Source organism: Ursus arctos, unplaced genomic scaffold (genome assembly GCF_023065955.2).
Source record: "Ursus arctos isolate Adak ecotype North America unplaced genomic scaffold, UrsArc2.0 scaffold_20, whole genome shotgun sequence".
NCBI classification, from domain to species: domain Eukaryota; kingdom Metazoa; phylum Chordata; class Mammalia; order Carnivora; family Ursidae; genus Ursus; species Ursus arctos.
In genome coordinates this window covers 50188489-50308976 of record NW_026622875.1, presented here as the reverse complement: position 1 = coordinate 50308976, position 120488 = coordinate 50188489, and the positions used below count along the sequence as shown (strand labels likewise).

At 53.3% G+C, this 120488-nt stretch overlaps 1 protein-coding gene across 1 annotated transcript; it reads right to left on the bottom strand.

Moving 5' to 3' along the window:
- Window positions 1-18122: 18122 nt before the first annotated feature.
- SCN5A (sodium voltage-gated channel alpha subunit 5) lies at window positions 18123-110882 on the bottom strand. The gene is made up of 28 exons (XM_057316022.1): window positions 110757-110882; window positions 94638-94952; window positions 92089-92206; window positions 84683-84773; window positions 83281-83409; window positions 76709-76800; window positions 73475-73705; window positions 71880-71943; window positions 70369-70510; window positions 69631-69828; window positions 67719-67898; window positions 66523-66894; window positions 61447-61579; window positions 60329-60567; window positions 53606-53779; window positions 51954-52310; window positions 47797-48237; window positions 46292-46447; window positions 43372-43492; window positions 42315-42469; window positions 34708-34881; window positions 31591-31713; window positions 29278-29559; window positions 27020-27073; window positions 26364-26501; window positions 25637-25741; window positions 23781-24051; window positions 18123-20459 (listed from the first exon to the last, which is right to left on the bottom strand). The coding sequence occupies exons 2-28, from the start codon at window positions 94908-94910 to the stop codon at window positions 19219-19221; spliced, it is 6054 nt and encodes a 2017-aa protein (XP_057172005.1). The 5' UTR covers window positions 94911-94952; window positions 110757-110882; the 3' UTR covers window positions 18123-19218.
- Window positions 110883-120488: the final 9606 nt, after the last annotated feature.

The following is a 120488-nucleotide window of genomic DNA, read 5'->3' as shown; positions in this document are numbered from 1 at the left end:
TCAGCTTCGGACCTCAGGCTCCAGGCTCTCAGGCCAGATGGAACAGCAGAGGCTGTCTTGTCCAGTGGGCCTCATGTTGGGCTCATCAGAGGGGCCTAGCTAGCTTAATTTTTCCTGACTTTATTTTGAAAAATGTCCTTACAGACAAGTTGAAGGGAGAGTTAAGAATGCCCTCTCCCCTCAATATTTTGTCCCATTTGCTTTCTCTTTTTCTTGAACCATTTAAAAGTAATTCATTGGTTTAAAAAAAAAAGTTATGGGCATGACACTTCATTCTTTAATACTTTGACATGTATCACCTAAGAATAAAGACATTTCCCTGTATTTCCAGAATACCATTATCTCATCTACGAAAATTATCAAGAATTCCGTATCATCTAATGAACAATGTCTTAAAGTTTGCCTAGATTTTCCCCAAAATCTTATACTTTTTTTGAATATCCAGGTCTCAGCCAAGGTTTGTGTCCTGTATCTTGTTGTCATGTCTAGTCTCTCTTAATCTAGAACAGCCTGCCTTGTAGGCTTCAAAAATACAGAAATTCTTCAACCCCACCCTTGAAGATTTTGACTCAGTAGGTCAGATGTGGGGCTGAAATCTGTATTTTTTAAACAAAAACACTGCTGATTCTGATGAGCCTCCAGAGTTTGGAGCCAGACCAAACCCCACTTTGCCACCACTTTCCACCAACACACATGTTCCCTAGACGAGAGTCCTCTGGAAAGGTGGGCTTTGAGCTCATGAACATGAAAGGAGAATTTTCTTCCATCACTATGGGCCCCCAGGTACCCAATTGCCTTTATTATCAAGCTTCATAACAGTAAGCTGAAACTTGCTCTGCAACTCACTCATCAGTTACAGGCCCTAATGGCCATCCCAGGCTACACAGAGCTGGCTGGCACCTGCTTTCACCTGATAGTCCTTTATTTTTATTCTTTTAAAGATTTTATTTATTTATTCGACAGTGATAGAGACAGCCAGCGAGAGAGGGAACACAAGCAGGGGGAGTGGGAGAGGAAGGAGCAGGCTCCCAGTGGAGGAGCCCAATGCGGGGCTCGATCCCAGGACTCTGGGATCATGCCCTGAGCTGAAGGCAGACGCTTAACAACTGAGCCACCCAAGCGCCCCCAGCTGATAGTACTTCAGAGATAGGAAGGTCATAAAGACATCAGAGCATCTCACCTAACGCTCAGGCATTCATGAATTTCAGAGCTGCCACCGTCATGGTGTTATGTGGCCTTTGTGGTGTGGCAGCTACGTCTGGGCAAAGCGTCAGATGCGGTGATAGCAGAGCTGAATTGAGTGCTCCCTTATTAGGCGCACTCCACTCTTCTCACTGTACTGTTGGTCTGTGTGGAACTTGGTCCAGCGAACTGCTCCAGGTCGTTTTCACGTGGTCTACTGTCAAGTCACTTTCCCATCATGCACTCACACAATCAATATTTGGAACACAAATGCGGGGTTATGTGTATTCCCTACTGATAAGATTTCATCTTATTAGAGTTTCTACCCATCTTAAATGAGTTCCCACTCTTGATGATCCTGATTTGGCCATCTGACATGTTAGCTCTGCCTCCGGTTTTGAGGTTGCAAGATTGGGTAAACAAGGCTTCAAAGTGTCGGTTAAAAACATGGACTGAGACAGAGCCACAGAAGATCCCTTTGGTAAAAAATTCATTTTATATGGCAACCTGCTTCACACACTCACCCAAGAGTCATGTGATGATAATGTGCTCTGATATTTTCTAAGTTCAATTCTTTTCCAGTTCTTTTTAAAAAGGGAAACAACACTGAATTGACTGCACAATGCAGAAATAAGTCTCTGTCACCATTTGCTTGTGAGTCACTCCGGGACAGTAAGAGTGCTGGCTGTGCCTCTGGGTACGCACCGCACAGCTGGGCCAGCGCTTTGGACACCTCCCTACGCATGGAGGCACACGTGGGTCCCCATCCCATCTTCCCACCTACCGCCTGGGCAGCCTCCTGCAACTGACCTCATTCGTCCTTCTAAATCAGGTTCCTCATCTGGCAACAGGTGGAGGACGACTGGCAGGATCGTTTGAGGATTGACTAAGCTAACATGTACCTGGGCAAGCCCTCAATAAATGGTAGCCAGTTACTATGAATTCCTGTTATCAGCGACTGCCAAAGACAATGTTTGTGTCGCCCTAAAACTCATACCTGAAATCTAAGCCCCCTCCCAAAGGTATTAGGAGGTGGAGCCTTTGGCAGGGGAATAGCTCCGCCCTCCTGAATGGGATTAGTGCCCTTTTTATAAGAGACCACGGAGAGCTCCTTTGCCCCTCTGTCATGTGAGGACAGCGCAGAATGATTGGCCCAACCAGAAAGCGAGCTCTCATCAGACACTGAATCTGCCGGCACCTTGATCTTGCACTTGTCAGCCTCCAGAGCTGTGAGAAATAAATTTCTATTGTTTATAAGCCGCCCAGTCTGTGGTATTTTGTTATAGCGGCCTGAACTGACCAAGACAGTGACTGATGAAGGTCATCGTGTCTTGCGAAGGTGAAGAAGGACAGGGCCTGATCTTAATACAGTGTTAGGCTCTGGACCGGGTGGAAGGAATTCTCTCTCCCCAGTCCTGAGACCGTCACATGTGCAGCTACCAGCCTTTCGACTATCACTGCTTTGCAGTTTGCAGAGTGCTCCCACATCAGAGCTGATTCAGTCCACCATTCGAATAGCTAGCTACTCTTCATCCCATTTCACAAGTGAGGAGACAAACTCCAGGAATGTATGACTTAGGAAGAAGGTGTTCTGGCTCTCAATCTAACGTTTGCCCTCCATCCCTCTGCCCTACAACAAGGCTGTCGGAATTATTTTAATTTGCTTTGTAATTCAGCCAGTCATGCTCATCTTAGCCCGCAAGTCCCCGCTAACTCACAAGAAGCAGGCAAATGATGGAGAGGCTCCTTTCTGGGGCCTCCGGAGGGTTCTAGAAATAGTACATGGTCAAAAAAGGTTTTGGAGTTTGGGACGCCTGGGTGGCTCATTTGGCTAAGTGTCTGCCTTCAGCTCAGGTCATGATCTCAGGGTCCTGGGATCGAGCCCCACTGTCCACTGTCAGGCTCCCTGCTTAGTGGGGAGTCTGCTTTTCCTTCTCCCTCTGCCCCTTCCCCTGCTTGTACACACACACACACACACACACACACACACACTCTTTCTCTCAAATGAATAAAATCTTAAAAAAATTGTTCTGGAGTTACCAAAAAGTCAGAAAAGTTGAGATGATCCTGCTTGAGTCCCAGTGTGAGCACTGTCTCTGTGAGGGACCCGGGAAATGTGGGCACTAGGGTGCGGCTGATGGGTCAGTCAGTCCCCCAGCAGGGACCAGTGAGACCAGATGAGGACAGTGAGGACAGCTGTGGAGAAGGTGGCTCAGAGGAGGCAGGAAGGCATGTGCGCTGGTCTCCCGCCAAGGCCCAGGTTCTGTGCTTGGGGGCCGGCTGCTGTGAGTAGAGCAGAGCAGGGACCTGTGTCTTGGATAACAGCCGCGTGCTGGGCACTGCTTCCAGTAGGCTGGGGTTCTCAGGGCTCCCCCCACAGCACCCTTACTCTGGTTCTGTGGGGCCCGTGTCTGGTCTGAGGCAGCCCGCCCCGCTGGGAAGATGGGAGCGAGGAGGTGCCAGTCAGAGTAGGAGAGGGGGTTTCGTGTGCTGGGTCCTGGGGAAGCAGAGCTAAAATTAGGTCTTCCAGCTGGGTGCAGGTGTGGAATCCCACCCTTTCTCCTCCCCAGAACCAGGATCTTGGAATTACCTCCAGTCCCTCCCTCTGTCTCTCAGCTCCAGCTCCTCGAGAGGCAGGAGTTGAACTGTCCTGCCTCTGGTCATGCCAGGGACCTTTCCACCCAAATGATCTCCAAGGCTACAAGTGAGGGGACAGTGGCAGTCAGTGGCTTTGACTTCCCTGAGCTTCACCAGCTCATCTGAGGCCTCGGCACAGCTGGGGCCCGAGTCCACCTGGCAGAACAGAGGTTTTCCTTTTCTACCACCACCCACGCCGGGCCCCTGACTTCTCCCTCTGGCCTCTTGCTTTATGTGCTCCACGCCGCCCTCACCTCTCCTCCCCTGTCTGCCCACCATTTCAGAGGGGGGCTTTCCTCCCTTGCCATTCATTGCCATTCCGACGCAGGCAGTGGGGCCTAGGGCAATATGATGTATGCTCCCTCTCCCTACGTGAGGCCGAAACTAGAAAAGCATGGCACTCCGCAGGATGAATGTGCCTCTCACTCCCCCTTCGCTATGGCCCTGGCCCCTGCCTCATGTGTTCCCAGGCTGAGGCTCAGACCCTGCTGGGCTCTGGTTTAGGGTCAGAGCCTACCTCTGGCTCCTACATGTACCTGCAATATGATTTTAGGTGAGTGGCGTCTCCTTAGTCCTGGTTTCCCTGTCAGCGAAGTGAGGGATGGGCTGGACAGTCGCCCGGGTCCCTCCCTGTTTGGTGTCTTTTCACTGTCGAGGGTGGAGTGCTCCTTCAGGAAAGGAAGCCCGCAGGGGCGGCTTGCCGGAGGCTTGCTGAGGGAGGCTGGAGGCCGCAGTGGGTAAGTGGGCTGAGGGGCCTCTGAGGAGGTGTGAATGAGGGAGGCAGAGCAGGTCGGTGTGGACAGCCCTGTCCCAGCCCTATCTCCCATCCCCGACACCCTCTCTACACCCCAGCACTGATAAGCAGGTGTGAGCCACGGCCGCCTTGTGACAGGCCCTTCAGCAGGGAGGGGATGGCGGGGGTCCACTCCACTTCTGAATTCAGACGTCAGCGTCTTCCTCCCCCTCCACCATTTCCCTGCCAGACTGCCATCCTCCTGATAGCCCAGCTCAGGCTTGGTGACTCTGCCCCTGCCCGTGAGGCCTCAGTCTCCTCGGGTGGTAGGGAACAGACCACCCTCAGTCCTTTCTGGCCAAGTGCCAAGGAGGATGGCCACCCCCCAGCCAAGCCTGCTCCTGCAGTGGCCGTGGTGCTGGGGTCTGGGAACCCCCTGCTTCTCGTGGGGTGCACCTCAGGGCTGGTCCTTCTCTGTCCTCTTCTCATAACATCTCCTCCAGTCCCTGGCCATCAGCTTTCGGTTGTCTTCCCTTAACCTTGGCTTTGGGTTCACTGCTCCAGCTGGGCCCCCCTTCTCTCCTCCAAGGCCCCAGCCAAGGTCCAGAAGGCCGAGGACAGAAACCCCTAACTTTTGCATTTGTGGGCATTGGCACTGGGAGAAGAGACATAAGACTTGGGGCTGTAGGAAAGGGGAAGAGGGGGCACCTGTGTGGCTCCATCAGTTAAGTGTCTGCCTTCAGCTCAGGTCATGATCCCAGGGTCCTCGGATCAAGTCCCGCATCAGGCTCCTTGCTCAGCAGGGAGCCTGCTTCTCCTTCTGCCTGCGTGTGCGCTCTCTCTCTCTTTCTGATACATAAATAAAATCTATTTTTAAAAAGTGGGGGGGAAGAGAAGACAAATAGGGCTGGGCAGGGGCCATAGGAAACCTGGGAGGAGGGTCTTTGTGCAGGCCCCCGACCCAAGGCACCAAACTCCCTCCTACTTTCTCAAAGGTGCTCTTCCGAGTTCACACCTGAAGATTCTCTTGATCCTCAGGCCCCAGTGATTTGGTGCCAGGCAGCCCACCTGTGCATGTGTGTGTGTCAGGTGTGCTGGTCCTCTATGTGCGCTCCTGTCCAGGGGCTGCGGAGCCCACCGACTAAGAGCACAGACTGTGGAGCCGGGTGGGCTGCCCCGGCATCCGATCCCCGCTCTGCCAGCTTGCCAGGTAGGGGTAAGCTACAAAACAGCTGCCTCCTTTCCTCCTCTGTAAAGGGAAGATGATCATGCATCTTGTAGGACTCAAGTATCGAGTTAAGACATGTAAGGTATTTGAACAGTGCCCCGCACAGAGTGGGTGGCATGTAATTGTTGGCCACTGTTACGATGTATGTAAATTTTATTTTGGTGTTATTTCAAATTTACAGAAAAGTTGCAAGCAATTTCTATATATCCTTGATGGAGATTCACCAATTATTCATATTTTGCCCATTTATTTTATAATTCTCTCTCTGCATTATGTGTATATAATATATTCTACATTCAGTATTGTATATATAGTATACATCGTGTATACACACATACACATGCACATTATTTTTTCTGAATCCCTTGCGAGTAAGTTGAAGACACCATGCTTTTTTACCCCTCAATAGTTCAGTGTGTATTGGTAAGGACAAGAATTTTGCAAAACCACAGTATGGTTATCAAAAGCAAGAAATTTAATACTGATATAATACTGTTACTAATCCACAGTCCATATTCAAATTTTATCAGTTGTCTCAATCACATCTCCTTTATGTCTCTTCTTTTCCTGTTCCGGGGTCACCCACTGCATTTAGTTGTCACGTTAGTCTGGGTGAATTCCTTAGGCTCTCTTTGTGTTTCTTGAACTTGACACTTTTGAAGAGTCCGGGCCAGTTATCTTGTGGAATGATGTTGCTCAAATTTTGTTCTGCTGTTTCCTCATGGTTGGTTTCAGGTTATGCATTTTTGGCAAGATCACCACGAAGGGTGACACTGTGTCTTCCTCTGACTATCACATGGGGAGGCTCCCAGTGTCCAGTTTCCCAGTTGTTAGAGATGCTGTTTTTGGTCACTTGGTTTAGGTGGTGTGCACCAAATTCCCCCTGGGTACAACTGCTATGTTTCTCTTTGCAATTAAGAAGTTACCGTGAGAGATAATTTTACCCACTAGTCTTCATCCATTGGTGATTTTCGACTCCATCATTCCTTCCAAGCTCCACTAATTGGCCCATTCAAACTGGCTTCCATGTCTCTTGACGTCTTGCCAGTCTTTAAGCACTCTCTTTCCTTCTGAAACGACATGCTCCAGGCTCATCTTGTATTTTCTCTGCTCTAGCAATGAATCAGGCACTTCACCAAGGAGTCCTGTTTCCTTTTAATGGAGAATGGTATTTAGAAACCAAGATTTGGGTGCTGCGTGTGCTCATTGACACTGGCGTATTATTGCTTCTGGTTAATGGTTTTTATCATCTGTTCACTTGCATGGGATGGCAGGGGGAATGCCGAGGAAGCTGCGGTTAGAGATGGAAGGAAGAAAGGAGCAAGATGACCTGGAGAGAGAGTCCTCTCTCCCTGTCTAGCTCTCTGGGTCTTGCTCGCTTTCTCTTTCCTTCTTTCCCTCTTCATCATGACCTCATCTCCCCTTTCCTGGTCAGAATTCCTCTGGAGAGTCCAGCTGTGGGAACCTCTGAAACCGTTTCCCCAGCTACGTGTGTGATATCAGAGGCAGACAACTATGTGACCTTTGTGTGTGAACAGCCAAAGGCAAAGATAATTTATGAGAAAGTTTTTGCTTAGAACAGTCTGGTGACAAGGTGATTGGGGAAGACACATTTGGAAGATTTCCACCTGGAAACTTTCCTTTTTCCTGCATGAAAAGCACTTAGATCCAAGCCTGTGCTGAGTTTGGGAAGGGGCACTGTTGGAGGTCTGCTTTTTAAATAAGCCTCCTCAAGGTCCTGGGGCCTGCAGGGAAGATTAACGGCCCAGTACAGCCCACTTGCTGTGTCCACAGGTGGCAGGTACAGGTAGTGTTTAAAGGAAGATACCTTGAGTCCAGTGAAGGCAACTTGACTTGCTTTCTCAGTTATGCAAATGTGGGGTGAGTGGGTAGCCGTGGTCCCCCACTTAGAGTTAGTTAACTGCTTTGAGACTAGATCCAAGTCTTCCCCTCCCTGGGATCCCTGGTATGCAAAGCTGGCCCCTGGAGGAAGTGCATCAATTTACAGAAGGGGCCCAAGCTTCAGGAAGGGAAGAAAAGATCCAGCTGCTCCTTCTTGAGATGGCAAGGGAAGGAGACCTGTTGGGGTAGAGCTGGGGACCCACAATAAAGGCCTTGGGCCACAGCCTTCTAAAATGAAATTATCCGGAGGAAAACAGGAGTCTGGGGTGGTGGCTGCAGTTTCCAGCAAGGGCCTGCCTGTGTTTCATCGGGTAGGGCTGATGTCAGCATGCAGTGAAGCTGCTCTCAGGACTTCCAGAGTAGCCAGCGTGCTGAGATTCTGACTGTGATCTTGGTTGCGGCCTGGGTTTGTCTATCTGCAGGACCATCACCTAGAGAGGAGTCAAGGTAGGGGTTGTCACTGGGCTCCCCTTGACTTTGAGGAATGGTACTGTCTTCTGGTAGCCTGAGCTGGCCCCCGTGGGGTGTCTGAGTGTCCTCAACAGCGATGTGGCAGTAGACCCCAAATCCTATTTTGTTTTTTAAATAATTCAAGCTGAAGGCAAAGTCCCCTCAAGAGGGGATATGTCATGTAAATTCTTAATTGGTTAATAGAAAGAGTTGAAAGCAGCCTGAGGGCACCTTTGTGCTCTGTGCTCTGGGGCAGTTCATGCACAGGGGGGCAGTTTGTACAGGTGCATTCACAGTGACCTGGCAATGCGTGACTACCTCAAGCAGGTACTGGGAACTTGCTGTCCTTTTTGAGCTCATGCTTCTTATGGTAGACACAGGACAGGATTAGAGAAGATAGGGCCTCAAATTAATTTTTAAATACAATAAGCCCCCAATGAATCCTACTTGCTAAGTGCTCATTGGGGCAGATGGAGGAGGCCTGAGGGCCAGCCCAGGAGGCCCCTTGTGGCACCTTCCCCACTGTCCTAGCCAGAGGCTAGAGGAGCCTCCCCACCCACTCTTGGGTGCTCTGTCTTCCAATAGTGCATCTGAAATAGCTCCCAAGTTTCTCAATCTCCACAGTCCCCAACCTGGTTCAAGTCACCATCATCTCTCCTGACAGAGGCCCCTGACTGACCTATTTTCCCCATTCATTCTTGTCCCCCACAAACCTTGTTGGAGCAGGAGGCGGCGTCTTACTAACGTACCACCCATTCAGCAACCATGCCCTTGCCCAAATAGCATGAAGTACAGAGAGTAAACCTCATCAACAGCCTCGTGGGGCCCCAGGCCTTCCCCGGGGCAGGGGCGGGGCGAGGGTGGGGGGACAGCTCTCTCTCACTGTCTGGGTCCAGCCCCAGGCACCATCTTCCTTCTGGAATCAGCCCCCCTTCCTTCTACATCAAGACCTTCACATTTGCTCTTCCCTCTGCCTGGAAGCACTCTACTCAGGAAAACAAAAATGCCGTGTCTTCAGGAGACCCTCACTCCCTTGTACTCCACCACCTGGACGTTCTTGCTCATTGCACTTGTACTCCCCCAAGCCTCGACCCCCGGTTTTGTGACTAGAAGCAGGCCTAGTTTGTGGATCTTGGGGTTAACGTCTGCCTCGCCAGCTTGATTGCGAGCTGCACGCGGGCAGGAGCCTTGTCTGCTTTTGCCCATTATTCGAACTCCAGAAGCTGTAGGATGCGCGGTACGTGTCCCTGAAGGAAGAATGGATGGATGCCACCGTTTCCCCAGCTGGTCCTCTGTGGAGGCTGACATCATTCAGTGGGAGTGAGTGAGGAAGGGGACCCCTTTGGCTCTGAGGCCTCCTGCCACTCACTCCTGGCGTGTATCACTGGCATCAGCCCTGCTGGCTGGGCCTTGGCCACTGCTCAGCTTTTGTTTATCCTGCAAACATGGTGGTCTCCATAGGAGAAAGAGGGGGCAGCTTGGCCACATCCCAGGTAGAGCTGGCACAGGGCGTCATGGTGAGGCTATCCTTGGGGCTGAGTGGTTTTCAGCTGGGACCTGGGAGCAGAGAGATGAGCTGAGGGTGTGTGTGTGTGTGCACGTGGCTGGGGCCTGACAGCAGGCGTGTGGTGAGGGAAGCTCTGAGGTGGTGACTCACCCCGGGGAGAGGAGGGCACGAGCAGGCCAGGGCAGTCTTGGCAGGGGCTGGTGGCAGGGGAGGCTGGGTGGGGCTGTCCACAACTGAGGTGACAATGAGCGTGAAGAGCTTGTGAGTAGAAGTGAAGGACTGGGGTGGTGTGGGGGGTGTGGGGGGGTGCAGAGCTTCCTGTACCCCTGCCCTTTAGTGCCTCCTGTCCTTCCTTCTCTGGCCTCCAGAACCCCCGGGCCTGCAGCCCCTAAGCTCTCGCAGCTTCCCCCATCACCGCGCTGGCAGGCAGTCCCTGGGCCTGCTGGGCTATCCTCTCACCACCTCCTCCTCACTCCCCATGGCACCCTGGCTCCAGCCCCAGACCTGTGTGGGCTGCCTTCCCGCTACTCCCGCCCCATCCCAACTCCATCCCCCAGGAGGGGGCCCAGTTCTCCTCCAGAGGTCACTTGGGGTGAGAGTGGGGATCATGGAGGCCTGGTGGCCCACCTATGGTACTGAGCTAGGGAGAGGGCTGGGGTGGGGAGAGGGTGGTGGGGGGAGAGCATGCTGAGCCACTGTGGAGCACGGGCGGTGTCCCTGCAAGGCCACACTACTTTTCCCAGACTCCCAGGGTCTGTTGGTCCTGTCTGGTGTCATCTGCCTTCCAACTATTCTTCAGACTCCTTCCTGTTTCTCATGGTCCCTCTCACTGGTGGCTGAGGAGCTGGCCCTAGGCCATTGTGCGGTGCTGCGTGTGTGGTGATGGTCCCAGGGCTGCGTGGCTGTCGGGGGCGCCCCTGGGTGGAGGAAGGGACCTGAGAGAACAACTCACAAAATCAGGGGGTGTTACTGGAGAAGGGCCTTGGGGATGGTGCCAACTACTCACAGAGAAAACCCGGGGCTCTGAGGAGGGGAATGGGATTGACAGGAGCAAGTCACCCAGGGGTTAGTAATAGTACTCATCATCACTACACTGGAGGTTTGCTAAGTGCTTACTATGTACTGGGGGTTGCTGTAAACTCTTCTCATGTCTTAATTTCCCCATCCTTCGTGTTCCTGTTACACCCATCTCGCAGATGAGGATGGGAGACGAGACTCCAGACTATACAGCAAGCCCATGCAGAGCGATGGCATGGGCTCATGCTGAGTGGGCACTTTGCTCCTTCAAATGACAGGGTCAATATATAAAATGTTTGTTGGCAGCTCCTTCCCTACAATGGCAGACATTCCCCCAAAGAAGAGACAGGGGCCAACAAGCACATGAACAGATGCTCAACATCATCAGTCATCAGGGAAATGCAAGTTAAAATTATAGGATACACCCACTCAAATGGCCAGAATTAAAGAAAAAAAGAAAAAGATTGACAGTACCAAATATTGGCATGGAGACGGAGCCACTGGAACTCTCGTTGCAGGTGGCGGTGAACGATGACCAGCCACTTTGGAGAACATTTGCTAACTTGTAGAGTTAAACATACGCTAGTCATAGGACCCTGACATTCAGTTTCTAGGATTTACCCAAGAGATAAAAAAATGTGTCCACACCAACACCTGTGTACAAACGTTCCTAGCAACGTCATTCGTGATAACAAAACACTGAACATCCCAAAAGTCCATTAGCTCTTACAAGCAAAGTGAACTGTGGTGCAGCCATGTAATGCGATACATTCAATGGGAAGGAGCTAACACACCCAACCAACACACGGACGAGGCTCAGATGCATTACGCTGCGTGACAGCGGCCAGACGGCACGGGCTACACGCAGTATTATTCCTTTTATAAGAACGCTCCAGAAAAAGCAGATCTACAGGCACAGAAAACAGCTCAGCAGGTGCCAGACGCAAGGGTTGGGGACCTCCCTGACGTGATAGAAATGTTTGATATATTGATTTTGGTGGTGGCTCTACTGCTTCTGCATTTGTCAAACTCATCAAACCGTGCATTTAAAAGGGTGAATTTTATGGTATGTAAATTAGACCTCGCTGAACCTGATTCAAGTATAGAAGCAGTGGGCTGCACAGGGTAGACGGTAGGATGATCTTGGCTGCGTCATTGCAAAAGTGACAAAAGAAACCTGAAGAGAGGGGGAGCTGTGCTGGTCTCTGGGACAAGAGGGTGACAGGCAGGGGACAGCCTGTGCTGAAGTCCCACAGTGAGGCGTGCTCAGCCTGGGATGAGGCAGCAAGGAGCAGGGTGGCTGCAGCGGTGTGAGAGACACGGCTGTGGAGGGCTCAGACAGGCCCTGGGGAGCAGGGGTGTGTGTGACGGAGGGCTGCAGAGGGCTCAGGCTGTTGTCTGAGTGCAAGGGGGGCCCTGGAGACCTCTGTGCTGAGCATTTGTGGGGTGCGGCCGGCTGCCGTGCTGGGAGCGGTCTGTGGCAGGGACCAGCTGGGAGGCCCTTATAAGAATCCAGGCAAGAGCAGGCAGTGCTCAGCCCAGCGTGGTGGCTGTGGAGGTGTTGAGAAGTGGTTGGATTGGGATATATTTCCAAGGTAAAGCCAACAGTATTTCCTGTGGGATTGGCTGTGGGGGGTGTGAGAGAGAGAGAGAGGAGGAAGGGATGACGCCAAGATTTTGGGCTGAGCAGCTGGAAAACTAGTTGTTCCTCCCCTCACCCCTACCCTCTGGGGACTGGTCTTAACCACCCCCTGGGTCCTGTGGCTGAAGTCAAGACAGAGAAAGAGGGGAGGGGCTCAGCCCTGCTCCTGGCTCTGGGGTGCAGGGAATGGGCTGCACATACTGGTTATTCTATTACTCTTTATTTATTAGCCTGATTGGCTTCTGTCATTTCCTCGTTGCCTCCTGTCTGGAGAGAAGACTGTAAATGTGATGGATTGATACAGGATACAGGAGGCCCAATTATCTCTGTGAAGCCAGCCTCTCTTCTCAGTCAAGCCCTCCCGGCCCTCAGCCGTCCCGCAGCTCTTCCCACAGCCTTGCACCCAGAGCCAGGCTGGTGCCTGGCCTTCAGGAAGAGGGGGTGCAGCCTGAGAGACTGCATGGCAGACAGATGGTCCCCCAGGACATACGGCTCCTCCGAGAACAAATGCTGGAGGCAAGCTCAGCCCCCTGGCTGGTTGTACTTAAAATCCCAGCGCCCGCTCCCTGAGGCTCTGCCCACAGAGGCTGGGCACGGAGCAGGGTAGGAGGACAGGACATACCGCCTGCTGGTCAGCCCACATCCGGGGAGGGGGGCTCTGTTTCACTTGCACGCCTTTCTGGAATCCGAGCCAGTCCGTCTCTCCACAAAGGCTGGGATGATGGGCTTTTCTCTCCGGCAGCAGGTGCCTGGCAGCTGCCCGGGGATGCCAGCCCCGTGAGCTGGCATGGGAGGAAGTGCTTGTCAGGGTGGTCAGTATGCGTGCTGGGCTTCAACTGGCCCAGCCCCCACCCCGATGCTCAGGCTGACTTGGGACACCTGCAAGAGAGTGTTGCCTCTGGCAGGGCCCCCGTGGTCTCCCTGGGGTCCCCCAGATAGAACTTGGCAGTGCCAGCGTTTGAGCATAATATCGAAACAAAGTCCCTTGGCCGCCCCCTCTGGCCTGTCTGCCTGCCTCTGTCCTGGGAATGTCCTGAGGCCCCTGGTCCCGGGGGGTTGGGACAGGAAGCCTGAGGTTCATTCCTGGTATTTCAGGCATCTTCCCGATGTCACACCACTGCCCCCAGAGTGGAGACCCAGCTTATAGCGCCTCGAGCGTGCACGTGTGTGTGTGAACCCGCCTGTGTCTCCATGTAGGTGAGGATGTCAGATGGCCCCATGCCTGACCTGCCAGGGGAACACAGAGTGCCAGGTGGGGCTGCCTGTGAGAAAGGGGCAGGGGACGCGGAGGCCAGGAAGTAGTCAAGTGGAGGAGAGGAGCCCAGCGAATTCAGCGGACGTTCCCGCTAACCCACTCCAGGCACAGGTGTGAGTGGCGCCATAGCCCTGGGCGCGCTAGGGCCTGGGCAGCGGTGCGGAGGCCCGCTGCAGGGAAGCGGTGCTGTGGCCTCCCGAAGCCAGCAGCGGCCCTGCCTCTTCTGTCCCGTTCCGTCTCTGTCCCTCCCGCCCTCCCAGCCTCCGGGCACCAGGGCTCGAGTCTCGTGGCCGCCAGGGCTGAGGGCAGAGGAGCCACTGGCACGGGGCAGGGTGGCTGCCAAAGCCGTGGCCCCAGGGTGAGAGCTGACGTCTGTCCAGGAGCATCTCTTTCCCTGCCAAGGGCTGAGCTCTCTGGGCTGCATGCCTTCCCTCTGACACAGGAGCCGGCATCCGTTCCTCAGAGCCATCCGCTGCCTGGACCCCAGCCTCACCCCACAACAGCCCGGTGACAGCTGCGGCCCCACTCGTGCCTCCCTCCAGAGGAGCCTGCCCTGTGCCATGCCAGGCGAAGGCCCACTGCAGGCCTCTGTGGAAGACCACACACAAGGGGCCCAGGAACCCAGATGCCAAGCCTGGGCTTTGAGAATTATAGGGAAGCCACTGCCTGAGCCCAGACCAAGCCATCGTGTCCTGGAGCTTGCCAGAGACGAGACTGACCCTTCCCAGCTTAGAGCGGGTGTCCCAGCCTTTCTCCCTCCACCAACGCTTATGGGGCTCCTGCCACGCCAGCTACTGAGCTAGGTCCCGGCTGCATGGTGACGAGACCAGCCATGAACCCTGTCCTCGGGTTGCTTTCTTGTAAGAAACACATTCCCGTCACTCCCCACTGTACACATGGGTACCCACCCGAGATATCTATCTATCTGAAACAGCGCTTTCACACGACAACACTCAGCCTCACCACGGAGGATACACTGCTGTTTCAAATTCTGACATTGTTGTTGAAACAGCTGGTGGTGGCCTGCTACGCTGGGATGTGGCCCGCCCTCTGAAAAACCTTGGTCTGGTTGGAGAAAGATGATTAGACAAGTGTCACAGGACGTTAGGTTGGACTGCTTCTGCCCCACTTTTGACCAAAGGACCAACCCCAAGAGTTTTAGGATATCAAACCCCCTGTCTCTCACGTGCAGATGGTTTTGAGGGAAATGGTGCCGGACACTGAGACTGCCCATAGTCACATCAAGGGTATAAAAAGGGGTCCAAGAGAGTGGAGGCTGGGGGAGCTGTGGGAGGGTTTCTTTGGAAAGAACCGTCACCCGTTGTTTCCAGGACACTGTGGCCTCCCATCAGCGGTGGGCCTGTGTGGAATGTGCCAACCTTTTCCCCAGGTCCACAGGGGGCCTTCCTGGAGAGCTTTGACATGTTGGAGACATGGAGGATGGGGCCTCACTGAGTCTGAGGAAGCTCAGGTGGACGGGTGATGGGGTCTGACTGCCTGGGACATGGAGGGGGTCATGGGCCAGCTGCTCTGGTGGGGGCTGTACAGCAGGCTGCGGCTGGGCATGGCTGCACCCCAGCATGTGTGTGGGGGGGGGTGGGGCAGGTGCTCTGAGTGCTTCTCCTGGACCAGAGGTGGCAGGTGGCAGAGAGAGGTTGGTGCATGCCACCACAGCAGGGCCACCTGAGGGGTCGAGGGACGTGGAGAATGAGGCTGTGGGTGGACTCACAGGTGCGCATGGAATCAGGGGCCCCTGGAAGAGAGCACACCTCCTGGGCTCAGGAAATTGCAGGGAGAAGTCTCGGCAAGCAGTCTCCAAAAATCCCACAGACCGCCCGCCGCCCCGGAGGGTCCCCTTGAGCTGCCTGCCTGGTGTGGAGGGCGGGAGCCGCCCCAACTCTTCTGTGGGATTGGGCAGTCTTGGGCCCAGGCTGAGATCGTATTTGCAGCGTGGCTGTAGGCTGCTGTTTTATCCAAGAATGAGCCCAACGGCCACAGGATCAGCCCTGCTTTCATCCGGGGTCAGGGCAAGATTGTGTCCACTGAACAAAATGGAACAAAATGGGCTTTACAGGTGTTTGCAATAAGGAGTATTAAGTGCTGTGACAAGGGCAGTACCTAGAGTGGGGACAAGTGATGGGGAAGGGGGGTTGGGCGGACAGGGAAGTCTCCTAGAGGAGGTGACGTTAAGATGAGGCCTGTGGGCTGAGTGGAGAGGAGGCCCGTGTTCTGGGTGCAGGGAACAGCAGCTGGCAGGGCCTCCAGGACAAAGAGCCTGGGTCCTTGAGGGTTGGAGAGAGAGGCGGTCACAGAGGTTGGCGGGGCTAGAGGCCTGGGCACCGCTTGCCTGGACCCCGAGGCAACAGGAAGCCAGTGAAGGGTTTTATCCAGGAGGCAGCCATCTTGGATGAAAACACTCTGGTAGCTGAGCGGTCAGGAGCGGACAAGGATAGAGGAAGGGAAGCCCCTGAGCCCCTTAGAGCAGCAAGGGAAGGACCCGGACAAGGCAGCAGCAGCAGGGCCTGGGCTGGCGAGGGGGCGGGGAGGAGCCTGAGGTTGAAGATGGCCGCTGTGGGGTTCAGGCTGAGACGCACCAGCTGAGTGTTGGGTGGCTGGGCTCGACAGCCGTGCTGGTGTCCCAGGAGGAAGCCGGATGTGCCAGCCTGGGGCACAGTGGAGGGAACCGGGCTCCAGATGGAGACTTGACCAGAGGGGGAGGGGGCAGAGGGTGATTCCTGTTCTCTCTTCCTGGAAGTGGGCCCAGGGTCATTCAGTCAGATCCCAGAGGATGTGTCCCCCAAGCAGGCAATGGCAGAGCCTGGAGGAAAGCCTGGGAAACACCCCCAGAGGGGGCTGCTGTCTGCTGAGTTAGATGCTGTGAGCGGACCCGCATGCTGGGACAGAGAGCCAGCCACAAGGAGGCCTCTGCTGGCTGCAGAGCACTTTTGGTGGGGCGCTGGGGCAGCGTTGAGGAGCCTGGGGGAGGTGAGGGCAAGGAAGCCAGGGTCAGGAGCCACTGGTCCAAGACTGTCTTGACACAGACCATCTGGCTCTTCTCCATGACCTCCCTCTTCCCAACCCTCCTCATCGTGGGAGCCCCAAGTGGTGGCCCTCACCCTCCACAGTGCCCCAGATGGGAGTCCTGGAAGGCAAGACCCAGGTACCCCCACTTTTCCTGGACCAGCCACACTCCCAGCTGTTCTCCTGGGAAAATGAGGGGAAGTCCACGTGGTTCTCGGGGTCTCATCCTGCCCCCCATGCACCACCACCACCAGTCGCCCGGGCTGGTTCAGGAGGAGACCTCCTCTTGGACTCGTTGGGCCTCTGCCGCTGCCCTTGTCAAATCACAAGAACAGAGACCAGGCCAGGTCATGTAAGCCATTTATTGGTTTGTTTTAAAAATATGTTATCTTATTTATACACGGAGTTTGGTGAGAAGTGCTCGATTAGCTCAGACAACAGCTGGCACTTGATGCTCCCTCCTTTGCCTACCCTCTTCTCCCCTCCTGCTGGTCATCGTGCAGTTCTGGAAAAAAAAAATGAGAGCCACGCTAAAAGCTAAGGAGTTGGGCCTAGCTCACCCTGCCACAGCCACAGCCCCAGGCACCTGTATCAGGGCTCCCGGGCCGTCCACACACACATACACACACACACACACACACACACGCACACACACACACACGAAACCACATCCCCCTTCCGGCCAGCTGGACGGCCAGCCGGCCTGCCTCCCAAACAGCATTCCTGCCCCTGCAGTGGGCGCTGAGTGCCAGGGAGGGTCACACGCCGCTCCGAGCCTTGCGAGCAAAGCACAGGGAGCTACAAAAATAAGATTTCCACTCGGAGAAGTGTGTCTGGGACGGTCAAAAGCATGTCCCACACTGGACTCAAGGGGAACACGGGAGAAGAGAAATCACTGGGGTGGGTGGGGTGGGGGCTAGTGTTGCCACCAAGGGAACTCGGGGTGACAAAAAGAAACGTAATACTTGACTCGCCGGCAGTGCCCCCTCAGCACTGCCACGAGCTCACGAACGTCCAGCCCTCCGACAGCTCGGCGAGGTAGGTGAGGAGCAGCGTTTCCAGCTTTCTGGGCTGCCCCGAGGCGGGCGGCGGCTCTGCTGGAGAGCTGGGACGGGCGGCTGAGCCCCTGCCTGCTCAGGCTCCGCCAGCCAACACTGTCACTCTCAGGGTGACAGGGCTCTGCATTTAAAGATTTGCATATGCTAAATAGGATTGTCAGCAGCTCAAGAGGCCCTGGGGGTAATTGGACTAGAAAAAGTATTTTTCCCTGAAAAGGCCTTCTCACAAGACCTGTGGACAGCCTGGACGCTGCCCCAGGTTGTCCTGCGGGTGGGTGCCACCAAGACCCCAGGCTGAGCCACAGGGGCTGCTCTGGCACCACACGGCTCCCTTTCCCAAGGTTGCCCATAGTTCACTCCCCTCCCAGGGCAGCCCAAGCCCCCAGGCTCCTTCCCAGTACAGGGCCCACACTGCCCTCCCCACTCCATCTGGAGAGTTGCTGGACACCACACAGGAGTCCCCCCACCCCCCACCCACACACATGGTGAGAGGCAGAAAGGTCTGGAACGATAGCCCTGGTCACGACAACAGATTCCCTTCTTCAGATGGGCTGGGGCCCCACGGCAGAGGGCTGTTCAGCTTCTTAGCTCTCGTGGCACAGGGCTCAGACTCCTCTTCCTGGCCTGCGGGGCAGGGCCTGCTGGGTTCCGGAGCAAGGACAAGCTGGGGGCCAGGCCATGCATGGGGCTGGTTCCCTTGTGCCCTTCCCTTTAATGTTAATACTCGTGCAGAAGGCCAGGCTCTCCTGGGAAGAAAAGGCAACATCAGCGCTTAGGACCAGCCCTGGCACCCAGGCCGCTCTCTTCTGGAAGCCTTGTATTTTTGTCAAAATGACCCCAGTATGACCTGCATAAAATCACAGGGGGCAAACAGGACCCAGGGGACAAGGGAAGGCCAGAGTGAGCCCCCACTGACAAGAACCCCTCTGCCTGACACTTGACTGAGGGGAGCCTGGCCTCTGTGTGTGGACACTGTGCACACCCTGGGCGAGGAAAGGGGTTCAGACCTCCTGGCACCGCAGCCCAAGCAGCAGGGGAGCCCCTTCCGGCCCCCGGCAGTGAAGGCCTGCGGGAGCCACACTAGGTTTCACTTTTGCTTTGAGAACAGAGTTCCGGCAGCTCTACAGACACTCTTGTTTGGAGTTAAGAAAAGGCAGTGTGAACTGCTGCCGATGTCCATGGAAAAAACATTAGTTCTTTGCTCAAGTAAAAAAATATCAAATATAATAAATTTATGAAAGCCCATTCACAACATCTACAGTCTCAGTTTTGTAGTTCTCCTCAGCAGCTGGGATGGTGTGGCTTTTCAGAGCCCCAAGGTGTGCCCTGACTGGCCCCCACCACCGGTGTGTGCAGGGCTTCCAGCGACAGGCCACCCCGAACGGTCAGCTCAGCCACCTGCTTCTGGCTGTCAATGTGGGCGCCACACAGCTCTGCTTCGTCGACCCGCGGGGCTGAGGCCCATCTCTCACACCGGGAGCCTGAAGCAAGGAAGGTCCCAGCAAATGCTGGCTAGTGGCCGCAGTCACGTTTGCTACAGTGCGACAGGCTGCCCCTCAGTGCGTCCTGGCCAGCCGGGCAGACACTCACACGATAGACTCACGGTCCCTGTCTGGGGACGGGGGGAAGTCCGCGAGATCCTCACTGCGGCTGTAGTCGGACACCCGCATCTGGGGGTTATCGCTGGTGGCCCTGGTGACGCTGTCATAGGAGGGTGGGAAGGACGTGGAGGAGATGGAGGAGCTGGAGGGCGGGCCAAGGCGCCGGGAGAAGTTCTCATTCATCATGTAGGCGATGAGGCCCTCTTGCTCAGGAGCGTCCTCATCAGAGAGGCCGCTGCTGCCCGCCTGCTGGCGGAAGAGGAAGGAGGCGTGCTTCATGGAGCGCTGCAGCAGGTGCCTCCGGAAGGCCCGCTGGATGATGGTGGCCGACACCTCCTCGTGCTTGCGCCGGAGCGTGGTGGTGATGGGCTCGTAGGAGATCTTGGATGGGTTGGCCGCCATGAACTTCTCCTCCATCTGGATCTTCAGGGCGTCCATCTCCCCAGACTCACCCAGGACCCTCTTGGTGAAGGCAAAGAGGATGTCCATGCAGTGGATACGGTCCCCACTCACCATGGGCAGGTCCATATTGATGAGGCTTATCTGGTTGGGCTTGGCGATGCGGAGCGGCTCGGACAGGGCATCTGCGAAGTCGGACAGGGCCGAATACTCGATGAACTGGGTGGCCTCCGGGTCGAACTTCTCCCAGATCTCATAGAACATGTCGAAGTCATCCTCACTCAGGGGCTCGGTGCTCTCCTCTGTGGCCACACTGAAATTCTCCAGGATGATGGCGATGTACATGTTGACCACGATGAGGAAGGAGATGATGATGTACGTGGTGAAGAAGAGGATGCCCACGGCTGGGCTCCCACAGTTCCCCCGGGAGCCATTGCTGTTGGGCAGATTGGGGTCACAGTAAGGGGGCCCTGTGTTGAGGATGGGGCTGAGGAGGCCATCCCAGCCGGCTGACGTGGTGATCTGGAAGAGGCACAGCATGCTGTTGGCGAAGGTCTGGAAGTTGAACATGTCATCAATGCCAGCCTCCCATTTGACGTAAGCAAAGTTGGCCATGCCGAAGATGGAGTAGATGAACATGACCAGAAAGAGCAGCAGCCCTATGTTGAAGAGGGCAGGCAGGGACATCATGAGGGCAAAGAGCAGCGTGCGGATCCCCTTGGCCCCTCGGATCAGCCTGAGGATGCGGCCGATTCGGGCCAGGCGGATGACTCGGAAGAGCGTTGGGGAGAAGAAGTACTTCTGGATGATGTCTGAGAGCACAGTACCTATGGGAAACAACAGAGACCGTGGCCACCCATGCACCTCTGTCCTCCCTCCAGCCCTGCATCACTGGATGGGTCTCTGTACGGCAAGGAGCTTAGGAGAAGGGGACCTTTCAGGAGGACCGGGTTGACTGAGGCATGCAAGGACTCTGCGTCCTTCCACCTCTCTGGGTCTTTCATTTCTCACCTATGATCCAGAAAATGAGCACCCACAGTACCCACACCTTTTGCAAAGTGCTTTATCAGACCTCTCATCCCTTAGTCTTCTGAGAATACCTGCACACTAGGGCCATACTGGGCCCATCTTCTAGATCCTGTGTTCTGAGACCTCAAGGGACTTGCTCAGCATCTGGGTGGCCTCACTGGGACCAGAACTTGGGCTTTTCAGCTCCTCATTACTCAAAGTGTGGTCTGAGAACCAGCAGCCCTGGGATCTCCTGAGCTGGTTATTAGAAATGTGGACTCTTAGTTTCACCCCCCAGTCCCACTGCGTTTTAATAAAGTCCAGATGATTCATGCGCTCACTGAGGGCAAGAGGCACTGGCCCACAAGTCCATATTCCCCACCACACTGCGCCTGTCACAACTCAGACTCTCTGAGATAGTTCCTGCCACCCTCCCAATCCTGCTAGCTTCCAGGGCTTCCCACCCCATTGGTCTCTATTGACAACTACAGGTTTGGAGTTTTAAGAAGCAGGCATATGAGTTATAGGAGAAAGAGTGAAATAAACTCTGCTTTGTATTGGCCCAAGTGACCTTTCCAGACTCCTCATGTAAGCATGTCACCAGCTGTCATGTGTCGTGTTTACTGTCAATAAGCCACTGGGCTGAGCATTTTATATCCATCCATTTAGCCCTTCCGGTCACCCGAGGAGGTAAGCAGACACCATCATCCTCATTTTCCAGAAGAGGAAACTGAGAAGTGAGGTAACTGACCCAAGTTGTCACCTCATCAGTGAGATGCTGGGACTCGACTCAGACCCTCCAGCTCCGAGTCGAGCTGTTACCCGAGCCCCTCCAGTACAGCCAGGCACCGGGACCAGTAGGTGCTCCCAAGGTATGTGCTGCACCTCCTCCCAAATCTTCCCAACACAGCCCCTCATCAGCCCCTCGTGGCTGCCGACATCCTGCACTCTCTAACACTTTCCACCAGTCCCACTGGGCATGCTTGCCCTCACCCCTGCCTGGGACCTCCCAGAGCATTTCCTGACCCTGTGTCCAGCTTCGAGCTGCAGCTACGGCAGCCCCTGCCTCAGCCCCCGAGTTTCCCTCTGAGGCCACCAAAGGCACAGGCTATATATGTACATGGCAGAAAGAGGAAAGTCAGCCACCCCACGGCAGAGTTTCATGGGGGTGGAGTGGTCAAGAGTTTGGACTCTGAGCACAGGCAACAAAAGGAAAAAAATATAGATAAATTGGGACTTAATCAAAACAAAAAACTTTGTGCTTCGAGGGACAACAACCAAGAAAGTGACAAGACGACCCCCAGAATGGGAGAAAATATTTGCAAATTGTGTATCAGGTAAGGGACTGGTGTCCAGAATATATAAAGAACTCTTACAATTCAACAATAAAAACATAAGTAAGCCAATTAAAAAAATAAGCAAAGGATCTGAATAGACATTTCTCCAAGATAGCCCTTCTGTTATAGACCAAGACATACAACGGGAAGTGACCAATAAGCACATGAAAAGATGCTCAGCATCATTAGTCATTAGAGAAATGAAAACCAAAACCTCAAGGAGATGATCACTTCATACCTGCCAGGGCGGCTATGGGAAGAAATTACAGACAGTAACAAGTGTTGGTGGGGATGTGGCGTCATTGGAACCCTCCTACATTGACAGTGGGAAAGTAGACTGGTGCACCTGCTTTGGAAAACTGTTTGGCAGTCCCTCAAAATTTTAGATGAGTGGTTTCCAGGGGCTGGGGAGAGGGGATGATGGGGAGTGACTGCTAAAAGGGTGCAGAGTTTCTGTTGAGGGTGAGGAAAATATTCTAGATCAGGTGTAATGATAGTTGCACAACTCTGTGAATATACTAGCAACTTCTAAATCATAAACTTTAAAGGGTAAATCTCGTGGTATGTGAATTGTATCTCAATAAAATTGCTATTTAAATAAGGGGGGGCACCTGGATGGCTCAGTCAGTTAAGCGTCTGACTTTTGATTTCTGCTCAGTCATGATCTCAGAGTTGTGAGATGGAGCTCTGTGTTGGGCTCTGCGCTGAGCATGGAGCCTGCTTAACACTCTCTCCCTCTCCCTCTGTCCCTCCCACCTCCCTGCTCTCACACTCACTCTATAAATAAATAAATAAATAAATAAATAAATAAATAAATAATTAAATAAATAAATAGCAAAAATAAAAAAAGGTTTTTGGGTCCTGAGGTCAAACAGATGTGGATGTGTGCTATGGTTTGAATGTTTGAATCCCCCAACATATTCGTATGTTGAAATCCCAACTCCCAAAGATGATGATGTTTGGAGGTGAGACCTTTGGGAGGAGCTTAGGTCATGAAGGTGGAGCCATCGTGAGTGGGGTCAGTGCCTTATAAAAGGACCCCAGAGAGCTGCCTTGCCCCTTCCACTTTATGAGGACACAGCAAAGAGGGTGCTGGTTATGAACCAGGGAAAGGACCCTCACCAGAAGACATGACTATGCTGGTGCTTTAATCTTGGACTTTCAGCATCCAGAACTGTGAGAAATGAATTTCTGGTGTTTATGAGTTACCTGGTCTGGTGTTTGGTATAGCAGCCCAAACAGATGAAGTGTGAATCCTATCTCTTCTGTTCCTAGTTGTATGATCTCCTTGCCTCAATGTAGACATTATAAGGTCAATTGTGTGAGGCTGGTGATGTCTGAAGGTATCTGGCACACACCTTGGTGGCTAGACTCTAGAATTTTCCAACTCCAGGGATCACTTCTGTCCTAGAGGGCCACCTGCTCTAATCCCTGGAGACTCACCTCACCCTGAGAAAGCCTCTTACTTTAATCTTTCCCTTGGGAGGGCAGGGAAGCCTGCCCAGCCTTTACTCCCTTTCCCAAATTCATCCTTGAAGCTCTCACAGAGAGCAGAGAGCTGTGTTCTAGGGTCCCATGGAGGGTGTGCTGGCTCCTCTCCCAGGATGGCCCCCCTGGCCTGAGTGGGCCTTCCTCGACAAATTCTCTGTGGAGGGGAGTGTGTGTGTGTGTGTGTGTGTGTGTGTGTGTGTGTGTGTGTGACAGGGAGGGGTGTGGAATGCAGAGAAAAGAACAAAGGAGCCTAGTATACTTTGCATTACGTACAGACTCAGGATTGCAGGAAAGGCTGACTTGCATACCCACCCACGATGGAGAGGATGACAACCACGAAGTCGAAGATGTTCCAGCTGTTGGTGAAGTAATAGTGGCGCAGGGCAGTCATCTTGATGATACACTCGCCTGTGAAGATGGCTACGAAGAGCAGATTGATCTTGGCCAAGATGTTGACCTTCTCGGGGCTCTGGTCATCTGTCTCCACCATCATGGTCACCATGTTCAAGCAGATGAGAAACATGATGGTGACGTCGAAGGCCTGCTTGGTCACAATGTCGAACAGGAAGCCCTGGTACTTGTTCTGAAAGGAAGGGTAAAAGATGGGCTCAGGAGGGACGTCAGACAGGCCTGTTGCTGCCTCTCGGCCCAGACCATGCACTCTGCTACTCCACCCTCTGGTGAGACTGTGGGGTGAGAGGAGAAGACAGGAGGCTGAAACAGCCTGGCTCTCCTGCTTCCAGGCCCAGCCCTCAGGCTCCCACTTCCCTGAAGTCTCTGAACCTTCAGGAAGGGATTTCTCCTCCCTGAGCTTCCCTAGCACATCATCGTTCACTGTGCTTCTCCTTGTACCCACTGTCTGATGGCTCAAGGTCAAATTTAAAGTTCAATCCTAGTAATTGGATCAGCCCTCGGGTCAACAAATTTTCTCCACCCTTTATGGAATTGATTTTGTTTATTCTATTAACTATATTTATGTGTCTTTAATTGTTAGCTACCTCAGATTATCTGGGGAAAGAGAGAAAATTATAAATAAGTGAACACCCCCCGCCACTAACGCAAAACAAAGCATGGTGAAAGGGTAGGAATTAGATAAAATTGATGAACTGGATTAAAAACCTGGGACTGTCACTTCCTAGCTATGTCACCTAATTACTTTGAGTACTGACCCCCCCCCAACTTTTTTGGAGAATGGCTTGATCAGGCAAGAAAGTCAGCCTTGCAGGGGAGTGAGTGTCCCTCCTGATGCCAACTGCCAGGGGACTCCGGGCTGCATCTGTCTCACTCAGGGGTTGCCAAGAAGAGGCTGTGAATGAGGGTAAGCCTGCACAGGCTGCCCTGCTCTCGCTGGGAAAGGCTGCACTCTGGCAGGGGGGGAGGGCGCACTCAGAGGAGAGGGACTCCTGTGGGAGGGAGCATTCCTGGTTGGAACAGCCGGCCATGTCTTCCTCACTTACTCCAGGAGTCTGAGGTCTCTTTTTGTGGTCAGGTGCGTGACAGTGCTCCTCCTTCCCTGCACTGACCAAGGGCTCTGGGCTGGGCTCAATGATTTTTTTTGGAATTAAATTTTAGGAGCAGTTTTATGTTCTTTCATTCTTCTCCATTAAATACTATCAGATTAAAAATGCCAAAATGAAAATGCTCATATGAAAATATTGTATATCATATTTTAAAGAGTATCTATTTTTCACAGCCCTATTTTTAACCCTTCCTCATTCTCTTTGAATGGATCAAATGCATATTAAGTTTTCTTTGTGGACTTCTTGGTACTTTTTCTAGCCTTTTGGGTTCAAACCCCACTCCTGACATTGGCAAACTGTTTGTGGTACCATAAAGAAAGGATAAACAAGATGTCAAAACATGTGTTATTTTCCTTAATACATTCTTGGAGCAATTTTCCCAAACTTTGCAAATTTCTATTTTCTATAATGTAAAACTGCTTCCAGTGATATCATCCTATAAAAACCCTATTGATTAATGAATTTGAAAAGCACATATTTAAGAATTATTATTATTAAGGAAACAGACAATTCTGAGTGGGCAGTTTGGGCAAGCTCACTTAGGCTTTCATTGGAAAATTCAGTGGTCCTGGAGTGTGGCCTTCTCAGGCCCTTCCCAGGCCCCCCCAGCACATCCTTCCACTCTTGCTGAATCGGTAGCTGGCTTACCAGGGGCCTCGGGATGGGCTTCTGGGGCTTCTTGGAGCCCAGCTTCTTCATGGCATTGTAGTACTTCTTCTGCTCCTCTGTCATGAAGATGTCCTGGCCCCCTAAGTGCAGAGAGACAGACACCAGACTCATTTTAGGTTCTCAGGGGCTCTGGCATGGGGAGCATAGGGATCTTGCCTCCTTGATGAGGGTGCCTTGGCCAGCCTCCTCCTCACTTCCTCTCCTAGTGGAGAGAAGTATGTCCCTATCCTGCACCAGAGAGTCTTCCCCAAATCTGCTTTTGCAAGGTCCCTGTCTCCCTTCACCTTGAGGTCTCTCTGGCTTTGTGAGGTGCAAATTCAGTCCCCATCCCCTACCCAGCTCAGCCACGCTGGGGATTCCCTCTGCGTAGTTGGTTTGCCTGCCACTCAATCATGGCCCGACTGATGGAGCTCTGGAGAGACCCTGGGCCACCGTCTCGATTGTGGACCAGGTGAGTAGTCCCAACCCTCAGTCCAGCTCCTTTCAGGAGCCTCACGGGTTAGGTCGACTAGGGCAGGCATGGGGCCCCTCCTTCCACTCATACAGACTGGGCCTGTTACATCATGGACACTCCCCTCTCCCATCCACTCCAGTAGGACCGTCCCCAGCAGGAAGGCAAAATGGAGCCAGGGGCCCGAATGGCTCCTCAGTCCCCTGGTACCCAGCCCTGCCCTGCCGGCCCGCGGGAAGCAGGTGCTCTACGCATCTTTTTCTTCTGTTGGTTGAAGTTGTCGATGATGACACCGATGAAAAGATTCAGGGTGAAGAAAGATCCAAAGATGATGAAAATGACGAAGTAGATGTACATGTAGAGGTTGTATTCCCACTGGGGCTGCTCTTCGTACTGAGGGGGAGACCAGACATGGGGTCAGGCAAGTAGGAACGGTGCAGGGCTGGCTGGGCGAGAGCGTGTGTCGGAGGGAGGTCACCAGCACAGGGCTGTGTGTCTGAGTGTGCAGGTGCGTGCAGAGCGGGGCCAGAACGGGCGGGAACAGGGTTCAGGAGAGTGGCAGCTTGGGGCTGACATTGTGATTGGTGGGTACAAGGATAACGAAGAAACTTGATTTGCCTCTCTGTTGCTTCCACCCGGTCTGGTCTTTTCTGGGATAAGACTAAGATTCAAGTAAATTACAGTGAAGTTAATTTGAAAGATATTTGAGGATTTGGGGCTCCTTGGGATACCACGCAACTTTGCCCCAGGGCCAGGCCTGGGTCTACCAGGGAGGCTCCACTGTAGGCTGACACGGGACATCCGGCCTTTATGGGGTGAGCTTTTGCTCACGAGAGCTGATGCCCTCGTGGCCAAGTGTCCTGGAGCCTCAGATGCCTGACTTGGTGGGAGAGGTCAGTATGGTTACCTACCCCCCTGGAGTCCACAGCTGCATACATAATGTCCATCCAGCCTTTAAATGTTGCCTGGAAGGAAAAGACAGGAGTAAGAATCATTTAACTTGCATCTATTGAGCTACCAGGGGCTCCTATCCGCACAGAGGAGGCCAGGAAACAGCCTTCCCTGAGAAGGAGGCATCCTGTCCCGCCCCTTCGGCTGTGTCCACACGGCGGGGTGGTCAGGGAAAAGCCTTCTTGTTCAGGGCCGGAGGTGGAGGGGAGGCCAGCTGCACACACACCCTAAGGAGGCCATGGAGTGGGGTAAGAAGCTTCTCGATGTTGGCCAGGAGACAGAGGAGGACTGAAGGAGGTCTGCTTTCAGATCCACCTTCATTCCAGATTCTAAAACGATGCAGTCCTACAGCGGGTGTCAGGGACAGAGAGGTGGATCCCAGTACTGACCTGGTCCCCTTTGTCATGCAGCTCAGAGAAGCCCATGGCTTCTGCTCATGGCCTCTCAGGACGGCCCTGAAACATCCCAACTTCCCTTCGTCCTTAAGGGGTTCCTTTTGCCAGTGGTGTGTTGGTAAATGGCTAAAAAACGGTTTTCCAGAAGAAAACAAAGCCCCGATTGTTGTGTTTGCCAATTTCTCAGGGTAAACACTCCTCCCGTGGCCAATTTCAAGGTACCAACAAGGCTGTTACTGAACACAGACGGGAGGAGACACAGGAGTGGAGCATCACAGTATTTCCGCTGTACGGATATAGCACATACAAATAACCTCAAGAGCGTACATGATAATAGATGGTAATGGTGAATTTTGATTTTTAAAAAAATTTTTATCTTTTTTAAGTAATCTCTACACCCAACGTGGGGCTCGAACCACAATCCTGAGATCAATAATGGCATGCTCCTCTGACTGAGCTGGCCAGGCACCCCATGACTTTGTTTCAATACCACTTAGTGAATTATAAGTTTATAAAATCTGATTTTTAATCACGGCTTGCAAAATATCTGAAAAGGCAACAATCAGCTCCCATGAGCCCACACAAGCCTGCTCCAGCCCGCCACCCCAAGGCATTAGAGGAGGAGGCCGAATGCCACAGAGCTCTGGTGGGGCTGCCCGAGAGACGTGCTTGGTGGTGAGGCCGACTGTCCAGGGGGTCTCACTTGAGTCCTTGGCAAAAGCCAAACCTTCCCTGAGCCTTCTTTCAGGGTACAATTGTCCACACAAACTTTCATGTCTGAGAGCTCTTCTGACACAGGCAGGGCAGATGGGGAAACTGAGGCGGCTCCAGAGCAGACAAGCTACTTCAGCTCCCCATGCCAGGAAGCCCTGCCCGGTGCAGAGACGGCTGGGCATGCTTTGGAAACTGCTGGAGAGCACCCAAGGTGACGAGATGCTTGTGACTCCTTTTCCAGCCACTGTGTCGTTCTGTCGGAATGGCCTTTCCTTCCAAGTTCTGACATTTAGAGGGAAGTCCCAGGGACAGAAGGCTCTCTGGGTTTGGCTCTAATCTTGTTCCCTAGGAGGTATTTCAGGGGAGTCTTTGGAGAAAGCTGCCCCTGTGATTGAAGGGAGGGCTGAAGGAGAGTAGATGTGCACTAAGTTTTCAGATGAGAGCCCACTGAGTGTTCCCCTGCTTTGGGGACTAGAGACAGGTCTCTGGGCTTAAGCCTGGGGTTGCAAGTGAAAACAAGTTGTGGTTCTCTGTGTTACGACTCTGTCTGCATGTCTGCTGTCAAGGCTACTTGTAGGTTAATTTTATGCCATGTATCATGCTCACTGAAGCCTCCATCCTCACAAATCAATGGAATCTTTGGAAGGACTGGGTAAGGTCATGTGTGTTTCAACATCCCACATCTCGCATTTTGGAAACAACACAGAAAGTGCTACTACTTTTTATAACAGAAGGCTGGGGCCACAGTGTGGCTAATAGTTCAGTTTCTGTGTGTCTCTGGTCTTTGATTTTTAACCTGTGTCATCACACCGCCAAACTCAGGGTGAGGCTGTCAACCTGACCACTGGCCGGGGAGCTGGGTTTGCCTCAGTGCTGAACCCCCATGCCATACATCTTGGCGATGTGGCATCTGTTCTAGAATGGAAAATCCAGGGACTTCCCAAGGAGCCAAGAAGTCTCTAGAGAATCCTTAGCCTTTAGGCAGTGTGACCCTACTGTGAGGACCCAGGGTGGCCCAACTGTCCCCCCTCCCACCCATACTGTGGGTGAAGTTGCCTGTTGCTGGAGAGCCAGTGGGAGAAAGGAGGTCCCTCCTCTCCAGGACTTACCACCTGCAGAAGGGCCAGGTACCCGGCCCCCACGTTGTCAAAGTTGACTTTCACCTTGGTCCAGTACAATTCGCCAGTCACGTTGAAAGACTCACAGTCGCTTTTGTTGTTCACTATGGTGTAGTTCAAAGGCAGGTCTCCCTCAGTCTGGTTGATGCACCGCCCAAACTTCCCCGCAAATAGGTTCACACCCATGATGCTGAAGATGAGCCAGAAGATGAGGCAGACGAGGAGGACATTCATGATGGACGGGATGGCACCCACCAGGGCATTCACCACAACCTCAAGTGGACAGAGAAGAGGCTCCGTTCCTTGGGGTGCCCAGAGCATATGCCCTTTTCAAGACCAGCCTACCCCACTCCCTGCCTACCCTCACCGAACTCTTTGCCTGCAGGTCCCTGCTCAGGAGGGGGTGTGAACACTTTCTGTCCCTGAGGAAGGGCCACTCCCGGCTGGAAGCCCTGATGGGGAGTAAAAGGAGAAATGATGGGGAATCGGTGGGGGGAGGGGAGAGAACACACACACACTTTTTTTGTTGTTTTGCACGCTAATGTCTGCTGCAACTCAGGAACATCTGCCTTTCCCTTCCGGTCCTTCCTTGAATTCATGACCTTCAAACTTAATTTCCAACAGGGTATCTCCAGCTAAGGATGCCAGCAATATGATGGGAAAGGGCCTCTGGAGACACATTCTCTGAGCTAAGTTTCTGGTTTATTTTGGGGTTGCTGCTACTAGGAAGGATGGGTGTTCTCCCTAAAGGGTGCCCAGGGGACCTCCACGCAGCTTGTCTGGTGGGTGGTCTGGTAGCCCTCCAATGGTGAGAGCTGAGCTGGGAGGGCAGGGGGTGCGGTGTGGGTGCTCCCTGTGCCCTCCCCGGGAGTGGCTCTCGGACCCCGTGGAGCCCTGGCAGTGTTCTCATCATCGAAACTCATAGCACCCCGGAGAGGCTTCCTTGGCAAACGCATATGGCACATTCTACTCCCCTGAGGGCCAAGTGTCCAGCCATCCAGGAGTCAGGAAGGTGTTTGCCACACAGACTGCAAGTGAGGCTGGTGTGGGGTCGTGTGGTGCTGGGAAGGGTGATGCTGACACATGCAGGGCAGGAGGGGTCCCTAGTCCCCAGCAGGCATGATGGACAGGGTGGGAAACCCAACACCCAGGTTTGTCCTTGGCTGGCCCCGTGGCTGACAGCCCCAACAGAGGCCTTCCTGGCCACTCGCATCTCCCCCACGTCCCTCTGGAATCAGATGCCCTTAATCCCAAGAGACATTTAACTTAGGTAGGATGATTCACTTGTGAATGCTTTCCCACCAGGAATAAGCGACTTGTTTCTCTCTTGGGGGTGTGGGCAAAGTTGGAAACCATCAACAAAATGGGGACCGTGGGATGGTGCCTGCTGGGTCAACGAGAGACATAGGCGTGGCTGCTAAAACCACAGCAAAACTGTGCATGTTTTGCAAAAAAGCACAAAGCACACATGCACACGTGCACGTATGTGTTTGTTGTCTTGCTATATATTATGGGGTAATGTTTTTCTTGATAGGGCTTTGACTTATTTAATTTTTTAAAATCATTTTATTTATTTATTTTACAGAGAGGGAGCGTGCGCACACCAGCGCACACAAGCAGGGCCAGCAGCAGAGGCAGAGGGAGAAGCAGGCTCCCCGCTCAGCAAGGAGGCCAATACTGGGACTCGATCGCAAGACCCGGGATCATGACCTGAGCTGAAGGCAGACACTTAACCGACTGAGCCACCCAGGCGCCTTGGTGGGGCTTTTACAGTTGCCTTGTACGCACATATTCTTTGGTAAAATTTGATGGCTTGAAAAATGTATAGGGCTCTGCACTTACAAATCAGAGCAAGAGAGTTTGCTAAGCAGATGCCAACTGCTGCGTGATGTGAGTATACAGCGGCTCCCTCCTTGCTCCCTTCACCTTCACAGGCACAGCCCCACTGCCCTTCGCAGACCGAGGAAGACAGCCTGTGTCTGCCAGGAGGAGGGCACGCAGGTGGGCACAAGGAGGCCGAGCGCACGCACAGATGGCCCCCACCCCGAGCAGAAGCAGAGGGGCTCCCCGGCCCATGGGGCAGGAGGTGACAGGCCTAGGGGGAGGGCTCTCACAGCTCTCCACCCTCTGGGTGCCTGCGAGCCCAGCGGCACCTCTCCTGGAGATTTTGCACCTTGCTCCTACCAGGCTGGGGGGCCACAGTCCCAGCTCTAGGCTGGGCCGCTCAGTCAGCAAGTGGACCCGGGGTTGTCTCAGTGAAGCCACCCCCTACTGCCCTGGCAGGAAGGCAGTCACTTCCCTTACCCTCATGCCCTCAAATCGTGACAGGGCTCGCAGGGGTCGGAGGGCACGCAACGTCCGCAGTGACTTGATGGGGCCCATCTCGGCAAAGCCCAGGGTGTTGGCTACCAGGCTGATTAGGGAGACCTGTGGGAGGTAAGGTGGGAGTGAGCACCATAGGGACAGCTCTAGAGACAGGAGGAAGGGCTCCTGGCCCACCTAAAGCAGGGCTGGTGTGAGAGAGCCAGACGTCACGACATCAGACATCTCAAAGAGGGGAGGCACGGGCAGAGTCTGTGGCCCAGCAACCAGGTCTGGCCAGTCTGCCCACCTAGTTCCCAGCAGTTCACCCTAGTGGCCTGTGCTTTCAAAGCTTGTACACCTGCCCTGCCCAGAGCCCTTCATCTCAGCTGATGGTGGCTCCATCCTTCCAGCTGCTCAGGCCACAAGCCTTGGCGTCACCCATGCCTCCTCTCCGTCTCTCACACCCTACATCCAGCCCGGCAGGATTTCCTGTTGGCTCTGCCTTCAAAATACATCAGAAGTCCAAATATTTCTCACCACTGCCACTGCCACCACCCTGGCCAGGCCACCGTCCTCTCTCCCCTGGACGGCCGCCACGGCCTCCTGACTCTTCTGCTGGCCTCCACGTGTGCCCCACCCCTGAACCCCTGTGCTCCTCCAGTAACAGGAGTCACTCCGTGTCACTCTTTGGCTCAGAGTGTCGCAACGCCTTCCCACTTCATTCTAAATAAAAGCCCATGGTTTTCCAAGGCAGTGTCCCCTCTTGCCCCTTGCAGCCTGGCCTCATCTCCTGCACTTTCCTTCCCCACTCCCTCTGCTCCAGCCACTCCGGCCTCCTTGCAGCTCCTCAAGTATGCCAGGCACGTTCCCACCACAGGACCTTTGCACTGCTGTTCCAACCCCTGCGTGGAAGGTTCTGCGGATGTCTGCCTGGCTAACCTCAACTTCCTTCACATTTGCTCCAATGTCATCTCAGTGAGCCCACCCAGGTCTGCCTATTTAAAGTTGTAATCTGTGCCTTCCCCCCTGCTGGGGTCCTGACCCTCCTAATCCCCTTTCGCTCTCCCTATCTTATTTCTCCCTGGTACACAACACCTTCTAACAGAGTATACAGTTGGCTTATTGAGTACGTTTATTGTGTGCAGTTGCCTTCCTCCATGCACGCAGAGGTTTTAGTCTATTCTGTTCCCTGAGATCCCAGCACCTACAATAGTACATACTCAATAGTATTTATTGAAAAAAGATGCAGGAATTGATCCTGGAAATATCCTTCTCCAGACTCTGAGGCCTGAAGACCAACTTTCCCATGAAGTGAGGGGGTGGGCTGGGGGGCAGCATGGCCAACATCAGGAAAGCTGGATTCCAGCTTCCACTGCCTTCTCCTCGACCTCGGGCAAGGCCCCTCTCTGCTGTGAGCCTCAGTTTCTTTCTCCACAGACAAATTCTCCAGTTCTGGGACTGGATGAGAAGCACTAATGGTCCCCTTTGCCTGGCCTCAGCTCTCAGTTCCTCCAGGTGGCAGGGTGGTGGGCTTCCCCAGGAGTCTTTGCAAACCCCCTCCTGCCTTCCCTGAGGAGAGTCACTCAGCAGGCTCAACTTCCCAGGAAGCTGCAGGAATAGCTGGGTGAGGGGCCTCAGGGCAGAGCTGCCAGGATCCCAGGCCCTCCCACAGCCCCAGGGCAGAAGGCCTCCTGGGTCCTCTCCTTCCTCTCAGGGAGGCTCTGAGGACTCCAGGCTGTAATGGCAGCTAGAGCTCCCTCCCTCTCTCTCTGCCACCCTAGCACCCCTCACCCCAACATTAGCAGACTCTCAGTCACTGGGGGTGATAGAAAGAGGCCTGAACCAGAGGCCCAAGGACCTGGATCTGTGTCCCCACACATGCTCTAGCCCAAAGAGCCTTTCCTGCCATGGCCACCCAGGGACTGACCTCCCACCCGGGCTGAGCCCACCACCCCCCGCCTCTGAGTGGGATGTGGGGATGAACAGAGGCCCGAGGCTCTTGTGCAACCACAGAAAGGACAGCCCTTGCTGGTGAGTAGAGCCTGAGGCCAAGCCCGGAAGCCACGGGTGCCATCTGGAAAGCCCTTCCCGGTCTGCAGACGCTGACCCATGTTCTCTTCTGCAGGACCCTCCACAACTAGACGGTGAGCCCTCACCTGAGCCCTTCATCGCTGCCTGCTTCCTCTGCCTCAGGGAGTGCAGATCCAAGGCTGCTCCATACTCTGGTCTCACCCCCCCCCCCCCGCCCCAGTTATTCTCCCACTCAACTGTGCTCAGGAACCCCGTGGGACTCTGTGCTCACCCTGCTTGGCACCCAGCAGTGTCCTGGGGCCTGGGTGGCTGTGGGCCAGAGGCCTCCCACTCTATCTGCCAACTGGGTGCTCAGAGGACATGCCACCTCCTGTCCTAGACCCTCCCTGGACAGGCAGGGAAGCCCAATTGTCTAGGCAGCAACCCAGAGCCCCTTAGTCAGTGTCCACGGCTTTCTGCCTTCTCACAGCTGACTGCACCCCTCTCCCATCCTCCCCAGGTAGTACCTTCTCCCTGAGCCCGGAGGATCCCCCGTGCCTGCCCAGAATCCTTTCACCAACCCTGCCCCTCTGGCCTTTGCTCTCCCTCTCCCTGTACAGCCAGCCTCCTACCATGTGTGGACCCAGAGGCTCTTAACCGGCCGCCTGTCTAGTGGGCCTGACAGACACGTCACGACCAGTGTGGTGAGTGCGTGATGCAGGCTAGTCCACTCCCTGACTTCTGGCCATCCCGTCGGGTGGTGTGAGTGGGGGCACGAGCCTGGACTGCTCCTCAGTCTGCCCTGTAGTGAGCCTAGTCTCCCCAGAAGTCTCCTCTGTCTCCCAAAATTGGGGTTCTGATGGCCAGACCCAAGCTCCTATTCCCTCCCAGACTGGGAACCTTACGGGCAGGGCCTGGGGCTCTCCCGTGACCCGAGACTGCGGCCTCCTTCCCCTCTGCCTGCCCTGCGGCCCAGCTGAGTGCCGTCCCCTCAGCCTGCTGACTCCCACCCGCCCTGTCGTTCTGTCCTTCCGTCCCTCTGCTTCGGCTCCTTCCTGCCCTGGCAACGGATCTCCCCGCCCCTCCTCCCTTCTGGGCCACACTCACATCCACGATGAGGAAGTCCAGCCAGCACCAGGCGTTGGTGAAGTACTTCTTAAAGCCGTAGGCCACCCACTTGAGCAGCATCTCCAGCACAAAGACATAGGTGAACATCTTGTCGGCATACTCGAGCAGAACCTTGATGGTCTTCCGCTCCTCCAGGTAGATGTCCTCGAAGGCCTACGGATCAGGCCGGACAAGGGGGACACGACGTCCCGACCATGGCCCATCCACCCCTCGCAAGACTTCATCTCTGACAGGAGGCGCTGCCCAGGAGGGCGGGCGCAGAGGTGAGGCCTGTGGTGGAGGGGCCCCTCTGAGGTCACCCTGCACTAGAACAGCACGCTCTCCTGGCTCATGAAATGATCTCACGCAGTACGTGGACAACGAACACAGTGTGCAGAGAGAACGCTTCACCCCGAAGAGTGAGGCTCCGTTTCGAGCTAGTGAATCTTTAAGAGCTTTCTAAAACTTGCTGGTCCGCCGTGTTAACACGGGGAGTGCGCGCAGACGCAGCCAGGGCCTTCTGCCGGAAGCCCCGCCAGCCCTCTTTTTGTTGTTCTCACTCCACTGTGCTTTTACTCTATTTGCCTGATGCATTACCTACTTTTCATAAGAAACAAAACTGGTGTCCAATGATAGCAATCACTAAAAGTCCCCCTTTACAATGTGTTTCTGGAAACACACAAAAACCAGGGAGCGTCGATCTAAAGCAAAACCTCCAGTAAACGCTAGTGAAGGCAGTTGGTCAGTAAGAAGTTTGAAAACGCAAAGCTCCTGCAACCCTCAGAATCCAGGAGGCAAGAGGTTCTAAGATGCTGGAAGGGGTCTTCCTCCACCTCTTCGTTTCTGCCTCAAGCTGAATTCCTGAGCCAACGGAGGAACTCTGCCTGGTCCCAGGTGCCCTCTTGCACCTCCTGTCCTGATCTGTACCTGGGCCTCTCAAGCCGCCTCTCCCCGCCCACAGTGTGCTTGGAGGCTCCCCGGCTAGGCAACTGAACACGTCACCGGGGGCCTGGGGGAGTCGCCTCTGCCTGTCACCATGGGCCTCCCTGGCAGCCTGTGGGGCCCGCGCAAGCCACAGGGGCCCGGGTGGCCAGTGCCGTCAGCCCCGATGTGCACTGTCCAGGCATACGTGTGGCTAATCCAGTCAGTGTAGACAGCACGGCAGGATAATTCAGGTCCTAAAATGGACTCTGGGAGTTGTTCAAGACAAAAAGTAGGGTTTCTTTTCCTGATATAAAAATGTATGCTTCCCACAAAAAATTAAATATTGCAGAAATTATAAAAAAGAACAGAATGCACCTTCGATTTCATGACATTGTAACCACTGCTAACATGTAGGTGAAGATTCTTTTTGACACTATGTGTGTGTGTGTGTGAGTACACGATTTCCTAAGACTGCATATTTTGCTTTTAAATTTCTTTTCCACTAAGCAATCTTTTGAGTGTTTATCTCTTTTATAATGTGAACACATGCAGTATCTAGCAGTCTTTTAAAAGGCTGCACAATATTTTATTATTTGCATATACTCTTGTGTATTTAGCCAAAATTAATGAAAGCCTATTAATGAACATTGCAGTTGTTTCCAATTTATCACTAGTAGAAACAACACCGCAGTGCACAATGTGTCTGATTATCTGTTCAGGATGAATTTCTAGAATCGGGGTGCCAGGTCAAAGGTGTACTTTGGTACGTACTGGGAACAAGATTTCCGGCAGGGGACACCAACAGACAGTCCCTCCACAGTGCACGAAGTTGGCTTTTTCCTCACCACTCCCCTGACTGTGGTGGGGTCTCTCCTTTGTCACTTTTCCCAGCCAAAGGAGTGAAAGTTGTATTTTGTTACATTTTATTTTATTACTAGTAATGCTGACATAATTTCCTTCGATATTTGCAGTGTTCCTCTTGAGAACTGCCTGTGTATCTTCTTTGTCTTTTTTTTTTTTACTCGATTACCTGGTTTATTCAGAGACGTTAACTCTTCATTTTATACACTTCATCCTAGTTGTGCGCCTTTAAATCTTGTTTACTTTTTCCATCGACTGATGACTGGATAAAGAGGATGTGGTAAGCATGCAATGGAGTATTACTCAGCCATCAAAAATGAAATCTTGCCATTTGCAAGGACGTGGGTGGAGCTAGAGTGTATTACGGTAAGTGAAATAAGTTGGTCAGAGAAAGACAAATACTGTATGATTTTACTCATTTGTGGAATTTAAGAAACAAAACAGATGAACATAGGGGAAAAGAAGAGAGGCAAACCAGGAAACAGACTCTTAACTATAGAGAACTAACTGAGGGTTGATGGAGGGAGGTGGGGAGGGGATGGGCTAAACGGGTGATGGGTATGAAGGAGGGCACTTGGGACGAGCACTGGATGTTGTATGTAAGTGATAAATCACTAAACTCTACTCCTGAAATATTACACTATATGTTAACTAACGGGAATTTAAATAAAAACTTGAAAAAGAAAACAAAATAAATAAATTCAACCTATAAAAAATCTTGTTTTACTTTTGTTTACCATACTGAAGTTCCACTCTTTATTTTCACTTATTATTATATCATTTAATATAATTATATCACTTATTATCATTTTCACCTAGTAAAACATTCAGTGTCATGTTAAGAAAGCCGTTACCTAGTCTAAGGCTGGGGGAAAAATGACGCTTCTCTTCTTCTTTTTTTCTTTTGAACTTTCTGGATTCATTATTTTATATTACAATTTTAAAAATCCAATATATTTTGTTAAAGAGCAAATATCCATTTTAATATTTTTTTCCAGAGTAGCTTGTCACCATTACAATACTTTATTAAAGAATCCACTTCAAATCCATAGATTAGAAGTCAACTTTATCATCTAAACTATATTTCTATATTTGCTTAAGTCTATTGGACCTCTCTGTGTACTTTTACTGCTCTCTATTCCTGAATTAGTATCAGATGAATTTTCCTGGCCATTTTTAGTAATTTTCAAAATAAAATTTAGCAATGTTTTGTCAAATTCCCTTTAAAAATGTTGCAGATTTATTGCTATTGCACTGAATTTATTAACTGCATTGGATCTAATATGGAGTCTTCCTACCTGAGACCAGAGTATATTTTTAGTATATTTATTTGTCTGTCTTCTTTTACAGTGTTTAGCAAAGTTTTAGAGTTTTCTTCATGTACCTCTTACACATCTCATGTCATATTTATTCCCAGTTATTTTGTGCTTACAATGTCTGGCAAATAAGGACTATTCTAGAAATGTTACTTATGACTAAATGGCTTCTGTTAGTATAAAACAACCACAGGAACAATTCTGTGGGTATTTATTTTATAACTGGCCACATAATATTTTTAATAGGTTTTAAAATTTTTCTAGCAATCATTATCTATAAGTAATGCTACAGTTCTATTTATTTCTACTATTTTAACTGATTTTATACTTGACTGTATTAACTTCTTTTCTTTTCCAATTTTTATTTTATATGTTTACTTTTCTTGATTAATTGCATTGGCTAGTATTTCAAGATTATTATTCAATAATGGAACAACAGCTAAAAAGTAGTTAAATCATCCTTTTCTTACTCCTTTCATGAAAATATTTCTAGTGCTTTACTGCTAATGATGATACTAGAAGTTAATTTGAGAATAAATTTTTCACTAAATTAAGGAAATATATTTTATATCTATTCTTATCAGAGTTTTAAAAATCAGGCATTCATTGAGGTAACTGTTATGTTTTTTCATCTCTGTCCTATTCATATACATAGATTTCCTAGTATGGCACCATTCTGCCATTTTAGAATAATATGCCTGAATATGACTTATTTAGTTTTTAAAACATGTTGCTGGTTCTTATTTGCATGCATTTCAGGATTTTTGCAACACTTCATAAGTATGGAGTATGAAAACTAATCTTGGTTTTCCTGTTGGTATACTTGAGGTTTTAAAAATCAGCATTATTTAGCTTGCATAAAAAGGATGTGTAGACTTTCCATCTTTCTTCATACACTAGAACATTTTAAACAGGATTAGAATTATTTTCTTTCTTGGGAATGCAAAAGAACCCATCCTTGGAGATGTGAGAGATCAGATTAGCTACTGGTTTGTCTATTTTATTGTTTCAATTTTTCAAAAATCAGCTTTGGAATTTCATTGAAGTTTTATTATTTTTAATTCATTAATCTTTTTTTTAATTTTGTTAATTATTTTCTTGTTGTCCTTAAGAATATTGTGTTGCTACATTTGTAATTTCTTGAGTTAGATAATAACTAATTAATTTACATTATTTCTATTTAATAATAAAAGTGTTTAAGTCGATGAATTTTCCTTTTTTTTTTTTTTTTTTTTTTTTTTAAGTAGGCTCCATGTCCAGTTTGGAACCCAACATGGGACTTGACTTCCCAACCCTGAGATCAAGACTTGAGCTGAGATCAAGAGTGGGATGCTTAACTGACTAAGCCACCTAGACGCCCCTGTCTGTTTTCCTCTTATTACAGCTTTGGCTGCATCCTATAAGCAGTATTCTCAATATTATTATTTTCTAGTTTTTTTTTTATCCCCCCAGCCAGTTTTTTTTTCTCTACCTCTAATTTTCTTTTGTTTTTCTAGATCTCAAGTGGACAGAATTGGTTGAATCATAATCTTTAACTTACAACACGTTGTCATCTTTGGTCCTCGAGTAGCCTTTGTATTTTATTTATTTGCTTACTTATTAATATAATGAGCACCCATGAACCTACCACCAAACTATTTTCTGTTTGTTCCAGTTTAAGAATGACTTTCACACTTGCAAAGACATTTTTTGTTGTTGGTTTTTAATCTTTCTATTTTTGCTATATCTAGCAGTTTCTTTATCTGTAAAATAGGCTTAATAACAGTATTTATCTCTTAGGGTTATTGTGAGAATCAAATGAATTAATCTTTGTAAAATGCTTACAACAGGGTGCTGTTTAAATGTTATTGTTTTCTAGTCTAGAAATTATTAATTATTATTAATAGGCTAGATCAAATTTGTTAACTATATATATATTTTAGGTCTCTCATAGTCTTGTTCTTTCTATGTGCTTTGTCAGGAACTAATAGAAGTGTGGTAAAATCTCCCTGTAGTATTGCATCATTGCCGTTTTTTTCTTGTTTTTTTTTTCCCTGATAGTTTTCATTTAATATAAGTGCTATGCAATCCTAAGCAAAAATATATTCATAATAGTTTTATTTTAAAATTTATTTATTTGAGAGAGAGAGTGTGAGCACAGAGGGAAAGTGAGAGGGAGAAGTAGACTCGCTGCTGAGCAGAGAGCCAGATGTGGGGCTTGATTGCAGGACCCTGGGATCATGACCTGAGCTGAAGGCAGACATTGAATCCACTGAGCTACCCAGGCGCTCCAAAAGCTTTATTTTTATTATAGCTTGGACCCACTTTGTTTTCTCACATTTCTTACACTGAATTCAACCTTGTTTAATATTAACAAACAAAAACACTCTTTTTTGTTGCAATTACATTTGCCTGATATATCTTATTATTTTACTTTTAATGTTTCTGAGTGACTGTTTTGGTTTGTCATTTGAGGGCATAGGTGAGGTGTTTTTTGTTTTGTTTTTGTTTTTTTTTTAAGATTTTATTTATTTATGTGACAAAGAGACAGCCAGTGAGAGAGGGAACACAAGCAGGGGGAGTGGGAGAGGAAGAAGCAGGCTCCCAGCGGAGCAGCCTGATGTGGGACTTGATCCCGGAACGCCGGGATCACGCCCTGAGCCGAAGGCAGACACTTTAACGACTGCGCTACCCAGGCGCCCCTGTTTTGTTGTTTTGTTTTGTTTAATCCATTCAGAGTCCTTTCCTTTTAAAAGATGAATTTTATCCAGTTACCATTATTATTAAAACATGTTTGCTTTTGCTTCTGCCACATTATTTTCTGTTTCCTGGTTTAATGTTTCCTTGTTCCTTCCTTTTCCTCCTATCTTCTGCTGTTAGAGTTCTGTTTTCTTTAAAAGAAAATTCTCTTCAACAATTTGGAAGGGATCTATAGTTTGCTTTCTGTTAAACAAGTTTATAACTTTAAATAACACACTCAGACTTCTTTTTCTCAATATATCATCGACGTGGTTTTTTTTTGTAAGCCGTGCTTGGCTGTCTACCCTGATTAGAGTCACCATTTGCTTGCCAAAACTCCTCCTCACTTATGCCAGGCGGAGTTTTTCCTCCACAGCCCAGACTACATGGCTCTGGCTGCCCTTGTTTGTGGCTGTTTAAAAACAAAACTCGTTAACATATTGTCAAATCATCCTTCTCTGAAGCCTACAGAGATCTGGCTCTAGCTGCCAGTGGTAAAACAGCATGCGGCCTGTAAGTCATGGCTCCAGGCCCACTCTGGAACAGGCGAGGGCAGTATGGAATGGGATGGGAGGCCCAGAGATTTAGGGGTGACAGCCAGAGTGCCTCCCTATGGCCTGACCCCAGGAGGCAGCACGGAGTGGAGGCACATAGCCTTGGGTCAAAGTGCCCTTCTCATTTGCTCTGGAGTTCAAAGCATTCCCTGCTAGTTGCTCAAACATGACATTCTCACCTCCCCAAAGATATCAAGGGCTTGCTCCCCCAGGTCAGGAAAATAATTATCTCCTCTGCCTTCTTGACCGCCTATCTCCCTGTTCACCAGCATCTTCTAGAACCCTCTCCAGGGCTGTCCCATCTCCTCCTAAAAGGACTCCGAGAGATCAGAAGACGGTGCTTGGGAGCCACATGGGACATTCCTGGAGGGCCTCCCTGCTCCTCCTGGTCTCAGCAAACCTCCTTGTCCTCCACAGCCCAGCTTCACCTGCTGTCTCCAGGGAGTCTTCCTGATTGCTCCAGTTCCCCTGACCTCCCAGTCACTTACTCCACTCTTACTCAATGTTCTCTCTTGAGCTGATTTCTGACTATCTCAAACCTACTGAATCTGGTTTCCCCAACTAGACGCTGAGCCACTGAGGCCAGGGCTGGGGTGTCCTCCTCCTGTTTCTCCCCATGGCTCACAGGACTAGATACAAGGAGAGCTTAGAAGACACCTGTTGAACAAATGGAAGGTCAAGACAAAGGACTCTGGAATCTGACTGCCCGGGTTCAAATGCCACATCTCTTGCTTTTGAGTGGTGGGACCTTAGGCAGGTTACATAATGTTTCTACAAAGGGTTGTTGTTGGGGTCGAATGTGACAATGTGTGAACTACATAGCACGGCCTCTAGCCTGGGAACACCCGGAATAAGTGGAGCTACCAGCGGAATCGCAGGCAGCATTGTTAACTGACGTGGCCTAACGGAGAGGTTGCAGGTGAGCGTGCCACCAGAGCTGGTGACCTGTGACCTATGCCGCGTCTACACTGTGCAATGGGGCAAATCATTCCCCTTTGCTGGGACACCGGGGTCTGGACAGATGACCTCTGTGAGCCCTTCTTGCTCTGACTTCTGTACACGCTGTGGTGCTGTGAGTTCGTGAGCTGACTCCCGTTCTGGGGGCCGGGGAAGCACATCTGCAGCAGAGGCTCTGCCCCAGTTTCTGGCCTGGCTCTCAGCTGGAGACTTCCCTTCCCTGCCCTCCCACCTCCTCCCTCCCTCTCTGCCCAACCCCGCATCCCCAGGAGGGTACCAGCGCTCCACTGCTGAGCAGGATCATGAAGATGATGAACGTCTCAAACCAGCTGTGCTCCACGATGCGGTAGCAGGTCTTGCGCAGTCGCCACCAGACCTTCCCTGGGCCCTGCGTGGTGTCCACAGTGCAGCAAGGACAGCGCCGGACACAGCCTGTGAGGGGGGAGGGGTCAGGCCCAGTCCGGGGCCTGCGAATGCCCACATCTGATGGCAAAAGGTTGGATGGTGGAAGCGGTGACCGAGAGAAAGAGGTTATGATTGGGAGTAATGAACAGGGTGATACGGTGGGCAGGTGTGATGGGTCAGCAGGGAGCACCATGGTGCTGTCCTCAGAGGCCCACGCTCAGCAGGAACTCCATGGAAAGGCCGGATGGACTAGGCATCCGATGAGCGAGTAAAGGGCCTGGCAGATCTGAGCAGGGGGAAGGCTGTGGCTGGGCTGGGCTCCAGTTTCCCCTCTGCTCATCTAGGAAACTCTCCCCCTGGGGGAATATTCCAGAAAATCTGGGGTACTCTGTCCCTGGGTCTTCTCCATCTTTGCAGTTTTGAGCCTTGGGAAGGGCAAAGCCCTCACTGATAGCCCCAAACGCAATGCCACGTGGAGGGCAAATTCTCATTTTATCCTCAGCTGCCTTCCGAATATTCACCACCAATTCATAAAAGCGACAGATGCCGATGGCCACCATGGGCACATGTCACACCGTGAGTATTTACAGAAGGCCTACGATAGGCCAGGCACCGTGCCAGGGGCACGGAGGAAGAGGATGGGGTCCCTGCTGCTAGGGACATACACTTGTGCTACGGCCCTACCAACGCAGAGTCCCGGGTCTTCTGTGAGGTGGACCCACCACTGCCCAGCCCAGCACTCCATGGGCAGGGTGTCATCAGGTCCTGGGTAGAAGGAGGGGCCCCCAGGGTCATGAGGCCTGGGGAGGGAGGACAAGCATCGGGGTCAGGGTGGGGTGCAATGCGGCCCTGGGCCCCAAGTAGCTGCTCATTCTCCTGCCGCTCTGGGTGGGGCGGAGGCTCAGACAAAGGGCCGCTCGGGGCAGTACCTTCCGTGAAGCAGTCCTCTGGATCCTTGACATCCTCACCCAGGTCAGGGATCTGCTCCAGGAGGTCAGCAGTGTTGGTCATGTCTGCTGTGCTCCCCTCCGAGTAGCTGTCCTCGTGAGTCTGTGGGCAGGGCGAGTGGGGTGGGCTGGGTGAGAACCATGTAGAAGCCTCCAGCCTCAAGCCCCAAGTCTGGGGCAGCCAGGGGCTCCCTGAGGGGAGGTGCCCAGACTACTTTCCACTGCATGACCTGGAAATCCGAGCCCAGGGTGGGTGGGTGGGAACCTGCCCCGGGTTGAACTGAGGCTGGACCTCAGGGGCTCCTGAGTCTGCGGCTCTGGTCTGCTGGAGTCTAGTGTCAGGGGCAGGAGGAAAGGGAAAGCATTGGGAATGGGGAATGTGTCCAGCTGGGAACAGACAGACATGGGCGCAACACAGACACACACTTGGACAAGGACACATGGTGGCATCTTGGCATACGCAGGGGAGACAGGCATGCCACACCGAGAACAGAGTCAGAACCAGGACCACAGGCACATACAGGTGTGAGGTCAGATGTGCAGAGCAGAGGCCAGCCACCCAGCCGACGCTTCTCACCCAATTCATGAGTGCTAGTGTGATGGGCAGGGTTTGGAGTCAAAGCAACAAGGTACTAGAGACTTCCCTGCCTGGCCATGCAGGGTTATGCCACCCCCCCACCCCTTGCATAATCTGATTACAGAGAGGCGTGTGCATGCGGTGTTGAGTATCTGTGTGGGGTACGTGTGGGTGCTGGCGTCAGGGGGTGCAGTAGTGGTAGTGGTCACTGTCGGTGCTCGCCCAGTTCCCACTGTTCGGCCCCACAGCACTGTGAACGCTGGCTCCTGAGCTGGCCCCTTCTCCAGAACCCTGTCTGTAGCCAGGGGCGGCCAGGCCTGGTAATGGTCTGGGGGTTACACCCCAAGCCGGGGGTGGCCGACACCCAGTGTTGCACTGATGTGGGAAGACATAGGCCAGCCCCTCGCCTGGGCGGGGGGCGGGGGGCAATCCACATACAGCCCATGCTCCAGGGCTCCCCACTGGACGAGGCTGAGGCCTGAATCCAGGACCCGGCCTTTCGAAGCTTCTTTGTTGGCCTCTCCTGCTTCTCGCTCTCCCCTGTCAGCTTCTCTGAGGGCACTCCCTCAGGAAATCCTTTGCACAGGAAATCCTTTGCTCAGTCTCTACTGCTAGGATCCCACTCTACAGACAGGCATGGCAGGGCCAGGGGATTCTGAGAAGGAAGGGAAACCTTCGAGGGCCTCAGATCCCGTCTATGCTGCCTGCTGAGCGGGCCCGCCCAGGCCACTCAGCCTCAGGCTCCACTTGAAGATGAGCTGGTTTGAGTCCCGGCCTGCCTCTGCTCCTGAAGCTATCTTCTTTCCGCTTCCTTCCGTGACTCACTCCACTGCTTTCTCAAAGTTCTCTTTAGTTTTGGTGTTTGTGATGGGGAAGGGCTGGACACTGGTGGGAAAGTCGAGAGGGCTCCTGGGTACAGGGTGGAGCCTTGGCCCTTCTGGGGTCCCCGTGGCTTTGAGAGGGCTTCATCCTTCTGCCCCCAGCTTCACTGGGCAGCTGAGCAGGGAAAGGCACAAGCCAGAGGAGGTCTCCATGCTACTTGGCTTTTCAGACACTGAAGTTGCATAAAGCACCCGGGGCATTGGGTGGGAGGTGAGTTCTCAGGATCCCAGCGAGATGAGGGGTCCTTCTCCAGGAAAACCCAGCCCACCTCTCTCTCCCTTTGATGGGTCCCACCATGAACTGATTGGAGGAGAGGAAGAAGTGTCATCATTCCAGTAGGAGAGCCTCCCCTCTCCGTGACTTTGTGCCCCTCCTGCATCTTCCTGTTCCCACATGCCTCTGTGCGTCAGACCCTCCAGGGGAGAAGTGTGACCTGCACCGTCAGGATGAAGATTCCAGCAGGTGCCTGTGCTCCAAAGCTGACCATGATCGAAAAGCCTCCCATGAGCCCATCCCATGAAAAAGGGACAAGGCAAAAGGTACAATGTTCCGTTGGAGCAAGTCACAACTGCTGGACCGAGGGCCAGGGTCAGGTGGCACTGTCTCGGAACACCTGCCCTCTACCTTCCACCATGCTGGCGTGAGCGGAGGTGGGTGTGCGGGGTGGGGGGGTGCAGTCAGCAGCGCCGCAGTCCTTTAGCTCAGGGGCTGTGGACTCAAATGCTGTCGGGGGTGGAATGCTTGCAGGTAGTGGAGTGAAGTTAGGCAAGTGGGGTCTGAGGCAACCCAGAGAGCTCCAGCCAGTGTCAAGGAGGCGGTCATCACTCGTCTCCGGCGGGGTGGTTCTGCTTCCAATTTTTTTTTTTCATTTTTACCCACTTTTTTCTGCATTTCAGAAATGCAGATTTTTTTGTTTTGTTTTGTTTTTTACATAAAAGCTACCAGGTTTTAAATGCTGGTAGTGAATTCAAATTAAAACCCTTCTGTGGCCAGAACAAAACTCTCCAGTAGGCCTCCCGTTTTCAGCCTCTGCCTTAGTCCGGGAGAGAAGCAGCTGGTGGCCAACGCATCAAGAACTTGTTCTCAGGGCCCCCCCAAAGTCCCCCAGGATGGGGTAATTCACAGGACAAACATTTGCCGAAGAGGACCAAAGCACGGGAACTGAGTGAGGAGTGAACACACAGAGGGGTAGGGTTAGTCCTGCATCAGGGGCCTGCGCTGGCTGCTTCCAGAATTTCCCAGAAGCTCTGGGCCCCATGACACCCCTCCCCTGTCAGGACAGGGCCGCCCATGCTCCCCTCTGCTGATGAGTCTCCCACACTGCCTGTGACCGTGGCTATGGCTGCCACCAGCAAATGCAGGCGTGTGCCAGGACCTCTCATGGCCTGGCTTCAGTCCAAGTGGCAGCGCCCCACTGGCTTTGGGGACAAAGGTGTGTGTTACCTCACTGCACCCTGGGGCTGGGGGCTCCACTTTCCGCCGCTGCCGCCAGTCTGCCTGAGCCACACTGGCCTCGGAGGAGGCAGTCTCTGACACCTGGCTCCAGGCCCTGGGCTCTGGGAGGGCCTCTGGGCTGCCGGAAACAGGCTGGGATTCCTGCTGAAGAGACCCCCCAGCCCGTAAGCTCCTCAGCCGGAGTGTTTCCAGGGCCCCACCTATGCAACTGGAGCACTGCTTCCTGCCCTCTTCATGGGGCCTCATGTCACCGAAGATCTCTCCCTCGAGGGCCTGGAGTGGGCCGCTGGGAGCCCCCTGATAGATCCAGGCAAAGGGCTCCTGGTCAGCCTAGCTTAAATCTCCCCCTCCTCCCACTCCCTGGAAGCGAGCGGCTGGGCTGCAACACCCCGTTCCAAATCCAAATGCTGGCAATTCCACTTAGGAGGGACTTATGGACTTCCCCCATGAGTTCCCACGGCACCCCGCATGTATGTCCGCCCCCCCCCCCACCAGCTCCAGGGAGCCAGAGTCAACAGGTTCAAGAGAAGGAGAGGAGAAGGAAAAGAAGCATCCTGGAGATAACTGGGAGCCGTGGTTCTGGCAACGCCAACGCTGCCCTCCCCCGACTTATTCTGTCCCTGTCCTACAGCCTGACCGAAGGGGTGGAAGCCGGCCTCAGGGACTACAGGGAGGCAGAAAGATGTGGAAGCCAGCCTGGATCCTCAGCTTCAATCCCCACATGGGGAGCAGTGGCTCCTCACAGCAGACCTCCCCAGTCCAGGCCCAAAGCAAGTAGCCAGGAGGAGCCCAACCAGACAGAGAACCACTTACTGTTTGACCTAAAGACTTAAGGAGAAGCCATTGTGCCTGGCTCAGGCCACAGGAAGGCGGAGGGGGTGGGGAGCACTGTCTCTTTTGTCCAGACTCTGGTACTAAGTGTTAAAAATAACAGGTTGGGAGATAAGATAGTGCCGTCTCTGACACTTGCCATCTTAGGGATGCTTATTTTTAAATCTCAGAGTGAGCCCTGGGCTAGGGAGGAGGGGAAAGGGCAGTCAGGAGGTCAGGAGACTACACTCCTCCCTCACCAAGACATTCCACCTTACGAGTCCTGGAGGGGGACAATGGTCGGGGCGGGGGCGGGGGGAGATGGGAGTGCTGGCTCTGTCATAGGCGTGTGAGGCACTCCTAGCAAGGCTCTCTCCTGCCATGCCTCAGTTCCCCTGTCTGTACAATTAGCTGTTCATGGCTAGCATCAGAAGAATGATGGACCATAGCCCATTCCAAGGTCTCTTCTGGGCTGGGTTGGGAAAAGAGGGCTGACAGCTGGCCTCAGCACCCCTCTGTGAGGCTGCCTCTTGGGGGTGGCCTGTCATCTACATCCACCCTACTGCTGCTGGGGCAGTCTGGCAGGGGCAGCTGCTCTGAGCGAGGCTGGGAGCCCTGGCGAGCACAGCCCCGAGCCCTGTACAAGTAGGTGCTGCCGACACGTGGCGGGTGGGAGCGCTCACCTGCTTACTGGACTCTTCCTCTGTGCCCAGGCTGTTCTCCTCATCCTCCTCTTGGTCATCCGTGTCTGACTCAGCCACTGCAATGGGCACACACACAGGTTCTGTATCCCCGGGGGTGCCCTGGCCTGGCCGCTTGTCTTCCTCAAACCGTGTCTCCTTGCGGGCCGGAGGTGCCTTCTCTGACTCCGGAGGCGGTGGGGAGCTGGAGGTGGCAATGCAGCTGGGCAGCTGGCCATGGGTGGCGAGGGCTGCCGGCTTCTGGGGCCGCCGCTGCAGGAGCCCACAGCAGAAGTCCCAGGTGGTCCGCTTGAGGAAGCGCAGGCCGCGTTGGATGCGTGCCAGGGCCAGCTGGAGGTTGTTCATCTCCCCATCGTCGTCGGGGGCTGTGAGGTTGTCTGCACTGAAGGAGCTGAGCAGCAGAGCCAGGAAGAGGTTCAGGACCTGTGGAGGCAATGGATCGGGCCCCTCAAGGCAGGCACCATACTAGGGGCAGCTAGCCTTGGGTCCATTTTGGGGAAACTGAGGCCCGGGGACTTTAAGGATTGCTGATGGCCAATAGTTCTGGACTCAAACCCTGGGCCCTCATCCTAATCTCCCAGTTCTCTCGAATATAGTGAATTTGGCTATAAAATGAAAGATAATTTTTGTCCCTCTTCTCAAGGGCTCAGATACAGTCTGGGTTGAATCTGAGCACTTGAAAATCTAGGAATCCTGCTGTGGGGCACCTCCACCTGTGTCTGACTCTGCTTTCCAGGTGATGGACGTGGGGGATGGAGTAGAGAAGGGGCAAGGGCAGGAAAAGAGCAGCACAGGCAGTCCTCGGGCATCTGGGACTAACCACAGCGTCAAGGCACAGAGAGGTGGCTGTCTAGGCAGTGAGGGGTGCTTGGATGGGCGCTGGGTAATGGACCAGACAACTGCAGCTGGGGTGGAGGGAACAGGGCATGGAGTTGGGGGAGGGGTGACGTTGCAGGGTGCTGAAGGACAGTATTTCACTTATTTAGCAGGGGCTAGGGACTTCAGAGTCCTTAAGGGAGGTGTGCAAAATCCATCTCTTTCTGCATGGTTCTGGACTACTGCTCGTTGTTAAACCATCCTGCAAGTGGAAAGCTTTAGCTTTTGTTAGGAAAGAGACCTCTGGCTGAGTGACCAGAGCGTGGCCTTGGGTCCACTGCCCAGCCTCGTGGAGGGTGAATGAAAATGACGGTGGGCTTGTTCCCACACATGGGTCAGAGCGGCTCCGGAGCATCACCAGGCTGACAGGCCCGAGACACTGCTTCCCCACCTTGGGCCTGGTGCCCCCTCCTGCCAGCCAGCCCCAGAAGGGAGCTCCCTCGAATGCGGACCCCGACGGCAGAGATGTGTGTGAAGGTGGGTGTGCGGTTCTCCCTGGAGACCCACTCTGGGCTCCTCTCTGGCTTCTCACAAGCCCCTAAGATGGGCCTCATGCCTGTCAGAGAGCTAGGGACAAGAATTCTGAGAAAGCAGTGGTAAGGCTGGAGCGCCAGGAGTCAGAAACATGCCTTTGGTTTAAAAAGCAATACACATTCAGGAGGACAGAATGGTAAGGTGAAGAAGCAGCATCTGACATTCCATGTGGGGAGATGGTCACTTTTGACACCCGGCAGCCTTTTTAATGTCATCCCCAGGGGGTGGGGCACAAGGTGTGATTCAGGGCTGCTGTCTACACTGACCTCCGATCCGGCCCCTGGCCTCTGCCATACTGGCCTGTGCCTGGCCTGCCTCTGCTCCCAGTTGCCCACCCTGGATCCTCTGCCCTCACCCAGGCCTCACCTCCAGGTATTTGGGACCCAGGCTGGGGAGTAGGGCGGGGGGGTGCCTGGGCAGCCCTGTCTACCCCCACAAGAACGCCAGCACCCCCCCTTGTTGCCTGCTTCGGAGGTTTGGCTTCTTCCAGTGCTTCCCCCGTCAATCACGCTGCTGCTCCCCAGCCCATGCCTGATCATGACTTCCCATTTCAATGGCAATCTTGCTCCCACCCACGCACGGCAGCGGCCCAATTCCTGAGGCGACCAGGGAGGGGGCTGCGTGGGCTGCGTTAGCTTCCCTCCTCCAGCAGCCTCTAATCTTCTCATCCCCAGGCAGATCCGCTAGAAAATCGCAGGGCTGTGCACATGAGGGCAGTGGGCCTGGCCCTGGGCTGAGAGCCTGGCGTACTCACATCCTCCTGGGAATACATAGTCTGGTGGCCCCTGGAGCTGGGCCAGGGCTGAATGAGGCTCCATCCTGAGAGGCGGCCAGCTGGAGGAATGGAGGGAGGTGCAGCCCAAGAGCTGGGTTCAATTGGCACTGTGCACCGATGCCCTGCCACCTCTCCGGGCCCCACCAGTGGGGCTGGAGGGAGCCTGACCCCAACTTGGCCTGGGCCTACCCTTGTATGGTTAGGGCACATTGGAGGAGAAGCAGGGAGGTTTGGGGAAGGCTCTGCCTGGAACCTGCAGCCCACAGTACTTGAGCGACCCACAGGCCCTCTATGAGCTGATGCAAGTCTATGCTACACACCAGCTTAGAGGCAGATCATGCAGGTGTGCTGTCTGAGCATGTGCGGACCACTTGTGTGCCCAGGCAGGTAGCTCCCTGTCCACAGGGGACACTGACTTCTTCTGGAACCACTCACTTGCTTCCACCTGGCCTCTTCCCAAAGCTCCTTCTCTGGCACTGGGATTTTTGATCTCTTTCAACTGCAGAATTCCCCACATTGTAAAGATATGAGGCAAGATGCACCTGTTCTAGGACACGCAGGTGGCCATGGGAGCAAGGGCTGGGTCCCTCATGACAGGGTAGCAGGGACTCTCACCATAGCTATCCAGGGTGACATACAAGCTCCCATGGGCCCTGCCTTACCTGGACCACCACCTGCTGCACCTGTGCTTTGCTCCCTTTGTCCCTTCCCACTCTAGCAGCACTAATCAGGTCTGCTCCAAACCCTCCTCTAGGAAGCCTTCCTTGATTTCCCCTGCTGGAGGGGATCAACACCCAAGGGCTCCTCCTTAAGGCCTCTGATCATTCTGACCAGCTTGAGAGTTATTTAAGTCCTGTTTGAACTTTCCACCTCCCCACTCTCCAGCTGGTGAGCAATGTCAGGGTCACTTCCACCTCTGTATGCCCAGCAGCACCTGCCACAATATTTTGCATGCAATAGGGGCACAGTAAATGTTTGTCAAGCTGAATTGAAAAACCATGTGATAAATCATTGACAGTAAATGACTAATAAAGTAGTTGGTAGATGAGTAAATAAATAAGTTAATGGATATAAAATGAGTATATAATGAATAAACAGTACCTAGGTGGGTGATTGAATGAACGAGCAAATGAGGAGTGATGGGAATGGATGGATGGGTCAGTGAGTGAGTAAGTAGAAAGCTGGATAGATAAATGGGTAGATGGAGAGGCCTGGTGAATGAGTGAATGGATTGTGGGTTGACAGATGGATGTGGGGATGGATTAGTGAGTGGAGAGATAGATAAGAGAGTAAAAATATGGGTGATGGATGAGTGGATAGATGGATGGGTGGAAAGATGGATGGGTGATGGATGGATGAATAGGTAGAGTGTGTGTGTGTGTGCTTATGAATGAAGAGGGGTTGGCGATTGGGTGGTTGATGGACAGGTAAATGGACAGGTGAATGAATGGGTGGATGGGTATGAAAATGAGTAAGTGGGGGTTGATGGATGGATGACTGGGTTAGCGAGTGAGTGAATAGACAGGAGGACTGGTAACTGAGTAGACAGATTGATGGAGAGGTGGACAGATGGATGGGTGAGTTGATGGGTGGGTGACTGATAAGCAGATCAGTGGCTGGATAGGGAGATGTATGGATGATTAGAGAGATGGAAGAGTAAGTGGGTAAGTGAAGAGATGGAATGGTGGTAAGTGCGCAGATGGATGAGTAAATGGGTGCATAGGTGGGTGGACGAATGAATGGATGAGTAGATAGATGGAAGGATCAGTAATGAATTGGTGGATGGATGGGTAAATGGATGCGTGATGAGAGATTGATGGATAGATGGGTAGTTTGATAGATGGCTGAGTGAATGGTGGAATGGATGGAAAGAAGTTAAGTGAATGGATAGAGGGATGACTGGATGGGTGAATGTGTGTGTGTGTTGTGTATGTGGAGCCACTGGCCAACTTACCACAAGGTTGCCAATGACCATAACAAGCAAGAAGACAAGCAGGCACAGTGATTGCCCAGACACCTCCATGCAGTCCCACATGGTCTCGATCCACTCCCCACAGAGGATGCGGAAGATGATGAGGAAGGCATGGAAGAAGTCCATCATGTGCCAGCGGGGCAGCAGGCCTGAGTCACTGATGCGGTACCTCTGCTCTGAGTAGTTCTTGCCGAAGAGCTGCATGCCCACCACGGCGAAGATGAACACAATGATGGCCAGCACCAGCGTCAGGTTCCCCAGTGCCCCCACTGAGTTTCCGATGATCTTGATGAGGGTGTTCAGGGTGGGCCACGATTTGGCCAGCTTGAAGACCCGCAGCTGGGGAAGGAGGTGTCCTTGTGAGGGCCTCTAGTTCCTACCACCCATGGAGACCCTCACCCCCACTAGCTCCCACCTGAAAACCTAGGAGGCCCATGGACACCTGTTTCTCCAAGAGCACACACTGCTCTTTCTCTCTACAGCCTGAGGGGAGCATCACTGGGCTTGGCTCTGGGAGTCAGGCCAGCATCTCCAGTTTCATCTCCCCAACTCCGCCTTGCCCTTCATCCCCACACCAACTTCCTCCCTGCCTCAGGCTCACTTCCAGGAACTTCCCAGTTTTTCTGGGGATTTCTCCACCATGAAATGTCCTTCCTCTTGCAGGCTCATCTCCATCAGGTCAAACCATCTCTGATTTGCCTAATTGCCTCCAACCTTCTCTCCTCTCAGTTATCATGGAGAAGGGGGGGGGCAGATGCTTAGCTTTTGTTGAATACCTGCTGTGCCAGGCCTGTGCTCAGGATGGCTCACCTCATTCAGAGCTCCAAATAACCACACGAGGCCGGCACTATTATTACCTACTTTGACAGATGAAGAAGCCAACTCTTAAAGGTGGAGTAACTTATCTGAGTCCATGAGCTCATGGCAGTGGAGTCAGGATTAGAACCTATAGCTTGGACTTTCTCTACTGCCCCTACCACCGTCCCTTTCAAGCCCCCAGTGAACCCACCAACATTGCCCAGACTTCCTTCAGGAAGCCTTCCTTGATCTACTTCCAGCTCCATGTGTGGACCGCTCAGACATTCTGCACTCAAAGAGTGGTCCACAGACCAGCAGCTTCGGCCTCACCCGAGACCTACTAAATTAGGCACTATGGTTTAACAAGATCCCCAGATGATTTGTGTGTACGTTAGAGTTTCCAAAATGCTGACTCTGAAACCAGCAGGCAGAACCCCAGGAGAGCTGTCAGCAGGCCTGGCTCCACCTGTTATTTGCCATGTGGCTTTTGGGAAATTCATTTTACTTGGGCTTTAGTCTTCTCATCTGTGAAATGGGTATGTGGTAATACTAGCTCCTCTCCTGTGATACTATGAGGGCTAAAGGGGGCATGGTGAGACATAAAGAGCTTTGCAAGTCATCAGGATGGCCATCCTAATAGCTTCCCCAGAGGGATGTCTCCCATCTTGCCCCCCTCTGTACCCCCCACATCACCAGCACTGGGGTACCCAGAAAATAGCTGTTGGGCAAAGGCATGATGGATCAGAGTAGAGGTGACTGAGTGGTGACCTCAGAGGGGGCTGCCTCAGTGCCCCAGGCCCCCACCCCGTCTCCCTGCAGCGGGCCCAGCCAGGTACCAGGCGGAAGGAGCGCAGCACTGATAGGTTGCCCATGCGGGACAGGCCCAGCTCCATGAGGCTCAGGATGACAATGATGCTGTCGAAGATGTTCCAGCCTTGCTGGAAGTAGTAGTAGGGGTCCAGAGCGATGATCTTGAAGGTCATCTCTGCAGTGAAGATCCCCGTGAAGACCTGGGGAGGAACAGAGAGACCGGGGTTCCCAGTGTTTGGGCTGGAAAGGGCTTCGGGCCGGAAGGGGTGGCCTGCTTTCTGACTCTTGCTCCCGCATGGTCCCCCTCCTGGGCTGCCAGCTCTGACTGCACCCTGGCTCTCAGTGGGTGCTTGCTCAGCCACGGCCCAGGCCCTTGGGGATTCGCACGGCCTGATGCCCCAGCGCCTTCTTTGGCTTAGCACCCATGACCTGCCAGCCTGGCCCTCAGAAACAGCCAGAACTATCTCAGGCTCCGCAGAGACTTATAGCTCTAGGAAGCACCTGGGGGCGGGGAGGGGGGTGGAGGTGGGGGTGACACAACCCAGCCTGACACCTTCCAGCCCATGTCCCCACAGGAAGCACTCTCCCTCCACATGTGCCAAGAACATGCATTTCTGCAAACACTCATGGTTCTCGTGCCTCAGGGCATCTGTGCATGCTGTTCCTGCTCCATCTTGTCCACACGCTGAAACTCCTGCCTCTGTAATAACAGCCACCCAACTTCTAGAGGGCATGACCACGTGCCAGTCCTGGGCTTGAATGCCCTGCATATGTTGTTCCTTTTAATCCGTCCAGCAACCCAATGAGGAAAGCATCATCGTCCCCATTTTACAGGGAAAGAAACTGAGGCACTGAGAGGTTAAGTAATTTGCCTGGGATCATGTAGCTAGTGCGTTTGAGAACCAGGAAATGAACTCTGTCTTCCTTCAAGATTTAGAGCTACCCCGCTCTGCCTCCTGGAAGCATTCCTGAGGTAGGCAGAGGCTGGGTTTCCCACCATTTGTTGACACAGCCTGGAGCCCCCCAGCCTGGGCCAGCAGAATGCCGTGGTCAAGGAGCCCATCGTGTGGTGGGCCACGTAGCTGTGACCATTTCCAACGGCTCCGCAGTGTGCTAAAAGCCTCGAGGGGCGCACAGTTCCTGGAGGAGGGGATGTCCTGGGAGGGCGTGGCCGGCAGGAAGGTGGGCCTGCGTACGAGGCCTTCTTGGAGCTGAGGGGGTTATTGTGAGGGTGGTGAGGAGTCACTGGTGTCTTCTGTGGGTGAGGGCTGAGGTCAGAGGGCCAGACCATCCCTGGGGACAGTACCAGGGCTACGAGGGAGGAGAGGTCAGAGACAGAGAGGCCAAGGAGCTTGCTGGGGTCGGCAAACAGGGGGCATCACCCAGGCCTCGGCACCCCCTGTGGGGGATCTGTGCTGAAAGGAGGGAAGGAGGGGTCCCTGCACCAGCCCTTTGCCCCTCTGCTCAGATAAAGTCCTGTGGCGGTGGGCTGGGGGGCAGGGATTGCTACTGGCCCAGGTGGCGGGGCACCAGGATGGTGGGGGGTGGGGCGGGGGGTTGCCTCTGCCCTGCCACACAGGGAACCACATCCAGCCAGCCCTCATGACTTCAGGGCTCCCTTCAGGGCTTGTGCCCAGAGAGAACTGTTCTCCCACTAGCTGGGGTCTTAGGGAAGAGAGGGTCCCCGACATCTCTCAGCCTCAGCGCCAATGCCTGGGCTCCCCTCCTGTGTGGAGAGGCATCCTGGGATCCCCCTGCCCCTCTCCTCAGCACCCAAGCCTGTACACATAACTTTCCCATCCCCTCTGACTCCATCCCCTACTGCTCTTCCAGCCTGTTTGTCTCCTGCTCTTCCTTCCTCAGGGCCTTTGTACCTGCTGCTCCCTTTCCCTGGGCCATCTCCCCTCCCCTACCCACAGGGCTCACTCCCTTCAGGTTTGGGCTTAAAAGCCACCTAACGGATGAGGCTTCCTGATGCTTAAAATCATGACCCCCACCCACCAAACTCCTCCTCCCTCTTCTCTGCTTTATTTTTCTTTCCTTCACTTAACCACCATGTGACAGACTGTATATGCAGCTACGGATTTGGCTAGACTGTAAGCTCCACAGGAGGGACCTTTTCTGTCTTACTGGTACAGGAATAGTGCCCAACCAGTAGGCAATCCACCAATATTTGTTGAATAAACATACAAATAGTTGGGCCTTCGATCTTCAGCTCCTGCAGTGTCCAGTGTCCGGCCAGCCGCACTCCCTGCACTGGGTCTCCCTGAGAACCCCTAAGGGCTGGGCCTGGAAAGCCCCTTTCTCTCACCCCTGCTGGCCCTCCAGTCTCCCCCATCACCTGTCCAAGTGTGCCAGGGTGGGTGTGTTCTGAAGACCTGTTCACCAGACCCATGAGTGCTAACACTCATTTCTGGGAAGGGAGGTCAGGAGAGATCCCGCCTCAATTTGCCCAAGCGCAAGTCTCTTTTGGCAGTGAGAGAGCAGATGTTAGTTGGCAATGGGAGTCAGAAGAAGACGGCAGAAGCTCTTGGGGAAGAAGCAACAGCATCACCTGGAAGCTCTTTAGAGATGCAGAATCTTGAAGACCCCTGACCTGCTTGAGCAGAACCTGCATTTTGACTAGATTCCCAGCTGATTAGCAGTTTGAGAAGTGCTATTTCTGAGCACTCGTTCTCAAATGTGGTGCACTTTGGAATCACCTAGGGAGCTTTAAAAATTCAGATGCTTGGGTCCCACTTCCAGAGATTCTAGTTAAATTGGACTGGAGTGCAGCCCAGGAATTGTTGTTGTTGCTGTTGTCCTTGTTGTCGTCGTTGTTGTTTCGAGCTTCCTAGGTGATCCTAATATGCAGCTAAGCTTGTGAAACACTGCTTTACAAGTGCATCAATCTGGTGCCAGACTCCTCCTTCCAAAGGATTAGCCCAGGCTTTCTAAGTTCATGTAATCGAAGCTGGATGGTTTAAGACATGTAGAGAATGGCAGCCAGACTCAGGTTCCAAAGCTGGGTCTGTCACTCTGTGATCTTGGGCCAGTTTCCTCATCTCCCAGAGCCTCAAGTGTCCTCCTATGTAAAATGGAGATAAGGATGGCTCCATAGGAAGTTACTAAGAGTTCGAGCCAATGGCTGCAAAGCAGATGCTCCCTACCAGAGGGCCATTGTTGTTATCATGGGCAGCATTTATTGTGACTGATGAGGGGAGCCGGGTGCCAGGTCCAGGCAGGGGCTGCCTTCAAACAACTCTGCATGTTTTATGGGCTCACTGGGATCTGGCAGGCAGAGACTGGGAGAGTGGGGACCCGCTTTCCCTGACTCCGGGCCAGAGGGCCACTGAGCAGTGCTGATGGTGGCTTCCCAGGAAGTGGGGGGATGTTTTAGTTCCTACTTTTTATACCCTCCAATCAGCCATTCTCAGTATTATTGTGTTTACAGTCAATGCTTGCTTAGCTTTACCCACGTTCTTACGATTCCTTTCCGGTTCTTCTCAAATCCTGATTCTGCAATCATTTTACTTCTTTCTGAAGTACAAATTTTTGTTACTGTTTCAGAGACGATTTGTGTGTGGTAGATTCCCAGTATTTAGTATCTTTTGTAAATGTCAGGACAATGGACATAGAATTCTAGGGTGTCCACTGTTTACTCCCAGAACTTTGGAATGAGCATTCCACTGTCTTCCAGATTTTGTTGAAGCTATCGTGGAGTTTGCCATCTATCTAACTGTTGTTCCTTAGTAGGCAATCTTTCTCGTTTTGGTTGCTGTATGATCATGTCTTTGCTTTTGACGTTCATCATGTCTAGATATTTGATTTATCTTGTGCAGGATGAAATGTAATTCCTGAATCTAAGGGTTCATTTCTTTGATCAACTCTCACCTATTCTTTTCTTGAACATTCTTTTGCCCCCATTCTCCTATCTTTTCCTTTGGAACTCCTATCAGTTGTGTGCTTGACCTTCTCATTCTGACCCAAGGTCTCTGAACTTTGATTTCATATTTTCTGTCTCTTCATCTCTCTACATTCTGGGCAACTTCCTTAGATCTAAAATTATATTAATTTAATTCTCTCCCTAAGCTATATGAATGTGCTATTCGATTTATACATTGAGATTTTAATCCTAGTGGCTACATTTTCCATTTCCAGAAATTTGATTTGGTTCTTTTCCAAAGCTGTCTTATCTCTTTAATGTTTAATTCCTTCTTTTATGTCTTTAGTTATTATGAACCTTCTTATTTTATCATCTGTTATATTATGTGACATTCTGAAAAGGATAAGAATCTGTGTGTGTGTGTGTGTGTGTGTGTGTGTGTGTCTGTTTGTGTCTGTGTCTGTCTGCTGACTCTTCCTCATAGTGGACTATTTTCTTGTGTGTTTTGTAATTTGGAGAATACAGTTGGCCTGGGTTAAGAGTGTGTCCTTCCAGAAAAGTTTTGTGCTTGCTTCTTGCAGGGGCCCCAAAAATATCATAGGATCACTTTATCTGTTAAATTTTTAGGCATACTTTCCAGAAACGCTCAGCTACAACTTTGAACTCCATATATATAACTTTATATAAGGCCAAATTCATAGTCATAAGCTTCCAGAGGTTACTTTTTTCCTCCTCTTCAGCCCTAGCTGAGACTGACAAGATTCCTTTCTTTATTATTGCCCAGTTTCATTGCCAGTTTTTTTCTGGTTCACCATTCTACTGAAAGTAGGGTTATATTCTCTTGGGGCTACTCAGTTCTGACCCCTACTCACACTGTCTAAAGACCTGTCTTGTCTCTACATGTTCACTAAAATCCAAGTCCCCAGATTACCCAAATCAGCAATATCACCTGCTCCCAACCCCCACCAGAGCAACTACAGAACCATTTCACGTGTTTACTGCTATGGTTTTTAAGTCACTCTTTGTTTCTGGCACTAAGGGATTTTTGCTACTTTCTCATGAGCTTTGATATGCATTTCAAAGAATATTTGCTGTATTTTTAGTTGTTTCCTACTAGGGGACCTCTCAGGTTTTTTGGTCCACAATGTTAGGAACAGAAGTTGCATTTGCTCTTTAGATGATGGGCTAAAAGTCAAATCTATTGATCTTCTCTTTTATGGAACTGGTCTTTAATGACATGCTTAGAAAGGTTTTCCCATACTGAGATTATTTTCCCATGCTTATTGTGGTTTTGTTTCTTTACATGTAACATTTAAACCATTGAGAATATATTAACTTCAAGACAATCAAAACCTTACATAGTAGCAATAAAGCTATCCAAATGAAACAAAATAGAGCCATACTCCAATGACATGACCTCTTACTAACAACAGAACCCCAAGTTCAACACAACTTCAATCACAACTCAATGATCCAGGGAAGCCACCAGTGCTCTTTATCACTTCAATTTGCGGCTCAGTGCAACCCAATGGTCACATTCCAACAAAACCACATTCAACTGCAACCCTACATAACCACCATCTGAAGACCACCCAACACAAGCAGGCACAATTGTGCCATAAGACACCTACAGACTATAATAGAGCTTTCCCTTCTGTTTGCATATAGAAGGAAATAAAGCAGAATTATAGCAAAATGGACTCACGTTTTGAAAAAAACTGAATAGACCCTGTGATAACTACCTAGAGTTCTAGATACGGGAAGTAATACAGAAGAAAATCCTCACACTCCACAGGGTAGGAGACCTGCCTGTCTGGGGGGCCACCTGTGCCGTTGGGACTGAGATAAGGCTGGCTTGCAGTAAGAGAAAGCTTGGACTTAATGGCCTTCGCTTCTACCCAACCTCAGTGATGATCCCGGAAGCTCCTTTCAGAGGCCACTGGGCTCTCTGCCAGCCTTGACCTGGGATCCCCTGGAGAATGGCTGTCTGTGTTTAGCTGAGCAGAGCCAGTAGGGCCCTGTCTCTCAGAGTTTGGAGATAGTAGTCGCATGCCCAGCTCTGCCACCATTATGTCACCTCTTGAGCCTCAGTTTCCCATCTTTAGAGTAAAGAGGTGGGACCTGATTTGATCTCAAGGGAAAAAAAAATCAGAATCAGAACCCAGACATTCTGACTTCCAGGGGCAGTCTCTTTAATAACAGCAACAGTGATAATAACCACAGACCACAGCTATCATTTATTTTGAGTGCTTACTAGTTTATCAAACTCTGAGCCAAGCACATTATACACATTATCTTATTCAATTCTCATTAGCTTCCTATGAGCTTGATATTGTCATACTAATTTTACATTTATTAAATTAAACAAATACTTATTGTGCCAATGACTGAGACTAAGTAATTTGCTTGAGGTCACATAGTTAGTAAGAGCTGAGTCAGAATTCAAATAAGGCTCTGTCTGATTGACTCAACTACACCCAACTATCCATCCATCCATCCATCCGTCCATCCATCCGTCCATCCATCCATTCTCTGTCCATCCATCCTTCCCCTGAGAGAACAGCCTCTTATTGCATACACTCTCCTCTTCCATTTGCCCTGTCTCACGTCCCTGCACATTTGAAGTTCACTCTCAACTCACTTTTGTTTTCTAGCATCTGGGCTTCTTTATCCCCAACTTCTCACTCCCAGCTATATCTCTCAGCTCCTTCCAACCTGATCCTGACACTTCTTGTTCCAAGACGTTTTCCGTGGTGACTTCCACCGTTGGAAGATCCTTTTGTGCTCTGAATCCCCCCTCACTATCCGTGAAGGCTGTGCCAGTTGGCCAAAAGCCCTTCACACCAGGATGCCCATTTGAGTGTCGGCTGCTGGCAGCCCTTACCAGGTTTCCAACCTGCAGCATCTCCTCAAATTCAGTTGTCATGTTGTAGTGCTCCAGTGCCATGAAGAGCGTGTTAAGCACGATGCACATGGTGATGGTGAGGTCAGCGAATGGGTCCATGACCATAAACTTCACTTTCTGCTTGATGGACATCCACAGCGGGCAGCACTCCCAGATGAGGTAGCGCTGGGCAAAGCGGATCCAGCATGGTGGACATTTGCGGTGAGACTCTTCCAGTTCTGGGGGAGGGGGTAGCCAGTAAGCTGGTTTGTTTTTTGTGGACTGACTCACATATAATTTGATATTCCACAAAAGACGTATGACTTAGCTGGGGGAGATGGCAGGGCTGCTACATGACAGGGGCACAGTGAGAGGGACAAGGAAAACTAAGGGACAGTGTGGCTTATGTCCCAGCCCCTTACTCTGGAAATAGGATAGGAGAGGGCCACAGGGAAAGGAGGTCAGGATGGATGTGGGGACAACTGGGACAAGACAGATTATGACAGATATGGGTTCTCCTGAGACAACAATCTCACACAGACATGGGGACACCCAAGAGAGGACAAGCTGAAAAGGACAAGACAACATCTGAGACAGGCAAATTCGGATCTAAGGACACCCAAAACAAGAAGAACAGACGTGGCATCTGGGACATGTTAGGACAGATGGCAGGTGCCTGGAACAGGCCAGAAAAGACGGGGGGGGGGGTGTGTGCCAAGTTCAGACTGGAATGGCTGGGGGTTCCTAAGGTGGGACTGGTGGGGACAGATGTGGGATGCCTGGACTAGCCTGTGGTGGACATGGAATGGCTGGGAATAGGCTAGAGTCGGCATGCCTGGGCCACGGTGGTCCCAGGAAGGCATGGGGATTCTTGGGAGAGGACAGGCTGAGACTGGGAAGTGCTCAAGACAGGACAGGACAGCTGTGGGGATGTTCAGAAGAAACACAGACATGGCTCCTGAGGATGCAGAGGTGACACAGACTGGAAAGTCTGGGCCCACAGTGGGGATGTCCGAGGCAAGCCCAGCAGCTGGGGGATGCTTGGCTCAGGTCAGACTAAGTGGGAGAGGGCCCAGGGCAGGAGTGGGAGCGTTTGGAGGACACCAGGGGTAGCTGACCTTCCAGGGCGCTGGTGAGGACACTGACTGCGCTGAGGGCCCGCTGCCGCTCTCCTGGCTCCTCGAAGCCATCCATACATGGAGCCTGGGGGTTCAGCATCTGGGGCCTGCCTGGCTCCTCCGATGGTGTGGTCTGGGTGCAACCAGGAGATATGCATCAGCCCAGGCACGGGGGTCATACTGAACCTGGGGCAGCTGCTGGGCCTGGGACAGCGGTCCCAGACTTGGGTTGGGGGCACAGGGAGACAGGATGAGGGTCTTGGTGGGACATGGATGCTGGGTTTCTCTGCTCCCAACTCCCTCCCTGTTAGTAACTTCCCTCATCCCTCTTGCCAATCATTATCTCCATTCTCCTTTCTTCACCATCTCTCGTCAGTGATAATTCTTGAGTGTGGACAGGAAGCTACATGTACCAAGTTCTATTAACCAGATGCTGTCATTATACATTAGTACATGCAAAAACAATCTGGGAGTCTTAATTGACCACAAGCTCCCTAGAGTCGAGAGCATAAAGAAACATAAAGGAAAAAAATCTACCCCACTCTAAGGTGACATTAATAGAAGCATAAAGCACAATGCTTAGACATAGCTGGTGGGAGCTTCTGTGGAGGCAGTTTGGCTCTATCTACGAAGAAAATTTTAAATTGGCTCTGCAATTCCACATCTAGCAATCTAACTTCATAAATAATTATACACGTGCACCAAAAATATATATGCAGTGACGCTCATTGCAGCATTGTTCCTAATACCATAAAAACAAAACCAATCAATAGGAAGAATATTAAAATCAATTATGGATACAATCTGACTCTGGACCCTGGTACAGACAGTAAAGAGAAGGAGGCAGGTCCATGTGCATTCCCATGGGAGCACCTCCAAGACAAACAGTTTGATAAAAAACAAGAAAAAGATCTGAAAGATACACACGGAATCGTTAGGGTGAGTATATCTGGGGAATGGGATTGTGGGGGGAGGCAAAGGAGAGGGCGAAGTCTTCTTGCACTTATACGCTTCTGTACTGCAGGATTTGTTGTCAATGCGCTGGCATCATTTTTGTAAGCAAAAGAGCCAGATCTGCAGATGGAGATGTGGTGTGTCTGATAGAGGGAGGTGGCGGCGGAAACTCTCTAGGCTTACTCAGAGCCCCGCCTCCCACTACCGGGTATGTGTGTGGGGGGCACGAAGCTGTCACGTCAGCATGGCTCTGTGTGACCACAATGCAAGAGCCTGAGCTGGGGCTGTGGAAGGCACAGGGCTGTTCAGTGTGCAAGTGTAAGGCTCTGTAATCTCTGTAGGTCAGAAGGAAGGGGGGCCTGGGCTACCCAGGGTGGCAGAGTCAGGGCCTGGGGTGGTCACCAAATTGATTCGAGCTCAGGTTAAAGTCAACCCTTGCAATTGGTGGGACTGCCCTGAAATGCTGCCTAAGGAGGGAGTGAGCTCTCAGTCACGGAAGTATTCAAGCAGAGGCACCCGAGAGGGCTGAGGGGGCTGCTGTTAACAGTGGTACCTGAGTTCGAGGCAATCACAGCCTGGCCAGCTCAACTCACAAACGTTTCTTAAATTCTGTTGGCTTCTCTTCTCCATGACTGCGATAGTCTGACTTATCATTTAGCAAATATCTACTCACTTCTCCCACCATGGGGGAAGCACCCTTCCCTGTCCCACTGGCTTTGGCCAGTGGAATGTGAATGGACGTGATGTGAACAACAGCGCCTTCCATATTCTTGTGCCATCTGCCTTGCTCTTGGGCTCCAGTAATCTTCTATGGAAACATTTTCCTCAGGTAGCTGCCACCCGTTCAGCCTGAGCCTCAGCGCAGAGACATGCAGAGCAGCCCTGAGCCTGACCCACAGTGTGGAGCCAAGCCAACGTGCAGCCTAAAGCAGAGCTGCCCAGCCAAGCCCAACCTTGACCAGCCAGACCATGGTCATCCTGCAGATAAGTCAGCATGAGAATAAAGGCTTATTGTTAGCCACTGACTTTGGGGGTAGTTTGTTACACAGCATTATGTAGCAATAGCTGGCTGATACACCACCCTAGCGCACGCTATCCTCTCTTCCCTCTTGTCTACACAGCAGAAAAAGATTACCTTAAAAAGTAAATCAGGTCATGATAATCCTTTCCGCCCCTCACCCCAGGCTTTCCATCTTACTCAGAGTAAATCCAAACTCTTTTATTGCCTACGAGACACTGTGTAGTCCAAATCCTAACTCATCAAATGAATTTTGTATCCCTTTTTGCTGTTTCCACCACACCTGACCCTGCCTAGCCCTCTCATGCCTCGAGCACATCAAGCCTCCTCTTCTTCAGGGCCTTTGTACTTGCTGTCCCTCTGCCTACAACACTGTTCTTCCACATCTTTGTGGCTGGCTCCCTAAATTTGCCTGTCAGTTTTAATGCTGCCCCCTCAGGAAGGACTTCCCGGGTACTCTAAGAGCCATCCCCAACCTCCACCTAGCAACTTTCTGTTCCATGACCCTTTTTGCTAACCTGGAAATATTGACCAGTTTGCCATCTGTCTTCCTGACTACAAAGTAAACGCCATGAGGTCAGAGCTCTTGTCTGTTCTGTTCACCACTGAAGCCCCGGAGCTCCCATCTCAATGCAGCAGACTGGCACTGGACAAATGTTGGTTGCATGGATAATTACTTGGGAATCAGAAGGCTTGGCTGAAGTTCTAGCCCTGCCTCTAACTTGCTAGATGACCAGGGGAAAGGAGGATGCAAGTCTAACACATGGAGGGAGAAGAATGGCTGTTCCCCACCCCCATCTGGCCTGGGCCAGGTGCTCTCATATCGATGGCGGACAAAAGAAAGCTTCACCCTCCACCCCTTTGACTGGGATAAATTAAACATGAGCTGTCTGTTGGGCTGGCCCTTCTTCCCCTCTCCTGTCTTGGCTGAGCCCACACTATGTGCCCCACACCGTGCCCTGACTTCAGATTTAGGACTAGGCAGACTGGTCTCACTGGGGACCCAGCGGAGGCAGAGAAGGTATTCCCGTGGCCTACAGCCCAGCTAATCTCTTTAACTTTACAATGTCTCCATCTTGGTCTGTTAATTCCTTTAACTTTGCAAATAAGCCCCTTGGCCTGCTAATCCCTTTGAGGTTACAAATGGGCCCCACAGAAGTGAGAAAGGGTGAAGTCAGAGTTCCCGGTAATGAAGTGTTTGAACTTGGATTCCTCCTGACATGTGCAGCACAATGAGATGATTTTCTCTCTAATGAGATTAGGAAATTCTATTAGTGTTCTGGGCTGCTGACCTGATTCCACAAGGCTGAGACTCCAGGGCTGGACCTGCAGGGGGGCCTAGGCCACCGGGATTCACTGTTCCTGAAAGACCCGACATCCCCCCCTCCAGGAGATGGCCAGGGCCCTCCCGGCCCCCTGGGACACTGTGGTCTGACCCCATTGCGCTCCCAGGACCCTCTCTGTGACTCTCCGCTCCAGAGGAGTGTGACTGCCCCAGGCACACTGCAATGCACCCCGGGCGTCTTTACTCCTTCCTCCTCAATAATAAAGGTAACATAAAGTAATAGTAATGACTTGAACATGAGGCAAGTACCAGTCTAATCACCGGACGGGTCTTAACCCTTTTAGTCCTCACCACAAACTGCTGACGTGGGTAGTAATTTTATTTCTACTTAACCGATGAGGAAATTGAGGCACAGACCGATTCGTCAACCTGCACCAAGTCCCACAGCCAGAGCCAGAGTCTGAGCTGGAGCAAAACAGGCCGTTTGGCTGTGAGCCCTCTCCCTTCAGCCCCACCTCCACCTTCCTGATCAAGGCTCCCTGTGGTGTCCTAGCTTTCTCAGGAAGTCTCTCCTCCTTTGTCTCCTGCAGGCCTTGGGTATAAGCCACGCATGTGTTCTTTTCCGGGATGGGCTGCCCTGGGCACTGTGTGGGGGGTAGAGGTCAGCAAAGACACTCCAGGGCTGACCGGGCAGTCATCAGTCAGTCGGGCTCAGCTACTGAGTGATCAGAGCTCTGGCTGGCCTTTCACGCTCTGCCCTGTCGGTCCGTTACCTTTTTGACGGTAACTCCAACTCCTTTTGCCTTTGCTTCCTGGGTTCCGACAATTCTGACCTCATGGCATTTCCTTCAAGAGGCTGGGCATGCTCCTGCCTCAGGGCCTTTGCACTGGCTGCTCTAGAGGCCCGGAACATGCTTCCCTCAGATGATACAATGATGGTATATTATTATAACATTATCACAGCATCAACGTACACATGATGTCCTGATTGCTGTACCCATATGAGATCATTCATCCTCACAGCAATCTGAAATGGGTGTTTTAATTCATTTTACAGATGACAGACACACAGAGAAAGAAAGAAACTTGCCCACGGCCATCCAGCTGGTAAGCTATGAGCTGGAATTCAAACCCAGCTTGTGTCTAGAATCTGGGTGCTATATCACCCCTCTGCCTCCGAGTTTCAGAAAGCAGCCTGGCTCCCACCCCTGCCTCCTCTAGGTCTTTGTTTAAATGCCTCCTAATGGGTAAGGGTTCCCGCTCCCCCACACTTACTCTTGCCCTCCCACAGCACTTATTATTTGGACTAATGTTTACCAGTTTGTAAAGTACTGAAATATTTAAGGCCTGGTGAATAATTGTTGTCCAGAACCCCGTAAGTATCCCTTGGCCACTCTGGCCCCTTTCCCAGAAGCCCCTGCATTGCCCAGGATCCAACAGCTCTACGGACTAATGCCTGGCACGTATGGGGCCTTCAGGACACCGGTCCTGTGCCAACACGGCATCTCGGTGCCTGAGCCTTACCGTTGCTAACCATTTAACTCTTATCCCTCTTTATCAACATTATACACCATATATACATATATACCTCTTTCTCTTCTTTTTTTGATGTTTGCTCATCTGCCCCCGTTATCATGGAAGCTCTATGAGGGCAGAGATTTTTTTGCTGTTGTTTGTTTGTTTGTTTTTGCTATTAACCCCCAGAGCCCAACATACAACAGGTGCTCAGTAAGTAGTAGGTGTGTATTTTGGACCTGGCACCGGTGACCAGTTTGGGAGACCAGATCTGCCCTGGGGCTGCATCACGGGGCTAGCTCACCGTGTCTGGGGGGCGATCCGGGATCACAGGGCGGAGGAGGTGGCTCCCTGGGGAGGTGGCCTCAGCGTCGCCCGCCCCCAGCAAGGAGACCACCCCGTTGCAGTCCACGGTGCTGTTCCTTTTCCCATTGAGGGCGTGGCCAGGAGCTGAGGTCCCTGGACTGAGCTGTCCCTGGGCACTAGGCCGGCGCAGAGGCCAGGGCACCAGCAGAGACGTGCGGTGGCTCTCGCTGTCCCCCGCTGTACTGTTTTCGTCATCTGCGAAATCTGTCTCTGAGCCCAGATCTCGCCTGCGAAAGGTGAAAATGCTCCCGCGGCTGGAGCGCGGCTTCATGGAGGTCCTGCTGAGGCCGTGGATGCTGCTCAGACGATTCTGGGGGCACAGGGAGAAGGCACACGACCAAGCCAGCTCTTCACGTGCTCCCAGCCTGTCCCCTGTGGTGTTCTCTGAGACTGAGAAGTTCTCTCAGAGCAATGAGAGGTTTGGGGTTTTTTTGTTTTTGGTTTTTTTTTTTTTTGTTTTAGCAGGCTCCATGCCCAGCAGGGCTTGATCTCATGACCCTAAGATCTAGACCTCAGCTGAGATCAAGAGTCGGATGCTTAACTGACTGAGCCACCCAGGTGCCCCAAGCATTGAGGGGTTTTTGCTGGCCACTCAGAAACTGGGCATGGAGGTGGCGAGCCAGGGTGTGTTCAGAGGAGGGGGTACAGTCAATCCTGCATCATCTGGGATCTCTGCTCACTTCAAGCTTGTGTCTCTGGGGCTTTGAGATTCAAGCTGACCTGCGCCTGAAGATGTGACTATGGCTGGGCAGGGGGAGAAGGAGGCAGGAGAGCTCCTGCTGGTACAAGCAGGCCTGGCCTGAGCAGGATGGGGGCCATGAGCATGCACCAGACTCACATGGGATTGTCCTTGGGCACCTACCCATCCATACCGCAGGGTGTCCCCTGGTCAGAGCCCCAACACTAGAGACTTAGCCAATGTTGGGGACATCATAACACCCGAACTTAGCTCATCTCTCTGCCCAGACCTCTTCCAATCCAAGAGTGGTCATTGGGAAACAGGAAGGGCTGGGAGGGGCTCAAGGATACTTTCCCTGAGGAGCAAGCATAAGGGGCTGTGACTGCACCAGGGGCCCAACATGATGAGCTTTTGATGCCAGACCTGAAAGGGTCAGAGTCACGGCTGGGAATTACCATTGCTCTGGGACCATCCTCCGAGTCGGACTTGGGGAACCTGTCATCCCCACACTCTTCTGTCCCCGAAGACATTCGTTTTCTCCTCTTGCTTCTTCTCTCATGGGTGGTTACTGGGGCCAAAGGGGACATCTCCAAGGAGCTGCGGGACACAGTGTCCACACCCCTGATGGTGAGGGCCTGGAAAAGGTGGAAGAGATATTTTGGTTACTGAGACTTTGTGCAGTCTCAGGCTAGGGCAGGCCAGGCAACTTTCAGTATCTCACTTTCCCCATCGGGAAGCAGACTTGCACACTTAACCCCAGACAAGGGTATCATGGACAGATGAGCTCAAACAGACCCAGGATGTTTTGAGAAAAATCAAAGTCCAGGGAAGAGAGGAAAGAAGTGGCTGATGTGGGCAGCTCCTGGAAGAGGGGAGTATAAGGGACAATTGTGTGTGTGTGTGTGTGCGTGTGTGTGTGCGTGTGTGTGTGTCGGGGGGGGGTTTGATGAGCAGAGGAAGTAACAGAATTAGAGGGCAAGAGATCTTCTAGAAGGTTGAGCTGGCCAGAACTGGTGCTGGGGGAGGTGGCATGGGGCAGTGAGAAGACAGTGGATGTCTAACAGCTGGCTCTGTAGTTAGCCTGCAGTACCTGTGTGTGGAGCTATAGGTAACCAGCACAGTACCGCCATGCTTATCTTCTGAGCTGGTTCAGGCCTCCAGCCTTGGACCTTCCTCTTCCAGCCACCAGAAGGCATCCCTTGATTGGGATTAACTCAGTCCACGGACACGTGGTACTCTTTTACCCAGCATGCACTAGGCTCCTTTATGCAGGAACCACTACCTTTACCCAGTGGGCACCATTTTTAGCGAGCTGACACCGTTGTCTCTCAGAAGACACCATGGTCATAGGGAACACTTTCCTCAGCAGGCACCAATCACAGTGCCCACCTGTACCCAGCGGGCACTACTTTCACCTAGCAGGCACCTCATCACCAGGCACTGTCTTTACAAGGTAGGTATCAAATTTTTACCTAGCAGACACCACGTTCACATGAAATACTTTACCCAACAGATGCCGACTTTACCCAGCAGGAACGGCCTTTCATCCAGCAGGTGCCAAACTTAAAGGCACCAGCTTTACCCAGCATGCATCACACTCGCAGATACCAGCTTTACCCAGCATGCACCATGCTTATAGGCACCAGCTTTACCCAGCATGAATCACACTCGCAGACACCAGCTTTACCCAGCATGCACCATGCTTACAGGCACCAGCTTTACCTAGCACGCATCACACTCACAGACACCAGCTTTACCCAGCATGCACCATGCTTACAGGCAACAGCTTTACCCAGAATGCATCACAGTTGCAGACACCAGCTTTACCCAGCATGCACCACGCTTACAGGTACCAGCTTTATTCAGCAGGCGCCATGCCACAGGCACCAGCTTTACCCAGCATGCATCACAGTTGCAGACACCAGCTTTACCCAGCATGCATCACAGTTGCAGACACCAGCTTTACCCAGCATGCACCACGCTTACAGGTACCAGCTTTATTCAGTAGGCACCATGCCCACAGGCACCAGCTTTACCCAGCATGCATCACAGTTGCAGACATCAGCTTTACCCAGCATGCATCACAGTTGCAGACACCAGCTTTACCCAGCATGCATCACAGTTGCAGACACCAGCTTTACCCAGCATGCACCACGTTTACAGGTACCAGCTTTATTCAGTAGGCGCCATGCCCACAGGCACCAGCTTTACGCAGCAGGACCTGCCCTTTATCCAGCAGACGCCACACTTATAGATATCAGCTTTATCAGCGGGCACTAGCTTTACCCAGCATGTACGAGGTTTACAGGCACCCACAGTAAGGAGAGGACTTGGTTTGGAGGTTCCTTGGCTGCACTGCTCACCCACCTCATGCTCTTTCCTGAGCATCTCCATGGCCTCCTGGAAGCGCTTTTCCTTCTCCTCAGTCTCAGCAATGGTGGCTTGGTTTTGCTCTTCGTAGGCCATGGCAACCACAGCCAGGATCAGGTTCACCAGGTAGAAGGAGCCCAGGAAGATGACAAGCATGAAGAAGATCATGTAGATCTTCCCTGCAGACCTCAGGGTCTGGGGGAGTAAGGCAATAGAAGTTATCTTCACTGGAGCCCCTTCTAGGTCATGGTCAGGGAATTTCAAGTTGTCCAGTCTGACTGTGCCGAAGGTTCAAATGGCCACAGCCTGGGCAGGGAGTAGAGCATACCCTATCTATAGAGGTAAATGTCCTAACCTATAGAGAAGAACGACCTACACGCGGGGGATAGTGTACCACCCACGGAGGGAGGCAGAATGTTCCAGTCAACAGAGGAAATTTGCATGCATAGAGGGGACTATTCCATCACATAGGATGAAGTGTTGCACTCACAGAGCACAGAATGTCCCATATAGAGGGACAGGTACTTGTTTACCAGCAAAAAGAAAGTTTCTTTGCTTGCTGTGTCCTATTCCTCAGATACAAAGTCCCTATCCCTTATTCCTTGAGCCTCCCCAGCTCTTGCCAGTGGAGAAGCTGCTGGGGCTACTTCTAGCTAAGCACCCGGGCATCCTGGTCCCTGATGTGGGCCCCTAACCTGTTCCTGGTGTTCCTCTGCTGCCGGGGCACCCGAGTACCTGCTGGTAGAGGCGCTCCCAGCAGTCCTGCGTCATCAAGCGGAAGAGTGCCAGGAAGGCCCAGGCGAAGGAGTCGAAGCTGGTGTAGCCATGGTCAGGGTTGTCCCCTGCCTTTAGGCACCGGTAACCCTCGGGACATGTCCTGCAGTCAGACACACAGACTCTGTCCCATGCTGTGAGCCCTTCCTCCCACCTCCCGCCCTGAGGTGCTCCCTGGCCCTGATTCTTCTCCCTGGGCAGCCCAGCATATGCCCCACATCTTCATGAGGCTGAGTTTCATGAACTTAGTGCCACACTGCTGGTCCTGCTGCCGTGACTTTTCATGCCGTGCCTCCCGCCTGGGACACCGTCTTCGTCTTTTTTTCTACCCATCCGTATTCAGCTAGGACTAAATCCAGCTTCTGCCCACACGATATACCATCCCTGCTGCTATGTGAGTTGTCTCTCCCCTCACAGAGGAAGTGCCAAGGTCCTGGCTCATAGGCTTTTCCTCTGGCTGCTTACCCCACAGGGAGATGGGCAAGGAGTTGGCCTGCAGTGGGAGGAGGGCAGCGAGGCTTGGTTAAACAGCATGGAGCTGAAGAGCATGAAGCCCAGGGCAAATGTCAGGTCATGGGGTTGAGGGATGCTGCTGGAGTGGATGGGCTGGGGCCTGGCCACATCTGGAGAACATGCCCATTTGCATGACTGCCCACACAGGCATAGTGAGGTGGACTGATGGTTCACAGAGCTGGATGGGATACCTTCTCTCCCGCAGATGGCCCACTGGGCTGGATTCACGAGTGTAAGAGACAGAAGGTGGGGGAAGGGGACTCGGCAAGTGGGAGGATGCAGCCTTTGTGCCTTGCTCATGTCCTAAGACCCTCCAGACAATCTCTTCAGCGACAAGAAGGGCTGGAACCTCATACTGAGAGATGTGGGACTGCAGCCCCACAGAGACACTCCCTCACCAGGTGAGCCTGTGTGTCCTGCCCTCCCGCTAACAACTGTGGCGCAGGCACACTGATCCAGACCCCGTAAGCACAGGGCCCTGGGAGCTGCACGTGGCTACGGGGCATCTCTGGGTACCACACTCAGACTGTGGGTGCAGGCTCTGCTTGCCCTGGAGGAGAGTCTAGGCGGCTGGGGGAAGCCATACTCACTCCTGACCCAGGGCACAGATGGGTAGGGAGGGAGTGAAGACTGGAGGGAAAGGGAACACCCTGGTGCGGGGGGGGGGGGGGGGGAGGGCTTCCGCAAAGGAATGGAGCCAGGGTTGGGCTGGTGGGAGGCACTGCGCGCTCTGTTCACCCTCCCTGCCTCAGAACTGTCTCCCCTGTGGTGGGGGCGGGGTAGACAAGATGCCAGGGGCCTGGCAGGGAAGAGAGGTAGGGGAAAGCCTGGGGTCAAGGGCATAAGCTGAAAGCATAGTCAGTTGAGAAAGCACAGAGGGATCCCCCCTCCCCTGCCGCCCTTGCTTCACCTCACCCCTGCTGGGTGAGGTGGCCCTGGGGGGCGGGTGCGCCACATACCCGGCATCAGAGCTGTTCCCACACAGTAACACATCAGAGGTGCCGTTCTTCAGCAAGTAATTTCCTGAAAGAGGAACAACCGATGGTGAAGGGCATGTGTGTTCCCAGACTCCCGGGGTTCCTGTGTTGCGCCCAAGACTCTGGGGAGGTAGAGATGCCACTGGTGGTCTCTTCTCTGCTCCTGCCCTGACCCCTACCCTCTGCCTGGCCAGGACTGAGGCAATGCCAGCTGCTTCCCTGGCCTGCCTCCTGCTCCTCCTCAGACGTTCAGCTGCCTAGTCCCCCACGCTCCCCCCACAGGGAGCTTCTGTACCCTGCCCCGAGCCACTCAGGATGACACCCAGGGCCAAGAGAGGCCTTGAACCAGGAGGCGGGGGTCTGGGCAGAGACCCAGCTCGGCTACTGAGTCACGGCATGGTCTTGGAAGGCTACTGCCCAGCTCCGTCTGGGCCCACTTTTTTGAGCAAGTGAAAGAAGCTACAGTCACCGTGGTGATACCGTGGTCTGCTCAGACAGGCCTGGGGCTGAGCCAGGTGACACATGGGACACCTAGTCCTGTCCTCTCCTCTCTGGACATTGGTCAGTCCCCATCAGCCACCACTACAGGCCTCAGTTTTAAGCAGCAGTTCTCAAATTGTGGTCCCCAGCCCAGCGGCAGCAGGCATCAACTGGGACCTGGTGAGAAACGTAACTTCCCGAATGCCACCCCAGATCTACGGACTCAGGAACCCTGGGGGTGCCTCCCAGCACCATGTGCTTTCTGGAGCCCTCCAGGTGACTAGGACACATGGAAGTTTTAGAACCACTGCTATTTGGCCACAGCCGAACCGTAAGCAAATTGAGTCACTGAGTTGTGGTCTGTTTCTTTTTCCAAAGTGGACTGCGGGTATAGGGAAGAGGCCCTAACTTCAGAATGTCCCTGGAGGCCCTTGTGGCCTGGAATCTGGCCTTGCACCAGTGTCTACCTTTGAACCAGACTGATGGTTCTAGTTAAGAGAGGTGCTGGCCAGCAGCCTAGAAAATAGAAAATCAATAGAAATGATAGGAGGGGCTCATGTCATTTTGTACAATCAGTGAGTTTGTTCTGACCCTCTCTTGGGACTCTGGGGGGCACGCGTATGGAATTAATATCCTGTCAAAGAACACGGAAGTCAACTGAAACATCCCATTCAAAGCAGGTGGGGCCTCCACTCTGAAGCCTCACAAAATACCCCAGCTCCGTGTCCCACTCTTTCTCCAGCTAACACTCCTCTCTGGGCAGGCAGGTAGGCCTTCTCCCCGTTCCCGATTTTCTAGGGTCAGTCCCCCCACCAGCCATAGCAGCTGCCATCCTTTGTCTGCCTCTCCAGCTAACTCCATCCTTCCTGTTCCTCAAGTGTCTGGTCATCTAGCCTGAGAACTCACGAGGGCAGTCCCGGAGCCCGCTCCCCTTCTGTCCTCTCCTGGAGTTCCAAAGGGCTGGAATCCCCAAGCACATCTCTGGGTCTCCAGGGGACCGGGTAGGGCTTGAACAGCCCTTTGTGAGGAGGTCTGCCCTCTGGCGAGGCCCGTGTGGCCTCACAAAGCCCTGCCTGGGCCACAGGGTGAGCCCGCACCTGGGTCGCTGAGGTAGAGGTCCAGTGACTCCCAGACCAGGCCGTCGGCCTCCACAGAGCCATTGGTGTCGTTGAGTGCCGTGAAGTTGCGGACACACTTGTGCCTCAGGTTGCCCATGAACAGCTGCAGGCCGATGAGGGCGAAGACGCTGAGGCAGAAGACCGTGAGGACCATCACATCGGCCAGCTTCTTCACGGACTGGATCAGGGCCCCCACAATGGTCTTCAGACCTGGGGAAGGCAAGAACGAGCAGGGGGTCACCCACAGGCCCCATGATCCCCGCTCCACTGGGTGGGGGCCAGGCCTGCGGGGGTGCTGGGCCAGGTGAGCAATCCTGAGGTGGGGGCAGGTGAAGGTCCAGGCCCATTCCAGGGCAATGGAAGGGCGTCTGTCTTGATCCTTGAGAAGGGGAGACACAAGCCATGCCTGGTAGAGGAATGTGGTGTGTGCTTGGGGGACTGGGGGGACTATTAGGAGGTCTGGCAAGGTCATGGTGGGTAATGTCCTAAAGGGTCTGTTCTGGCTAGGGCCCCACTTTTGGAAAATCTTCAAGGGCAGGGAAGGGTTGACCTATTTTGCATTTTCCTCCTCTGCCCTGCCCCTCCGGGACCCATCCCCTTCCACCCCATTCCCGAAAGCCAAGAGGCCGTGATGTGTTAGTCGCACGGCCCAGCTCCCTGCAGAAGCCAGCACCACACAGCGAAGTGACAGCACAGCACGTGTAGACGCCGTTGGTCTGACACCGAGCTACTGTCCTACAAGTCTGAGCAGAGCATTGGGAGAGAGGGGGCTTCTCTGCCAGCAGCAGAGCCCTGCCTCCCGCCCCCACTCCCCATCCCCGATCAAAGCGGCCAGATCTCAGATGAAGCTCCATCCATCCATCCATCCATCGTCCAGCCGGTTAATGTGTTAGGAGCACCCATGGTGGCTGTGCCCACAGCTGCCATGCCCATGACCTCGAGACAGGGAGGCAGCGATGGGCAACCATGGGAGGGGGTAGAAAGTCCTCCCACTGTGCTACCAGCGCTGCTGCCTGCCCGCAGCTCAGAGGCACTCAGCGTGCTCAGTGGAAATCGTCCTGGCAGATGTTGGCAACTGCCCTGGGCAGGCGTGGACCTTGCAGGGGTCTGGGCCTGGAGTGGTGGTGGCGGTGGGATCCCCATTCTGTAGCCCAGTGCGCCTCACCTCTAGCAGAGGTTCTAGGACCCCCTCAGTGAGCACACTCTGCACACACACTCCCGTATGTGGCAGGGAGCACAGGGCAAGAGGTGGTGGGCAACAGACTCTGCATCAACTATTAGTCTAAAGTATCTTTGGCCTAGAGCATCCAGTTCAAGGCCCAGCAAACCACTTCCTGGTCTGTGGACATAGTGTCCGTGGGGACAATCAGCTGATGAGCACAGATCCAGTCCTTAAATATTTCTCATATTGATGACAGAGTTCACATCCAGCAAGAATAAGTCCAATGAAGTAACAGGATTCTTTCTGAAATGACCCAAGTAGGGAAAGGTCTGGGCATCAATTGGGAAACTCTCCTGCCTCTGAAGTTCTAACAGGCTGGGTGAAGAGCCCTTGGAAACCAGCCATTCCAATTTCATTCCCATTTTGTGGGAGAGGAGACTGAGTTCTGGAGAGGGCCAAGACTCTTTAAACCTCAGCTCAGGAATCACCTCCTCCAAGGAGACTTCCATAATGCGGACCACAGCATTGTTCTAATGACCACTTTCAGGGGCTGCTGTCTGCTTCCTCACTGGGTTGCTGGCAGCTTTGAAGACATCCAGTGGGCCTGGGTTGAGGCTGGCAGGCTTCCTCCTTTACTCCAGGACTGAGAAATATTTTCCTTTGCTAGCCTTTCTTATAAACAGACTGGAACATGCCTTTTCTCAACTGCTGTGGTCAGTGTGCTTCTCTAATCTTGTGGGTGGATGATGTGAGGTTGTCCCTCGGACCCTAGAGGACAGACCCTGAGGCTTCTAAGCATGTATGTGTGCACTCAGGCCAATGACAATGCCTGTCTCAATGGAGGTGACTCTGTGCACTGGGGGCAGACTGGCCCACTTGCCACTCTCTCTTAGCAGGGGTCTGGGCCACTTGTGAGGAGCACATCCTATGGGGCAGAGGCCAGGAGGTACATTCTCAGATGCAGTTTGAACATAGCATAAGTGGGTGGGGGGTCCTCTTATAAGATAATTAACCCCACCAAAGGAGAGTCTGAACTCCTCCAAGGAGCTCAGAGCGGGGTCCCTGCCTTCCTGGGGGCAGCAACAGCTAGCTGGAGATCAAGGGTCCAGGACCTATGGCTTTCCAAATCGGGAGTGGATGCAACCACCTGCTTCACTTAATTCTTCCCTCAGCTCTGACACCTCCCCGGATCGGCGCAGTACAACCTGTCTCCAGCTGCCTTCTTGAAAGCAGTGCCTTCACCAATTCTGAGTGTGGCTGCATTCAGAAAAGCCTCTGGAAGGAACCTCTGGGCACTGCCCTGTGGGCTGTGAAATCATCATAAGCCTTTTGAGAGCTTTCCTGGATGCACGGGGTAGGCCGGCTTTGGTCCGGGCTTAGATTTCCCAGGTGCAATTGCCAACATCTGTCAAGGAGAATTGCTCCCTGCGGCTACCATGCACGGTCTGCTACGCCTCTACCGTGCCATGCAGCGAGGGCTGGTAGACGCCAAGGCCCGATGACACCTGTCCACAGAGTACACTCTGTTTCACGAAAGGAGGCTGCGGGGGCGGCTGTGCTTTTGTCACCAGAGGGGGCACAACGCAGGGACTGGGCACTCAGCCCGAGTTTCCCTTTTTTATTCTGGGTGTGTGCGCGTGCATGTGGTTTCCCTCAAACTCAGTTCTTTGGTTTCCTTATCGGAAGATGATGTTTCTGGCCGAAGCAATTCACATACAAGCTTTCAGCTATTCAAAGCGCTGAGTTCAGTTCGGGAAGGACCTCACCATCTTGGGAAGAATTTGGGTTCAATCCAGGACCTGCCATAGGAGCTGTGTGCCCCCCGGCATCTGTGAGGGTGGGCTTTGCTGGGGGTCAGCCCAAGGCCCCTCGTGAGGCTTTGAGGGGGACAGCCCTGTCTGCCGCCAACAGCCCCCACAGCCGAGCTCTGGGAAAGGTATTCTGGTGACAGGCACATTCGGAGGGGCCTTCCCAAGGGTCGCCTTGGGCCCAGGTGGCTGGGAAGGCCTGAGTGTGTCCCTCCAGCCTTGGCGTTTAACCTGATTTTTCACCTGAAATGACCGATATAGTTTTCAGGGCCCGGAGGACTCGGAAGGTACGTAAAGCTGAGACATTGCCCAGGTCCACAAATTCAGTTGTGTATCTGTAACAAGGGAAAGTCACACACGAGACAGTGACAACACGCCAGTAGGAGACACACGGTTGGGGGTGGGGGGGGGAGACAGAGAGAGAGTCACTTGTAGCTGAGATCTGAGAGGCAAATCTGGGCATCTTACCTGGGATAACTGAAATAGTTTTTAGAGCTCTCAGGACTCTGAAAGTTCGAAGAGCCGACAAATTGCCTAGTTTTATATTTTCTGATACATACCTGCAGAATCAAACCATAGTTATTGGGAATTACAAAGCAGCACCTCAGCCTGCCCTCCCCGACCCCCCACTCCCTTCTCCCCCTCCCACAGGGAGGGCTGCGGATGGCCCAGGGCTCCCTCAGGTTCTCTTCCACCTCTCCACCCTCCTGACACCAGGCCCTTGGCGAGATGACTTAGGGGTGTCCACACAGGAAGCCCCCACACGGGAGGTGGATCTCTCAGCGAGGTGTTCCTGATGGTCGGGTGACAGAGGAGCCAAGGCGGATTCTGGTCCCAGCTTTGTTCTGCATCTTCTGTCGTCTGTGATCAGCTTGTGCCTGGCTGTCCCGATCTGTGGACCCTCAAGCCCTGGTTGAGATCCTCACGGCGTCGTAGCTGGGTCTCTGAGGGCCGAGTCCCCCTCAGTCTCATCCCCAGACCTCTGGAGACCCCCAAGGAAGGCCTGGGGCTTCACAGGAGGAGGGACCTCAGGAATGAGCAGCCTTCTGGGTCTGCTTGGGCCTGAGTTACGCTCAGCAGGACTGAGTGGCTGAGCCGTTTCAACCTACAACTCGGACAGTCATCCATCTATGGTCTTCACAGGCACAGGAGGAAGGAGTTGGTCTCTGGGGCGCAGGGGACTGCCCAAGCAAGTGTGAGGATGTGCGTGGATGGACCACGTGAGCAGGCTGTCGAAGAGCTGGGTGGACAGTGCGTGACCAGGACCATCGGGACAGTGGCAAGTGACTTGTGATATTTAACCAAAGATTTCACATCCAGCGTATCTGACATTTAAGCGAAGGCGTCTGATGTTTAACAAAGGATGGTGGACTCAGGATGTCTGATTTTTAACCAAGTGTGTCGGACCTGGTGTCTGAGTGACATCAGACCCAGGCCGGCAGACCAATGAAGCCGGATAAGTGCCAAGGGTGGGCTGATCGTGCAGCTGGACTCACTCTGCCGGTTAGTCTGGACCTCCAGGCCCTTCCATTCTGCTCAGAGCTTCTGAATCTGCTTTCAAGCTATGGGTATCCACAGAGAAGGACTTGGTAGGATATGCCAAGTGTCCTGGAATCAGCCAGGTTCTGCTTTGTCCAGCTCTGACACTGGGTTGACACCAGATTCCTCTATGCCCACTCCTGGGGCCCTTCCATCTTCACGCGGCCCTGTAGACCATGCCTGCTCCCTCCTTACCACATCCCTTCAGAGATCAGAAGCCAGCAGACACATTCTCAGAGCTTTTCTTCTGGCTACACCAAATCTTTTTTGTGGTGTGGTTTCCGTTCCTTTCCTTGGACTTGCTTCAGCTTGTAAACTTCCGAGGGGGAGTGGAAATCACCTCCCTTACTTTGGCCCATATAGACCTATTAATTTGGTCCAAGCTCCCTCTCTACTTTTAATGGCTATTCCACCCTCTGGGATGACTCAGATCCTCAAACCTCTGTCCCACATTCTTCTTTCAGGCTTTACTTTCCATCTAGATACGGTGCTGCCACAGGACTTTCAGGTTTCGCCCAGAACATTGCTGATGTTGCCATCACACAAAAGCCATGGGTTCAGCCTGCTGGTGGCTCTGGGCCCCATTTCCTGCTGCCAGACAAATAAGTGTGGCCTGGGACAACAGTTTTTCTTACTCAGGACTCTGGTTCCAAGATTGTCTCTTCTGGTCACAGGGAGTGAGTGGAGCACTGTGCAGATCAGAGGGAACCAACTGTTCTTGCTTCTCTGCTCTTGCCCCTCCCAGACCCTGTCTATCCCCTCGAGTCTCCAGGGAAGCCCTGCTTGTCTGAAGCTTGGATTCTCTGCCTGTCTCTGCCTGTCCCAGTGTAGAACTCGCCTTCCCACACCCTCAGGCTTGCCCTCCATTCATGGTCCGCCTCCTCGGCAGCTGCTGTTCTGCACAGAGAAGCCAAGATCCCAAGGTGTGTGCTCCCAGCAGGCTTGCAAGGCCAGCTGAATGGCTGAGAACGGGGGCAGGCTGGTGGTCGTGTGTGAGGTCAGGACACGTGTGGGAGAGCAATGCTGAGGAGAAGGAAGTCTTGAAGGGGAGATGCAGGGCTGGGTGAGGGCTCTGTGTGTCTGTGACCATGTCTGTGACATGGGGGCTGCTGCCCTTTTACTTGATTCAGAGTCTCCGGTATGGCTGCTTTCCATGTGGGGGCCCTAGACCCTTAATGAGGCCTCTCTTGGGGCTCCAGGGATGTGTGGTCAAAGACCCTGTATCTGGCAAAGGGCCAGCTTCAGCAGTGGCCGGGTTGGGGTTAGAGCTCTGCCCCTGTCATTCCCCCAAGCCGTTCTGCTCATTCTACTCTGGCCAAGCAGCCAGGCAAGGGCAGACAGCTGGGGTGGTGCATCCTGGGCCTGGACACGGAAAGAGCAGAGGCTGGTGAGGGAGCATTCTATCCATCACACCAGCCCCAGGGCAGAGGGAAGCCCTTTTGGAAGCGGAGGACCCCAGAGGAAGGGCAGACCTCCTCCTGCTCCACCCCCATCTTCCTATGCCACCCTATTCAATGCAGATGGCCCCTCCTGGGCTGCTGGGCAGAGGTAAAGTCCACCCTCTCCTCTCTGCCCTCCCTCCCTTCCCCTCCAGGTTCGGTTTCCATAACAACCCCAGGAGGTGGGAGGCTGTGGCTGTGTTCATGGGCAGGTAATGCCCAGCCGGGAGGGGCCCCGGGAAGAACTCTGGCTGGAGGGTTGCCTGGCAGCCCTCCTGGCAACCCGGACCCTCCTACAACCTCTACATTGAGCGGGTGGGGGATCAGGTGGAAACATCAGACCTGGGGTGCCTCTCAAGTAAGGAGACCTGTTTTAGCTTCAGCACTGCTGCTGATTCATTCTACAAATTTGGGCAAGTGGTAGGCTCTCTCGGAGCCTCAGTTCCCCAGCTGGAAAATGGAGGATGGGGACTTTCAGTGAATTGACCATTTCTGCCACCCGAGGCTCCTTCGATTATTCTAGGATTCCCCCCCTCCCCCGTTATGGAGCCATTTTGACTATAGAAGGATGAGTCTCACTACATTACCAGGGCAGCATTGTTTTCATAAGGCAGGGCCAGTGCCAGTCAAAGCCGCCAGGCCAATCCAGCCCACAGCAAAAACCCAGGCCAATCCAGCCCACAGCAAAAACCCGACATTCCAGTGGGTCCATGTGGCCCCAGGGGAAGTGAGTGCCGTTTCCGTGAGATGCTCAGGAACTTGGAAACAGTCTGCTGGCCTCTGAGGCTCTGTTCTGCTTTGTCACCCCTGGTTCTGGTACAGAGTGAAGGCAGGCACACCTCTGAGGGTGGCACAGCTGCTCTGTGATCCCAAGTGGAAGAAGCAGTTCCCTGTGCGGTCCCGTGGGGATTGAGATGGAGCTTCTCTCATGGGATAAGACGGTAGGACTCACTAAGGGCCTGAGGTCATTCAGAGCATCTCCCAGAGACATGGGCTGAAGACAGGCCAAAGCCTGGCTCCTACTGTTATGCAAGGGACCCAGGGTCTGGGAGCATCGCTGCTGTGACGCAGTCCTGCTCGGGCTCCAGCAGGAAGGTAGGAAAGACACAGGCGGACACCGTGTCCTGTTCTGCCGAAGCCCCCTTCCTGTGACACCAGGCCCCCAGGGGCCCAAGGGTCACTGCTCCCCTCCTGTAGGCACTGTGGAGCCTGGGCCTGGCATCACAATCCTGCCCCCTTCCGAAGTCAGCACAATGTCCTGGCTCTGCTTAGAAAGGTCTCCTTCTCTCCTCAAGCCTCAGACATGCCTCCCCACTCCGTGTTCTCAGTTGATGATTCCACTTCTTACCATGGAGAAAATAGGAGCAATCAGAAGAGAAATTCTCTTCTCTCATCACCGACTCTCCCAACCCACCTGAAATTCTGCCTCCCCTGCTCTGAAGACCAACGCTCCACATGGGTCCTAGATTCCCAGCCCTCAGGTCAGTTCAAAGGCTTTTCTCCTGCAACCCACCCCCCTCCATCATCAGGCTGCCCTTCTCGCCTGGATCATATCCCCTTACAAAGACATCTCCCTTCTTTAACGGTGCTGCTCTGCCCATCTTCCCCACCCCCAGCATCCTATTTTCAGTCCTGTTTACAGCTAACCCCACAAAGTGCATGTCTATACTTGCCCCAGTCTCTTGAGCTTTGTTTAATCAGGTGTCTGTCCCCCCATGTCTGGTCAACGCAATCAGTGGTGTCACGGTCATCAGTGGCATCACGGTCATCGGCGGTGTCACATCGCAGACTGCCATGGTCTATGCCTTGGATTTCTTCAGCCTCCTCAGGGCATCTTTCAAGTGGAGTCGTGCTCCTCAGCTGGCTTTTGGGACAGTCCTCCATCCAGGTTTTCCTCCACCCTCCATGGTGGTGCCCTCCAGGCTCCTTGCCTCACCCCTTCTTTCCTGACCTCGAGATGTTGGAGCAATCGTGGTACAGTCCCCAGGCGCCGTCCCTTCTCTGGCCACGCGCACTCTAGATGATTCATTCATCCGGTCTCCCGGCTGCAAGTCTCATCTGCGCCCTGATGGCTTCTAAATATATATCTGTACCTCGGACTTCTTTCCTGAACTCCAGACTGGAATATCTAGTTGCCTGTTCCGTATCTCACCCGGGATGCCTTCAAACTTCATGCATTCCAATCTAGACTCTTGATCCCCTCCCTCCCTCAGCCAGCTCCTCCCTTTATCCTCCATTTTAACAAACGGTAACCCTGTTCACCCAGCTGCTCAAGCCAAACCCACCTTGGGGGTCTTCTGTCAGCCCTACCCTCAAAGTACACCCTGAATTGGACCATGTCCCTCAGCTCTCTACTTAAACCCTGGTCCCCGCCACCATCTCTCTCCTGGCTACTAAAATAGCCCCCCAGTTGCTGGGCTAACTTACAATATATAGCTCAGGTCACGTTACTCCCTGCCTCTTGACCGCCGGTGGCTCCCGTCACCCTGGGCTCTCACCACGTCCTGCAAAGCCATAAGGCTGTCCCCCACCACTCTGCCTTCTCTCCCGCTACACTCTCCCTTGCTCACTCAGCTCTCCCAGGCCTAAGTCTACACTGGCTTTGGACAAGTGGCAGCATCTCTCACAGCCTCAGTTTCCCCACCTGTAAAACGGTGGGCTGGACTCAGCTCTCATAAGCAGTGCACCTAGAAACAGAGGTCCTGATGCATTTTCTAACCACCAGACTCTACCTAGCTGGAAAGCACAGTCTGGCTGCCCGCTCTCCCTCTCTTCCCCACAGCATGGCTGAGCTCACAGCTAGGGCTGCTCATGTCTGGGGTGAAGCAGACCTCGTCACGCACGAACAGGTGGATTCAGTGAATCTGAGAATCCTAGAAAGCGGGCATTGAACTGAACCTCTGATACCACTTAGACCAACACTGTCCTTCCACAAGTCAGGCAGCGGAGGCTCTGCAAGGGCAGAAGTATTGCCCTCACCAGCTCTGCTCCCTGCCAAGGTGTGGTGCCCAGCCCTGCACACACATCAGGCTTCCAGAAAGGCCTGCACATGAGGCCCACCCTGATCAGTTGCCGCCACCAGAACACAGCATCTATTGCGGACACATCCAGAGGGGAATGCCTCAACCCAACCTCAGTGAGGATCTCTTTTTAGACAAGGAACCGGGGCCCCAGCCTGCATGGCAGCAGGCCAGGGATATTCACATTCACACTCTGGCAGGCTCCTTTGTGTCCTTGGCATCTGTTTTGTTATCTGTAAAATGGGGACAAGGAATCCCCATCCAGGATACCACCCTGTCCAGGATGCCTTGCTGGATCACTTCAGCGACCGCGTGCCTTAGAATGTGCCGCTGTGGAGCCTGTGAGGGGAGAGAGCAGACGTGCTGGTGTGCCTGGCATGGGCTCCTGGGGCTGCCCGGTCACTTCTCCAGGCTTCTTCTCTTTCCTGCTGATTCGTTCTTAATCACCTTGGAATCCAGGTCACTGTTCACAGTGGTCCGGAGGTTTGGGGCTGTAACACTGGTTTCCCGCAGTGGAAAGGGCAGAGGACGCTAAGCCAGAATCTTAATGATGTCCCTGGAGCACAGGGCTGCCACAGGGCCAGAGCTGAGCCAGTGGGCCTGACCGCCATGGGCCAGCAGGAGGAGCTGGGGGCCTCCATCCTGTCCCTCTCTTGCCAGAGCAGTAAGGCGCACTGTTCCACAGCCGCTTGCAGAGCAGCCCGCAGACTGCAGCGGGGGGGCGAGAGGGCCTGGGGGCTCAGGGCCAGGGATGATGCCCGGGTCCCTGACTCTGGCCTGGTGTGGCACAGGACGGCGCAGACAGCAAGGTACTTACGCCATGACAATCACACTGAAGTCTAGCCAGTTCCATGGGTCCCGGAGGAAGGTGAACGCATGCAGGCAGAAGCCTCGAGCCAGAATCTTGACCAGAGACTCAAAGGTGTAAATGGCAGTGAAGGTATACCTGGGAGGAGAGACCCGCAAGTTTTCTTAGGGGGGCTGCAGCCTGCAGGCCAGGCTGGCCGGGTTCCTCACATGCATGCATGAGCCTTGTACAGCTCCGCTCTTAAGTCCTCAGACCAGACCTCGGCCATGCTCCATGGTGCAGCTGGAGACTTGGGCCAAACAGTGGACTAGTTACTGCATCTTTGCACGTGTTTACTCAGCATTGCTGAGCCTCCGCCTTGTGCCCCTCTGAACTTTACATTTTTCCTCTTATTTGTCTTGGTGTAAGGAGACCCTCGACTTATCTCCTCACCCCAGCCTTGGGGGCCATGGACAGGGGCATATGGTGGCCACTGGGTCTACCCTGTAAGGACACTCAGATCATGTCACTCCCTCACCCCTGCTGGTGGGTCCTCAGCAGCTAGTGACAGGAGCATGGTCCATTCCCAACTACCTACAGGCTGTCGACCTTGTGCTCAGAAAGGGGGCTAAGGTTCTAACGCCTGAGGCCGGGTGGGGTGGCCTGAAGAATCCTGATGCCTAGATGCCGACCGTGGCCCACGGGCTGCTCCCCACATCCCCGTGGCACTGATGATGCTGCGGGTCCTGGGTGAACACAGAGAGCCACAAGGCAAGCCACTTTGGTAAGAGAGGCTGTCCCTGACATTCTGTTGGTTCCCTGAAAACAGGCACCAAGCGCCCCAAGGCCTATCGGGTCTGTTTAAAACTTTTGGGTAAGGTACTTTCATTTGAGAAGGATGGACCGGAAGCAGTTTTCTGAAATGAAGCAAATGGTTCCAAGAGGCAGCAGAGATAGTAGCGAAGTGGGGACAGCCCTGGGCCTTGCCTGGCTGCCACACCCCCTGGCCAAGCCCTCCAATTTCCAGCATCTTGTCTGTCAAAGTGGGATGGTGGCTGTCCCCACTCTATTGGGCTGCTCGAGGGCAAAGGAGAGGAAGCTGACCGTTACCCAGGCGCCTGGCACACACTACGTGCTCGATAAATTATCAGGATTTTATTTCAGAGCCTTCCTCAATGTGCTCAGTGCTCCTGAGGAGGGTCAGGAAGGAATCTCCCACTTTGCCCGCCTGGAGAGCTTCCTCCTCCTTGAGGACACTGCTCAAGGCAAGAAGCCGGCAGGCCCAGGAGTGGCCAGAGAGGGAAGGGGCTGGGCCGCGGACCCTCTAGGCGGGTGAGTGCCGCCGCTGACTTCTGGGGTGCCTGCAGGGCTCCCGTATGGAATGGAGAGGAAGGGAGGGAGGGGCCGGCTGCAGGGCCCTGAAGATACTCACTCGACGTACTTGGTCCAGGGAGGAGGCTCGTGCTGGGCCATGAACACGCAGTTGGTCAGGATGGTGCACATAATGAGCATGCTGAATAGCGTGGCGCGGAGGTCAAGGAAAGCCCGGTGCAGCGGGCGGCCAGGCCACTGCGGCCCGAGGCTCCCGCCCTTGCAGCTGTCACGGCCACGCCTGCGCTTCCAGGTCAGGGAGGCGGGGGCCCCCGGCGGACACCCTGGGGCCGTGCCCAGTCCCTGCCAACCTCTCCCCTCCCCGGCACTGCGGCCGGACACCCACCCTGCTCTGCAGCCCCTTTGGGGACCAGACAGCTGACATCGCACCATTAGCACAGTTCCACGTAGGGTCCATCCTGGAGGGCAGGGAGGAAGACCCCCCAGACCACAGAGGTTTTTACCCACAGCCGCGTGGGAGTGCTGTTCTTAGCCCCATGAGAGGAGATGGGATGTAGAAACTGCTCCTCGGGGGCCGCTTGCCGTGGGGAGAGGAAAGCCCTGGCAACGGGGCTCCCAGGTCTCTCCCCTACTTTCCCGAAGGCTTTTCACCTTTGGTCTAGGACTTCTCTGAAGGAGTGTTCTGCTGTCTGAACTTATATACCTTGTCAGGACGCACGGACCCGGAGGACGCAGGCGATGGCTTCTCGAACGGCTTGCTGCCCTTCGCACGTCCTCCATCCAGTGCTCTCCTCACCTTCCTTAAGAAACTCCGCAGCCGGTGCACACGCTCTGAGCTGGAGCACCCTGCCCCCACCGCCTTGAGAAGGAGTGCTCCTCTGAGCTGGAGCACCCCTTCTGAGTAGAAGCACCCCCTCAGAGCCTCCTGCTTTGACTCCTAGGGGACTGCACCCCCAGCGCATGGGACATCTCTCTTTAAGTGTGCCCCTGCTCCCTAAGCGGTAATGCCCATCTGATCCCCACCAGAAGGGGAGCTCTTCGGATGTTGGGACTGCGACTTGGGCATCCTTCTGGGCCCCAGGCCTTGGCTCATCCCTGACTGTCCGGCTACTTCTCTGCTGCTTCAAGCCGGATGAAGCTCTGACTAACCCAAGCGGCCTCTCACCTCTGCAAGACCTACAGAGGAGTAAGGGGCAGACTCCAGGCCATGTAGAGACCGGGACACTCCGCTGCTCTCCCGAGAAGAGAGGCTCACAAGGCTGGGCTTCCTGCTCCCTGCGGCTGCCCCCAGGCTCACGATGTGGCCCCGGCCCCAGCCCTGTGCACAGCAGCTGCCCGCCTGAGATTCCCTCTGGCTGCCAGGGAGCTGAAGTCATTGAGCCCTAGGGGCCTGCCTCTTTCCTCCCTAGCAGAGCTCCACCGTTTTCCAAGGCCTGGCCCGGCCTCAGGTCTGAGCTGGAGACCAGTGCAGTCAGCCTGGAGACGGCTGAGCTGGGGTGCTGACTTCTGGCAGAGTGCGGTGCTGCCCTAGCTGGGGGGGGGGGGGGGGGGGGGGGAGGGGAGTGAGGCCTCTCAGAGACTCTAGGTGCCCTCCACGCTTCCAGTCCTCCTTCCAGGGAATAGAGGGGATAGAAAATAGCCTGCCAAGCCCCACCCCCAGTTTATAATGAATTCTCCAATTTCTCACCTAAGATGAAGAGGATCAGGCTTTGGGAACCTCCCTCAGTTAAAGCAGAGCTGTTCAGCTCAGAGGCCACGGCTCCAGGAAGTCCTGATTCCTCCCTAGTGGGAGGACATCTCTTCAGGCATAGGGTGTGGCAGGAGGCGGGGGAGGGAGGGGTGGAAGGGGGTTGTTGGGGGGGTGGTGGCGTCCCTCAGCTTGAGAGCTGCCCCACCTCTCCAGGCACAGGGTGTAGCGGGAAGGGGGTGTCCCCCCGCTGGAGAGCTGCCCATCCCTCTGCCTGTGGGCAGGTCCCCATGGCCGAGCCTTCTCCCTTCTCCCCTACACACGCACATGTTCCCCACACCCAGGCTCTGCGCCAAGGCTGTCCTTACTGGGCAGACAGTTAACTTGCCCCTCAACCAGCTTTATTCAACCCCCCTCCCAGATCCACTACCGGGGATCCCAGGTGATTCCTGAAATATGAAAGTAATGACCCTAAGAGCAAATATTTATTGAGCCCTTCCTAGGTGCCAGGCTCTGCTCTCTGTAACCATTAACTAATTCGATTCTCCCAACAACCCTGGCGGGGGCGGGGGGAACCTTGTCTCCATTTTGCACACGAGGACACTGAGGCGCAAGGTCAGGCTGGAGGTTACTACAGCAGGTAGAATAACAGCCCTCCCTCCGCACCCCCGGACAACCACATCCTAATCCCTGACAAACACAAATGTTAACTTATATGGCAAAAGGGATTTGTGGATGTGATTAAGTTAAGGATCTTGAGATGGGAGATCACCTCGGATTGTCCAGGTGGGCCCAATGTCAGCACAGGGTCCTTCTAAGTGAAAGAGGGAGGCAGGAGGGCTGGCATCAGGGCGATGCCTGCGGGAAAAATTCCACCAGCGGTGGCTGACTTTGCACATGGGGGTGCCACAAGCCAAGGAGTCCACACAGCCTCTAGAAACTGGGGAACACTAGGCACAGAGTGCTTCCAGAGAGGAGCACAGCCCCGCTGACACCTGTTTTAGCTCAGTGAGACTTTCTTGGACTTCTGACCTCCAGAACTGTGTAATGACACATTTTTGTTGTTTTAAACCACTACGTTTGTGGCAATTTGTTGCAGCGGCCACAGGCTCTCGGTACAAAGCTGGTCAATGGCACAGCCCAGCTCTGAGCCCCGGCTGGCCCAGCGCAGGCCCCCTACTCTGAGCCCTGTCCCTGCACGGTCTCTGCATGATGACACCAAGGGGCCGTCCCGCTGCCTCCAGACTGAAGGGCTGGGGCAAGTCACACTGCTTCAGGGGGAATGTTACCCCATACCTGGCCTCTGCCATTCACAGGGCAGAGAACCAATGAGTGACGTGTGCTTTGTAAAGTGTGCACGGACTGCCACCCGGGGGGGAATGAAATTGTTTGTCATTTTTAAGAACAAACCTAAGGAGCATCTGTGCCTGGCCATGTGTGGGAGACAGGGAGGCATCTGAACAGCTCCAAGATGGGACATTATGAGAAACCAGACCTGCCTCTGACTGGGCAGGAAGGCTTCCTGGAGGAGGCATTTAGACAGGCACCCAAGGCTGGGCAGGGTTCCTTTGGCAATCCATCAGTGCAGCTGGTCACAGGGAAGCAAGGTGGGCTGACTGGGGAGAACCCTCTCACTGTTCTCACTAGAATGAATGAAAGGCCCCTGGGCAGAGAACAGCAGTGTGTACAGGTTGCCTCGGACCAAAAGACTCGGCTGGAGTTCAGGTGAGCTGAACTCTGGCATCAAGCCTTAGGGAAGAGCCAGAGAAGACAGCCCTTCTAGTGCTGCCAGCCAGTGCCTGGGTCCACGGTGGGGAATGACAGGAGCTGCCTGCCTGGGTTCTGGCTTTTCAAGACATGGCAATGGGTTAGGGTGAAGTACAGCAAACTCTAGACCCTGGGCCACTTGACTGCTGGAAACCCTGCATGGCTCTCCAGACCCTGAGGACGGCCCTTCTAATATTCCCCATCACTCCTGTATGTGTGTGGTCTCTTCCTGCCTGGAGGTGCCTCTAGTCCACGAGACTCTGCTCCAAGCATCCCCAAGTCCCCCATGGCGCCCAGCAGGCAGCCAATACCAGAGAGATGAGTCAAGGGCCCTCTGGCCCGGGGCACACCTGTTTGCACTGTCTGGCAGTTTCAGGCCGATGACTGAGCTGGCCCCATGTGTGGGCAGAGGCAAAGGCCAGCTCTCTAGGTCTGAGCTCAGCTGAACATCTTCAATCCTGTCGTGCCATTGTCCCCAAACACCCACTCCCAGCCTCATGATTAAAATGCCAGCAAGGACTGCCTGCATGAGTGGTGGGGAATGCCTGAAACTTGGCCTGCCTGTCTTCGGATCCCAAGGAGTCAAAAAAAAACCTTGCAAACAGAAGGGATGCCGTGGGGGGCATTTTCATATATTTGTGCCATTCAATGAACATGCACACACACACACACACACACACAAACATGTGGTCTGATTGCCCATTTGAATCTGCTAGAGAAACGTGGGAGGATTTTGTGAACAGATCCTGTGCACCCAGGAAGGCAGAAAGCTTCTCGGTGTGAACGTGAGGCCTCTCTGAATGTGACTGCAGTGGAATTGGGAATTCAGTTGGTTTCTTTTATTTAATCCTGGCAGAACACATTCTGCAGAATTATAACAAAAATACATTGGAAAAAATAATTCTACATACCCATATTTACTTTTTAGGCCACTTCTCAGGGATGCAGGACAAGCGTGGCGCACAGAGCAGAGCTGAGCTGAATTACAGCGCACTCGCTCGCAGGTGGCTGCGAAGGCCTACAGCAATACCACTGAGCGGGTTTCCTTCCTCGAGAGCAGGGGCTGCCCTCCTGCCCCTTCTTCAGTTTGACTTTGCCCCCTGGCCCTTTCCAAAGGGCCGAGCACAGAAGGGCGCAATGCGTGGCTCAGTAGGTGTCCGAATGGATATGAAAATGTAAGCCAACCACAGGGACAGAGTTTCAGTTTTGCAAAAGTGCTAGAGCTGTGCTGCATGACAACACGCACATAGTAAACACCACTCAACTGGGCGCTTAAAGATGGTCACGATAGTACATTTTATGTTCTGTGGGCTTTTTTTCACCATAATACAAAAGAATGTAAGCAGAGTGAAAGTTCATTATTCAAAACACGAAATCCGTATGCATTCCAAATTCGTAGTGACTGCTAAGGGGCACGGGGCTCCTTTTCGGGGTGATGACATGTTCCAGAATTAGATACTGGTGAGGGTAGCACCACCGTAGGAATATGCTAAAATCCACTCCATTGTACGTCTCAAAATAAGTTGTGTGGTATGTGGATTTTATTTCAATTAAGAAAAAAAGAAATACATGGAGAGCTTGTGGATTCCTAGGCTTCACACTGGAGCTTCTGGTCTGGAAAGGGCCAGGAATCTGCATTTTAAATAAGTTACCCAGGTGAGCCTGAGGTGACCCTCACAGACCGACACCTGGAAACAACTGCCGGGGGGTGTGTGTGCTTGGATCTCGGGGCCCTTGCGAAAATGCAGGTTCTGGGGTGGGGCCCAAGATTGGGCAATTCTTACAAGATCCTCCTGATGCTGCTGCTACTGGTCTGTGTGCCACACTTTGAATGGCAAGATCAAGGGCACAGAGGGGCTGCTCCCAAACCCTGCAGATCTAGGCCCGTCCTCTCCCCCACTGCCCCGAGCCCACTAAGGGGCGCTGTTGAGGGCCAGCGGAGTGTTCCCAAACCCAGGCAGCTGAGTATCGAGGCAGCCCCGGGGAGCCCATTGCAAAGCCTCAACCACGGCAAGCCACCTCCCTGGGGCAGCTGCCCTGGGGGACACAGGCCGGCTCTGAGGCCTCAAGGTTGGTTGTGGACAGGGGTAGGGGGTTGGGAGGGGGACACCAGCAGCACCGCACAGCCTCAGCCACTGCTCAATAGACTCTCTGGCCAGGCTGGGGACGCCAGGACCCCTGCCACCTCCCGGGCCTCATCTGGCCACCCCCACCCCGGCCCAGCCCAGAGCCCTGCAGGAATCCTGGGGCTGCCGCTGCATCCCTGGGGACTGCCCTGGCTGCCAAACAGTGCTGGGTTGGTTAGATACCTGGAGGAGAAGCCCCAGGTGGGAGCCCGAGCATGCTTTCAGGGAGGCCACGCCCTTGGAGTGAGGCGAAGACCAGCTACGAGCTAGCGAGCTAGCGAGCTAGCGAGGAGGCAGGCCTTTTCCTCCTCCCTCGGTGCTGTCCTCACCAGGCTGTGCCTACACGCTGGCAGGAATGGCAACTATTCCTGTAGCTGTCTTATCGGTCTTATGGGAAACTGTAAAATTCCCAGGGGGGTGAGGACAGGGTCTTGTTCAACTCCATTAACCCAGGGTGCCCGGCAAAGTGCCTGGCATCTACAGGGAGTTTACAAACAGTTGCAGAATGGCTCAAAATTTAATCCAGAACTACTCTTGCCTCACGAAGTAAGACATAACTATGAATGGCAGGCTGCCCCCTGAACAGAGCCCCTCCCCTCAGTGTCTGCCCACCCTAGAGACCACCCTGTGGCTGCCACAGCCGTGGCTGCATGTGGGACTTGCCCTGGACACACACATCTAGCACACCCTAGGAGAAAGGCAGGAGCAAGCTGGAGGAGGGGAGAGCGTGTCTGCATGCAGAGAGCACATTTGGCACTGAGCTCCTCCGATTAACCCCTGGGGTGAGGATGGGGCACTGGGGCACAGGTGAAGTGGAGCCAGGAAGGGGCTTCCCTCATCCCTGCCCGGACAGGAAAGCCCCTGAGCTGTCAGCATCTGTCTCGGTGACTTAGCTCCTCACGGGGCAACTGTTTTCCTGAAGCCTCCTGCCCTGCTCAGAGGTTAATGGGTCTCTGCCTTGGCCTCCGAAAAAGGTCCATCCAGAGTGGGAACGGAGGGGAGACCTTGGGGAGATCTACCGGGCCAGCCAGCCACACCCACGGCTAATCACTCTGCAGAGCCCAGCAGCACTGATTCGATTAACAGCCCAGCCAGCTGCCAGCCAAAGGAAGGCTGCCCAGGCCGGCACAGTGAGACGCAGATGTCTCCGGCTGCATCCGGACCCCCGCCTGCCCGCCTCCCCATCTGTGGGGCCCCTTTTCTGAAGTCCGCAGGACAGCCGTGATTGGGCGCTGGCGCCCAGTCCCACATCCCACGTCCCACGAGGCCTGGATGAGGCCCCCTTAGGGCCCAAAGGCCAGTCCTGTCCCCTGATACACTGAAGCACTCCCAGAGCGTTCCTCTGCAGCCCGCAGCTTTTTTAGGCTGCGGTTTATGTAATTTAACGCTAACCAGAGTTCTTTGAGATAACTCTGAAACTGCAAACATTTTGTCAACACCTAATCAAAAAGCAAGTGTTGCCTTCTTCGAAGGATGCCCACGTGTGAATAAACCAGAGGCCTCTTTACTGGGAAGTGGTTTCTCCTTGGCTGAGCCCCTGTGACCTGCCTGAGGTCCCTGCATGGGGATGGAGAGGCAGTAGGAGGGGACTTCAGAGCCAAAGCAGAGCCAGGGGACATTGGCAGACCTCTTGTCTTCTGGGATCCTCAGTAGCTTGGCTTCTAGGACGTTTCCCAACTGAAGAAGCAGGGTTTCCCAAACTTTCGTGTGCCCAAGAATCCCCTGGGGTGTTGTTGAAATGTAGATGCTTATTTTTCAGGTCTGGGGTGGGGTCCAAGAGCCCTACATTTCCAAACCAGCCACTAGGTGATGACCGTGCTGCTTGAGTCCTCAGGGACTGGCACCACTCTCAGCCTCAAACACCCTGCCCACCCCCGCGTGAGGCCCAGAGGAGACACACAGCAGGGACTCACTGCAAAGGATATGAATGAACCAGAATCTTCACAGCCGCTCTCCGGACAGGGTGGAAGGGACTGAGGACATACAAGGCATTGGTGGCACTGAACCGGAAGATGGTCTTGCCTTTATTCAGTACGATGAAGGTCTGTGAACAGAGAGCTGCTTTAGGTTGGGGCAGTGGAGAGAGACCCCTGTGGAGAGAGGATTTTGGGGGGCAGTTGTTGGCTCTGAGTCCTAGAACTCTGGCTAAGGGGTGGGGTGGGAGGAAGAGAGGGAAAGAGAGAGGGGGAGGGGAAGGAGAGAGCAGGTTAGTGGCCCCTCACGGTGTTGCCTATGGCTATACTGGAATAAGGTCAAGTTTAGGGGAATGTCATGTTGGGTGGGACTTAGTTCAGTTTCAAAATGACAGACCTAACAAGAAGGGGACTCTCATAATCCTAGCCGAACTGTTTTCACAGCAGAGGCCAGGACCTGGCTGATTGCCTGCTCCTTCCCCTTCTCCCTTCTGACCCCTCCCTGTCCACTGGGAATGATGAGCTAATGAGGGAGCTGGGTCAGTGGAGACGACTAACGGGTGAGAAGTAGGGATGGGAAAACACAGACCCCAGCCCAGGAGAGAGAAGCTTTCCCTGAGGCCCTGTCTCAGGGTCCAGGGCAGGGGCCAGCCCTACCCCACCCCAGAGGAGATCACCTAGTGTCTCCCCCAGGTGGATCTTGAGCAGCCCAAGGTGGACCCTTTCCCCAAGCTTCCAGAAGATGCTGTCCACACAGCACAATGGGGCATGGGAGTGGACAGCAGGTGCTGGAGGCCGAGCCCCGTGCAGATGCTTGAGGACAGCAGTGCAATCCCAGCTACCCAGGCGAAGGCTGGCACAGCTGAGGTGGCATGGCTCTGGGGCTGTGCTTCTCCAAAGGTGGAGCTAGTGAGACAAAGTTCTATTTAATCTGAGCTGACGAGATAAGCTGACTGGGTATATCAGGACCAAAAGTTCTGCTGTGGTGCCCGCGTCACCCCTTGGGACTTGGGGCAGTGTGGCCAGGGGTCAGCAAGGAGAGACAGAAGGTTAGAGGCCAGAGTCATACCTGGGCCGTGGTTCAAGTATTCCTGATCACAGGGATAGAAAACAGTGTCCCTGACCGCTTCCAGCGCCCTGACCCAGCCCAGCCTGACGGCATCCTCAGCTGGGTCCTCCTGCCATGCCTTCTGCCTGCCACAGCCAACTCGAACGTAGCTGCCACTCTGTGTTGCCACTGAAAGCTGGACTGGCCACCAGCTTTGGCCTTAACCCCGACCCTAATTCTTACTTCCAGCTGTGACCAACCATGACCTAGACCCACCTACCCTGACTAATCCCAGATTCCAGCCTGACTCTGATCCCAACCCCACCTGTGTCACTTGAACCAGGGGGAAGCACAGCCAGGTTCAAGGTCTCTTCTTGCACCTGTGCAAACAGACTGGGTGGGCTCTCCCTTTACCCACACACACCATCACCCACTCCCATTACACATGGAGACAACTGTGTGCCACACCTCTCCCCAGGCTCTTTGTCTCTTAAATGCAATCTCCCAGCACGGCCACACACACTCAGGTGCCTAGAGACACAGACACACAGGATTCACACTGTCGCATGCTCACACTTGCCCTGTGAGCACCGACCCCGTCGGCCCTCCAGTGCTTCCCCAGCCCCGGTACTGACTGCAGTAATGTGAGCAGCCACCTTCTTCCTCAGTCCCTGGCCTTCTGGGGAAAGGCCTCCACCAGATGCAAACCTGCCTTCCTGCAGCAGTGAGGCCCGGAAGTGTGGGCAACCAGCTGGGGACCAGGCTTCTGCGGGAGGCTTGTGTGTCTGTGGTCTCTGACAGGTGAGGCCAGGGCAGGGCACCCAGATGGGGGAATCCACCTCCTGGGTGGAAATCCCTGCTGGGAGAGAGCCTGAGTCACCCTGCCTAGTGGACAAAAGCTACTTCCTCTCCCTACCCTCAGGAGGACAATGGCAGAACAAGCTCCCTCCCGACCCCTCTCAGACTTTCCACTGGCCTTCATAGTCCCCTTGCCAGCCGGCAAGGCCCAGGAGCTGCTGCAAGGCCCCCAGCCTGAGCTACCAAGGCACAGCCAATGCTGAGTGAATCCTCCAGGCCTGAGTGTGCGGGCTACGTGCTGTCCCTAGTAGGAGCAGGGACACATGCTGTGCTCTGGGGTCCAAACTCAACTCAGGACAGGACTTAGGGCCCAACTCCAAATCATAGAGCCCGCAGGACGGCAGGAGTCTGCCCAAGGGGAAAGTCTAACCACAGACGACCCCCACAGTAGGCACTCCACAAGGAGACAAGACTTCGACTGTGGCTGCCCGCTCCTTCTCTTCTAACACCAAACCATAACAGGCTGCATAATTCTGGCTTTTATTCTGGACTAAAATGAAAGTGATTGGAATATAGATCCCCAATGACTCACTCCCCCAAAGCCCAGGGAGCCCACCCTGAACGCAGCCCCATATGGAGGCGAGGCCCTCTCCCTATCGTCTGTGCTGACAGGGGAGCTGCAGGAAGGAGTGGGCAGAGAGGTGGGTGGCAGTCACCTTTTGGGTGCTATAGAAGGGGTCCAGGTCCTCCAGGGGCTCCCCGATCAGCTCTCGGGGAGGGTTGCCATAGAGATCTGGCAGCTTTTTGGAGGCCTGCAGGTCCAGCTGGGGCTGGGGAGCCTCCTCCTCGGGCAGCCCTTCCCGGCTCTCCTGCGAGGCGGCCGAGCCTCGGGCTTGCTTCTCCGCCATGCGCTTCTCGATGGCTGCCAGGGACTCCCGGGTGAACCTGCGGAAGCTGCTGGTGCCCCGAGGTAACAGGAAGTCTGCCATCTTCTCATCCTGCTTCTGGGGCACAGGCGGTCCTCGCGTGGCCTGTGGGGAAGCCAGAGAACACAGGCTGTGCTGGTGGAGGGAAGGACAAAGTTTGCAGAGATGGTTCCGGCCACAGTTCCCAACTTCTCCAGAGGCACACCTGGCCGACGCTGGCCTGGGCAAACCTAGTGTCCTCCCGGCTGTGGGCTATGCATGGGGACCTGCAGGAGGGTCCCTTTCTCGTCCCAGTGAACACATTTGATGGCAAGTAGGCAAGAGTGGCTGTGTCACTGAAGTCCTTTGTTCTGCCCCACTCGACACAAAAGGGAACACTTGCACCTGTGGGTTCCTGAACCTAGCCGACTGAGACACTTCCCACAGAGGTGCTGACACTCTCTGGACTAGGAGGGACACTCCCTGGGGCAGGGCTGGGACCTGTCATCTTTTCATCCCAGGGCCTTGGCAAAGCTGGTCCTGAACAAAGAAACGATGGAAGGAATGATGAAGAATATGGAGGTGAGGGAAGGGCATTAGAAGGTACTCAGTGCCATCCCTCCTCTCAAGCTTGTCTCTTCTATAGGAAAGCCTGGAGCCCTGTGGAAGATGATCTGAGCCCTCCTGGACCGATGCCCAAACACGGAGCTTTTTTTCTGGGCGGATGCAGCCTGGACGGTGGGGCCAAAGGGTGGGGGATACTCTGTCTGTCTCCCCACAGCACCATGTGCCTGCAGGGGGAGGGCGCCCAGACTTTCCCTGGGGCATGGAGGTGCCAACATCTGGTAACTGAAGGGGCACCTGTGTCTGCCAAATGAGATCCAGGCAAATGCCATGGGGTTTTGGAAACAGCAGGGTCACGACTTTGGAGTTGTCATCCAGATGCTGGCACCCTGGTGTCCACAACTGTGGTAATGCCTGATGAGGGGATCCCCCCAAATCCCCAGGGTGAGAATTCTTCCAAAGATGGGAAACTCAGATGGAGCATCTCGGGCTTGTCACAACTCTCCGCGTGCTCCCCGCCACTGAAATCCAAACAAATGAGGGCTGATCCCGAGGGACAACAGAACCAGGAAACAGTGACCACCATCCACGAGGGTGTCCGACCAGCACACGCACGTGACGCCCAACTGGGAGAATGTGGGCCCCGGTGGCCTCAAACGATCCAGGACCTGGTGTGAACATACTCTCCCTATGACATGGAGACCGAAGAATGTGCTCCTGACTGTCCCAGCAAAACAGGATGTGGTAGGCACAGCTCCTGACTGGGACACCACCGGGAAGGCAGAGGCAGTGTCGCTAATTACCACATCCAACCCAGGAATGGCCGGGCACCAGCTCAAGAGGGCAGGGTGGACACCTGTTGGAGATGTCTGCCAGGACAGAATCCCTTTCCGTCAACCAAAGGCAGGCTTTGCCTTGATCTCACTCCTGTAAAACATGTCACCAATGACCCCAGCGATCCCCCGTACTGACCCTTGCACACAGCCCTCAAAGGTCCCAGGACCGGCCCAGGACTGCTGGGAGGTAGGCACCTGGCCAGGTGACAGGTAAACAGCGAGCAAGCATAACACAGCCAGTCCTCAAAAGGGCACCTCTTGTCCCCAGGGAAGTGCAGCAAGGCATGTGTGAAGGGAAGCCAGAGGAGAGAGAGGTCCTAGGACCTAGCACTTTAAGAACCTCTCCATCCTTCAGGGTCTTGTTGCTCTGTTTCAATCAAGCTAAAGGAACATCTTTGTTAAAAATAGCAGGTGAGGGAGTAGGTTCCCATCTTATGAAATCATGTCCCTGTCTAGCTTCCATCTTGGAATGAACAAGAAAGGTGTCTGTGACACTCGTCACCAAAGGTGAATGGTGATTTTTTTCCTTCGCTGGTAAAAATGTGGGTCATGTTACACTTTCTTTTTTGTACTTTCCTTTAGTGCTTGAATTACTTATGATGGTCTTGTATTATTTTTCCAAAAACAATAAAGTCATTAGTCTTTATTGAAAAAAGGAAAAAGAAAAAAAAGCCAGCCAGGATGACAGTAGCCCTTTGCAGGGCAATCCTCTCCACCATCAGCAATCACTAGTCAAGTAAATCAGGAAGCCTCCTCTTTGGCTTGGAATTATTTCCTAAAAATAGTGTTCTCTGTCTCACTGTATCCATCTGTGTCCACATGCCTGCAAGGGTTCTGGAGACACGTGTATGCCCATGGACCTGCAGGGGCAAGCCGCTATATACTGGTGTGTGTGTGTGCGTGTGTGTGTGTGCGTGTGCGAGAGAGAGAGTGTGTGTGCACATACAAGCCCACACCTGCACAGACGTCTGTTCTAGTAAAGGTGTTTAGAAATGTGTATTAAAATCAATGATTCATGCAGGTTGGCGCACGTATTCTAAGTGCACAGGTGGATGAATTTCCGCAAACCAAACACAGCTGGTAACAGCAGCCAGGTTAAGAAAAAAATTGTCCCCCGTCCCTCACACTTGGATTCGCCTCCGGTCGCCAACTACCCACCCTCCCTGGCCGGGGGCAGCCACTCTCCAGACTGCTAAGGGCAGAGATAGCTTTGCTTGTCTGTGGAGTTCAGGGTTCCCTCTTGGATGGATAGGAAAGAATTCGGGGCAGAAGGAACTGCTCCTCATTTTTACCAACTTCTAAGTGCAATGGAGCCCTTCCCTCAATTAGGAATGCAGGTGGCAAAGTGATAGCCTTAGCAGTGCCTGTGACCAACAGAACCTGCCAATATTTTCCTGCTCTGTGACAGGTGCCCCAAGTATCTCAGAATCATGAATGCTCATGGATATTTCACAATTACAATGCTTACTAGACCCGCTGCTAGATCTCGTTATTGCACATGGTAATAGAGAAGTGACGGTGGAGGCCTAGGACTGAGGAAGGGTCTTATCCCCGGGGGCCTCCAGTAGAGCACCCGAATCCTTGGAACTCCGTGGTTTCTGAAACCAGATGAAGTTCCCTGCTGCCCAGCAGCCAGGCAGCCTCAGGTTCCAAAGTAAACCAGTCAAGAGTGTCCTTTGTCTCTGGGCCCGCAGGCGGTGTGGGGCGGGCAGGAAGGATGGATCCGTTTTCTCCCTTGTTCTCCCCTTGCCTGCACCTGGCTTTGACCTTACTCTTCCTTCAGCAGCTCAGGGCCCACGCCCTGCCTGTGGCCGAGACTGGCTGAGCCCTGGCTGCAAGGTTTCCGGTGATGCCAGCATAAGGAGGGGCTGGAGGTGGCCCGAGGATGGTCCAGGCTCAGGCCCAGCCGTCCCCCGCAGGCCTAGGACGTCAGGCCTCCAGCTCTCCGGGGGAGGCCCCACCACTGGCTGGGGAAGAACAGGAGGTCTCTGTCTTGTACAGATCGAACACGTGGGGGAGGCTGGGCTTGATTAGATTCCAAGACCATTCCTCTAGAAGCAGCACCCCCTCGTCCAGGCCGGCTTCTCTGTCTGCATCAGAATGCCTGATGGCTTTTTCCAGCTGACCACCCTTCCCAGACCAGTTGTGCCTGTTCTGTCAGCCTCACTCAAGCTCAAGGGGCCCTCAACCCCCTCCTGTCCCAAGTTTATCATTTTTTTTTTTAAGATTTTATTTATTTATTTGGCAGAGATAGAGACAGCCAGCGAGAGAGGGAACACAAGCAGGGGGAGTGGGAGAGGAAGCAGCAGGCTCACAGTGGAGGAGCCCGATGTGGGGCTCGATCCCATAACGCTGGGATCACGCCCTGAGCCGAAGGCAGACGCTTAATCGCTGTGCCACCCAGGCGCCCCAGCAAGTTTATCAGTTTTTGGTTACTGGGGGAATCTCTTCCAAAGTTCTGCTGGCTCCCGAGAGTGCAGGGAAGCAAACTGTGAAGCCAGCTTTTCAAACTGTTTCCTCCTGTTCCTTTCCTCTGACACCGGCTACACGCCCCCACCCCCATCAAACATCCCAGCCTCCACTCCCAAAGCCACTGTCCAGGGGCAGGCCTCGTCGCCCAGCTGGGACCATGCTGACCTCACGGCCACCGGTGTCCTCCCTCTTTCCCTCCATCCTGCAGCTCCACCACTCCCTGGCTCAGCCATTCCCAAACATGTCCCCTGCCCTGGGCAATGGCAGGGCCACCTCAGGCTCTCCTCACCGCCCCACCTCCTCCAGGATACCTTCTATGATGGCCCACCCACACTGACCTCCCTCCTCTGGGCATCCAGCCCCTGCCTGCTTCCTGGCCATGGCTGCTCCCTGATAGTCCCCAGGGTGAGTCTGATTTCACCAAACAGCCTGAAAACCCCTTCTTAGGGGAGGGCCGGGTCCCTTCTCCTCTGAGTCTCTGGTCTGTACATAGGGATATTCAAAATAGGGTGGAGATGCTGTGAGGGAGAATAGTGACTGTCCACACCAGAAACCAGAGCCCTCTGGACTTGTCTGCTTTTTGTCTCTTCAGTTGGCCTTCCTAAAGGAAGATTTTCCTGAACGTATGGGGCTCACAGCTGGTGCTCAATCCATGGTGGTTACAATGCCACAATGTGGAACACGACAAGAGTGCCACTGTGGGTACTGTCCAGGGTTGGGGAGTGATGCTCCAGACTTCTCTGGTTTCAGCACTAAGATTCCTGCATCCTGAGAGGCGACAGCCTTTGGTCCAGGACAAACCAGAAAGGTTGGTCCCCTGAGGGGCAAAGAGGGGACTGACTCCAGCCTAATCCCTCCTTGTGGTGCTTTCCAGCCCGTTCCCCTCCTGGATCCCAAGGCAGGCATGCTCCAACATCCTGAGTCACCTCTAGCATTTTGGTCGCCTGGGAATCGCAGCCTCTGGAACACAGCATGCAAAGAATATTCTTTGCCATGTAAATTTATGCAAGGCGCTCTGTGGAAGTGGTTCCCAGGCTTCCTAGAAAATCTCTACCAGCTTCCTCTGATCTGGCTCCTCTCTCTCGCCCTGGAGACTCAGCTCACCCGTGCCCTTGCCCCATGGCCCTGGATTCCACTGCTCCTCGGTCCTTCAGCAAGAGGCTCAGGGTGAGCGTGCGGGTGCCCTTGAAGCCAGGGCTCACTCCCCACAGGTGGAGGTGAGGGCAGAGGGAGTGAATTCATTTCTTCCTTGAGGAGAATGAGTTAAAACTAATTGACACCTCAACTCATAGACTCCTTTTATTAATCGAATGATTCAATGAACATGTAATCAGCACCCGCTGGGTACATGGTCCTACAAATGACTTCATAGAACACTTTTCTTCCCAAGGTAATGGATCCTAAATCAACAAGTGATGATGGGGAGATGAGGACGAGCCATCAGCAAAGAGACTCCGTGGTGGCTTGTAAAGACATTTCCACTCAGCCTTGCTGAGATGGGCCATGAGGAAACGCCCTGGGCCAGAGAACCCAGCCCTGTGCCCGGTTCTGCTTCCGCCTTTGGCCTCCCTACTTCCTCTCTGCAAGATATTCTGTTTCTATGTGGGATAGGGACATGGTTAGATTGCCAATGTGGGTCTGGGTCCTGGCCACTTATTGCCATGTGTCTTGGGCAAGTTAAGTGATGGGTTTCCACCTCAGTTTTCCCATCTGTAAAATGGGGTTAATAATCATACCTCTTACACAGGGCTGTTCTGAGGCATAGATTATTAGTACTCGCACATGCTCAGCACACAGGAAGTATTTAATGAATGCCAGTTGCTCTTATCGTTGTGGTTGTTGTGGTCACTCCTTTTTCCCTATGAGATCCAACTCAGAGGATCCTCCTTTGAAAAACCTGTCTCGCTGCCCAACCTACCCTCCCTGCCTGGCTGGCCTTCCCTTCTCTGTGTTCCCAGCACACTTGCATTCCTATACCCACTTCATCACACGATGGAGTAATTTCTTTCCGCATCTGCCTCTCCCTTCAGCTGTGTCCTGAGCTCCCAAAGCACAGTCTGGCCCAGGAGAGGTGCCTCTAAGGGCCTGGTGAATGAATGAATGAGTGCCAGATTAACCTTCCTGTTGCCCAGCCACTAACACTGTGAGCTTGGAGAACAACGTCACAACGCCTCCTTTTTCTGGGCCTCGGTTTTCTCAGCCATGAGCTGGGTGAGCCAACCCAGCAGGATCACGTGATGTGCCTGGGACTGCTTTAAGTGCTGCTGTGATCACCTTATTTCATTCTTGCAACAATTCTAGGGAGAGGGGAGGTTATTATCTGTTTTACAAAGGGAAATCTGATGCTTCGAGGTTAAGTATGCAAGCCCCAGTCTGTCTGAAGCCAGGTCTCACCAAGGCACTACATTGCCTCCTACCTCTGCTGGCACAGAGCGCGGGGAGGAAGGGGCATGGTCCACCTGTGACATGGGCGGGGGATGTCTATGCTCCTCGCTACAAAGCTAGGAGTCCCACCCTGTTGGCCTCCTCTGAGGCTGGTCCTCCCTCTCGGCAGCCTGGCCCATGTGTGGGCAGCTGCTCCCAGGGAGACCTGGCCGATTTCTGCCAATGCCCAGAGAGTCAGCAGTTTCCCTGTCCGAGATGATTCCCTAGCAGGTTTTCTCTCCAGCTCTGGCACTGTTGGACTGCCCTGTCTAACACGGTAGCCCCCCAGCCCACATGGCTACTGAGCACTTGGAATGTGGCTGGTGCTCATCAGAGGTGCTGTTCTATAGTCCATACCAAGTTCGAAGGCTTCGTATGGTAAAGAATGTCAACTATTTCATTATTAATTTTCTAAACATTGATTACAATTTACACTGATAATATTTTGGCTATACTACGTTAATTGAAATGTTAAAATTCATCTCGCTTGTTTCTTTTGACTTTTTAAAATGTGGCTACTAGAAAATTTTAAGTTGCAGATGTGGCTCACATTTGTAGTTCTCGTTCTATCTCCATTGGATGGCATTCCCTCCCCGCCTTACAGAGTTCCACCTGCTTTGGGCTCGGCTTCAGGCTAGCCTGGGGATGGGGGAGGGGAGAGAAACGGAGGGGGAGGAGGGGGCGGGGATGGGTTGAAGGAGAGTTGTCTTCAGCAGCCCAGAAAGTGGCCACCCTGGTTTGGGGCAGTGGCTGTGGGTGTTTGTGCAGGCTGGAGCCACAGGTTGGGAGGGGGGGTGGGAGAGAGGGGGGCAGTGGGAGGGGTCGACAGCATCCCTCCAGCCCCGGCAATTATCTGCACAGTCCGGGCTCTCCCAGGGTAACGGCTTGGACAAAGGCTCAGTGGGGGTGCCAGCTGGTGCTCGTGGCCTGTGCATTCAGGTCCTTGCTCCCAGATCAAAGGCACATTGGCACGTCCTTGTGCAGGGCCTCAGCTAACCGGCTCCCTGCAGGCTCCGCTCCTCTGAGGCTGCACAGGCATTAACTCTGTCTAGTCCGGAGCCCGATCTTTGGGGAGGACGATCCCGAGGGGGCTTTCCTTCTCCAGTCCCGATCCCAGCCCCCAGCACTCTGGGGAAGTCCTGCAGAATCCCCCACTCCATCCCTTCTGGAGGCGAACACGCCCACCCCAGAAGCCGGGGATGCCCTCATTTACATGCATTTGCATCTCATTTATTCCAACGCTCGGGCTGAAGCCGAGGCTAATTCAGCTGACAAGAAAACCCCACCTGCTTGCTCTAAGTGATTCCCAAGCAGGATAAAATGGGGTCCCTGAGACCAGGCCCCTCCCTCTGGAGTGGGAGCTGAGGGGAGCGCTGGAATGGGGCGAGGGCACCTTTGGCTTGAACCCTGGATTCAGCCACAGCCCCTGTTTTTTCACACTCCTCCTTCCTCACAGTAAGGACAGGGCCCTATGGGGGCTTGGAAGCCGCTCATTCATCTCCAGTTCCGTGGTGTTGCTGGTGCCAGGTCAGGGGAACTGCAAACTCCCCAAGTCATTCAGGGCCCCCTCCACAGGGCACATGGCATCCACTTTCCTCCAGGCCTGAGTCTGCCTTGTAACCCGTTTATTGCTTCATGCACAGGGGGTCTGTAACGTTATGCCAGGACACTGAGATGTGACTCAAGGCCCAGGGCTGCCTAGGGACCCCAGGTCTCCAGGGTGGGGGCCTGGAGGATCCACTACGCGACCACACAACTCAGAACTCAGAGAGCCGGCTCAGTCAACCAGGGTGCTGCTGCCCCACACCTTGGACCATCTATACCCACACACTACACACAGTTGGGCCAGAAACATGCCCACCTGTGGCCCAGGAAGCACCCAGCTGGCACACAGGTGCCTATGAGACGGCAATCAGCATCTTAAGCCTCCAGCCCCATTTCTTTCAGCTCATTTTTCTCAACCCCTGGGCTAAAAAAAAAAAAAAAAAAGTTTTCCCAGGGGAATGGCGCACTGATGCCATGGCAACCCAAGCATTTATGGAGGACCTACTGTGTGCACTGAGGGGGACAAAAGTGCCCTAGAGAAACCTGGGGGGCTTAGGGGCCCTTAGCCCCCAGAGAGAGAGAAGCCAATCCACCCATACACAAAATCTATGCCACAAAATTGTCTGTGAGACAGTATGGGCACATCTGCAATCCTTCTCCCCCAATACTCTTTGAAATTGATGTATAATATATATATATATATAAGAAAATGCACAGATTTTAGGTGTATAGGTGAATGAGTTCTAAAAACGTATATACTTGTGTACCTACCACCTCAATTAAGATAGTAAACACTCCCACCACCCCCAGAAAGTTCCCTAGTGCCGGCTTCTGGTCAACTTTTCTGATTTCTATCACCATAGACTCGCTTGGCCTGTTCTAGAACTTCGCGTATATAGAAGCATACTGTATGGGCTGTTTGCGTCAAATGTTCCCACTCGACATAATGCTCCCAAGACTTTTACTTTGTTATTTGTCGGTGACTGCCATCTGAGTTCCCTTTGCAATGCACTGTGACCACACGTGACCCAGCTGGGGACAAGTCCTTAACTCAATCACAAAAGGCGAGGACTGGAAAGGACCCGAAGTCCAGCTCTCTCTGGGGACAGCCGCCCCCGGGGGATCCTTAGGGAGTATTTTTCTCTCCTTCCCTCAGACATTTCCTGAAACAGAAACTCAGCAATTATACATCTAACAGGCACCCAGCTCAGCAAGCGAGTGGGGGCTTTCCCTGGGTTTCCACTTTTGTTAGCAATAGCTGTCGCTTTATTTAACTGGCAGTCTGTGCTGCATCCGACCCACCACAGTGGTGGTGGTGGTGGCGGGGTTGGCGCTGCAAACGGCCAGCCCAGCTCCTGTGCCTTCTTTTGCTCAAGTCTGGCTGTGGTGGGTGGGCCTCTGCCCCCTGCCTCCCCACACCCCCGCACCAGCTGGGTGTCCTTTGGCTGGGGGTGGGGGACTAGACTCAGGGGCTGGGATTCTTCCCAGGGGCCCTGAGGCAGGCAGCAGCGCTGGGCAGCAAAGGGCAGGCACTTTGGCTCTGAGGGGCTCTTTGGACCCCTTCGCTGCTACTGGCCCAGGTCGATGAGGCTGGGGCTTTGATGGCCACGCAGGAAGTATTGATGGGGCTGGGCTGGCCCCTCCCATGGTCTGATGTCCCCCCCCACCCCCATCTTAGATTGCCCAGCCTGGCCAGATGGAGGGATGGCTAATGTAGCCCGAGGACTGAAATCAGCGCCTCAAGCCAAACCTCTCCCTGCCCCGCCATCCCTTTGAACACTGCCTCTTGAGCCAGGAGCCAGGCCCTTCCTTCACACAGGACTTCGAGGAATCAATACCTGCCAGAAAGGCATTTACCACCCTCTAGATGCCAGGAAGAGCCTTTCTACTGTTCAAAATCCACTCCCAGAAAGCACGGGGACTGCCTGGGCAAGGCCTGGGTTAGCCCCGCCCGCATGCCCGAGTGACCTTGAGCCTAGAGGCTGACCAGCACTGGCCCTCGGCCTCCAGGGCTGTAAGGAGGGGAGCACATGCCCCGGGGATGACAACAGCGGGATCTCCAAGTGGGCGAGGGACCTTCCCGCAGCCACACAGCTGCCATTAGAGCGGCTCCGTCCTTTCCCTTGCTTAACACCTTTGTGGGGGCGCAACTTCCCACAGCCTCCCTGGAGATTTAGTCAAAAGAGGAAGCTGAAGAGGAGAAAGAAAGAACTGAACTCCAGACGCAGAGCATAAACACTCTCTTCCCACAACAGGCCCGCGAACACAGTCTGATCCCTTTCCCCTCTCCAAATTCTGTGCCTCTTCCCTGGCTGGGCTCTAATCTCACCTCCTGCAGGCACACTCCCCTGGCAGCTCTGGGCCACCCTGCCTTCCAGCGGGGGTGTGCGTGCGCATGCGTGTGTATGCGTGCGCCCGCCTAGCCCCCAACCCCAGCCAGCCATCTCCACTGTCCTGAGCAGCCTTTGCTCTGGCCCCAGGGGTGAACCTGCCGGGCCCCGAGGGTCCTTGGTGTCCTTTCCTGCCTATCCAGAGGAGTAAACAGCGTGAGGATTGGACAAAGAGACTCACAGAACTGTCTCGCTGGACTCTAGCTTTAGGGACCACTAAGTTTTCTGTTGGGCTTGGGGCACACCAGATACTCCTCCAGGAAATGAAGTTGGAGGTGGGGAAGCTGTGGGTACCCAGCTCCGCAGCCCATGGCCGTGACTCTGCGGGGTTGGGGTAAGGGTGGCCTGGCAGGGGAGGTGACAGAAGTTTCAAAGAGTCCATGAGTCACATGGCTGCAGTGCTCTGCCAGCTGTGGTGCTTGCCCCTGAAAAGCCTGTTTGTGGACTCCCTCTCCCATTTGAGGGTCCCTGGCCCCAAGAATTGACGTGGGGTCTCTATAAATAGCACCCAGTCCATATTGATCATCTTAAAAAGACACGGTATGTTCTAGGCCCACGGAGAGAAGAGTTGTGTCTAAAAATAGTCTCATCCCCAGGAACCACTGCCAGCCCCAGGCAGTGGTATAAGCCGTGCATAACAAAAGGGGCAGTCTGAAGGGGGCAGATGATGGAAAGGGTGGCGGTTAGAAACTGAGGCATGGAACCTCTCCATCTCCACCTCATTCTCTCTGCTCTGGCCACAGAAGCCAGCCACGCCTCAGGAGCCACGCCTCAGGAGCTTGTCGCTGCCTCCGGGCCTTTGCACTTGCAGCTCCCTCTTTATAAAACATTCTTTCTCCAGATTTCCTCTGGATTGGTTCTTCCTTATTTTTTGTTTGTTTTAGATTTATTTATTTGAGAGAGAGAGAGCGTGCCTGCGAATGGGCAGCAGGGCAGAGGGAGAGAATCTCACGCAGACCCCCCCACTGAGTGCGGAGCCCTACATGGGGCTCAATGCAGGGCTTGACGCCAGGCTCGATCTCATGACTCATGAGATTATGACCGGAAATCACAAGCCGGGTGCTTAACCAACTGAGCCACCCAGGCGCCCCTGGTTCTTTCTTGTTATTCAGGTCTCAGTTCAGTCTCCTCCTTCAAGAGGCCTTCCCTGACCAGCCAGTCTAGGGTCACTCCTATCTCATCATCTTGTTTTACTTCCTTCATAGCCCTGGTCATGATCTAAAATTACCTTCTGTATCTATTTGTTTAGTGGTATCCAGTCTGTCTTTCCCCAATAGTATGTAACCTTCATGAGAGCTGTTATTGAATCTGAATTGTACACCTTCTAGAATCTTCCATGGTGCACAGTAGATGCTGAATGACCTATCCAGGCTCTCCCCCATCACCCCAAGCTGAACTTTGCCTCAGACCACCACTTCAGGCCAGTCTAGGGTGGCAGAAGGCAGTAGGCATCCAGTCCTGGCTTACTCTGTAGCCCCCCATGCCTGCTTTGCTCTCTGCAGCGTCCAGCCTCTGTCCACAGGCTGCCCCCTGGCTTCATCTCTTCTCCTTTCTCTGCCTCCTTCATAGAGTTTGCCACAGGAGTTTGACCCTAGACCCTCTCCTCCTAGTTATCTGCTCTAGGCAACCTCAATGTGCCCCCAAACACTGCTTTCTGGAACACTTTTCTCTTCTCACAGCAAGATCTCCCTCCCCTTCCTGTCGCCCACTCCCAGGAGGAATCACACAGTTCCTGCCATCAAAATCCCCTTCTGAGGCACAATTTCAACTCAGACCTCTGGCCCCTCACTGTGAGGAACAGTATTTTCCCCATAAGCACTGCCCATGGGTGCACTGCACGGACACACATGCCTAGAGTTCACTTTGGGCTTTCCCTACAACCTCCCCCTTGACTCCACCCCTGGTCAGCTCTCCTCTATCTTCTTCCTCCCTCTTAAACCATCAAACTCTTGCAAAGAGCTGTCTACACATGCTGTCTCCGTGTCCTCACCTCCTGCTCACTCCTGAACCCACTCCAAACTGGCTCCCATTCTCACCAATTCATTCATTCATTCATTCATTCATTCATTCATTCGTTCGTTCAACAACTAACCGTCTATGTGGGCACCACATTCTGTAAGTATTAAGGGAGTTTCTGTTGCCCGGGGCCACCAGCACCCACACTGTTCCTCAATCTAACGGACACTCATTTTAAAATTATGCATTCTTCTTGATCTATGCGTGAACTTCTCAGAATGCAACGTCTTCACTCCAGCAGAAAGAAAGGAAGCAGAAGACTCCCCTTCCTCCAGGACATGGTCTCTCCTTGCTTTCTGTGACACCTCCCACTCCTGGCTTGCCTACTACCTCTCCGACTGCTCCTTCTCAGCCTCCTTTGCAGACTTCTCCAGCCTCGATTGTGGAGTGCCTCAGGGCTCTGGACCAACCCTGTGCTCCTGCACCCTCTACTTCACATTAGGGTCACCTGGGTGCTGTCAAAATTTCTGATGCCCAGGCCTCACCCTGGAGTCTAATGAATTAAAACCTTGTGGGGTGGAGCCTGAGCATAGGGTTCTTTTATTTTTTATTTTTCAATTTTTAAAAGCTCTCCAAGTGATGCTAATATGGCCAGGCTTGAGGACCACTGGTCTGCACTCTTGCTGGACAATCTAATTCACTGCCATGGCTCCCATGGTCAGCCTCTGCCGACAATTCCAAGTTTCCACCTCTGGCCCCTGTCTCCTGCCTGAGCACTGGACCCTTCCCTCCAACTGACTGCTGGACGTTGGCATCTCTGTCTGGAAGTACTAATAGTTCCAATCAGAACCCCGAAACATCCGCCACTTCTCCTTTGTTCTTTATCAAGCTTGCCAACCTGAACTTTGCTCTCGTAGTGTGGTAGGGTGGTGAGGAATCTCACTTAATGAGCAATCAAAGTTAGGGATGGGAGAAGTAGCGTGTCCCTGAACAGCAGAGAAAGTTGGGATGCCACAGGTTCTACCACCTGTGATAACCTGGCTGTTCCTCTCCTTCAACTGACGGCTCTCATGGTCTGCACTGGCAGGGGAGTATAGCCTAGAGCAGATGCACTGATACCGGGCTCAAACCCAAGGCCTCTTACTTAGTAGATGTGTGACAGTGAGCAAGTTATTTAACCTTTCTGGGCCTTTAGTTTGGCCACCTGCAATACTATCATTAGTATGGTCCCACCTCCCGGGTTGATGCAAGAATTCATGAGATGAGCCTTATAAAGTGATTAGTGCCATGCCTGGCTGACAGAAAGCACTTGGTGAATGTTAGCTATTTTTAGTACCATTACTGAGGATAAATTCCCAATTCCTGAGTAGAGCTCACAAGGGCCCCCGTGACTGTGACCTTGGCTTTAGCTTCTGCTCTTCCCTCCCTCACACCATGAGACCCAATGGGTCGCTGAACTAACAAGTGTGTTGTTTCACAAATCTGCACTTTACGTGCTGGTCCTGACGGCTACCCTGCAACTTCTCCATCTAGAAAACTCCTATTCATCCTTCAAAACCCATGTGGAAGGTTATTTTTGTTAGAGAGATACTCTTGACTCCTCTGTCCGAAAGTAATCATTCCTCTTTCAGGTGGGCTATGGGGCCACGCTTCAATCACTGTGTACCTTTCCAATAACCTTCCCAAGGGTCAGTGGGAACTAGCTTCCTGTGAACAGAACAGAGACTGCCATTGACCACTGTCCCAGGATGTTCCCAGGACTCCCTTCCGGGATGGCTTGGGCAACAGCCTCCTCTGCTCCACAACTCCCAGCTGTCTCTGGTGCTTCCCACCACTCCTTCGAGCTCAGTCTTCATGCTGAGTGAGTCAATCCTGGAAACTTTCCAGAGGAGCTTTGATCACCACACAGAGACGGGCCAAGCACCCCAGAGGCAAAGCCGCTGCCCAGGCCACATGGGGCTGAATGCTGGTTCTCGGCACCCCAGATCCTGTTTCCTTTCTGCTCAGATCCTCTTTGGTCAGTCCTAGATCACTTTGGCCCCCAGGAAGTAGTTCTCAAGGAATCTTCATCCTGAGTGGTGCGCCAAATCTACTGACTCTCTAGATGACCTTGGATAAGTCCTTGACCCACCCTCAGCCTTGGTTTCCTCCAGTCCAATGTGGCAGTGATGACAGGAGTAGATTAAAAGTTCAATGGGTCTCATTTCAGCACAGGGCTGGACATTCTAGCATCAACTCTGTGTGCCACAGTCTGGCTGTCCCCTGACCCTCCCCTCCCGATGCTCCTGTGACAGCGGCATGGTTTGAGCTATCAGCTTGTGCCACCCTCATTCCGCCCTCCAGCTCCATTACCACCCACTCACGTGCACCTGCTCAAGTCCAACTGGGAGGAGTTGAGGGCGAGGAGATGGAGTTGAGGACAGCCGCAGGGGCCTGGGTCCCTGCTACTCGGGGTCCCTCTAGATTCTGAGGGGTTTGGTGGGAATCAGGGAGAGGGCTGAAGCGCTGCCGCATGGTGGGGGTCATATGGTGTGCCTGTCTCCACAGAGCTGTCCAGGCTCACTGAGGAAGGTGACTAGGGTCTCAGCAGGAGGTAGGGAGACAGCTGGGGGGGGGGGGATGAAATGCCAGCCCAGGACCCTAAAAGGAGACTCATCCTGCCCTTGGGGGACTGGTCTCAAGGCTCTAAGAAGAGAAGACTGGCTCCTGCCCCAACCTCAGCCATGGCTTCCTGATTCATCTGTGCACTGGCCTCCAACAGGTGTTTGAAAGGCGGGCCTATGGCCAGGGCCTTGTCCCCAGCATTCCCCCCAGCACTACCACTCCACACCTCCAGCCTCCACAAGGCTAGGCACAACCGCTTCCTCCCGGTGCCACCAAAGACGATCAAATAACACAGAGGATGAAAGCCACCTCCCTCCCGTCAAGGCGAGTGGATCTGCCTGGGCCAGAGCGAGAGCGAGGAGGGCAGAGAACTCTCTCCAATCCAGCGCACAGAGATCTCCCTTGTTGTGACACACATGGGGACCTCTCCTCCTTCAAGGCACACAGAGACCAGATGCAGCCCCGTTAGGGCGTCAGAGGGCACAGAGATCTCTTCGTGGTCGAAGCGCGCAGAGATAGGACACACATTTAGATCTCTAACCCCCTCAGTGCGCAGAGATCTTTCCCAGGTCAGGACGGGCAGCGATCTGGTCCCAGAGAAGACAACCTTAGAGGACCGCTCAGTGGGGCCCAGAGAAAGGGGGTGATTGGCCCCCTCCCCCATTCCCAGCCCTGCTCGGTCGGCTCCCCGGCTCTCTGGACCCACACTCACTGCGCGCCTAGTCGCCGCTCTGACCTTGGGGTCTCCGGCCTCTGGAATCCGGGTCCCAATCCCAGACCCTCCCCGAGCCTGCGCCAGGGTCGGCCGGGAAGCCGGGGCCGCAGCTCCTCCTCCCCCGGCCCTCGACAGCGCACCGGGAAACCCGGAAGGAAAGGGATGGGGAGGGGGCGCACGGCGATTACAGACGCCCCCCTCCCCCCGGGGAATCCCCTCCAGCCCTGCGGATCAGCACCCTTTCTTCTCCCCCTCCCAGCCTCGGGGGCTGCGATGGGGGAGGGAACTGCCGGGGGCACTTGGGGCAGGGGAGGGGGTGCGCAGGGGCTGGAAGCTCCGACCCTCGGGGAGGAAAGTTGGGCGGCGGTAGGCGGAGGGGGCTCCGGCCGGGCCGGGGCTCCCGGGCGCCGGGGCGCTCGCTCACCTGCTGGTCCCCCGGCCCGGGCCCCGGGATGGGCGGCTGAGGCTCGGCGCGGACTCGGCTCGGCGCGGGGCTCGGGGCACTGGGCGCAGGCTCAACGGCCCCGGGGGCGCGATCCCCGCATCCCACGGGCGCCGCCGCCGTCTCGGCTCCGCCGCTCCGCTCGGGCTCCGGGGCTCGGCGGGCGGCGCGGGCTCGGGCTGGGGGCGGGGTCGGGGGCGGGCCCCGCCTGGGCTCGGCCTGGGGCTTGGGGCCCCGGGCTGGCTCCGCCCCAGAGCGACGCGCCCCGGACTCCGCACGTGGCGCTCCGCCCGCTCAGAGGGTGAACCCCTGGGCACCCGCCGGGGCGCACACCCCCACACTGACCCGGGGGCGCCCCTCCACAGACAGCCGCCCACGCAGGCACGGACAGACACACGCAGACGCGGGCACACTTTGGGGTACACACTCACCGACCCAGGGACGCTTCGCTACAGATAGCCACCCACACGGACACGGACGGGGACAGGCACACACCCCGGCACACACCGGAGAATACCCACAGGCGTCCTCACTGACCTGGGGACCCCTGGACACGGACATACCCTGATGCTGGCTCACTGACACACACACACACACACACACCCATGGTGACATACCCTGAGGCTGACACAGATACACTCGACATAGGCACACCTGCACTGACACACACACCCACATGGACATAGGCAGACACATCACTGACACACACGCTGAGGCAGACACACTCTGACAAACTCAGGGATACATGACTCAGAGACTCGCATCCACCGACACAGGCACACACTCACATGGGGTCACATTCGGCTAGACAAACACGGATAGCACACAGTTCCGCACAATAGTACACACCGGCACTCACACACACCAGAAACAAGGGCACAAGCAACAAACACAGAGACACCCACACTGAAATGGACTCATACACACTCACATACATATACTTTGTTGGGACACAGGCAACCTACACCTTTACGCACACGGATGCTCCAACTTACAGACACTGAGATAAACACTGCCTCTTACACATGGGCATAGAGACCGGTATACCAGTACATCGCTCACTGACCCAGGCTGACCCACAGGGAAACATGCCCAGGAGCACACCTTTTTAAAACAAAACAGGCTACCAGATTTTCCCCGCAGGCCAATAACACCGTTGGATGGGACGGTGTGCTTAGCCCTGCACAGTGGCCCCTGCATAGAGCTGTCTCCTTTACCAACAGCATTTTACTTTCCTGACACCTTTCAAAGCTCCGAGATGCAATAATTGCTTTTGGAGGGCAAAATGGGGGCTGGTGACTCAGAAGGCACCAAGGTGCTGGGTTTGAGAGCTCAGAGGCTGTGACCTGCCCCTCCACTGGGACCTTGGAGAGGTGACTATGAGGCCATTGTCCCTTTGGGACCTGGGTGTGGGGTTCCAGGTGTCCCTGGGTGCCTTACATACTGAGGAGCTACACATGCTTTCAGGGCAGCCAGTCCAGGGTGGGGGAATCGGTGAGAAAGTCCGTTTACAGGAAAGTTTAGAACACAGGACCATTTCTGGCCTTGGATTGGGTGGGATGGCTCCTGGCCAGACAGATGAATCACAAACAGCGTGCCAGCTTCTAGCCCCTGACAGGCCTCAGGTTGTCCAGCATCTCCCACTAGCGGCCAGAGCGAGAAGTGCAGGCCGTGTCAACTTGGCAGCCGGGGGTGCGGGACCTCGTTCCCTGAGCTCACACTTTCTTGGTGGGAGGAGAGGGCTGTAGAATGGGGGTCCTCCCGAGCGAGGTTTTCCACCACCAGATTCTGGACCCCAGAATGAAGATTTAAACTTACTAATGGACATCGGGCCGAGCAGGAGGCCAAGCTGGAACGGAGGCTGCTGGGGCCGGGGCGTAGGGGGAAGGATCCTTACAGAGCCCCCTCGCTGGAGCTGCAGCTGGGGCAGAGTTGTCAATAGTCTTCCTTAGCGCTGGGCACTTGGATGTTGCCAGCGGGAGAGGTAGGCTAAGGCGTGAATCTACACACACCCCAGATGTAAACGAGGGGAGAGAAGTCCCTGAGAAGGAGCAATCAGAGCTCTGACCATGCGGAGATTCAGCTAACATAACTGGTGGTCTGAGAGAGGCTGCAGGGGCAGGAAAGGTCTGGAAAGGGCCAGGGCCTGGGATGGGACACCTTCTACAAGGAGCCCTTGCCAAGAGGTGGGCAACTTCCTTCTCTTCCCCAGACCCCATTTAATTGCAGCAAGAACATGAGGTCAGCAGTCCAGAACAAAGCGTTTAAGGCTAGCGTTTCCTTTATTCCGCCCTCCCCCCTACTTCCGGTTCAAAGTTGGGTGAAGGGCCTTGCGTTTGCGCATCCATTCAAGACTCCTCTCCTCAAAAAAAAAAAAAAAAAAAAAAAAAAAGACTCCTCTCCTGTAGGACTTCCTTTCATTTCTTCCCTTGGCTACCATCATCACTTCACTGTCATTCCCTGGCCCACACAGGCTCCCTCTCTAGTAGAAAAAGCAGGTCTTTCAAAATGTACACATCTTTGTAAAATGTGTAATATTGTTGTTTGCACCTATGTGTTTTCTGTTTTTATTGCCCCGGGTTTTTCTTTCTCTGATACTTCTGCTGAATTATGACTTACACATGGAAAAAAGCACAGACCCTAAGTGTGCAGCTCAAGGGTTGTCGCTAGTTGAAAACCTCTGTATAACCAAGCACCACCAGCATCCCAGAAGCCCCCTCCATGCCCTCTACTTGTCACTGCCGCTTCTCCCCTGGAGTTGACTTCCATACTTGGTCACATTGAATCCCCCATGCTAGTTTTGCCTAGTTTATTTTATTTTATTTTTTGAAAGATTTTATTTATTTATTTGAGATACAGAGAGAGAGTGAGAGCGAGCGAGCACGAGCCAGGGGTGGGGCACAGGAAGAGGGAGAAGCAGGTTCCCCACTGAGCTTGGAGCCCCATGCAGGGCTCCATCCCAGGACCCTGGAATCATGACCTGAGCCCAAGGCAGACGCTTAACTGACTGAGCCACCCCGGTGCCCCCACAGCAGCATTTTGAATAAGAGCCAGTTTTGCCTAGATCTGATATTTTAAAAAATGAAATCAATGAGTGGAAACTGTATCTGGCTTCTTTTGAATTCTAGGTTTGTGAGATTCATCCATATTGCTGTCCATTCTCATTGCTTTTTGGAATTCCATTGTGTGAATATACCACAGTTTATTTATCCGTTCTAGTGCAGATGGGTGTTTGGTAGTGTCTAATGTGGGGTTCCCACATATAGTACTGCTATGAACATTCTCGTGTATGAATTTTGGTGAATGTGTGTATGCATTTCTGAGAGGGAGTTGCTGGGAGAGAGTGTTTTTGCTGTTAGTGGTACTGCCAAAGAGTTTTTCAAAGTGGTTCTACCAATATATACTCCATCAGCTGTATGAGAGTTCTGGTTTATCCTTCAGCATCCTCCAGTATTTGGTATTTTTATCTTTTTCATTTTAGCCACTTGAGTGGGTGTGCAGAGGTTTCACATTGTGGTTTTAATTGGCATTTCCCTGATGACTAATGAAATTGGGCACTTTTTCATGGTTTATTGGCCACTTGTGTATATGTGCTTTTCATTTATATAAATGGGTATTGTTCTAACTTCCATTCTTTTTCTTATGTTTCTCCCCTAACACTCTGCTTTGGAGCTCTATCCACATTGTGGTGTGGGCAGTCAGTTCTTCGCTTCTGACAGCTGCAGAACGTTCTATGTTATGTACCCACCACACTTTATTTATCCATTCCCCTAGAGAGAGACGACAGTAGGATAGAAGATGGTAATTGGAGGGAAGAGTGGTAACTAGCTTGTGTTTCTGTTGTCTTCACTCTGCTCATGCCTGGGGTCAGGGCAGGTGAAGGAGCAAGCAGATCTGGGGCTCAGAACCCACAAACACTCAGGACTAAGCATCTGAGAAGGCAGAGGTGCAGGTTGGGGCTGAAAGCAGGAGGACTGGTGGAAAGCTCACACAAAAGCCAGGGAGACCCACAGATGCGTCTCCTTGTCCTCCCAGCCAGGGGCTGGTCTTCCTGTCCCCCCATCAGTGACTAACTATCTCTGACTCTGGGAGGGGGCATCTGGCAGGAGTGAGGGGTTTTATTGAGAGTAGGGAGATCTAGTGAGACCCCTGGTTCCCCACCTCTACTAGGTGCTAGAACTCTGGCAAAGGACTGGGGAATTCCACAGTGAGAAAATGACCAGACTGAGAGAAAAGAACTTTGATCCTGGGCACCCAAACACTCCCACCATAAAGTCCCCCTATCAAGGAGTACTGCTGTCTCCACGTTCATCCCCACACTTTCTCCTTGCCTATGTCTCCCAGGAAGGCTGTACAAACTAAGAACCTGCCTCCCCATATCCCCTGAATGTAGTGCTGGCAGGGGAGAGGTGGTCTCTGGGAGAGCATTTCCTTTCCTGATAAAAAAGGACAGAAGCAGCTAGATGAGCTCTCTTCCCCATCTTCCTTCCTCGAAGGAGGCCACCATACTTGGAGCTGGCAAAGCCATTGCACAGGCATGGAGGTAAGGCCAGGAGATTTGCAGATGTTGGCCCCCAATGACAGTCAACCGCAAGGCCACGCCTTCCTACTTCTCTTTCACTGTGTGTGTGAATGAATGAGACTGATTCTCTGCCGTTGGAGCCAGATTGTGTCTGGTGGGGAGGGATCTGGAAGCCCAGATGCTCGTAATACATGCTGTTGCCCAGCCCTCTTGTTTTTGGCTGCACCCCTCCTCCCCACTTCCAAAGGTACCCAGTGCCCATGCCTGTGCCAGAGCCCCAGGAACATGCTAGAATTTCAAGGAGGACGAGGGTGTCCTTTGTTTTCCTTTGGCACCTCTCCCTCTGTGAGCACTTTGAACTCAGCCTTCTGGCTCTGCTAGGTCACTAGCTGCTCCAGCTTCCAAAAAGTTCTGGTCACAACCGCTGTTTCTTCCTCTTCCACACTTTTTGTTTTTGTAATGTTTATGCCTTTTTAGATTATTGCATTGCCATTTTTATGACAATTCAAGAGGTATTTCACTCCACTGTATTTTGAAGACAGTCCTCCATTTCAGTTCCCACCCCAGATAATTGCAAGGAGTGAGCTGAGGTTACGCTCGTAGGTTGTCAGGGCTCTCCTCAGAAGAGATTTTGCTTTATTTTGGAGCTCGAGCAGTTGAGACCTTCTATCTTAGGAGGGGTAGAGAAAAAGAGAAATATATTCACTGTCAAGGGCAAGGACGTGCTTCCATGGGGGTGGTGACCTGATCCCTCCTATACCTAAATGATGAACAGGCTAAGTCTTTCATCTGAGGGGCTGTTGCCAGGTGGGATACGCCATCTCCCAAGTATACCCTGTGCCCTAGTCTCTCTCCCTGTTACACACACACACACACACACACACACACACACACACGCAAGCGCGCACTGGGTCTTCGAAGGAGGAAGAGCTGCCCCTTCCTCAAGTCGCTTGACTGCCATCTGCTGGAGAGTTTAGAGAAAATAGACATGAATCTGATGTCTAGGGACACGCATCATGCCCCCAGATTGTGTGAAGCCCAAGTGTACGGGGCAGCCTGCTCCTACTACCGCCTGTTGCATCTCCTCCCTATGAAATGCTGCCCCTCTCCCGGCAGCTCTGGCCATTATAGGGAACTAGAGAACAGGGCTTGGAGGGCCAGAAGCCTAGATCAGATTATTACTGTCCACGGGACCTTGGATGAGACACAAAACCTTTCTGGACCTTACTTTATTCATGTATAAATGGATTAATTGAGTTGTTGATAGGATCAAGTGAAATAACATCTGGAAAACTGAGACATGAAATGCTTTATGGGTGAAACTGATATTTGTTCTAACGAAAGCCTGTTCACCCTCTGCCTTTGGTTGGGTTCCCTGGAAACAGACTCTGAGGTGGAGATTGCACGGAGTGGTTTCTAGGGATGCACTTGGGAACCACGTCTGCAGGGCGTGAGGGTAACAGGCTTGGGCAGAGGGAGGAGTTACCTCCAATGCAGTTGTGGCAAAGGGCTCAGCTAAGCCCGCAGGAGACTCTGGAGCTGGATAACCCCCTTGGAGTCGTCCCATATTGAGACCAGAGGAGAGTGAGCAAGCTTTGCTACCTTTACTTCAACCAGTGTGGTGTTAGGCTGCTCCTGCCAAGCGGCCATAACCTTGGCCGAAGCAGCTCCCTGAGGCAAGGGCGACACCAGGAAAGGGCACAGCTGTGAGCCTTCAGCAGCCACATTCCTGGCAGCTAGAGGGACAACAGTCCAAGAGGGGCTCTGGGGAGCTCGACACACCCCCCTAGCCTTGGTTGTATATGTGGGGGAATGTGTTGGTTTTGGTGGCTATTCCATGGCAGGAATAAGGGAAGAGCCAAAGATGGAGTCTGCACACTGAATAACGTCTGTGGGTTTGGGTACTGGAGACTAGGAAGCACCAGCCTGCTGTGACTGGGGTGGGGTCTCCTTCACATCATCCCTTCCTCTTAGCTGGCCTTTCTGACAGCTTTACCTGCACAAAGCGTATCCCAGAGAAGTCTCCCAAGTCCACGAAGGGCAACCTGATTCCCCATGTTTCATCATATTCTGTGGGGAACATGTGGTCCCCCTGAGTTCTGCCTCCTTCAGAACAGTGACATAGTTGCCCTATGTGCTGTCATCGTTCATATCAGTGCAGTGGTGGAGTGGAGGATTCCATGTGAGAGATTCTGAGGTTGCTGATGGAGTCCTGACCCACAGATGTAGTTTCTTTTCGGGAGGTGGGGCAGGTACAGAGTGTCAAATAGTTAATACTACTGTGACTGTCTTTTGCTGGGATATGCACTCTCCAGTTCTCTTTGGTTCCCACCATTCCTTGTTGTATTATATTTATTAACATTCCCTGCAAGGCCAAGCAGCCCCACAAGGACTCTGGAGCACCCAATGTGGTCACATGAACTAGGATCAGCAGTAGATAGGTGCTGATAGGAGGGCTGGGAATTCTGGGCTTGGGCGGGCTGCAGGTTGTGATGAGTGAGCAGGACAGGGGCAGGGATTGTGGTTGGTTGGGGGGATGATGCTGGTTAAAGAGGACCTGGTGAGCTGGGCTCAGAGCTGGAGACCCCCACCAGATGGGCATTGTGCTTGGGCACTGACTCTCTACCACACCTTATTTTTATACACCGAAGAAGCATTTTTATTGATATACATAATATGGATGAATCTCAGATGTGTGATGTTAGGTGAAGGAAGCCAGACTCAAAAGGTTACATATACTATATGATTCCATTTATATGACATTCTGGAGAAGGGAAAATTAAAGGAACAGTGATTGCCAAGTGGTTGGGCGTGGAGGGAGGGGTGGGCTTGAATACAAAGGGATAGCATGAGGGAGAGAATGTTTTAGGATGATGGAACTTTCTGTATTTTGACTGTGGTGGTGGCTCTGCATTTGTCAACACTCAGAACTGTGCACAAAAAGCACGAATTTGCCTGCATATAAATTAAAATAAAAATAAACTAAAAATTTAAAAATAAAAACAAATATATCCTTACCTTTTGAACAGAAGTGGTACTTCCTTCAGGAATGTGTGAATGGGTGGGTGTGTGAGTGGAAGAAAAACAGGTATGTGTGATTTTTGAAGAGACGGTGGTCAGAAACACTGTTCTGAAGCCCGAAGAGCTAGAGTAGTCCCTGGAGTTCAGGTATTCAATCTCTACTGCTCCGTATATGAGCTTGAAGTACAGGCTCTGGTTGCCCAGAAACAGGGGTTGTGAACTTTGAAGCAAAAGACTGTTTTTGGGGTTTTTTTGTTTGTTTGTTTTGGGCTTGATGTTTTGTTTTGTTTTGTTTTGTTTTGTTTTGTTTTGTTTTGTGGCGGTGTTTCCAGTCAGATATTTCCTCCCCAGTACTGCAGTGGTAGAGAAGAGGGGAGGGAGGCAGCAGATGAGTCCCCTTTGCACCTGGGGAACCTCTGAGCCTCCCCAGGACCTGCCCTAGCCCAGCATCCACGGAGTCCTAAAAATACTAAATGCTATGGTTGCAGAAAAAGGACTGGATGTGGGGTCAGCTGCTACAATTGACCAATCTGTGGTGCTGTGCAGAATAACAGCCAGACTCCTCTGGGCCTCAGTTTCCCCATCTGTAAGAGAAAAGCCTTGGGATGATGAAATCCTCTTCTAACATTCGACAAGCAGTAAGGAAGAAAGGAAGCCCCTAAGTCCACAGGCACTGAGGAGGGACTCTTCCTGAGGCTTCAGAATTCCTCCTCTGTGCCCTGGGTGGCACAAGTCCAGGGTGGCCCTGGCTGGCATGCTGACTACTTCACGTCGTCTGCACACTCCTAAGAGAAGCGGATGAACGAAGGTGCCAGACCTGACAAGAGAATTCAGAAGACTTTGTAGGGGAATTGGTTTTTTCACTGGAAGTCAATGCTTCGGGCCAGAAAATGCTCAGAACTGGCAGCGACTGACAAAAGCTGCCTCTTGTCTGCAAGCGTATCAAGAGGCAGGGGCTGGAGTGCAGGCTTCTCGAGTGAGCGCTGACAGGAGAACAGAAGAGCTGCCTCCCACTCTCGCTGGCTCAGAGCATCCAGGCTGCCAGGGCTGAGACGGCAAGCACTCTAGCCCCTCACCTTTCGTGGTGGGTCCAGGACAAGCAGTGATCTGCCTAGGGCCTGTAAGTGGCTGTGGCCACTGCTGGGGTTCCAGGGGGAGGGCCTGGGGACGTGGCACCCCAGATGAGCACTGTGGGAACATGAGGCTCCTCTGGACTCATCAGTTGATGGAGGCAGTCTTGTAATTTCTGAGGGCTGAGGAGACAGGATCCCTATAGCCACACCTCATTCTGGGAGAGGAATGTTGGGGACCAGATCAGCCACACTTCCCAGGGGGCTTGGCTTCAGCCTGGGCTGACACCAGGGCCACACTCTCATCTATCAGCGGACCTTTAGAGGGGAAGATAAGGGTGAACACTGGCTTGGCTTTTGTTCTTTTCAGAAATTCCTATTGAATGGCTCTTACTTGTCCCCAGGGTCCAGATCTCAGCTGGAATCCCTTCAATTTATAACCCCAGGCCCCAACTGCCAGCTGGGATGCCCTTCCTAGGCAGAGAAGCGTCCAATAGGAATGCCTTCTATGGTTGTTTCCAGTCCTCTAGGGGTGGAGAACAGGGAGCCGCTCTCCATCTACCTCCTGGCTCAAATGTCTGGTCAATACCTATTGGCCCACAATTAGGAGCAATATAGGAAGGACCCTTTGATGGTTTCTGGCACCATCTAATCCCTGCTATGATGGATATAGTGGGTCAGACATTCGGCTTCCATGTTAGCGTCCTTCTGGTATACGTTTCTGTACCCACGCCAGAAACTAGATTTCCTAGATTCTTTTGCAGACTGAACTCTGGATTTGAATTTGGGTTCCACCAATTAGATGTGCTACAGGAAATTTGAATAGCAGAAACCATCTTCCTAATGCTTTCGCTGTTATTACTGGTAAACATGGTCAGGGAGATGTTGGGCTTTTCTCTGTCAGTATTCCAGTGACATGTGACCTGATTTGTGGGTAGGAAGAGGCAACATGCTGCACTCGCAGTGGCTCCCTGATTGTAGTGGATTAAAATGGCTGCAAATTCTTTGCCAAACCCCATCAAGAGACAGAGTATGTTTCACTTCCTCTGAAGTCTGGGTTGTCCTGTGACTTGCTTTGACCAATAGAATGTAGCAGAAGTG

Bases quoted from the DNA above. Each gene is read 5' to 3' on its own strand.
- SCN5A (XM_057316022.1), bottom strand. From the start codon at position 94,910: ATGGCAGACTTCCTGTTACCTCGGGGCACCAGCAGCTTCCGCAGGTTC. The intron at 73,706-76,708 runs GTGAAAAATCAG...TGCCTTCCCCAG, and splicing joins AACTATATCGGTCATTTCAG to GTCTGAAGACCATTGTGGGG. The intron at 66,895-67,718 runs GTAATTCCCAGC...CTGTGCCCCCAG, and splicing joins AGGATGGTCCCAGAGCAATG to AATCGTCTGAGCAGCATCCA.